The sequence below is a fragment of the Periplaneta americana genome, chromosome 14 (genome assembly GCF_040183065.1).
Source record: "Periplaneta americana isolate PAMFEO1 chromosome 14, P.americana_PAMFEO1_priV1, whole genome shotgun sequence".
NCBI lineage: Eukaryota > Metazoa > Arthropoda > Insecta > Blattodea > Blattidae > Periplaneta > Periplaneta americana.
Window position 1 is genome coordinate 69,169,323 of NC_091130.1, and position 121,896 is coordinate 69,291,218.

The 121,896-nt window shown below is 37.1% G+C and overlaps 2 protein-coding genes across 6 annotated transcripts; one reads left to right on the forward strand and one right to left on the reverse strand.

Moving 5' to 3' along the window:
• Positions 1-23,057: 23,057 nt before the first annotated feature.
• On the reverse strand, positions 23,058-32,744 carry LOC138713415 (membrane protein BRI3). The gene is made up of 3 exons (XM_069845501.1): positions 32,450-32,744; positions 26,889-27,049; positions 23,058-24,163 (listed from the first exon to the last, which is right to left on the reverse strand). Exons 1-3 carry the CDS (start codon positions 32,502-32,504, stop codon positions 24,032-24,034), a joined length of 348 nt encoding a protein of 115 aa, XP_069701602.1. The 5' UTR covers positions 32,505-32,744; the 3' UTR covers positions 23,058-24,031.
• Positions 32,745-49,677: 16,933 nt separating this feature from the next.
• LOC138713417 (uncharacterized) lies at positions 49,678-121,236 on the forward strand. 5 transcript variants are annotated; one of them, XM_069845507.1, is made up of 6 exons: positions 49,678-50,761; positions 80,100-80,163; positions 103,252-103,463; positions 109,688-109,850; positions 113,279-113,394; positions 119,022-119,240. In XM_069845507.1, exons 1-6 carry the CDS (start codon positions 50,687-50,689, stop codon positions 119,091-119,093), a joined length of 702 nt encoding a protein of 233 aa, XP_069701608.1. In that variant the 5' UTR covers positions 49,678-50,686; the 3' UTR covers positions 119,094-119,240. The 5 variants fall into 5 exon arrangements, with proteins under 5 accessions (XP_069701608.1, XP_069701603.1, XP_069701605.1 ...); XM_069845502.1 differs by having other exon boundaries at positions 50,273-50,761; positions 119,036-121,236; XM_069845504.1 differs by lacking the exon at positions 103,252-103,463 and having other exon boundaries at positions 50,275-50,761; positions 119,036-121,236.
• The last annotated feature ends 660 nt before the right edge of the window (positions 121,237-121,896 follow it).

Here is a 121,896-nt window from a genome sequence, read left to right on the forward strand (position 1 = left end):
ATGTTAAATTATAATGAATTACATATGTACACACTATAGCAATAGCTCTATATACAGTTCATGTCCGAATAACCATTATTTCATTAAAATTGATCGAGACTTTATGTCCACTCTGTATTATATTGTTTGCTCGTAACCGAGTATAGGAACATTTTATTTTTTTATTGTACGTCTTTAATTTCAGACAGAAAATAATAATGTGTGTAATTTTTTATTGTGAAAGATCTCTTACAAAAACCATTGTTGGTGGAATTTTACTGAAAAATACCGGACGTTCCAAATTTAACCCGAACATCGAAAACTTTCACTATACATTTTCGGTCTACTAATTATACAAAATGTGATTGGTTAAATCTAGAAGATAATAAACACAGAACGAGCTATTTTGCGGTCACCAAGTTTGCATAACAAAAAAGGAGGGTGGAATTTAAGTTTCGGAGATGATTGGTTATTACCCCTTCCCGGGCTTTCTAACAACCTGTGATGTCCAACTGTAAATGGTGAGTCAATAATTCAATATTCCATCACTGCAGCGGTAAAATCGTTCGTGATGTAGGCTACCTACCAAATATTTCTCAATGCAAGTGCATAGACATTATAAATTGTTGCTCTGTTTATTCATCACATACTTTTACGAATGATAATGATGATGATGATAATAATAATAACAATAACAATAATAATAATAATCCATGCATTATGGGTCCCTATCACCACGGCATGGCGCGTCCTCAGGTAACGGATAGAGGAGTCGGCCTCCAGATATGGAGGGTAGCTGCGAATATATTGAATAAGCAGTCGTGGACAGCCGATAAGCTTGGGGGTTGGGCGAAGGGCTAACAACCCATCACCGTAAAAAACAGCTTGTTACGAAACCTAACAGTAAGCCTCGGAATGGGACTGATTCTCCGGCACGACCACAGCAAAGGAATAAGGTTATAAGATTTGGTATATGGAACGTAAGTAGTCTTTATAGAACAGGAGGGGTAACATTAGTAGCAAATGAACTAGCTAGATATAGAATAGACTTCATGGGAGTACAAGAGGTTAAGTTAGATGAGAATGGCATATCACAAATAGGCGATTACTTATTGTATTATGGGGAAGGAAACATTAATCACCAATTAGGAACAGGATTCTTTGTACATAAAAGAATAAAATCAGCAGCAAAAAAGGTCGAATTTATTAGTGACAGGTTATCGTATTTAGTACTTAAGGGTAGATGGTGCGATATCGTAGTTATAAATGTTCACGCCCCTACAGAAGAGAAAGACGACCATATAAAGGATAGCTTCTATGAGGAATTAGAACACACTTTTGATCAGTTACCTAGATATCACATGAAAGTTTTATTGGGGGATTTCAATGCTAAAGTAGGACGGGAGGATATTTTTAAACCAACAATTGGAAAAGAGAGCCTACACGTAAGTATGACAATGGAGTTAGGTTAGTCAACTTTGCCACATCAAAAATTTTAATTGTCAAGAGTACAACATTCCCCCATAAGGATATATATAAATATACATGGACTTCTCCAGACGGAATGACACATAACCAGATAGATCACATCTTGATAGATAAAAGAAGGCACACTAGTATAGTAGACATTCGAACTTTCAGGGGGGCAGACTGTAATTCTGACCATTATTTGGTAATTGGAGAATTAAGAGAAAGACTATCAGTAGCCAAGCGAGTAGAGCAACAAGCTAATATTAGTAGATTCAATATTCTGAAATTAAAAGACGAGAAAACTAAGCAACGTTATCAGGTTGAAATTTCAAATACGTTTGCTGCTTTAGCAACTGCTGACGCAGCTGAGGAAGAGTTAAGATGTTAATAGCGTGTGGGACAATATCCGAGATAATATCAAAATTGCAGCTGAGCAGAGCATAGGTTAACATGAAACTAAGAAAAAGAAACCCTGGTTTGATGAAGATTGTTCCATTGCAGTAGATAGAAGGAAACAGGCAAAATTGAAATTTTTACAGGATCCAATTGTGGATCCAATTATATTTCAATGAAAGACGGGAAGCAACTCGTACACTTAGGAATAAAAAGAGAGATTGCTTGAAGGAAACACTGAATGAGGTAGAAACAAATAGTAAGAATAAAAACATTCGAGATTTATATAAGGGTATAAAGGAATTTAAAAACGGATATCAGGCAAGGTGATCAAGGATGAGAATGGTGACTTGCTTGCAGACTCTCATTCAATCCTGAACAGATGGAAAAATTATTTTGAGCAACTACTAAATATACATAGGCCAAATAGAAATGATCGGGACGAAATTCAAATACAAACTGCTGAGCCATTTATACCGGAACCCACACTTTGAAGTCGAAATTGCGATAGAAAATCTGAAAAAGTACAAGTCTCCAGGTATTGATCAAATTCCAGCAGAATTAATACAAGAGGGTGGAAGGGCATTGTCTAGCGAAATTTATAAACTTGTACTTGCAATTTGGGAAAAGGAAATTGTACCAGAACAATGGAGGGAGTCCATAATCGTACCTATCTTTAAGAAGGGGGACAAGACTAACTGTAGTAACTTTCGAGGAATATCACTTTTGTTGACGTCATACAAAATTTTGTCCAATATCCTTTTGAGAAGATTAACTCCATATGTAGATGAAATTATTGTGGATCATCAGTGTGGTTTTAGGCGTAATAGATCGACTATTGATCAGATTTTTTGTATTCGACAGATATTGGAGAAAAAATGGGAATATAAGGGTACAGTACATCAGTTATTCACAGATTTCAAAAAGGCGTATGACTCGGTTAAGAGAGAAGTTTTATATAATATTCTTATTGAATTTGGTAATCCCAAGAAACAGTTCGATTAATTAAAATGTGTCTTAGTGAAACTTACAGCAGAGTCCGTATAGGCCAGTTTCTATCTGATGTTTTTCCAATTCACTGCGGGCTAAAGCAGGGAGATGCACTATCACCTTTACTTTTTAACTTCGCTCTAGAATATGCCATTAGGAAAGTTCAGGATAACATAGAGGGTTTGGAATTGAACGGGTTACATCAGCTTCTTGTCTATGCGGATGACGTGAATATGTTAGGAGAAAATCCACAAACGATTAGGGAAAAACGCGGAAATTCTAGTTGAAGCAAGTAAAGCGATAGGGTTGGAAGTAAATCCCGAAAAGACTAAGTATATGATTATGTTTCTTGACCAGAATATTGTACGAAATGGAACTATAAAAATTGGAGCTTTATCCTTCGAAGAGGTGGAAAAATTCAAATATCTTGGAGCAACAGTAACAAATATAAATGACACTCGGGAGGAAATTAAACGCAGAATAAATATGGGAAATGCGTGTTATTATTCGGTTGAGAAGCTTTTGTCATCTAGTCTTCTGTCAAAAAATCTGAAAGTTAGAATTTATAAAACAGTTATATTACCGGTTGTTCTGTATCGTTGTGAAACTTGGACTCTCACTTTGAAAGAGGAACACAGATTAAGGGTGTTTGAGAATAAGGTTCTTAGGAAAATATTTGGGGCTAAGAGGGATGAAGTTACAGGAGAATGGAGAAAGTTACACAACGCTGAACTGCACGCATTTTATACTTCACCTGACATAATTAGGAACATAAAATCCAGACGTTTTAGATGGGCGGGGCATGTAGCACGTATGGGCGAATCCAGAAATGCATATAGAGTGTTAGTTGGGAGGCCGGAGGGAAAAAGACCTTTGGGGAGGCCGAGACGTAGATGGGAAGATAATATTAAAATGGATTTGAGGGAGGTAGGATATGATGGTAGAACTGGATTAATCTTGCTCAGGCTTATGTGAGGGCGGCAATGAACCTCCGGGTTCCTTAAAAGCCAGTAAGTAAGTAATAATAACAATAATAATAATAATAATAATAATAATAATAATAATAATAATAAACGTATAACAATAATAATATCAATATCGTACAATAACATTATAAAATTAAATAAAATTATATATATATATATATAGTAATATTAATAATATCGATAATAATAATAATAATAATAATAATAATCATTATCATCATAACAAATATGCAGTGATTCATCTAATTTTTTGTCCACCGCTCGCCACTGCGTTACTTAAAATGTGGACAGTGATTTTAAAAATTCACGCAGACAATATCACTTCCCGAAGTATAAGTAAAAGTTTGTTTTACAGAACCATGAGGAATGCTGAGAAACAACAAGTTAGTAACTTATCAGTTCTCTCCATCAATATCTTGTGGCCATTTACTTTTTATAGAACCTAATTTTTTTTACGATAGTGTGCAGAGAAGAAACACTAACGTGGAAGATTCCGTATCCCGTAACGAAATTTGCATCCTTTTTAACGCAGTCAGTAATATAAAATAATACATATGCCGACGGAATAACTACGAAAACAATAGCCACGACAGAATATACTGTACTTTCTGTGACACAATAACGAAGATTAAACTCTTCCGAACGAAACACTGGTAACCACGTGCTCGGAGTGAAACAGTCAGCAACGCTGAACTCTGGTTGGCTGCTTTGAGCGGTTACCGTGGTGACGCCTTGAAGCCGTTGAACTGTCAATACCTTCCTAGTTTTGCAGAATGAGTTAACTTTCTCAATTTATACGAAGTGTGAACGAAAGGAATTGTGATTCTCAAAATTCGGTTGAGAGAGTTTCACTTTTCCCAAGCTTTAAAAACTGAAAAATAGCTTTTAGTTTTATTCTGTGTCTGCCTCTCTATGTAACAGTAATTTCTCCTTCACCACTGAATGTATTTTTTTTATGTACCTACAGTACAGTATCCACTTACAATCATTTTCACAAAAATAATGTATTTTTAAATTACAATGCAGCATTTTACTCGACATTGGATCTAATTACTTTTAATTACTTTTTTCTTACTTAAGGTGAAGGTACAAGTGAAACAGTAGTAGTATTTTATTTAACGGCGCTTTCAACTGTAAAGTACCTAGGTTGTATTGGGTTTCTATTCAGATAGAAGGAGAAGAGAAAAACATAAAAGCAGTTAAAAAAGAGATTCAATTTGATCCTATTAGTGAAAAAATTTTGCAGGGAATAGACCTAGAAAGTTATTAAATATAATTATTGAAAACAAAGAGATAAAGATAAATGAAGCTCCTTTATAAGTATTTTTGTTCCAAGTAATTTTTGAATTCTGTATGTAGGTTTGTTAATAATTTATTTCATAAAAAAAGCGCCAAAATTCAGCGTGGGTGAGAAATGGTTGACAAATTTTACCCGGGGTCCTCTCCGCCGAGAAGCAGCATTATTTTATGTGTTGTAAATCTACGACACGAGTCTTCCAGCTTTCCTTCCATCACGAAGGAAACCATGCTAAGGAATTTACCGTCCTTAAAAATATATCGCCTCCGCTCGGGTTTGAACCGGCGAACCTCAGATTCGATGGCTAGTATGGCATCCATTAAACAATTGTTTTAGACAAATCAGTTATTATTTACACATGTATTTCTATGAGGCAATTTAAGTTATAAATGTACTTCGGATTTCTCAAGTTTCTACAAAACCTTAAGAAATGGCATGATGAATTTCATACTTGAAGTGTCAACAACACCCATGTCAGATAGTTTTTTATTTCTCCTGAAAATTTATGTTTTTGGACTATGGTTGTTTAAAAAAAACTTTCAATTTTAAATAACAGCCTTTTAAGTATTTTCGTAAAGAAAACGATTATAACAGTCACAGATGGATCTTGAATCCATTCTTCGACAGTTGCGTTCAACTGCCTGAAATTATATATATATATATATATATATATATATATATATATATATATATATATATATATATATATATATGCCAGGTGTTTCAGACCACCTGTATCAGCCATTTTTCTCGAAAACTATATGATACTGGTTGTTCATAAAAAAATTGATAAGCAAAACCTATGTAAAGAATCGATTGATGGTAGTACTATTTACCGTAACAAACCGGAAGTAGGGGTACCTGTGGTCAACTTCGAAATTTCAAATGAGAACATGGGTCATTGAAGGTACCATTGGAAATTATTTTTAAAAAGAAACAACTTTTACTGAAACTTTTTTTCTAACTTTTATTGTTTACTCAAAAAGCAACAAAAATGGTATCTTCTGAGAAATGCTGTAAGTTATGTTGTTTATGTACCTACACTCCTCATAGCAAGTGTTCAAAATGTATGTCACCCTCTGCTAAACAATGTTCTGATCACCTCCTAATACCCGTGATTGCACTTTAGCACAGCTGAGAGACCCACAGTATGGTCCTATGACGGTGTCCGAAAAAGCCACACCATGTGTTGAGGCTCCACACGTGCTGGTAATCCATTTCACGTAGTCAGTGTGGATTAACCGGAAACCAGTAATGGGCATTGTAGAGATTTACCTGACCTTTATTTTTGAAAGTCCACAGAATTCTGAGCTTGAATCGCGGTTTAGAAACCAGTTGCAGAAATCAATACGAGTCCGGAAGTCATGTCCCTCAAGTTCATGATGGAGATGAATATGGTATGAATGAAATTTGTTGCCTTTCAGAATTCTAAACACTGTATTATGGTGCAATCCTGAGTCACGGACAAGCCTTCTTGTGTGGGAGAATTAAAGACATGTTCTACCAGGTGCGTCCAATAACTAGAGAAGCCATGAAACACAGAATTAGAGAAGCCTGTGAGTCTCTCAGCTGTGCTGAATTGCAATCACGGATATTTGGAGGTGATCAGAACATTGTTTAGCACTGGTGGCTTACATTTTGAACATTTACAATGAAGAGTGTACGTACATAAACAACATACAGCATTTCTCGGAAGATACTATTTTTGTTACTTTGTGAATAAACAATAAAAGTTAGAAAAAAAAGTTCCAGTAAAAGTTGTTTCTTTTTAAAAGTAGTTTCCAATGGTATCTTCAATGGCCCATGTTCTCATTTGAAATTTCGAAGTTGACCACAGGTACCCCTACTTGCGGTTTGTTACGGGAAATGGTACTACCACCAATCGATTCTTTACATAGGTTTTGGTTATCAACATTTTTTATGAACAACCAATATCATATAATTTTCGACAAAAAGGCTGATACGGGTGGTCTGAAACACCCGGTATAAATAAATATATATATATATATATATATATATATATATATATATATATATATATATATATATATAGGGAAGACTCACTGAAATATGTACCTACTAATGGAATGTTGAAACTATAGCCTACTCTTTTTCGCAGAGCGTAGACTAGTTTTGGATCAAAAGAATGCAAGAATACATCGAGTTTGCAAAAGAAGCTCTAAATGTTTATAAAACTTACAACCTCCTATTTATGCAAAATAAGTTTCTAGTATATGATTGCCATCAAAACGAAAGCAAAGAATCTCTTTGAAATTGAAAATGATGTCACTGTGTGTATAGATTAGAGTCAAGATTTGAGAAGCAGCTACTATCTGAAAGACAGGCAGATTTATCACATTAATTACTTTTTACTTCATAACTAGGTCTACTAGCCCCAACGTAGCTCAGTCGGTGCTTGCCTGCCAATCCAGAGTTGCGATCAGGAGTGGGTTCGATTCCCGCTTGGGTTTTTTTTCTAGGTTTTCCCCAACCATAAGACGAATGTCAGGTAATCTATAGCGAATTCTCGGCCTCATCTCACCAAATACTATCTCGCTATCACCAATCTCATCGACGCTAAATAACCTAGTATTTGATATAGCGTCGTTAAATAACCAAAAAACTAGGTCTACTGAAGTTTTTTAATATATTTTATGCCCAACATTGCTTATGTTTCTAAATGCAACATTAATATATATTAATATGGCGTTTTTCGTTTTATTTTGAAAATCGCGACCCACACTTTGGGAACCACTGCTCTCTAATTTATTACTATTCGTAGTACGCAATTGTTAAAGAAAAATAGTGCCTCCTTTGTTGAAGTTCTGTAGAATTACTGAACCTGTTACCATATACCCGATGACATTTTGCGTGTGTTCTTTATTTATTTTGAATCTCATTTTGACATAATGAAGTGCAGAAATCGATCTATTTTTTTTAAGAATATAGCAAAGCCAAAGTGAAATCAACAAAAGAATATGCACATTAGTGCGCTCTTCCTTTCATTCATTTCTCACGGACTAATATATTAATTTATGAATTGATAGCATCCCATGGCAGGCAGTTGGGAAATATTTAAATATTTATAGAATGTTTGAAGCAGAAATTACTCTAAGAACTGATTTGTATAAAGTTATACAATTTGTAGACAGATAAAAAAAATTCAGATCGCATGGATAACATCTAGCAATAATTGCATTGCCCATGTTATACTGAGTTTCACATTAACAGAGAAGGTTGTTTTGTATGTTTCGTCCGTCCTCCAAAAGTAAATTTCATGTTCTTAAAGCAATCCTTTTTATGGTAAACAGAACTATCCGATGCATCCATTTTGTTAGAAAAAATAAATTGTGGTACTACAAAAATTTCATAGTGGAACTTGGGTAAAACACACGAGCGATGATGAAAATAATATAGAGATATGTACATATTTCAGCATCGCCAGGTCCTTAGTCACACATGGCCTACATGGGCACAGGCCCAGGGTGGAAAATTCGTAGGGGACGCAAAATTTTGAGAAAATGAAAAATCGATCTGAAAATAAATATTCACATGTTCAAAAAGAGTAGCGACTGTTAGCGGTTATCCTCCTTTACTTCAATGTGTCGCAGATATCTGCTTTAGATAGTAATATGTTGTTACATAGACCTAAGACATTTTTTATAGTTTGTTAATTGTCTAATGTTTGAATAACTTCGTTGGTGGAGGGAGCAAAATGTTTTGGGCCCATGGACGTAGCACTGCCTAAATACAGGGCTGAGGATCGCTGACATTTTATTGTTATAGATATGTAGTACGCATCAGGAATATAAAAATATTTAAATAGGGTTCCTTTAGACATGTTCGCTTGCAACGGAATTTGTTCTTGAGAAATTACGTGTCATACCCCATAATTCCGCCTTGGTAATTCCTAGTTTCTCAAAAAATACGGTTTCATGTTGGGTTGAGTGATGTAATTCGGTAGACTTGCGTGTCATAAAGCTAACCCTGATGCAACAAGACGAATAGTTAAATCATTAACATATGCATTTGAATGACCTCGTGAACAATGAAATGTAAATATTTCTAAGAGGACGTCCTGAATAAAAATGACGCATAAAATATTTCAGGATAACTGTAAAAAGTGAGCTATAAATACATAAATAAATTGATGCTAGTAAAGATGGACTGATCATTTCATGTATTCATACAATGGACCACTAGACAAGGCTGTATCTGAAGTAATAAATTGAAGCATACATACATACATACGTACATACATACGTACATACATGCATGCATACATACATACATACATACATACATACATACATACATACATACATACATACATACATACATACATACATACATACATACATACATACATACATACATACATACATACATACATACATACATACATACATACATACATACATACCGTCGGTTTCTTGGTAAAAGTGACCAAGTCACATTAAGGGCTTCCAAATATTATGAAAATTTAAGACATAATTTTATATTTAAAACTAATAATATAGCACATTTACCTTCAGAATAACTAATTACTAACATCTAAAGAAGTACAGTTATCTTTGGATGGATCATTAAACCTTTAAATGCCTTTTTCCAACAATTTTGCATTTTAGACTTGGTCACTTTTATCAAGAAACCGACGATACATACGTACATACATACATACATACATACATACATACATACATACATACATACATACATACATACATACATACATACAGACACACACATACATACTGTACATATAAGCCTGTAAATATACGCATATAGCCTACATACTGTATATACGCAGAAAGTTTAGTAATCATGTTATGAACGTTTTGGTTTAGTAGATAGATTTTAAGAAGGAATCTGAGAAATGAAACACATGCCCGGAATTTCTTCGATTACGAGTTATAAATTATAATCCAAAATAGTGTGACTAGAATACTGGGAAGTCAGGCAAACTCTCTCACATACAAACTTAATGGGATGCCTATCACACAGGGGATCTTTACAGCTAGATCGGTAACAACTAGGGGGCGGATTCATATGCACTAAGAAATGAAAAATTATGCATGCGCGTATGACTTGAAAACCAGGACATATGCACTAAAAATAACAAAATATGCACTATTGAAATATTTACAAAAAAAAAAAAAAAATTATTTTAAGCAATTTACTATATTGATGGTTTTTTCTGCTACTCATTCAAGGTGGGCCAGTCAAACGGAAAGATTTCATGGGATTATACTGTTCATATGGAGAGGGTGTGAATGAATATAACCATCTCTTCTCTACCTACTTACTTTACAATTTATAACTCCTTAGCGTGGCTAACGAGAAAGACAGGCTATGGCGCGACGTCACATTCACGATCCAGCTTTGATCAGTCAGACAGTTGGATGGCTCAACCATCGAACATCAACATTGGGTTGCCATATTTAAAAAGTGAGAATCCGGGACACTTTACTTCCATCTTCAAAAGGCATAATATAATTATTATTCATTAACTTACTTGCATTACCAACGGATACACATGACCATAGTAGTGTACAGGAAAAGTTGATAAATTTTCAATCAAAATTATTAATTGATATACAAATTTATCTGTACCGTATAATACAGAATACATCATTTCTACCTCATTGTTGTTTAGTCAACTGTAAGAAGACAGGTCTGAACCTCATACGTGACACCAATAAAGCATCACTCAAGAGGAAACTAAGCCAGGAAATAATTGGGTAGAATGGCCAGTTCCTTTTCTCCTCCATTGAATACATCACTGAGCAGTTACATAATATGTAATAATAATAATAATAATAATAATAATAATAATAATAATAATAATAATAATAATATTACACCCCTCCACTGAATACATCACTGACTATAACGATATCCGGGCTAAGAATCCATGCGTTTTTAAAGCAAGAAGTAAAGCGCAACAGCAAGACCGTTCTTTTATTACATTTGCTTCACCGTCTAAAGTTAAATTTATTACTGCAATAATAGAAACCAATATTAATTGTCCACCATTTTGCAGTCAGCTGACCTAATTGAGTTTTTCTTTTCGACCCTCATTATGCTGCAGCAAAGGCATAAAGCGCTTTAAAAAACGCACGGAATATGTTGTACTGTAAACAAAGCTGCAAAAGATATCCATCCGCGAGCTGCTGTGATTGGACAGAATTGCGGCACTACTTTATTCGCCATGTGGCTGTCACTTTTAACTGTATGTATATAACTGTCACCGCTCGGTAGAGGTCACGTTCTCATAAGAAAATCGGAAAAATGACGATTAAAGTAAATATGAATGCAATCCAGATCCAATGTCATGAACAGGCCTGTTAAGAGCGTCAGAAGCCTATTAATATGAATGAAAGACATAAAATAACTATTTTAATTGCCTACCTAATCAGAATCAGACAAGGTGCGGACTCCTTCCAGAAAACTCCCCTCTTCCTTTTCACCCCTGCTGCTGCTGCTGCACTCAGCTGGGTTGATAACGAACCAGTCAACAATTGTGTCGCATAGCCCGTCCTATTTCCAGAATTTCTCCTCCTCTTCTTCTACATGGCGTATGAACGATCGCCACATATCAGGTGTTGCCAACTTTAAGCCTTAGTTTAGTAAGGTCCTGACTTCATTAAGTTTAAAAGATTTATTATTTTGGGAAACATATCCTTTAACTTGGCTCCAAACGGCATCTATGGGATTTAATACACAGTGATAAGGAGGGAGTCTTAACACTGTATGACTTGCTTGTTCTGCCATAGAATCCACAACATATTTATCGAACTCCTTGTTAACGTTAGCCATCTTTGTGTTTTATCAGTTCGTCCTTCACCATGTCCGTGCTGTATCCTATTCTTTTCGCATCCATCCACTCGATCATATCTTTTTTTCAGCCACTGCTTAGTGGGAACGCGATCCACTTTACACTATGGTAGGACGCATTGTCCATAATAATTACACTGTTAGGTGCAAGCGAAGACAAAATTCCTTTAAACCAATTTATGAAGACGTCGCCGGTCATCTCTTCATAATAGTCCACAGTTTTGATTCCATAATGAACTCCCCACCCTTCACAAAACCATCTTCACTTCCTATGTGAAGTAAAATGAGATGCCTACTTTTCAACCAGGATTTTTCAACCCGGTGGTCAGATCTGACAAAAACGCCTGCTTTTTGTTTTTATGGTAGAATCTACCCACACTTTAGAAACAGCATGACCTTCGTCGACCTCGTCAAGAAAATATAACTTGCGTCTCTCTCGTCTATATTCCCGTATTTTCCTCAAATACTTTCTACGCCATAATAATAGACCTACATCTTCGCGGTCAACAATAATGTTCTGTTTCTCTGTACAAACTCAAACTCGATCTCCCGCAGAATATTGTGAAGACTTGTCTTCTTTAAGTTCGGCAAGTCGGGATCACTTATTTATAAAAGTCATTACTTTATTTATTGTAGGTGGCTCGTTCATTTCAAAAAAGTGATGCACTTACGACGCACTGCGCTTCTGTCACAGGTTTTTTTGCGTTTTACCCGATGTAGATAAATGGGCAGTAAAGAAACATCAGTAAACTCTGCCTTCAAATTCACTATATCCTGAATACTTTTCACAGAATTTACTGAACACATTTAGAACACTTTGCTTTTCGCCACTTCTCAACGGTTTGCATTTCCGATACTTAACATCATTCTATGGGAGTAGCCATCTTGCAAAACTGAAATTTAAATTGTAATCTTCATCTTACGATGTTTGGTGACGTATACACGTCCGTTGATGTGACATATTAATGAATTTAAATACTATTATAGTCACAATCATGCCATAGTATGAAAGAAAAATTTCACAACCTCAAACGGGAATCGAACTTGCGACTTCCTGTTCTCCGGTCAGGCGCTCTACCACTGAGCTATCGAGTTCGTCTCACGCCCAAGGCTTGGAATTATCCTTTCATACTGGCGACTCTGTTATAGAGTACTGTCCATAGCGTCTGATCTAGTTAGCACTGCTTATGGGTTGAAAGAAACTTTACAAATGTAATCTTCATCTTACGATGTTTGGTGACGTATACAAGTCCGTTGATGTGACATATTAATGAATTTAAATACTATTATAGTCACAATCATGCCATAGTATATAGCAGGTTCGATTCCCGCTCGAGGTTGTGAAATTTTTCTTTCATACTATGGCATGATTGTGACTATAATAGTATTTAAATTCATGAAATTTAAATTTTCGCTCTTCTTCCTTCCATAGCATTTTCTGCGCATGTGCTACTTTCCATAATTATATTATGTTAAATAATTATGAATTTATGACATTTTTTCATAATTATATAACTAAACAATATTTTTCAAATTGTTTTAGAAAATGATTGTTATGATTGTATTGAAGTGATAGGTTGATTTTGAGAAATACACAGAGAACTACATTTTCACGTACGCCAAGTAGCACAAAAGTTGTAAGGTTCCATCAGTCAATGGCATCTTACTCATACACGTGCTTTTGTTTACATGACAACATATTCTAAGCCCGGAATTAGTAATTTTACTTATTACACCAATCAGACTTCAGATGTATACAAACAATTATTGTTCTTCCTCCAATACATATAGCTCAGTTGGTAGAGCAGCTGGCTACGAACTGAAAGGCCCGGGGATCGATCCCAAGTAGTAACAGGATTTTTTCTCGTTGCCAAACTTTCAGAATCAGAACAGCCCCGAGGTTCACTCAGCCTCCTATAAAATTGAGTACCGGGTCTTTCCCGGTGGTAAAAGGCGGTCAGAGCGTGGTGCCGACCACACCACCTCATTCTAGTGCCGAGGTCATGGAAAGCATGGAGCTCTACCTCCATACCTCCCCCCCAAGTGCCTTCATGGCATGTTACGGGGATACCTTTACCTTTTTTTTTTTTTTTTTACCGCCAACACATAATGTGAAGTGAGATAAACTTCCTGATAACAGATGTACATATCAGCCAGAACCTCAATCAGAGGTATTCCAGTTTATAATTCTATATTTTATCGTTATATTTCAACATTTTCCATTGTTGCGTATCTGGTACCTATAATTATTGATGATCTAATAACACGGAACAAGAAACGTAATTTTCTTCTTGGCATTGTTGCGGACGGTGGTCTAAGATTACCAAAGAATTTAGTGGAAGGTAATATTGTTACATAAAGGAAATTTCAAACGAAGCAAATTGAAACAAAGAGTAACAATGGTACCGACAATTAACCATACACAAACTTGAGCAAAATGCTTTGTCCCTCATATATCAATGAAACAAATATTTCGTTCAATATGAACCTACTTAAATCGTGAAGTTAAATCCAACATTGTATGTATTCAAGTTATATTTTCAACCCTTTTTCAGCTGCTATAACCATAAACTGAAGAGAATAAAAAGGAAGGAAATGCTCATTTTTCTCTTTCCTTTTCTGTTCGCCGAAAACCGGGACATTTATGTGTCCGAAAAATTATTTTCGGGATGCCAAGATGCAGACCTCGATTCCAATACAGTCCCAAAAAATCCAGGACATATGCCAACCCCAATCACCTAACAAGAATTTTGTCAGATAACAGTTACATACGACTTGATATTACGTCTAATCTTATCAAATTGGCCTGACAGACTGACCAAATCAGATCGAATGCAGCCGGCTTTACATTGGTTAAATTTTAATACAATTTAAATAGTGTGAACACTTTCAAGACTACACAAGATCTGACAATAATAGGTACCGCCTAGCAGACATCCCCGTCCAGTCATGAATAATGTACAGAGAACCAGTAGTAGGCTCACTCCATTCAGCATCACTGAAGTTAGTACACTTTACTCTGCCTCAACATATATTTAATTCTTTTGGTGAAATTTAATGAAAATAAGGGAAGTCTCGAGTAATATGGAGTGTGTTGGTGGAATGAAATGTGTCATGTTGAAGGAAAAGGTGAACCCAAGCAATACCCTCATGCTCCAATCTTGGCCACCACACATATCAGTATCATTCCAGTCAGTCCTGTGGGTTGATGTCACCTTTCTAGCAGTATGCTAGAGGAGGGGGGGCTAGAAGTGGTTTAAGTACCACAGATTAATGCTAACAAACATTGCATACCTTAGATACACCTTGATGCAACTTCCTTACTAGATGTCCCTCGCACAAGTGTGATGCAAGCTGACATAGAAACCAAGTGAAGGTTTGTTCTGTTTGCAATGCACTTGTACCTTCTTGTGCTGACTGTGTTTCACATCTCTCTTCACCCACCTCGAGCAAGAGGCAAAGTATTGATAATGTTAATAAATTGACTTCTGTTAACTACAGTTTGATGGATGTGAATTTGTGAACAGAAACAGATATGAAAGAATCTGGCATATGTAAGTAAAATAGTGTTTATACGATGTAACTGCATAAACTGTAAATGCAACTATTCACTTAAAATACGAGTATTATACCATAAGAATAGCATAGCAAATACAACCTTCCTATGAAGACACACCATAGTAACAGTTGAGTTACTGTATTTACTCATGCATTGACTACCCCCTCCCCACGTGTAATAGCACCACCAAGATTTTAAAGTTTTTTTCATCCCATCTCTCCCCTCCCCCGAGAAAATAATTTCAAAAATTGTTTTCAATTCAACACTAAAAAATTGTTTTACAATGCAAAAATTTGCATTTAAATCGAATTGGTGACTAAGTGTAAACTTAATAATGCTTCATGTAAATAGCACAACATATGTTTTGGATAAAAATCTTCAAAAGAATGCGGCCAATACACAAATAATGCAGAGGCGTATACTGGTTAAAGGGTTCGGGCTACCGCTGACCCTATTATTACACAAAATATATCTAACAATTACTTTAATTTTAATTACTATGGTAAAACTAATAATACAAAATTATTACATTATGTTATATTATAAACTTTTTCTTTTGTAATTTCCTTGGGCTACCACCGGTAGCCCGCAAAATAGGCCCCTGAAATAAATAAGATATTCTACAACAATACTATCCATGCACTTCATATGAAATTACAGCACAGACTCCACTCCAATTATTTCTTCACTTATTAATATCTATTAAATGAAAAGAGATATAGGATTTCTTTTCATTTGAAGTGTCCAAAATGTCTGATGATTAATGGCAGGGACAATTATTACATATTTCTGAGGAATATTCAGTAGGAGTATTAATTTAATGACATTTTCAATTGAAGTCTTATACGTAAAAACGTTCTCTCAAAATGGAAAATTTCCAGATTAGTGCTGTAAGCGATACTATTTATGAGTGGCCTAACATCAGGAAGCATCATGGAAATTAATATTATAACTAGACCGTGGAACTTCATGCATTTGCATGTTTTTATCAATTTGCATATTGAAAAAGTAAGTGGATCTTTGCCTACATGGATTTTACATTCTAATGAAACAACTTCTATTTTTCATAAAAGCATATTTCGAGGGTTTTCCCTTTTAAATGCATATATATTTTTATTTTGCATATTTAAATGCATATATTAACATCTTTCCTCGTTTTGCCACATTTATTATCTAATTTCAAAATTTCTCTATGATAAAAATCAGAATAATTTGCAAGATAGCCTATATACAAATTATGTGAAAAAAGAACCTCCAGAGCTAACTCTCTTATGTGGCTGCTAATTTATCCATTATAGAGAGCAGGATCACCATGCTGTAAAAAGTGAGCACTCCCCTAACAGGAATCCCTTGCAGTTGTGCAAAAAGTAAAAGACTTGCCGGAAGCAGTTCCTGGATCACAAGGTAAAGCCGTGGCTGCAAAATTTAAGTGTGTGTTAGAGAATAATCCTGGCTGTAAAGGAATGCTCCATATTGACGACATTCTCAGTGGAAAATGTGAAACATTCACTGAAATTCGGAACATTTCTGCTTAAAAGTATGTACCATTCAGAGAGATCGTTCTCTGCATTTAAACTAATTCTGACAGATAAGAGAAATTTTACAGTAGAGAATCTGGATAAATCGTTGGTTGTTTACTGCCATAATAATTAGGCGAAAGGCAAAAAAAAAGTTAGAAAAAGCTGGAAAGTTAGGTAGAAATTAATGTACCAATTCAAATATGTATATGAAATTACTAAACAATACATTTGTAGAAAAAATAGGTATAATAATTAGGCTTGATGACAATTATTACTTTAAATTATTTTCATTTACGGTATATCATATTATTAAATCAAATAAATCTCTAAAGTGCGTTTTTTTTACTGCATCTATTTCAATTTTTACTGCACAGTTGCATGCATATTTTCAGGTTTTTTTAGTGCATAAAGTTTTGTGGTCTAATTATAATCTATCAAATTTCTTGTGTTTATTGCTGTTGTTTTGTACTATTTTTAAGACTCAAATTCTCTCCTCTTTTAAAAAATGAGGGTTAGACAGTTTTTGAGCGTCTTCAATTGCGGAGATTATTTAGCATCGAAATTCAACATGGGCAAGAAATGGCCGACGAATTTTGCCTAATGCCCATTATTACAGGACAGGATTATTTTATGTGCTGTGAATCTACTACATAGGCATTTTTTTCACTTCCCTCCCAGATTTTATTTTCAATTACCAAAGGAGCAACTCTTGCCTTTATGACATGGGATACCAAACAATATATACACAGAGTACACTTGAACAATAAGAATTAACAACAATACATTCACATGGATAGACGTGCTTAAATAATTATATAACATATTATTAACAATGATGTAACATTAGTTTACAGTTTTAACAAGAATTTTATCAACAAAAAATCTATCACTCTTAGATGGCTCTGAATCCCAGAACCTTTACTCCAACGACCAGCATGATAATCAGAAGTTCAATGAGGAAGAGGAATACTCAAGGACTTGGTGCACTGAAGTTTAGTATAATTCACAATTTATACCATACTGCTACTAGCCTGGGACTATTAGATTTAATGGCAACTTGGTGTATACTTCGCATTTTATGGAGTCTTTTTGTGTATTGTATCTGTTTACTCAACAAAACTAAAAAAATATGATACTGAATGCATACTATAAATAGTACTCACAACAGGACAGCAGTGGACACAAAGTGTAATAGGACAGAAGAAAAAATTTCAGTATATTGTTATGGAAATACGTGCAATCTTTTTATACAAGTGAGAGATTAAAATGTGGATGACTATTTATTCTTTTGATTCACCCTAATTTATAATTCGTGTTGATAACAAGCCCGCTGATCAGGCAACACAGGATTTTTCTCCGGGTGCTCCATTTCCTGTGGAAGATCCCAAAAACTGTCCATAATCATCATTCATTACAAATGTAATGTGGACCCACAGCCTGTGGTGCACTTGGATAGTCTCTGACGAATGCTTCCTGGCACATCTGTGAGTCTGTAGGGTGAGTGTTTTCCGGACTAAGAGGCTGTGGTCTATGGGGATGTTATGTCCAGACATTTCGTCTACAGCCAAAACATCTGGATATAACATTTGACAGTAGACCACAATCTCTTAGCTCAGAAAACACTCAACCCATTGATGACAACCATGAAAGCCTACATTCGAAGATCCAGGAGTCTGCTCATAAAGTCAGAGTGAATAACAGCAAGTTAAAGAGTCCTACCATGGGACCAAAAAGAAATCCTTATTCTTTTTCCAGCAGTCTTCCACTTAGGAAACTTACTATACTCATTTGGGGGTGTGAAATGATGTTTTTCCATTGTTTTACTGAATCCAGTTTTTCACAGGACAGATTATGTTCGTTCATTGGATCCAAACCATTGCAAAGTGTGTTTTGGTAGAAGTTCTATTTAATTTCATTAAGCCAGAATAGTTCTACTGTCTCCATTCGACGATCTAGGAGTCTGCTCATAAAGTCAAAGTGAATAACGACAAGTTAAGAGTCCTACCATGGGACCAAAAAGAAATCCTTATTCTTTTTCCAGCAGTCTTCCACTTAGGAAACTTATTATACTCATTTGGGAGTGTGAAATCATGTTGTTCCATTGTTTTACTGAATCCAGTTTTTCACAGGACAGATTATGTTCGTTCATTGGATCCAAACCATTGCAAAGTGTGTTTTGGTAGGAGTTCTATTTAATTTCATTCAGCCAGATTAGTACTACTGTCTCCTTTCTTTGCTTGGAATTATTTACTTTTAGTGTAATTATAATATTGCAACAATCTACTGTAATTTATCTTAATCGACCACATCTACAGACCTTTACCCCTACAGTTAAAATTGGACATCTGGTCACAGAATACCTAGGTAGTAGGAAACTATCCAATTCGTAAAAAAAAAAAAATGTTAAAAAGTTCGTAACTTTAACTTTACATAGAACTACATTTGGAAGATCCGAGAAATGAAACAAGGAGGTTACAAGGAAAGATAAGAGAATACAAGAACAAGGAAGGAAAATACAAGGATAAAAAGAAGTCTAGGAGAATAAGGGGAATACAAGCAAAATGCAAGGAGAACAAGAAGAATGTAAGAATAAAGCGAAGACAGGAGAACATGGTGAGGAAAAGGCGAACAAGGGGAAAACATAAGAACAAATAAGAGACAAGGAGAACCAGAGGAAAACATAAGGGGAAGACAAGGAAAAAAAACAAAAAGAACAAGGGGAATATAAGTAAATAAGGTACATAAGAAGAGCAAGGTGAAGACAAGAAAAAAAGGAACGTAAAGGGAACAAGGGGAATACAAGGAGAAGGGACGGAGAAGAAAATCATAATTCTACACCAAAATGCAAAATAACATATGAAGGGTACACGGGAATAACGATCAAGGTCCATTTTAGAAAGTTTCGAGAAAAACGAATTTTAAAGTTTAAGCACTTAATACTTTGTTATGTGTGTATTTAATAGAAATTGACGTAGTGGAATGTCAAGAACAATGATTTCTTATTACTAGCTAGACCACATGATAGTACTTCTTTTCCACTATAAGATAGCATTGTTAACTCAATTTCGATTTTTTATGAACCTTGATCGTTTTTCCCGTGTAACCTTCATATACGTAACTGCAGGGTGTGCCTGTGCACACTCTAACAGCACATCAACAGAAGTTTACTGCTTTTGTTAAATATTCTTTTATAACTCAGCATAAGCTTGTATTTTTGCTAATGTTACATCGTACCATTTCCAGAAATAGCTTGTCCTTGCAGAAATCGCTGGTTTTCGTATGCCATCTGATGAAACTGATGCACATGGGAATGTTATAGTGACTTGGGTAGGGGGAGGAGGGTTTGGTACACCTATATGAAAAGTTCTGGCCATGCCTATGAATTCAAGTGAAGAAATAATTCTGCACATCCTTCTGGAGTGCCAAGTTCATGAACAACAAAGGCTGCTAAGACAGAGAAAATCAAGAAACCGTACAATCCTCAACCTGCATACAATCTTTACACAGCTCTCTCTCTCTCTCTCTCTCTCTTTGCATACAGTCTATACTGTGTACACTATGCAATTTACATTTAATTCAAGTGTGAATGCAGAATAAAATAATATTGTTCTCAAGATATATTCACATAGATTTACATTACTGTGCATGGTAAAGTTAATGATAGTGAAATTGTTTTGGGTATTTTCATCATGTCCTACATGTAGGCACATCCAGTATTTCGGAGCTGTATGTTGGCTCCATTATCAGGAAAGGTAGGGACAAGGAAACAGGAAAATTTAAAGATATAATGATGTTCATATATTCTCAGATTACATACAAAGTAGCTAAAAGCTTGATGCGTTCAATATGAAATATTTTCGAAATAATCTTGTGCAGAACAATGCAACATTTATGTGAAAATCCATACATACATAAAGTTTTAAAATCACTGCAGCATATTTTTAAACAAATACAGTGGGAAAGAGTAACACTGGATCATTTTCTTTGGATTGGAATTTGATGTGAAAACAACATGGAGCAAAGGCAAGAAAAGGATAAAAAAAAAAAAAAAAACGATACTAGAACTTTTCTCACAGTCGCACATTTGTAACATTACTGGGAAAAAATGTTTGTAACCACACAGAAGTAAAAACTTTCATTTTTTTTTTCCTCCACCATAATGAAGTTTCGTCAAACATTTTTTGTGGTAAATAAGAATTAGTGATACTAAGGAAATAAGGTATTAAAATGGACTGAGCAGGACTCAGGGCATTCATAGAAATGGAAGAACAAAATGTTTTACTTATAAATATTACATATTTTATATCAACACATATAGTAAACACTTGTAGCAATATAAAAAAAGATATATTCTGCACTACAATATTATACGCTTTAATATGATAGTCCGTTAATAATAATTTATCTTGAATAAAGAAAGTTTATACAATATAACACTTAGTGTTTCACTGCCATAGTAACAATACAACATATCAATTTTATTCATAAAATTCCTATATGAGCTGGAAAATTTAATTTATGATCATGTCATACATCAATAAATGTAACAAAATATTTAATTTCAAAAGAAAACTAGCACATTACCTTCTATTTACATGATAAAAGATTCTTGATTGACTTGCATATTTAACATACAATTGAAAATCTGAATTCACTGACTACCATGGTAACTTAAATGACTTCAAACATTTCTGATGATTTCATGAGAATTGTTATTCAGCAGTAGTGTCTCAATTACGTTGCTAAAATTCGACAGGTTCATTTTAGAATAATGATGTCTTTTGGAACTTGTATAATACAAAGTCCTCAACTCCAAACTAATACCTTCTATAGCCAGCTCTCTTCCCACTTAGGAAATATATTTTCTTTATTTGAAACAGTTTTTAAATGTGCACAAATCTGCTAAGGTAGGTGAATTTAAATGTAACTGTGGCGATGTCTCAGCAGAGTTGTTTGAAATGTAACTGTGGTGATGTCTCAGCAGAGTTGTTTGAAATGTAACTGTGGTGATGTCTCAGCAGAGTTGTTTGAAATGTAACTGTGGTGATGTCTCAGCAGAGTTGTTTGTTGGTAAATCTAATGTGCCTTTGTTTCTTCTGCAAGCTACGAATTGCAGATTGTGTGTAAATTATACAGACATTGCAAACAAGGTACTTCTATTGTGACATCGGTTTTTACTATTCTCCATCCAGTGGCAGAATAGTGCAACACCACAGATAAAAAACTAGTTCATTCATTATATCTTGTTTAATGTTTTAAGTGGGATGGTACTGTAGAAGCGACAATAACGATTATATGCTGGGCATTATGTGGAATAAACCAAAATGTATATAAAGCATATCATACAAAATATACACAATATCAAATTTTCAGACCTACAAATAAGGGGAAGTTTACAAAAAGTTGAGATCCTTTTTCATCTTTTTTTTCTATTGGAAAATTATTATAAAAATAAATTGTGAGATTTTAGGTTCATCTTTGGTTAGTTTACATACTTTAATGTTTCAAGTGACCTTTCAGTTTAATTTAATTACTTATATATTTATGTTTATTAATATAATGATGTATTTTATAACAGTATTTAATTAATTTACGTATAGGCCCTATATTTTATGTACGAGTATAAACATGTTTATCTGATAAAATACGATGTAACATTTTTATACATACAAGTACAAAAACGAGTATTTAATGAACCAAATATCACTGAAAATTATTCATTAGCATGTAAGGCCAATGTAATCACTGGCGAATTACACAATTAAAAGTAAAGTCTATATACCTGAATGTTATTAAATTTGTATTCACGTATTACGAAAGTAAAATGAAATTTATTAATACACATATTACGGTTTGCCTGCTATGAAAATGTACTTCCTTTTCATAATATATATTTTTAAACCTTCCCTGTCATGATAAGAAACTTGCAAATTCAGCTGCATTATCTGGAGACATTTTGTGGCATCATAGAGAATCTGAAAAATCCGCAAACTCACTGTTTCTATACTTCGAGATATACATACGTATGTTTTTAAAATTCTCACAAGGAGAAAGCTATTTTATTGTTCTTACATACGACATTTCACTTGTAACATGTCAAGATTTTAGCAATCACTATTAAGTATTTGGGGAGAGGGATGCAAGTGAGGAAATCTTTATATACACTGCTTACATTAGATTGTACAGGTGAATGGGGATCGAAAATTGATCTGCATCACAGCAACCTTCAAGATATACACTGCTTATGCAAATACATTACTCAGAAGTACAGTAAAAAAAAAAAATAAGTACAGAAATAATTTTCGTTATTAATTACAATTTTCAGGGAAGAAGAAGAATACAATATACAAGCAATTTCATTACCCGAGGGGCGTCTCGAGTTACATTCAGTAATTTGTATTTTATACATTTTAAAACAGAAGCTTATATTATACAACAATTAACTTTTGCTTTTAACAGTGTCATTGGAAATAAGTGTTGAACATGTTACTTGCTAAGTAAAAATAGTTATTAAAAATAAATTCATCACATTACTCTAGACTTCAAAGTGAGGAAATATAAAAACATCTGCTTTAATATATCAAATATGCATTAGATTATTATACTTATAACATTAAACTCCTTATAACTTAAAACAGCCTTTCAAATTACACAAAGTAAAATTGGAACTGGAACTGTATTAATAATATGGAATTCGAAGTTACTTTAAGAAAACTGTACAAATTTACACCATTTATCAGCAGGCTTCAAAAATGTTACAAAATATCCTTAATATCACCATTATTCTGTAACCAAAATACATCCTGTCCTCTAATCAGGTAGAAGTTGTTCTTCCCAAAATAATTTGGTTACTTATAATAAATAATCTGTTACTGGTAGTTCACATCTTCTGAATCATCATTACCTCCGCCAAGTACAGTAGATGAAAAGGTATAAATTCAGAGTCTTCTTATACAGTCACTGAATTCAATTATAATTTTACATCTCCTCTTATGAAATGTTAACCGAAATATGCGCCACAATTGGAACATCGTCTATTCTTCAATGCGAGACAGCATAGAATTCCAAGAGGAAAGAAGAAAATTGCACAAAATATACCAAGGCAAGTGAAGTCATCTTCTAGAACTCCAACCTGCAACACATACAGCATTAATAAAGACCGCAATCCTGCGTTTCAAATAAAAGAAAAAGTCGTTCATTATTATTTTAATCAGCTACACTACATAAAAAGTCTTGGCTTAAAAACAAGCACTAAAAATAATGCATGTGGAAATTCGGAACATTAGAATCCTTCATGTGTACAGTTTCAAATATCATGAAAATATATTGATGTCTGACAGCTCTTTAAAGTACCGCACACACTTTCATTCCAAATTATTTCTAACGTTTCCCCCCCCCCCCCCCAATTGGTTTATTTCATAAATGTACAATTTTTTATAGCTCAACTAAAATATGATCGTAAATTGAATTAATCTTTTACTACATATTGCATATTTTTGTATAGCTTGGCTGATGGATTGTATATGCTGTAAATTGAATAGTAGTCTGTATAGCTCAACTAATGAATTGTTTAATGTTAATGTTATATATTATTTAATGACGCTCGCAACTGCTGAGGTTATATCAGCATTGCCGGTGTGCGAGAATTTTGTCCTGCAGGAGTTCTTTTACATGTCAGTAAATCTACTGACATGAGACTGTCACATTTAAGCACACTTAAATGCCATCGACCTGACCCGGGATCGAACCAGCAACCTCAGGCATAGAAGGCCAGTACTATACCAACTGTGGCAACCAGGCTGAATTGCTTATGCTTGTAAATTGAAGTATTTTGCATGATATGTATTATTAATGTTTGTATATCTCAACTGATTCAATGTTTATGCTTTGAAATTGAATTAACTTACTTGCTATGTATTATATTTTGTAGCTCAACTGATGAATAATTGTTTAGGTTTGTGAACTGAATCTGATTCCTACACACTATACCTATATTTTTCGTAGACCCAACAACATAAGTTAGCTCAGGCGACAGACTCGCTAGCCTCCTGATTCAGAGCTGCACTGGGCTTGGGTTAGATCCCTATTTGGTCTGATTACCTGGTTGTTTTTTTCCGAGGTTTTTCCAACCATAAGGCAAATGCCAGCTAATCTATGCAAATTCTCAGCCTCACTCACTTCATCACACCAAAAATTGTAATCTTGTAAAATTCTGACTTGTTCCACATTTTAAACCTTCAATGCTAATGTAAGATCTATGGAATACAATAAATGAAACGAAAAAAAAAAAAAAAAAAAAAAAAAAAAACAAGGTCCAGCGCCGAAAGTTACCCAACATTTGCTCTTGATGGGTTGAAGGAAAACCCTGGAAAAACCTAAACCAGGTCGGCCTAACCTGTCCCAACCAGGATTTGAATCTGGCCCTGCTCATTTCACGGTCAGACATGCTGTTACTCCACAGCAGTGGACCATTTTTACTGTTATATCACTGATCGGTATAGGGCCATGTTGTTCAATAAAATAAAAATGTCTCCATTATAGACATTGGAGTGAATAATTTCGAAGACACTCATCAGACAATTAGGCACATTAAATTTGGATAATCTATTACCACAGACTAGGAAAAGTGCCATATTGGATACACGTCATACTGTACAGCAGTTCTTCAATTATTTAACTAACAAGAGTGCTACATGATTTTTGTAAGTGTAACACTTGTAGTAATACCATTGTGAATTATTTACATTGTGAATGTATAACAAAAACATGCACGAAATGTTGAGAAAGTACAATAACATGCATAAAAGAAGCGTTCTGGTACATTTTTTTTAAGACATCAATAATGTACTGTCCCTCAAAGAAAGGATGTGCTTACTCTTTGTGATGGTGGAGAGTCTATAGTGCAATTTACAACATGATAACATTCTTTGTTAGCATTTTGGAAAGGCCTGCAATGAGACCAGACGGCTGGATAAATGCTACAATTATCCACATTTACTAAAGTGAACAATAATTTCTAAACAAGCAGTGACTTAATGAGATGCTGATGAATCTAGATCCTTATTTCGGATTCAACATGTTAACATGCATCTGTAAGTATTAATTATTTTGAACATAATTTAAATTACCTTAATTATTTCCGAAAAATTGCAATTCTTAATAAAATAACAGTCAGATGGTAAATGTATTAATTTTCCTTCATTAGCCACATATAAGTGCTCTCAATTTTTTCTGAACCTGATGAAAAAGTCCCACGATCTCAGGAATTGATGTTTGAAAAAAGTTGGGAGGAAATCACCATGCAATAATATTCAAATGTAGTTGGTATTATTTAAAACCAATTCCTTAATGCTTGTTAAAAACGTTATGAATTTCAGTGTTACTATTAAAAAGAAAAATCACCCCATTTACAATGACACTGCAAGATCTAAATTACTATAATATTATTTATTAAAACATATTCATAAAATAAAGCCATAACCTGGAAGTTTTCTACATTTCATTTACAGTTGGGAAGGGGATAAAAATCAGAGTAAAACAAATTATCTCAGGTCAGTTTAATTCTTTTGTTATAAAAAAAATAAAAATTACAGAGTTTCTTTGATTTTAGTACCTATCTACCTCTATCTATTTATTTGCAACACACTAACATTCTTCTTGCAGTTTTTCTAGCGAGTTTCGGAACAAGTTCCAACAATGAACCAAATAGACTCGATTACATGTTATCTTGTATATCAGTGCTCTGAATCTCCAATCTTGCGCAGTGTCATATAGCTGGGACTGTGAATATTCCAACGACCCAATCTTTCTCAGGGTAACAATACATTTTTTTACACTAAATATCTGGATGAACTAACCCTACAAGCTGGACAGGCGCCAACAATGATGATTTCCTGTGGATGAACAGTAACAGTTGTGGCACCATAAGTAGAAGTATAACCTGCTGGTAAAGGTGCTGAAGGACCCTGATATGGCTGATAACCTGGTGGTAGCTGCCCTCCAACACTCTGCGAAAAAGCTGTAACATAAAAATGGAAGGAAAAAGATTAACTTAAAATTAAAATTAGAAGTAAATTAAATAAATTAAATATATGCATAACATATTATTTTATTATTTGTTTGCAGACTGTGAATTTAATTTCTGATATAGACACAGATTTTTGTATATCTTTTGAAATCAAATGCATTCATGCACCGTAGCTTATAGTAGGAACTTATGGAGAGGATGAGTGACCTAGCATAAGGAAGCGTAGCGAGGAAGGGAAGGAAGCTTCTCAGTCCCAATCTTAGAATGTTGGCTTTCACGACCGGTGTTGATAGGATGCGTATTTTCCGGGCTAGAGGGCCGTTGTCTGTCGGTGTTACAACCAAACGTTTCGTCCACTACTCTGGTGGACATCTTCAGTGGTGTGGTACACGTGTGCGGAGAGATCTGCTGTGTGTATCAGGAACTGGCATTGAGATTGGTAGCACATCGATATTTAAGGTGTGGGACTTTGTTGCTTGTCGTCGCCGTGGTCCGCACCAGTGGCTTCGGTATTCTGATTGTTTGTCATAGTGTCTAATTGTTGGATAAAGGGTTTGATGTGTGTGCTTCTGAGGGCTGGATACCAAGCTTTGTTGACTTTGAGGAGGAAGGACTGATTCACTTATTCCTAACTTGGGAAGAAGGAAAAAGGTTTATGGAACACTTGCAAAACATGTTTAATATTTTGTCACTGTTAGCATTGTCAGAGGGAGCAGCAAACAAAAATCTGGAGACTGAGGCACACAAGTTTGTCAAGTGACATCCAGAAGATATTGATGATAGTTTTACCAATGAGTGTCTTCATTTCAAGGCTATATTGAACTGCAAAGTTTGAAAACAATGAGTTCTACTCTTACATAAATCTGAACAATCGCCAGGGTACATTTCCAAACCGTAAATTTATATTGAGAATATTTATTTCCTTGGCAGTGACAAACTGCACAGCAGAAACAGAATTATCTGCTCTTAAACGTATGAAAAACATAAGGATCTTCCTGGAAGATGAAAAACTTAACTGATTTTGATGTGCTGTAAAAGAGACATTACTTTGAAAATGGATTTTTCAAAGATTATAGATGCTCTAGAAGTACATAGGCTCACCTTGCTGATATCCAATTTAATTTTTATTTCTGTTAGCCAATAATGATACGATCATTTTATTATTCTTTTCACGTCATGTTTTATTTTGTTTTTCACCATATTAAGCTTAACAGTTCTGTACAGGAATATAAGTTATTTCTATACTATTGCATTATTATGGCGGCCAGGTAGTTCAGTTGGTAGAGCAGCTGGCTATGGACTGGAAGGTCCGGGGTTCGATCCCAAGTGGTGAAGGGATTTTTCTCATTGCCAAACTTTCAGAATGGCCCCAAGGTTCACTCAGCCTCATATAAAATTGAGTATACCAGGTCCTTCCCGGGGGTAAAAGGCAGTCGGAGCATGGTGCCGACCACACCACCTCATTCTAGTGCCGAGGTCATGGAAAGCATGCGGCTCTACCTCCATGCCCCCCAAGTGCCTTCATAGCATGTGATGGGGATACTTTTTTATTGCATTATCACGCTAAGGTACGAATGAATTTACGTACTTTGCTCTTAGTCCTAATCACAACATAAAAATGTAATATATCACAATATAAGTTTATAAATGTGATCAGGGCTTCTAGTCAAGTCGGAACTGGATAATAACAATACGCACGGTACAGCAATGCCGACATTGGCTGCTATGTACCGTAAACAAAAGAATAAGTGGCAACACCAATTCCTTACCGAAATAAGAGTGGAAAGTTGCTGTGAGAGGTGTGGGCAGGAGAGATCACTCGAGCGAGGTGGAAGGGAACATTTTTTAACTTATTATTACTGTAGTAGGCCTATTTCATTTATAATGGGGGGCAAAACATTTGTGCCCCGAGTACCTAAAACCCTAAATCCGGCCTGCAGAGGGGTATCAATTTAATTAGACACAGAATTTATGGGGAACCCATAGACTCAACAAGCAGTTCTAATCACTAATGCTGGATAAGTCATCGCAGTAAGGAGAAATCAGTGGTTATATGTTCATCCAAAATGTAATTATTACCTACTTATTTATTTATGGCTCTTAAGGAACCCAAAGGTTCACTGCTGCCCTCACATAAGCCCGCCCTCGGCCCTAAACAGAGCAAGATTAATCCAATCTCTACAATCATATCCCACCTCCCTCAAATCCATTTTTAATATTATCCTCCCATCTACGTCTCGGCCTCCCCAAAGGTTTTGTTCCCTTCAGCCTCCCAACTAACACTCTATATGCATTTCTGGATTCGCCCATACGTGCTACATGTCCTGCCCATTTCAAACGTCTGGATTTAATATTCCTAATTATGTCAGGAGAAGAATAAAATTCATGCAGTTCTGCATTGTGTAACTTTCTCCATTCTCCTGTAACTTCGTCTCTCTTAGCTCTGATAAAAGCTTCTCAACCGAATAATAACATGCATTTCCCATATTTATTCTGCATTTAATTTCCTCCCGAGTAAATCCATGGTGCTACAGCCCTTTGCAGGGCCAAGACCGACCAGCCGGCTGCTGGCCTCACGTCCACATGCCGAAGCAGAGGTGAACGATCATCCAACCAGAAAGGAGGTATCGTGTGGTTAGCACGATGATCTCCCCAGCCGTTATAGCTGGTTTGCGAAACCAGATTTTCACTACCTACTGTAGCTCCCCAAGTGCATCACTATGCAGGGTGGGCACCGGTTCCATACACTGACCGAAATTTCATGAGAAAATTTCTTCTTCCATCAGGACTCGAACCAGTACGCATTCCGTAACGCGAATCCTAGGCGGGATGCCTTAGACAGCGATGCCACGGTGCAGGACTTCCTCCCGAGTATCATTTATATTTGTTACTGTTGCTCCAAGATATTTGAATTTTTCCACCTCTTCAAAAGATAAATTTCTAATTTTTATATTTCATTTCGTACAATATTCTGGTCACAAGACAATCATATTTTTTGTCTTGTCGGGATTTATTTCCAATTTACTTCCAAACCTATTTCCAATTAACTTCCAAACCTATCTCTTTACTTGCTTCAAGTAAAATTCCCGGGTTTTCCCTAATAGTTTGTGGATTTTCTCCTAACATAGTAGCATCATATGCATGAACAAGAAACTGATGTAAACCATTCAATTCCAAATCCTCTCTGTTATCCTCGATTTTCCTAATGTTATATTCTAGAGCAAAGTTAAAAAGTAAAGGTGATAGTGCATCTCCTTGCTTTAGCCTGCAGTGAAATGGAAAAGCATCTGACAGAAACTGGCCTATAGTATACGAACTCTGCTGTACATTTCACCAAGACACATTTTAATTAATCGAACTAGTTTCTTGGGAATACCAAATTCAATAAGAATAATATATAAAACTTCTCTCTTAACCGAGTCATATGCCTTTTTTAAATCTATGAATAACTGATGTACTGTACCCTTATAATTGGCGTGGAGTAATCTTTATATGAAACGAGTCAAAGTCAGGACAGGAGAGGAAATGTCAGAAGGAAGTGAAATTGGGAGAGGAGTACGTCAAGGATGTCCTTTATCACCTACCCTGTTCAACAACTATTTGGAGGATTTAGTAAAGAATTGTTTTCAGAACATGGGAGGAGTGATAGTAGGAGGAAGAAGAATAAAGTGCATAAGATTTGCTGAAAGAGGAAATGATATTAAAGGATATCCTAGATCATATATGTAACAGATAACTCCTCGCTACGTTAAAATCGGCAGCACTTTGAAGAGAACAACCGCCAGGATCGCCACCCGTCCGCCGTAAACGAACATGAGATGGCAGCTCAGTCGCTAATGCAATTCAAATGGGTATTAGGACGTGACTCCTTATGTAACAACTAGATGGCAGCATAGTAAACCTGACAAAAGTTGTTAACCTCAAAGCCTATAACCCTGACATATCTGTTACATATATGATCTAGGAGGATATGCTACTGGAGCTAAATGAAGCTATGAGCATTATGGGATGAAGATAAATGCAAATAAGACGAAGAGCATGGTCATAGGAAGAAAAATACAGAAGATAAACTTGCCAATTCTAAATGAGGCAGTAGAGCAAGTGGACAGCTTCAAATACTTGGGTTGTACTATATAAGCAGTAACATGAGCTGCTGCCAGGAAGTCAGAGGAATGATAGCAATGGCCAAGGAAGCTTTTAATAGAAAAAGAGCATTTTCTGCGGATCTCTGGAAAAAGAACTAAGAAAGCGACTAGTGAAGTGCTTCGTATGGGGCAGAAACATGGACATTAGGACGAAGTGAAGAGAAGCGAATAGAAACATTTGAAATGTGGCTATAGAGAAGAATGGAACATGTGAAGTGGACAGACAGAATAAGAAATGAAGCTGTGTTGGAAAGAGTGAGTGAAGAAAGACTGATGCTGAAACTGATCAGGAAGAGGAAAAGAAATTGGTTGGGTCACTGGCTGAGAAGAAAGAGTAGGCAGTTGCCTACTGAAGGATGTACTAGAAGGAATGGTGAACGGGAGAAGAGTTCGGGGTAGAAGATATCAAATAATAGACGACATTAAGATATATGGATCATATGAGGAACAAAGAGGAAGGCAGAAAAAAGGAAAGATTGGGGAAAGCTGGGTTTGCAGTGAAAGACCTGACCTTAGGCAGAACACTAAATCAATGAATGAATGAATGAATGAATGAATGAATGTAGGCCCTACTTTTATACTCCCAATTTTTCTCCAATATCTGTCGAATACAAAAAATCTGATCAATAGTCAATCTATTATACCTGAAACCATACTGATGCTCCGCAATAATTTTATCTACATATGGAGTTAATCTTCTCAAAAGAATATTGGACAAAATTTTGTACGTCAACAAAAATGATATTCCTCGAAAGTTACTACAGTTTGTCTTGTTCCCCTTTTTTATCTACGACTGTGTAAAATACCTCCTTCCTAGGACTATAATTAAGGTAGTGGTACAGGGTTTGTGACCGAAAATTAGAGTGGGGAGAAGTGTACTGTATTATCATTGAAACGGGTTCCGAAACGTGCCTCAAATATGAGACAGAAATAGGTAAAACGGTATTGTCATTCGGAATCTACACTTTTACCCACGAATGTATTTACTTCTGTGGATAGTGTGCATCATAAATCAATGATGTTACTACAACGTAAAGCATTTCTGTGACAATCGTCCAACAGCAAGTAAAGTTTAAAAAAAAAAAAATACACTACGCAAGTGTTGCCAGACATAGCCCTATCTTCCAATTTAATTTTCACTTAATTTCCCATTTCCTTAAATGAGATTTCCTGCAGACATTTAGGGTGTAATATAAACAATACATAATGTCTTTTTGGAGAATATGTGTATGCGTGGAACACTCACCAGGCGGTTGCGGAGAATAAGGTGGCGGTTTTTCATATTCTTGAGGAAGTGCCATGTCGTTTTATCTGATTTCAATTGACAAGAATGTATAAATAATTTCTTATTCACTCCTACTCATAAGATTTCTTCAAACTTTTTTAATTCGTTTAATTAGATACACACAATATCAATACAAGCACCCCTAATCCGGAAGTGAAAATCATATGATTAATATGTGTGTAACATAATGTTATCAGATGTCCGTAATGAGAACCAACGTGAACGTGATTCACTTCACTTCATTGTTATTTATCGACGCTGCTGCCAACCTCTTCATGATTTTGTCTGCGTCAAAGAGTGTCTATGAAAACGGATTGTTTTCTCTGACTTCTGTGTACGCATCGAATGGCCATTTCTTCATCTTTGTTGCTGTCGGCACATGGGAAGTGAAAATAATAATAAAGAGAGAAAGAGCACCTAATGGGTATTTAGTTATTTAGTCTTTGCTATATTGTGTCAAAGTCTTCTTCCTTTTCTCACAACGAAAGATATGGTATCGTCACAGTCTAGTATATACAGTCGCGAAGCTTATGGTGATTTTTTGCATTTCTCGCGATAATTGCTAGGCGCTTGGAGCGCTGTGTGTACTAGGAACAATCCGTATTCTATATAACGTCTTTGGGAACAATAGACTGTGTCCATGGATAAATATATATAAATATATATCACCGCCGTCTGGATTGTAATATACTGCCTGCTCTATGACGTCCATTTTGCGTATACAGTCTGCTGAAAAATCTCCGCTAGATGGCAGGTCATACAACACCATACGTAACATTAGTTATAATGGAAATTTAAACGCACTCTGCTTAATAAACACAATTATTCTCAAGTTTTCCTTTAATTAAACTAGATAATATGTGTAAATGTATACCAGAGATAAAAGCTTACCTGGCAAAAATGATGTCCATCCCTTGAAGTCACAACTTCAGAATTTTCCTGGACTGAGGCTTTGAATAGCACACCGGTCGAAATGCACGCTGTGTTTCTTTCCTTCCAATATTTGCTAGTAGTGGTTTTACAAACTTTGTTATTATAATGTGGCTAACCATCTGTTGATGATTTGGCATACTGCAATTCAATAATGAGCATTCTGAAAGAGGAGAATGCGCAAATGTGCGAATTGTTTTTGTTAATTGAGAAGACTTAGTACAATATGGTACTGCGGCTTCAACGAACTCCTGCAAATGTTTTATTAAGGCAACAAAAGTCGATTTTGGGTATCTAAGCCCTCCTCTGTCTTGGTGATGGATAATTTCATTTAATGGCGTCGACGTTTTAGGCATAGATATATTCCTAATACAACAATCACAACTTACTTTCTCCTCATTTACGCGTATTAAATATCCGCAAATCAAAGCTTGGGAGACAGTTTCTAAATTAATGTCTACTCTGTCATTTGGTACTGTAAGTTTGTCCAAAAGAATCAAAACATGATCAGGAAGAACAAGGTCATTTTCGGTACCGGTATCAGTGATACTATTGCCACCAGTTGGAAAGGTTTCTCCACAATATTCATTATCTCCAGTGACATTGGCTGCTTTGGAAGGTATCATAAGACCAGACTTCAATATTCTTTTGATAGCATAGGCCGCTGTATTTGCATCTGTTATATCGTTACTACCACCTCCCATTCTAACGGTGCTAAAAAGAGCCTCTACTGGATCTCCAGAAAATCTTCTTGTGAGGACGTAGAAAAATCCATTTTTCAAAAGATGTATAATACAATGAACTGTAGAGTTCACAGTGAACAGAAGTGCCTCTGTCGTCTCTTTGGTTAGCCCTTTCAATTTAGCCCGTTTCGATTCAGCCTGAACCCTTGTTATATATCCAACGAAGTATTCCTGTAGCCACTGCAGTCTTTCATCAGCTACAGAATAAAACTGCATGGAATTCGGGTTGCATTGCCTCATATGCTGTGTTCTGTCACTTACTTCATGCACAGTGAAAAATTTATATATACACTTCATGAAATGTACAGATGGGCCAGCTTCTGAGAAGTCTACACTGGTATTGATACGGACATTGTTATTCTTCATGAATTCAACTGTGGCAGTGACTGCAGGAGAGAAAACTTGTACAGCCGTTAATACATTCATTTTTTCGAAGTTTGTAGGTTCAATGTTTTTTTTTTTTTTGGTTAAGTATCGAACGGGCTTCACTGTCAACTTCGCTTGCAGACGATATATTTCCTTCAAATATTTGGAACTTATTAGTCCATCACCGTCAGCCATATCCCTGTCTAGGAATTGAGACCTAATGTTCTTAATCAAATGACAGTAATCAAAACTTAGAAACAGCAGACGTTGAGGATCACAAGGGTGTGGAACACTAAATTTCAGATCTCCATTTCCAAACTGTCGAAACATTGAGACATTTGTTTAATGGTTGTCTGTCACAATTCTCAGTACATAGAATCCACAGTCTTCTACTGCTTTGATTACTTGATTAAACAATTGATACAACTCTTGACCCTGTAAACCTTTAACAAGATAATAAGCTGCTGATATTGTGAATCTTTTTGAGAGGCCATTCACCACAAAACAAAGTAATTTGTTTGCCAACGTTGGATATTTTCCTACGCATTCATCATATATACCCTCTGTATTAACTATTCCGAAGAACTTGTCACTTGTTCTATCGTAAAGAAGCCGTTCCTTTATTGCCATTTCATCGGCGATAATTGAAACAATCTTTTCCATGGGTTCCAGGTTTTCACATTCTATTTGGAGTCTGCTCTTTACCAATGGAGAAATCCCAACATCACAATCAACATTCCTTATGTATCTGTCCAATGTGCTTCGGGAAGGGGCTGATATTAATTTGGACACTCGCGCATGATCATAACCCTTGGGTGACACTAGTCTCCATGCTAGACAGTAACGGATACTTAATTCTGACCATTCAGGCCTTTTCTTGCCAAAATTATTTATTTGGTCAAGTAAACATACAGCTTTTTTATTTTTTTCTTCAGCTAATTCAATTTTCATAGCTGCCATGTTTTTCTCTAGTCTATAAATTTTAGATCGGAGCCTATTAATTTTCCTTCTTCAGCATGCAGAACTGTTATCATCTTTGAGATTAACTTGAACTCCTATCTCACACTTGTATTCAATTTCATCACAAGTTTCTGTGTGGAATTTATTTGACCCATCTGAAAAAAAGAACTTTCTTCTAGCAACAATACTAAGATAAAAAAATCAAGCAAATATTAAAAATTTGTTCTTAATTAAGTACTTACCAGAATTCCCGCAAAGTTATACCTCACTTTCCTTTTTCACTCAAGTGGTTCTTTCCTTACGAGGTGTAATCTTCCGAGATTGCAGATAACTGGGGTAAGCTGGGAAAATGCTTGGTATAACACCAGCCTTTAAATTGTTTTTCTTGCAGTTCTCTCTATAGTCTTCTGAACGAAAATGGAGACTACACACACGTGAGTAATCGGTTGGAACCCACCTGCTACTTTTACAGGCACCTTGTCTGGATATAGACGCCAGCCACTTTTCTCTAAGTTCTTTTGTTGAGGGAATTTCATGATATTTTATTCCTTTTGAATGTGAACTTCCTTGTCTAGATTTACAAAGGCGAACACAACAATTCACCATTTTAAACATGAACACAGCACCTAATTCATGTCGAAAATTAATATCACGTTTCGCAATAATTTATGACTTTGCACAAACTTTATATACACAAATTAGAGCACAGACAATCAATATTTTCATCATTACTGACTTAAACGAGTATTTAGCTTAGTTAGATGTAATAATTAATCATACAATCACTAACAATCACCTCAACACTTTAACACTTGCAGATTGGAAATGATGCGGTATGGTGCAGTCACAGTCGCGCTCTAGCGGCAAATTCTAGAAACATTGCTATACGGCGTTTCCAATGTTAAATTTTACCATAGAGCAGGCAGTATATTACAATCCAGACGGCGGTGATATATATTTATCCATGCTGTGTCACTGCCATCGTGATCTAATACAGGCCGTAAGGCAGACCATGTAACTCGCTTAACCCGATCACGAAGGGCGGCGTTTCAACCAATGACGTTATAGTTACTTACCTAGACGCACGGCGAGCGCTGCTGTGCTGTACAAAATTGAAATCCTTCGCCACTGCCATTGTGATCTATATCACGATGGCAGTGCCTTCGTGCATCGTCATCATCATTGTGGCAAGTGTGGCATTTAACAGGCGGTTCTCATAGTGATTGTGAATGTATCCAGTGTGCATTTGATGAATCTATCAGTGGCGGCCGGTAAAGCATTCTGGTGGTGGTGCCAAAAATGAAAAAAAGGTTTTACGCAAATTACCCTAGTCAAACTGATAATCGCAGCTCACGTTTACATTATGCTAAATAAAACACATTAATTAAACCAGTTGTATAGTTAATAATACATCTAGTAACAGGTACAATAACATTTCCGAAACTAACAACGAAATTTACAGATACAGATAATTCAAAACTTTCACAGTTTTGTTAGTCAAATACAATTAAATTTTATAACTAATAAAATTACTGGCAAAAACACACGAGATAAACAGTGATATAGATAATAAACGAACACGTTTGCACTTTATTTAACAGGCCGATGAATCCAAGGCAGCGGCCTGAAAAACACATGTTCATGTCCTTCACAGATCTCATGTATCGTTAAGAGAAGCATCAATACTATAGCAACAGTGTAGCGATATTTAGTTGCCGCAAAATAAAACAAATAATACACAACATTAACAAACAGTGTTACATAATATGAAAAAAATATTTATCTTTCTAAAAAGAACCATGACTATCTCTGTATTCAATATAGTTAAACGGATAATACTTTACACATTCAAATCCAAGTTATGTGCATTAGTTTTGAATTGGCAACATTACATTAACATTTGGCGCGGAACTTTAACTTGTGTTTTCGTGCAAATCTGCGGTTAACGGTTCCCTTCCTAACGTCTCCAACAACACTGCCATCTAGTGAAATTTCTGCATTGCTGTGCTCTAGCGGGCGGAATATTAACTACTGAGTCAAACTGAATTCGGCTCAAAGTCTGCCATAAGAAACGTAGTAGCCTTTTGTACAGTGTTATATGGACGTAAGCAGTGCCACACAGAAGTGGCTCCAAAGTTCAGAAAAACGCTGCAAGAGTGCGTCCCGATCTGTGCGCGCGCTCGTTCAGATGAAATACGAATAAAAAAGTGTAGAAATAAACTATTACAACTGCTTTTTATGATATTATTTTTTGTTTATTTCATTGGCGGTGCCATGGCACACTGGCACTACCCCAAAAGCCGCCCCTGGTCAATCTATCATAATGATGCATTCTTGTTAGGATTTTAACTGCACAAATCGCTTCAGGAAAGGCTGCAGCATCACTTTTAATGCATAAATAACGATATTTAAATGCATCTCATAGTTTAACGTTCAATAAATGTAGGCAATAAATAGCACTTTCATGTAGATTGAATTATTCTGTCAACTTACACTAAAAGTATTTCGGCAAACATATTGCTGATATTTTTAAAAAATGGTAGAGGCATTATAATAAAATATGTGTTATTTCTAGCTTTCCTCCTAAAAAGAAAAGCAGAACTACTGTTGCGATGGCTATCTGCCATTAGAAGAGATAATTTTATTCGAACAAAATATCACAACACAAATTGCATTCTGAATATTTAACAGAAGATTGCTTCTAGAAATCACATGAAAAAAATGGAAGATGACGCAATTTCAGTTCTCTTTAATTTTCCAGAATATCTCATGCGGATAGGTTTATTGTTAAAACAAATTAAATTCATATTAATTTCCATTGCCTTTAACTTTATCATTTAAAAGTATATTTAGTAGAATTTCTTTTTTACGTGTTATAATATTATTTTTAGGTAGAAAAACACCCTATGAGGATTGTGAAAAGAAGTAAGTTAGCCTACTGGAGTCTCAGAACCAGACAATGTAATAGCATCACACGTCCCTGATGCTATTAGTGCCGAACACAATTATAATTATGCTCAGTCCCAAGAAAAGATTGACATTAATGGAAAGTGAGTTACAGAAAAGGAATGAACAGATTAGGACTTTGAAAAAAGAAAACCTGGCTTGTAAAAGAAAACGTGACAGATTGTTGTTTAGTCAACTGTCCGAAAACAGGTCTGAACATCATTTGTGATACCAAGAAGGCACCACTTATGAGGCAACTAGGACAGGAGATAATGGGGTAGGGTGGCCAGTTCCTTTCCCCCTCCATTGCATACATCGCCGACTAACTACATATTACACTGATCAGACACATATCGTCAAGTAAGATATATTGCCTGATAATAGCTGTACAAATCAGCCAGAACCTCAATCAGAGGATGCGACAGATAAGCAGTTATAATATCAAACTTAAGAAGCTTGACTAAAAAAACTGGAGGAAAAACAACCTGATTAACGAAAACTTGCATCACAAAGTAAACAGGAAATTTTTCAGATCTGATGCTTGATTTAACAGAGAAAGCTACAATATCCCATAATAATAATAATAATAATAATAATAATAATAATAATAATAATAATAATAATAATAATAATAATAATAATAATTTAGGCCTACTACTACTATTATTATTATTATTATTATTATTATTATTATTATTATTATTATTATTATTATTATTATTATTATTATTATTGTTATTATTATTATTGAGATTTCAAATGCATTTTGAAGTAAGATTTAGTGGATTGATTAGTAACACTCAACATATTAAAGTCTTTTTACTTTTTTTTCAGGGTAAATAGTAGGTCTACATTTTCTTCATTCCTGTCCGTTTTTATTATCATTTTGTTCGTCACAATAACACCACAGTCTAATAGATACAGTCGCGCAACTTCAACACTTTTTTTGCCAACATTCGCGACACTAGCGCCCAAGCGGCAGGCATGGCACTGGTCATAGGGGTGATACAGCCAGCACGTGCTTTAAAGGGATGCGAGATGTTATAATAACGTTTTAATCATGCGTCGGAATAAAGGCAATGTGTGCAATGACGAAAACTGCAGTAACAACAAGTTTAAATCTCCGAATTTGTCGTTCTTCAGATTCCCTAAAGACCAAGAGAAAATCATAACTCAGTCATAACCAATAATCCACGTTGTAGGTAGCCTACGTATTGTGTTCTGTAAAACATTTATTATTTATCAGTTACCTATTTGTATGTCAGGAAGGACAGTTTAGCCTAAATAAAAACAAAGTAAATACCTGTTACAGTGTATTATTTTTTGCAGAGATCATATGTGTAAATGTGTAACCATTCCGATTTTGGATAATATATCTACAGTTTTTAATGCAAGTAATTCCATAATTTTTGTATTCGTGTTTTTTTCTTTATATTTTTCAAAAGTTGAATGTTATATAGCATTCAAGTAGGTATCATGGTGTTAATTTTGCAAGATTTCATGGAGTATGTAATCCTTTTGCAAAATATTCACTTCTTGAATAAATCCAGACTGTGTCGATAAATTTCTGATGTGTTGGTGTAGATTCATTTGGAAGACGTATTAAGTTCTCAACAAACAAAAGAGCCTTTTTAAATTTAATATAAAAAGCAATCTTTTCTGTAATAATTTGCATGATTGTTATTGGTGTTGATTTTACATTCCCAGTGATTATTTGAGCCGTTCAGTGCAGAAATGGTGTAAGTCAAAATCAGGTAACGAGGTTTAAAGTAAAAATTCTGTAAAATACAGCGCAAAGTAGCAATTAATATATCCTTCGTGCTATTCATTGACTATTAATAGTTTAAATAAATTCAATATTAACTGCCACTTTGCGCTGTATTTTACAGAATGTTTACTTTAACCCCTCATTACCCATTTTTGACTTACATCACTTCTGCTCTGAAAATAAAATTAGGCCTACATTTTCTGAGTTAATTGAAGTTACAATTTTTTCAACAAAATTGTGTGTTCATTTATTTGTTCTCACCTACGTCATATTAACAGTAAGTGCATGTAAATTACGTATTATATAGGTAGGATAAGTTAAAATTAGGCATTATGTGTGAAAACTGGAAATGTAATGTAAAATGCGGTAAACTTGGCATAAAAATTTAAACCATGCATCAGCACTATTTGTGACTCAAAATAATAAAGGAAATACCGGTTTTTAAGAAATGGAAAAATAATGAACTTCATATTAATGTTTAAATCCTCCCCTTTTCTTTATTTTCAAGTTTATCTCAGCGGCCGAGTTTACCCCAATTTGCGGTATGCAAAATCGTTAATTTCTCAGGAAATAGGGAGAAGAGTTCACCACGCGATATGCCCTACAATTTTGAAGCTACTAATTTTTACTCTTCTCACAGGAAATACAAAGTTCCAATGATTCATAAATATATATAGGAATGAATTGAATTAACCGACCACGCACGAACAATTATATTATTTCAAAAACCCATGATACGTGATCAGGGCCATGATTCAGTTGTAAAGAGCAGAAAGAATTACGTTTATTCCCAGCTTCTGAAACTTGTAGATTAACTGCGTGTGAAATTCTTCCAGGATTCTAAAGTAGAATTAATAAGAACCATATACACTTATTGTATAGCATAAAAATATAAAATAAATTACGCAAAACCCATTTTCTGATGTGTTATCATATGTCGTGTGCACACTTTTAACTTGCCTGCCGCTAGAGGGCTACTGTCGCGCCAGCTGTCAAATGTTGGCATATTTTATACGTATGAGTTGCGTGACTGTATCTATTAGACTGTGATAACACTGTATTGTATTTGATATATGAATATCAAGAGGATTGTTAGTTTCGACAAAAATAATATTGTAGACCATATTGTAGGTTCAACTGCAGCAGGCAGATCTTCGTATGAAACTTTACTGACGCAATTCAATCCACTTGTATTGGTTTTATAAATCATATTGGGTACTTATTATTGTATTATAATAAGGATAAACAATAATTTCACAGTTTATTATATTTTTATGTATTATTAAGGGTCCGGATATTTGTAGCTAGAAACTTAATACCCTGCTAGCCTGAGCCTGAGCTGCCACAGTAATGGCGTCGAGCGCAACGTTCTACTTGACCTGTCCCGTATGGTCTGCGCAGCTACTGGTGTGGGGGCTTGGTTTCAACCATATAAATTAATTGGAATACATAAAAAGTAACATATATTTCTCTAAAATGTACTGTAATTGCATTAATAAAATTTAAAACAATGATTAGGAGACACTTCAGACATAATTCCTTGCGAGTTAAGGTGTAATATTATTTTTGGTGTGAAAATTACGTTGTTCGTATGTGTAATAGACCTACCTGCCTTTATTTCGATTAAATATTGCGAAATTATTGTGCATTCATTTATGTACGATTCAATAATTTTCAGTTGCACCGCACGAATATTTCGATATGTTGAAATTATAGGTTATGTTTTCTGTCCCAGTTGCACCTTTCTGTCTAATTTTAGTGGTCTCCAATGCCCTGCCATTCATATCGAAATATTATAGGTTATGTTTACTATATCTTATACAGTATTCCTAAATTCGCAATTATACATTATAATTAAGCATAATGACATTTATGATACTCCGCACATTCAATTTGTCTGCATTTTAATACTACAATTGAGTATTGAATTATTGTATTTATCTACTACCTAAGAGACGAAGTAACAATCGTAAGTACAATAATTTCATAAGAGTGGTATGATAAATTTTCTGTCTTTATCAAGGAAGGTAGATGTGCTATATTACAATCACAATATAATTTTTTTATTAAACCTCAAAATAGCTTCCATTCTAAACTTAAAATGTTGATGCCAAAAGATTATGTTAACATGTAAAATTCTTCTCACATTAAAATAACACAGTTTTGTAATTATTTCTGCAACATATTATGCAACAAGAAGTAAAGGGAACTGATGGACACATTACACTAAATAAAACTTAGCAATGATACGCAATAAAGTTATAATTTAATAATTCACTAAGCTCCATACACTGAAATAGAAAACCCGAACATATATTACGGCCTGGTCTAGATCGAAAAGGCATTAACTGTGCCGTATTTCGCATTGTTGTGAAAAGTTGTGTAAACTGTGAAATGTTCGTTATCGGTTGTAATAACTGTAAATGGCTAAAATACAATAATTTGAGTAATAATATGGGACAAGGAGACGTTTGTTGCACTATAAATTCTAAGAAAAAAAGTGAGTTTATAAAATATAATATATAATTTATGAAAATAATATATAAACCTTATGTATTTCGTATTTCAATAGTGGAAGGAAGGTGTTAATTTTTCAAAAGAACACGATATCGAAAGTACAATACATTTTATCGTCTGCTAGGGAAAGAGTCTGTGATGAGGCGATAGTAGCGATCCTGGTGGCTAGCAAGTATCTATGGATGCATATTTCAACTGTCTATGTTTGCATATTTAGTAAGTATTGAGCTTCGGAACTGTATATACTAACCTGTGGTATCGTTCACACATTTTTGCACATAATACTGGTGACAGACTACAGTCACTAATCGAGATTATCGACCTAATCGCGATCGGGTTTGTAGTGTGTCACCGTCCCGTTCGCGATCAGGAGCTAAATCCTGTTTCCTGAACAAAATAATCGCGCTGAGGCACGGCCCAGTGGACGAAAGTAACATTTTAGTAATCTTTGGTTTCGCATCACCTTGAATTATATTATTTAGGAAGTCGTGATAGCTTCTGCTGTGAAAGTTTGTTACCCCTTCCATTGTATTATATGAAATAAAAACGAAAATGAGAATGAGTGGCTAGAAAATGAATTTGGCTACTATTAGACGTAGTGGAAAAATTTAATGCAGATGTGAGAAAAGTGAAACGAAATATATTAACAAATGACAGACGAATTATTCATATTTCATATATATATATATATATATATATATATATATATATATATATATATAGAGAGAGAGAGAGAGAGAGCAATATAAGGCTGCTGAAAGATGTTTCATTTCAATAAATAATGGATTACTAACTGGAAATGGTTTCTTTTTCAGATTTTCAATTTCAGTCTCCATTACGACGCTATCGTTGAGGTTAAGGTTGATTTTAAAAATGTTTTATTACAAAATAATATACATTTTTGGCATGATATAAATGTTATAGGTTATAAAATCTTTTTTCAATATAATATAAATAGCAATGATATAAATTGTATCAGTTTACGTTGTAAAGCATATAACATTTTTAAATTCCCATATCAAGCTGCAACAAACAACAACAAAAAGGGATAAAAACATTGAACAAACATAAAAAAGGAAGTATGAACTTTAGGTGTTGTCCAGGAGGGAAACAAACATATACGGTTGTACGGTTTCCTCTATGGTAATTCAGTTGTAGACCAGACGGGATGTAGTGGGTCACCACATTTTCGGTAATCGCGATCGGGCATGATCCCGATAAGTGCTAATCGCGACTGTAATCTGTCACCCGTATAACGAACACACACAGAAGTGAAAATAATGGTAGGATATTATCTATACATGGTTTCTGGTTACGTGAAACCTTTGCTTACGTTTATTGTGATCAGGTGTTCTATCTGCAAAGTAATTGGTTATTTTTTTAATTTGACTATAGAAAATCACAACAGCGGAAAAAGAGATGCACTATGGGTAATTTGACGGCCATACTAGTACACCTTTTTAATAATAAGAAGAAGAAGCGAACAATGTGCATATAGTTATAGAGGTACCACTTTGTAAATGCAGTTGTAATGCGCATGCGCTAATCTCCCCTCCTACAGTTCTTGTTCATGGCGAGCGCTGAATTCGTAGGGAGTACAGTTGCGCCAAAGTGAAGTGAAGTGGTAGTATAAAATAAATAAATGAATACTAGTAATAGTGCTGTGTGTTTAAGTTATAACCAGAGTATTGACATGTCTTTACGTGAGTAATATTTTTTGATCATAAACTCATGTATGAATGTTCCCCAGAAAAATACACGAAATTATGCGAGCATGTGCGGAAATCAGAGGACAAATATTTTGACCAGAAGTGTACAGTTGAAGCGGAAGTAAAGAACACAATCCAATAAGAGTCTCGATAATAGCGACTTAGCACCGCCAACTTCGGTTAAGACACAGATTCTGATTGGTGATCGACGTCGGGGAATGCACAGAGGGGAACACGCAGCGAGTATGGGAGAAGGAAATGATTTAGGTTTCCGCCATAGCTGCCTTTTCTAAGTGGTCTAGCTATAGTAACCTAATTACGATTCAAAAAATTTTGTTAATGACACTGTTTTACGTTCGCACTTCGCTGCATGGTATCTGTCGCAAATGTTTCCACAGAGCTTACATACACAGTGATCATTCGGCTGGTGGTATTTTTCGACGCTACATAGCTTGAAGTGAAACCCATGGACTGCGAATCGCGTCATCACATGTCTGAATTCGTAGTTGGCCTTCTTCCATTCTGTGTTCATCATTGCGTCCGTGGCGTAGAACTCCATACATATATCTGCTCTCTTTGCCTTTAGTTCCTGGAGTGGGTCGTTATATGCCTTTGTAGATGTCAGTAGCAGTTGATATCTCAGATCTTCGATGTAGAAAGATTCCTTGGACAATACGTAGGTAAGACGTGATGGGGTGTATTTGGATAGACATAATGCTTTTTTCAGGAATGTCGCTTTGACTCTCTCGATGTCTGCTAGATTGTTTTTCGTTAGGTGTTCCCATATTAAATCTATTCCATATGTTATTATGGGTGTGATTTTGAGCTCGAAAAGCTTCATTGCTGTCGACAGGGATATCTTATGTAGGTTTTTTATTCCGTTCATGGCTATCACTGCTGCTGCTGCTCTTTCCTTTACATGCAATGTGTATACATTGCCCTGCGTCTGCATGGTGATCCCTAGATATTTGAAGTGTGGGACTCTTGTCAGTGGTTCCGTTCCATACATTATGACGTCGTTGGCTGCTGCTCTACCCCCTTTCCTGAACGTCATTGTGACTGTCTTCTTTTCGTTTAGGAGTAGCTCGTTTTTGTTTGCCCATTCTTTAAGGTGATTGAACGCTGTCTAAAGGTCTTCTATGTACATGGATAGAATCACCATGTCATCGGCATAGGCGTAGATTTTGACATTGTCTGCTTCAATGTCTTTGTAGACATCTGATGTTGCTATGTTGAATAGCAGCAGGCTTAGCGGATCGCCCTGTAGCACTCCATTTGTCTGTTCCAGTGGCTGAGATCTGTCGATATTGTCAATTTGCACATAGTTGCTTTCCATGATGTTCCTTAATAGTCTTGTGATGTAGTTCTTTCCAGTGATGTTCTCTAGTTTATCTATAAGTATTGTTCTGTTGATAAGATCGAAAGCCTTTGTATAGTCTATAAAGACTGCATGTAGTTTCCCATTTTGCTTAATTAATACTTCTTCTATGTGTTCCTGGAGGCACATCACCGCCTGAAGCGTCGACTTCCCTTTTGTGAACCCGAACTGCACTTCTGGTATTGCATCTTCTAAGAGCTTGTATAGTCTTTTCGTTATTAGGCTTGTCAGTATCTTCAATGGTGGGCATTCCAGGCCTATGCCCCTGTATGAATTTGGGTCACTTATATTACCTTTGCCTTTGTACAGGACTTTTAGTGTTGCACACCTCCAGTTCTCTGGAATTTTTCCTTCTTCTAGGTACTTATTGTAGATTGTTGTCCATATTTCTTTGAAGTATGTTGCCGTGGTCTTTAGGTGTTCGTTAAAGATCTTGTCTGGGCCGCAGGCTTTCTTCATTTTTGCCGCGTGCATTGCTTGTTCAACTTCTGCTACGGTGAATGGTACCACGTCTGTATCTATGTGCTCCAGTTTGGGCCGTGTTTCTCTGTTCTGGAGTACGTTTCTGAAATGATTCTCCCATACAGTCATTGGTATATCCTTCGGGAAGCGTGGTTGTCTTGGTGATATAGCCTTGTACCATTGTTGTTCTGCCTCTTCTATTTGTTTGCGTTCTTTTTCCTCCTGGACATTTCTTTTGTCCCTTTTATTACGTTCTTGTATTCTCGTCTGCTGACGTTGTATCTCTGTAGGTGCTCCACTGTTTGTGTGCTGAGTGCTTTCTTTAGTGCTATCATTGTGTTTCCTTGCCTTGTAACACTCTTGATTGAACCAAGGTTGCGCCCTTCTGTTCTGTCGATTGCCTTTCAGAGTTGCGCCTTGGATGCACCGTTCCATAATTTTTACTGCCTCCTCTATGTTGCAGTTTTGTATGGTGTCTGATATTTCTTTGGTGTCCGTTTTTTCTATTGCAGCTAGATCCAGTTTTCTCCTTATCTTCACTCTTTCTTGTTTCTTTGCTGGAGTGTTGGTGATATATATTGTTGTGTCCACTGGCAGATGTTTCCTCGCGACTACACTTTCTAACATCTGCTGTCGCGATACTTCTTGGTTACTAAAGACTAAGTCGATTGTGCTGCACCCGTTGAAACTGGTGTATGTTTTGGCTTCTTTCTTGTTAATCAGTGTGAGTCCTTCTTCTTCTAAAAAGCTGATTACTTCTTTTGATTTGTGGTTGTCTGCGTCGATTCTACAGTTTAAGTCTCCCGCGAGTATCACTGGTGCTTTTCGTGGTATTGAATTTAGTGCTGTTGTTAACTCGTCTATGATGTCTTCCTGTCTGTAGTACGGCTGAAAGTATGCGCATATGATGACACACAGATTAGTTTTGACCGTTAGAATATTGTCTGTTTTTAACATAATGTTGAATGGCGATAGCCTGGCTTTTAGGAGCAGTGTGAGGCCGCCTTTCGGTCTTCCATGCACACCTTGTGTAGCGAGAGAGTTAATAGAGTAGAAGTTCTCTGTATACCATTCCTTCATTAAAAAAGTTTCCGTTAGGATCACTGCGTCATATGGCTGGAACATATTGTCTGGCGTCATTTGTATCGCGTTTATAATTTCCTCTGCATTCCATAGTAGTGTCCTCAGAGCTTCTTTCTGCTGTTGTGCGCTATCCTTTCCTTTATCGACGTGTTTCGCTCTGGGGAATTCCGTTCGTGGGGATGAGAACTGCGTTTCCTGAGCGTCGAAAAATATACCGTCTTACGAGGACTCCTTCCGGCCAGAATTCAGGGTGGTTTACTCTGGTAAGGTGGCTGAAGTTAATTCCTACTCTGAATGCCTTGTTCGTTCCTCTGGTGTTTAACTGGTCGTTCGAAATGTCGCTGGTGATCCCGTTGTCTTGCAGATACCTTATGAGGCCTTCCTTTTCCGTCATTGGATGTAAGCTGCCTACATATAACCACGCTATCTTGTCTGCCGCTTTAAGGTTTGTGTCTTGTACTTGTTTTGAACCTCTGATATTCGGTCTCTGAGGGCGGCCACGTCTGACTACCTCAGTCCAGTCCACACCTGTGGAGTAACGGTTAGCACGTCTGGCCGCGAAACCAGGTGGCCCGGGTTCGATTCCCGGTCGGGGCAAGTTACCTGGTTGAGGTTTTTTCCGGGGTTTTCCCTCAACCCAATATGAGCAAATGCTGGGTAACTTTCGGTGCTGGACCCCGGACTCATTTCACCGGCATTATCACCTTCATCTCATTCAGACGCTAAATAACCTAAGCTGTTGATAAAGCGTCGTAAAATAACCTACTGAAAAAAAACCTCAGTCCAGGTTCCTTCTCTGTCTGCATTTTCATCCTCGGCGTCTTCCCCGCCGTTAATTCTGGATGGGGCGTTCCTGAGAATATTTTCGCTACTTGGCTATTATTCTCCTGGCTTCTGGGCTCTGATAACGTCGCTTGCTCACTGGCCATCTGTATGTTTGTCTCGTTGCTGGGTGGTTCAGGGGCTGATCCCTTTTTCCGTTTCTTCTCTTGATCTGCATCAGCATTTTCAACGATGACTGTTGTCCTTGCATCTTTCCTTGCAGGTCTCTGCTCAGGTCGTGGTAGAGCTTAAGAAAAGCTCTACCACGACCTGAGCAGAGACCTGCTACTGTCTGTTTGAATGTGGCTTTCAGGCTTCTAATTTCCTCCCAGATTGCCTTTAGGTCTTCTTTCCCGTTTTTCAGCATGATGAAGTCGCCCTTACAGTCTCGGCATAACCATAATAGTGAGCTGCTAGGCTTGTTGAGGGTAGCGTAGTCTACTGCGCTGACCCCTGCACAATCTTTGTGGTACCATCTTTTACAGGATCCGTCACACTCGATCGCTGCGTCGGCTTCGGTCTCGTGTTTCCTGCAGTCTCCGCACGGAGCGGTGTTGTCTGTCGGTTTATCTTTACTCGCCATATCCACTGCAGCTTCCATTTTACTATCTCTTTGGCGTAGCGCGTATTTGCAAAATATGGTGTTTTCCTATTGTCTGCCCGCTATATTTCACCTCGTATAGAGCGTTATATGATGACACTGAAGCCACTAATACACACACACACACACGTATACAAACCACTCTCTTGATATCGTCACAGTCTACTATATACAGTCGCGAAGCTCAATATGTAGTAAAAATGCAAACAGTGGTAGTTGCCCACCACTAGGATCGCTACTATCGCCTCATCATCGCAGATCTCTCTCCTAGCAGCCGACAAAATATGTTACACTTTCGTTGTCGTGTTCTTTTGGAAAAATTAACACCTTCCTTCCATTATTGAAATATTAAATGCATAAAGTTAATTTATTATTTTAATGAAGTATATTAAATTCCACCATAAACTCGAAGATACCTGCAAGAAATAAGTTAATATAATTTTTGTTTATGCAAAACGAACTGAAATTTACTATAATAGCTTCACTCATTCAAGATTATAGCGATAATTAACTATGAATTGAAACCAATAAATATTAATTTGCAATTCTCTTTAAAACAATAATAATGGAAATATGAATTAATGGAGTAACTTACGTGTACCGGTACTTCTAGTGTAGGCTTACGTAGTTAACAAAATGGGATGAGGTTAAGCAATAATAATGACACCAGAATTGGAAATAAAACGTGATCAATACATTTTATTGTAACAAACTTTTTCTACGTCTCTAGTTAAAGCAACAAATAAAAATAACAACAAAATTAATAGCTATAATTAAAAACATATCCTTTGAAGAAAAAAGTAGGCCTAAGCGATAATAATCCCACCAGAATTGAAAATAAAACGTGATCAATAAATTTCATTAAAACAAACTTAATTTTTCTACGTCTTTAGTAAAAATAACACATAAAAATAATAACAAAATTAATAGCTACAATTAAAAATATATCCTCTGAAAAAAAAAAAAGTAGACCTAACCTTTATTTCTCTGGAAATTTAGCAGCCTAAGTGGCAGAACTTTAACCGGTATCTAATGTCCTTTCGGTTAGACTGAAACATTTCATTGTGAAATTTAAGGATATAATGTATTCTAACAGTCACAAAGAACTTCAAAATTGAGAGTTTTGTTTCTGCACAGCATTCTTGTGGAAACCCAGGAACCTTTCTGAATCTTTCGGAAATCGGAAAAAGGATAACTCTGGCCTCTTTCTCTTACTGTTGCTACAATTTATAGCACTACAAACGTCTCCTCCTTGTCCCATATTATTATTTCAATTATTATATTTTAGCCATTAACATTTTCATTATAACCAATAACGAACATTTCACATGCATCAATGTGAAATACGCAACGAGCTAGCACTCGATAGAAATACGACACAGTCCAAAGTCGACCATGGACAGTCTATTGTTTTTAGTTGCTAACCGCTTGGAGCGCTTTATCACGAGATTTGCAAAAAAACACCTCAAGCTTCGCGACTGTATATAGTAGACTGTGATATCGTTGCGTTACCCCGCGGCGCTAATACCGGTTGTAATCCGCGATCACTCCTTGATTCACTCGCTCGGTTTAGATATACTGTCCGTTTCGTCTGCCATTATACGTCTTATACACCTTTTTGATTCCACCATTTCAAACTGCATGCTCCCTCCTGTCTTTTTATCCTCGTGTCGTAGCTGCAGACAAGTGAGCAGTGGCAGAACGCGCTTGTGATGCTCGCGCCATTGTGTTCGGTATTTAATATACCGGTAGCAATCAATTTGTAGACAATTGTTATCGTATTGTTTAGTATTCACGAAAGTTCCGTGAGTTATAGAAAACGGTGTTATGTAAAATGCATATATATTTGCTACAGAAGTAAGGATTATTTGTGTGATGTGTCTAATAAAGGTTGTGCATTCGCGCATGTGAAAATGGCAGCTCTTGAAAATAATCATGAAGACATGATTTGTTTTGTACAGAGTCCACAAAATACATCCAAGAATGTTGTAAGTTTTTTTTTAATACGGTACTTATTACTTGTTTGTAATCTACATTATTCACATTAATGTGTTATGTTCATGTGTAGTCTCGAATTTATCTTCGTTTAAACTGCACGCATTGTATTCTTCACCTGACATAATTAGGAACATTAAATCCACACGTTTGAGATAGGCAGGGCATGTAGCACTTGTGGGCGAATCCAGAAATGCATATAGAGTGTTAGTTGTGCGGCCAGAGGGAAGAAGACCTTTGGAGAGGTCGAGACGTAGATGGGAGGATAATATTAAATTGGATTTGTGGCAGGTAGAATATGATTGTAGAGACTGGATTAATCTTACTCAGGATAGGGTCCGATGGCGGGCTTATGTGAGGGCTGCAATGAACTTCCGGGTTCCTTAAAAGCCATAAATAATATATATTTTAAGCTGCAGGCCTAATAAATCGCATGAAAATTCGGGTACTATTGTAACATCCATCTAAGAAATATTGTGCATTAGTTACTATTTTCATTACTAACATATTTTCATTTGACGGACTGTTTTCCTCCCCCCCCCCCCATTCATTAAGTGTGAAGTAACTGACAACGATATGACAAGATAAGTGATCTGATTTTATCAGTTGTATGAAGTTGTGACAAGTTCGTCAGCCATTTCAAAGTACAGCCGAAGATGTATTTAGTGTTTGCCAAAGAAGAGCCTAATGCTCATCCCGAGAAGATAGGCTACGTAATGTACAGAGCTAGTGAAACCTTAGTTGCCGGCATTCTTACGAGCTACGAAATTCCTCTATAAGTTCAGTGCTTTTGACGGGTTGTTTCCCCTGTAGGTCTAAATCCAATGCAGGACACAAAGCCTTGGTTTTTCTTGTTAATTGTTTGCACTAAGACAGCAATACAATTCTGCTGGCACTTTACATTGTCAATCTCCGTTAAATGTGTTATCTGAACTGCATTGAGAAATACGTATTTTCAGCCATAGTTAGGTACACAGTACAACGCATTTTCCTCGTTGAAAGAAGAAGTCGTACGAGTTGTGTTGTATTGTTTATTTAATATACCCGGTAATCACACTTGTAAGCCTATCACATGCAAATATGTATGATAATTCCATATTGTTCTATATAGTGCAAAAAGAATGGAAATGTATTGTGGCTGTGATAAAAGTGTTGAAATTGCTTTATAGCGCCAAATTGGCAGTGATAAAAGTGTACAATATTCGTTACATTGGCGGATGGATGCTCTACCTTGACCTGAGGGGACTATAGTGAATGAGGTGTCATCCAAATACAGCGCCTTCAACTGAAGATGCAACCTAGATACCGGCAGGCGGGCAGTATTCTCGAATGGTAACACTCTGCTGCGTTGTGCGGTAATTGAACTGCTAAGGGATCTGGCGTGCATTCTTTCTACCTGTATTTAATGTTAGTTTATTTTCTATAAATTTAATTTAATGATGTTTATTTCCTTACCTTAAGTCATAAGATGTTCAAAATGACTTTCACAAGCTTCAATACAACGCTCACACCTTCCAAGTAGATGCTGAAATACGCGATCCAATTCCTGCCTTGAAATGCTGGAGATCACGGCCCGAATATTTTCTTGAAGTTTCTCTAATGTATGAGGATTGTTCACATAGACTTTATTAGAGATGGGTAAAAAAAAAAGCTGGAACAGTTTTTTTGATAAGTTATAACCTGTTCTACTGCTCCAGTGATCACTTCAACGTTCCACATGGTTCCAAGAGATAAACAGTTCAATTTCTAAACAGTTTTCCTCTTCTTTGCTGTCGGCAAAGGCCACGTGTAGTGCTACCATTGACCTCCAATTAAAAGTAGATATTATAATATTAATGTTCCACACAGCCTTCGTGCAACAGTAGCCTATGTAGGATCACGCAATTTAATTGTACGAATCAAATTCCCAAATAAATCTGCTATTAATTATTAGCTGTCCATTGATGGAAAATATGTTCATGGTGCCCTAATATAACGTTAATTATTAATATTCCGCGAAAAATATCATCTGCTAATATCGTTATTAAACTCTCCTAGGGTTATATGCGTTATTTTTATTAAAATCTATTTATTTTGAATTGTAGTTATTTACTGTACCCTTAACAGTAACCTACGAAAACTGTCTTTCGTTGTCATAATACACTGAACAGCTGATTTAAAGACGATTCAAGCGCTTTGAAACATGTTCCCGAAGCAGATGAGAGATTGGAACAGTTGGCACTGATGTTGTAAACATATTCTTATGAAACTGTAATTTTGGAACAGTTTCGTTCATGAAACAGTTACAGTCGAAACTGTTTCTTAAGAAGAACAGTTTATCCCATCTCTACACTTTATGTTTTAACATACCTCATAGATAAAAGTCACATGGATTAAGATCCGGGGAACGCAGGGGCCAATTAACGATCACTTGATTACTAAACACATGCATTAATCCTTATATAGATTGCTCGGCTGTATGGGCTATTGGATTTCTTGCATAAGTCATCCATAACTTTTTTCATCGTTCTTTTGTTCAAAAAATTGAGACAATATGTCTGATGTAACGATGATAATCTACTGTGTCATAATAGAAGATTGGCCCTATTATTCTCCTGGAAGAGATCGCTCACCACACACCAACCTTAACATGCAGAGGTGCTTCATGAAGCACATGGGGATTGTTTTCATTCCAGTAGCGATTATTCTGTGAATTTCATATTCACTGAAATGCAACCATGCTTCATTGGTAAAGAACAACAGTTCGGGATTGATTATGCCATTATGTGTGGAATTTAAAAACCAGTTACAGAAATTGATTTTAACATTATGATCAGGAATGTTCAGTTTGTGAGCTTTTCTAATTTTATAAGGCTTTAAATGTAACCCATGGCTTTGTAGGCCGATCCTACAGACAAACCTGCCTGTACAGCTACATGTGAGATAGATTTTTTCTGACTCGCCTCTAAGAGTGCTCTGATACCATCAAGCTTCTTTTCCTCTGTTAGTACAATGTGTCTCTTGTTTTTCTTCCTCGCTAAAACTGAATCAGTGGTACAGAATTTCCTGAATAGTCTCGAAATTGTGGCCTTATTTGGGACGGTTACATCAGGGAATTGACGAAATTTACGACGACAACTTTTGTAGGATTTCTTCTTCGCATATGTCAAAAGTAAAAACACCCTCTCTTCAGTGGTAAACACCATGATAAATTTAAACCTAAACAGAGCACAGTTCACCAAACATGTTAATGTTAAATGAAAACTAAAACTGACCAAACACGTACACATCTTACAGAAGACAAACTAATACTAATTTCTTGCTGGGTTGCACAACACTGCTGGGTTTTCCCGCTTGAGATACCAGCCTGTCCACCCACCCGCCTGCCTGCCGCCACACAACACTGCTTGGTTTTCCCACTATTGAGAATGGCCTATCACCTGCCTGCCTGCCGTGACCAGGGTTGCGTCTTAAGTTGAAGGCTCTCTAGGTACTGCTTACTAGATCAATTAAATTATGAATATACTGATGTTTTTAGAAACGAATATTCTGAACACAGTACATCTTCATTATTTTCATCAAAATATTAAGGGATTGAAACAAAATATTGTTGAATTGATCACTTCTTTAATACTGTATCTCATAATCCTAAACCTCGGATATTATGAATTTCATGTTGAAGATATACCGATAAGCTGTCACAATTTGACTATAATTATATGTATTTTACCGCCTTTGCTTATCATACAAAATGAATGAGTTAATTAGTCATATTTTCCTCATTAACGTTTTCGGTACGTAACTTGTACCATCTTCAGATGTTTGTATATTATTTTAATTGTAAACCAAGCCTGTGGGTGCATGTATCTGGACTGAAATGGTCAGTGTTTTTGTGTATGCTGTGCGGTGTCGGTGAAGTGTTGTCATGATTACACAAATGATCACCTTAACTCTTAAGGTGATCATTTGTGTAATCATGACAACACTTCACCGACACCGCACAGCATACACAAAAACACTGACCATTTCAGTCCAGATACATGCACCCACAGGCTTGGTTTACAATTAAAATAATATACAAACATCTGAAGATGGTACAAGTTACATACCGAAAACGTTAATGAGGAAAATATGACTAATTAACTCATTCATTTTGTATGATAAGCAAAGGCGGTAAAATACATATAATTATAGTCAAACTCGGATATTATGATTGTATAACTGAATATCATATGGATCAACAAGAAATATTATTTTAGGCACACATGGATATTTATTTAAGTTCTCATTTCTGTGTCTTCCAAAAAGGAGATGCTTGTATTTTTATCAAAGAGGATCTACAGTGCATTTGTAGCTCGGCGGACCATTCCGCAGCGGCCTTGGACTGGGTGCCTGCTGCCAGAGTAGTGCTGTAGCTATCGCTGACGCGCCCGTCGAGTTGGATCTGTCGTGAGGGAAAGACGTCTGTGCGCGTGTTGTGAGTAAAATTGTGTTGTCTCGTGGTGATAAAGTGTCTATTAATAATGGTTGAGTACACTTTAGAACAACATTTTTCTCTATGATGTGTATGTGAAATACTCTTCTGCAAGAAGGTGTCGAAGAGAATTTGAACATGGTTCGAATTCCTAGCACGTCAACTATTCATGACCTTATCAGTAAAGTCAGACATACAGGATCTTTTTTGAACAAGAAACTTGTCCAACAACGCTGTGTACTGACAGAAGAGAAGCTTGATGAAGTAAGGGCTCGGTTAGAGCACTCACGCCGCAAGTCACTGCGACGTTTAGCGCAAAAGGTTAACATTTCCAAGACCTCAGCTTTTGTGGCAATGAAACTTCTGAAATTTAAGCCGTACAGGGTAACTGTAGTTCATGCTTTACAACCACAAGATCCTGTAAGTAGGGTTAATTATTGCAATTGCTTTGTGCAGTCTGTTCATAATGGCGATGTGGACCCACTTTTAACATTCTTCACTGATGAAGTGTAGTTTCATCCTCACGGTCATGTTTCTACTCAGAACAATAGATAATGGGCTACCGAAAATCTCCATATTATCCATGAAGTTCCTCACTACGCTGCAAAGGTTGGGGTTTGGTGTGCAGTGAGTGCGAGTAGAATTATTGGTCCCATATTTTTCGACACAACAGTTGATTCACACGTTTATGTAACTTCAATTTTAAATAATTTTTTTTTTCTGCAACTAACAAGAAATGAACAATTGAGTGGCTGGTTTCAGCAGGATTCAGCTACAGCGCACACCGCTGCGAATTCTATGCATGAATTGCGAAGTGTGTTTGGTGACAGAATAATTATCGAGAATTGTGGTCACCTCGTTTCCCTGATCTATCTCTGTGCGATTTTTATTTATGGGGAATGTTAAAGAATAAAGTGTATGCATCAAATCCACACACGTTACAAGAATTGAAGCACAACATCACGAGAGAAATACAGGCAATCAGTCAACATGAACATTTGCGAGTGAACCAGAATTGTTTTCGGAGATATAGGGAATGTGTTCGAGTTGTTGTTGTTGTTGTTGTTGTTGTTGTTCATCACTTTCAACATCTGTTGTGATGCAAGTAAGCCTAATGTTAGTAGAGTAGTTAGTGTTCCGTACCCATGACTTGCCGGTCGTTTACGTGTAACTCTGGTGGCAGGCGCGCCAATCTTCACCCAGTCCAAGGCTGCAGTGGAACAGTCCGACCAAGCTACGAACACACTGTATTATTTAGTAAAATTGATATATCTAATTTCTGTGTTGAACAAAGTTTTGAAATATGTGAAATATAAGTTGGTTGTGAGATATCAAATTTAATTATCTTGTGTGTTTATAGGGCGCCAATGGGAGATTTTAAGCCATTTATAACTTAGATTCATTACTGAAAAGACTTTACAAACCCTATACCGAATTTGTAATCTGTGGTGACATAGACCTAAACATAGATTATCTATCAAAAAATGTATGTAAAAGCAAACTAAACTCACTTCTTGAAACTTATAATCTTAGTCACACAGTAAGTTTCCCAACCAGAATACAAGCTGGAAGTAGTACAGCCATTGATAATCTATTTATAGATAAAAGTAGATTGAATTTCTATTCAACAGAACTTTAATCAATGGCCTGTCTGTCTGACCATGATGTACAAATTCTAAGTGTTTTTCGATGTGAGTGAAAAATTCCAAAGTGCCAAAAAAAAAATATATATATAAATGCTGAATCTCTTCATCATTTAAATGTATGTCTACAAAATGAATCTTGGGAAAATGTATATAGTATCGGTAGGCCTACCATTGATATTAATAGTAAATTTAATGCATTTTTCACTACATTTAGGAATTATTGCAATGAATATTTTCCAGTCAAGGTGATAAAAAAATTTAAAAATATTGTAACTTACATTAGTTCTATTTTCAGTACTAACATATTTTCATTTTACGGACTGTTTTCTTCTCCCCCTCCCCCCTTTCCGTAAATGTGAAATAACTGACAACAATATGACTACATAAGTGTTTTCATTTTATCAGTTGTATAAAGTTAGTTGTGACAAGTTCGTCAGCCATTTCAAAGTACACCCGAAGATGTATTTAGTGTTTGAGCATTGTTTAGCCTTTGCCAAAGAAGAGCCTAATGCACATCCCGAAAAGATAGGCTACATAATGTATGGTATAGAGCTAGTAAAACCAGCATATAGGGAATTAAGTATGGACACTTCGCATCAATACCTTTGATGTAGCATGACTGATTTCAATGACCTTCAAACCAGCTTGAGCGTGAGATTCTGCTTTTTCCCTAGAGTTGGCGCTGACATCACACCAGCTAGCAGTCGACACAGCGGAAATATAACATATACAATTAATACATCTAGGTACATGGGCTGATGAAATAATAAATCCGTCATTATCTGTAATGTCTAGACTCTAGAGTCCTTTTATAATGAGAGTTAAGACGTCCCCATCAACAATTAAAATATGTAATGATTTGATAGCGCTAAAAATGGAAAAACAAAACTCATATGAGAAGTAAAACCGTACGCCTACATATTGTATACAAATATTAAAGGAATTTGATACATAAATTTATAAAATAGGCTATATTGTATTATTTTATAACAAACATATATGCATATAAAACATAAAAATTATTATTACAGCTAGTTTATCACTGAAAAATAAGGAAAAGCTGTTAACTTGAATTTATTGGAAGTAAAACCATTACTGGATTATGCAACAAGGTAGGCGATGTTTGGATCCTATGTTTGAACTCTCATATTCAATTCACTGCCTGCTGAATCGCATCCTATGGCTGCTTGCGAACGAACGACCTTCTTCATTTGAAGTATTGTTATTGTTTCGACTTCATATAAGCCTTGACAATTCTTTTTTCAGAATATTATATTGGTGTCATTCATCATGAACAGCAACTCAGATATAAGTTACTGCTGTACTATTTTACATTAAAATATGTTTTGGAGTACTGTGTTTGTGATACATTGCTGGATTATAATTTCCAAGGTTTGAAATATATTTATTTTCATTATCCTTAGCAGTATGGTAAAATTTTTTTGAAGCTATTCTTATGTATTCAGATATAGTTGATATTTCAAAGTCATCATGCATTTGAATTTGTGTTGTATAAAAATCATATCCCCCGATAATTCGTAATGCCTTATTTTGAACAACCTGCAAATGGTGCATAATAGTTCGGGGAGCAAACCCCCATACAGGAGCTGCATATGACATTTGGCTGATTATGTACACTTTGTATAATGTTATTTTACATTTGAAGGATAAATTTACACTTAATAGAAGTGGCATAAGTTGTTTCAGACGATTTAGTGCTGTATACGTATTTCTAAATATATGATCGTTCCAATTTAGACGTGGGTGAAGTAGAATGCCCAAATATTTAGTTTTCTGTACATATGCTATTCTAAATTTATGGAGCATTAGCACTGGTCGACATTTAGTAAAGGTAATATTTGATTTCATGTTGTTTATTTTAATCTTCCAGGTTTTTGCCCACTTATCTATTAACTGAAGATGTTGCTGTACAGCTTTATATGCAGATAATATGTTTATTTTTTGACTGAAGATGACAGTGTCATTAGCATACATTGCCAATTGCGTGGCATTATGATGAGGAATATCTGATGTATATAAATTATAGAGTGTGGGAGCCATCACTGAACCTTGAGGAACACCTGCTGAAATATGTTTAATTGGAGAGTATGCCTTACGTACTCTGACTCTGAATTTACGTTTAGAGAGGAAAGAAGAAATTATGGATATGAGATTATCCAGAATTTGTAGAAGGATGAGCTTTGCTATGAGGCCATTGTGCCAGACTGTATCATATGCTTTCTCAATGTCTAAAAATGCAGCAATTGTACTATATCGGTAGTGAAAACCTCTGGTGATATATTCTGTTATTCATGTCAGTTGATGTAGGCCTACTGTAGACCTGTTCGGTGTAAATCCAAATTGTTCATCAGGGATAATGTGTCGAGATAAGATGTGTTCAGAGAATCTGTTAAGTATAATTTTTTTCATATATTTCCCCCATGGTATTTAGTAGGCTAATCGGTCGATGATTGGTAACAAGTCATGGTGATTTTCCATGCTTAGGAAAAGTAATAATAATTGTTTCTTTCCATATTTGTGGGAAATATAGAAATTGTAGAGCAATATTTATACACTGCCTGCCCAATCAATGCTTATGTGCGAGTAAATGGTAGGTGGCAGGTAGTGACTTCGCATATACTGATAATGTTAATAACGGTGGGCACTGCCTGCCATCTAGCAGCAAAATAACTTTGATTGAGCAGGCAGTTTACACAGCTACAGGATGCAATCCAGCAGGCAGTGATTCAATTATTATCGAGGAACTCTTGTGTGTGCTCTATTACACTAATCTCTAGCACTTGAAAGTGGAACTAAACATGACGGAGCGCATGAACACAGAAAAAAAGAACAGGAGAATTTGATCAGTGTCCATTCTATGTAGGCTAATCCCTATTTGCTGGTGAAACCTTAATTGCCGGCATTCTTACGAGCTACGATAGAGTTGGCCATGACAACATGCTTCTCAGTCCTTAATGTGCCTCTACATTATATGTTTTCAAGAAGTATTGCCTTTTATTTGTCTTCATTTATGTTCATGTTATAAGAAATAGTGAACTGTGTTTGTGTTCATGTCAGTGTTGTGTTCTCTCAAATATTTATTGACATCTGGTCATTTTATTCATTCGTGTGTGTTTAATGATTTTCGTTAGCAATGCTTTTCCTATCTTCCTACATTGAATAGGAAGTTAATCTTTTGAATTTATATATTGGAACACATTCATTTAAAATAATGATATAATTGTGAACTGTGATTATGGAAGTGTTAGTGAACTGAACTATTAAGTAGGTTAATGATTTATTGACATTTTCTTTATGCAAGTGTTTATTGATTTTCGTTAACAACACATGCTATATGTTTAAGTTTTATTTAATCTGATTCATATCTACGTTCATGAATGCCAGTGAATCCATTAATTAAATGCCTGCTCTGCAATAATCCTAGAACCTCGAAGAATTTAGTTTAATTTTACGTGCAGAGTGTAAATGCTGGTTTCATGGTAGCTGTGTCTATTTATGCAATGATGAAGTAAAAGTCCTTTGTGAGTCTAACTCCCCCTGGCTCTGTCCATCTTGTTCATCAAAAGGTGGAACCCATAATATCTCAGCCCCTAATTATGTCGAATTAGTCTCATGCCCAATTTACGCTGGCATTGGTATTAAATCTTACAACAGCTTGAAAGGACTGTGAATATACTGGGCTAGGGCTCATCCCAATGAACCTCCTGACGATCTTCTATTACATTCAGAAAATACTTTTCTATTGAGTTTTTTCATCAAAAGGTTGCTAATTGTAAACTTAATACAAGAGTTTTAAGAAGAATTCCTAAAGGAACTAGAAGTTCTGTAGCCGAAATATTGACTCAACTCATTAAGAAATGTATTTACGAAAATAGTGAATATTGGCAAGAGCTTCGGCTTTTTGCATTAGAGTTGGGTCGATTCGTGAACGAATCGTTCATTCGAATGACTAATAATAAAGAATCGTAACGAATCGTTCAAAAGAATAGTAAGGAATCGGCATGGTATCGTAACCCACGATTCTATTAGTTGTTTGATGTAACCTGTCAACGGACATTTCCGAACCGTGTCGAATGCTCCCGAGCGAGAGTAAAATCAAAATATGTACTGCATTTGTTAAGTATGGAAAATAATGAACACAAACCTGAAATTTGCATAGTTAAATAGAGATGTAATGCAAAAAATGTACTTCATAATAAGGTTCAGTTGATAAATTATAATTTAGAGACATTATCTTGGGTAATTTTGTAGACTAATGGAGGTCATACTGAATGGTTCCAGCCAATGAGAAAGAGACAATCCAATGTCTCGCCTCTTATGCCATCTATGCGAGAGATGTAGAACGTTTTTGTTCTATGCGGAAAGGAAAGTGTCTTGCAACGATTCAAAAGAATAGTTGGAATCGCAGAGTGGGAAGAATCGTGAACTCGTTGACGATTCAAAAGAATAGTTGGAATCGCAGACTGAGAAGAATCGTGAACGAATCGTTAGAATCGATTCGTAATGTGTGATTGAATCGTTGGAATCGACTTCTGAAAAAGAATCGTGTTGCCCAACTCTATTTTGCATATATCGCCCTTCGGATACCTGTTCAATCAAATAAGAAATCTGACAAATCTTTAGTGTCTAAAATCAAAGAGAACATTAATGATTTTACACTGGAAGTTTCTCCATGTAAGAATAAGTCTAAACTTTCTAGGTCATGCATTGTTGAAGCTGAAGTGGCAGATTGAGATATGAAGGGAGCTGTTCAAATTCTGTCTTCTGATTCACGAGCTATACAAGAGACTTTAGTACAAAAACACTCTTCACCATCATGGATCTTGGCATTTCCAGATCCGGTGAATATAGGTTAAATGGGTCCGTCTCATATTCACCTAATTTAATTGCTTATCGGTCTATACCACCTTTTCAAAATGAAAATTTCCAGATCCTCCTACCACTGATGAAGTGTGTTTGTCAGTATGGTTTTGCAAGGAATAAAAAATTTTCCTGTAAGTTTATCAATATAATTCATTATTTTTACAATCGTTCTTCAAAATTCTGTTCAGGAAGGAAAAACAACACTTTTGGACATTTTTTTCTCTCACAAAATTGCGAATTACACGTATTTCACAATCCCCTAAGACTATAAATATAAAATAAATCCGAAGTGCGACAGCCCATTGAGGATTAGGGTCAAGCAGTCGACAGCAGTGGTAAATGTGAAGTCCGTCATCCTTATTATGTATTTCATTTCTCCTTACTTGTCGGCCACTGCCTACTGGATCGCATTATCTTCATAGTGTGTTCTCCTACAGACAGGTCACAACTGTATACTCCACAGACTTAAGAATCTCTCAATATAGCCTAGATTCTAACTCATGTATTTTCGTCTTACATTCCATACATATTCCTGCAGAAATGGTAATGACGATGATGACAGCTACTGGTGCTACCAAAATCCTGGAGCCAGGGTACTCCGCTTATATACCTTGCATATACGAATCTGTAGACATGTTAGGTTTGGTTAGTTTAGGCAGGACGAATAGAAGAAATAGTGTATGCACGATGTGAGTTTACAAGGATTCACCGCAACGCGGCGCTAGTACCGCTATGAGCCTGACTCTGAAGGAGTTCATAGTACTTGTAACGCCCTTTTTAAAAGCAAATTTCTTCCATTTAATCCGACTATTCATAACTTAAGAAATACCTTTAGAGTCCCTTATTTATAACAAATAGTCTTCTATCCGGTAATGCTATTATGAATGTTCGTAACCTAAAATACAATAGGATCTGAAACGTTGTGAAAGCAATTATAAGTTCAACATTTAAATAATTTTTTCGTAACAAGTTGCGAATTCAGGGAAGAAAATACCTACAAAATGTTAGTAAATAAAGAATTGAAGATATTTTACGTGCCTATAAATGAATTAAATTACTCACCATGATTAGTTGCCTTCTACCTTTGAGAGTTTGCGAGATGACTTGACGGATTTTCTTTGTCCTGAAGAAAAATCGGCACTTTAAGTAGTGGTATTAGTGGTAGACTAATTTATGAATAATATCCATGATGTGTTCTCTGCAACAACCTGCTCCCAAAGACTCGATCGAAAGAGTGTCAATGGTGTCAAGATAGAAGATGGCATCCCACATTGCACTTGCTGGGCTAATCTTTTCATTAATTTTCAATTCTGTTGAATAAGTAAGTCATATACAGCTTTTGAGGGACGGGTTAAAAAACTGACGTTCCTACCTGATCGGTAGTCTTTCATTTTGGGTGAGAGCTGCACAATGTTTAGACCTATTACATTCCTGTCGAAGGGCACAGAGAGTACACTTAGAGGAATGATTTACTACATAACCGGCCACATGATACACTAAACATTTGTCAAACAACGCAGCAGGATTGGTATTCACACTATTTCTACTCTTTTCCGATCTACAACCCGGAACAAAACAGTACGGCATTTTTGTAATTATTTTGTAAACCACCACACAATATTCTTTTGTCACTGGTTAATTCAAAGCACAACAAATTGAAGACATCTACATAACCCTCAATAACAAAGCATATTAGCAATCCCTAGCAACTTTCATCATTAAACGCGCTAGAAATATATTTTCGAGGTATCCGACTTCAGACATCAATAGATCCTAGCGACCAAAACGCCACTAGTTGTCATGTCCGCCACCAACAATGGGAAAGCATAGACGTGCGTACACTATTTCTTCTATTCGTCCTGGTTTAGGCCTTTGTAATGCCTTGATTAACTGCGTCTCCACAAAAAAATGCCTTTTAAATTCAACGATTTTCACTTTCGAAATCACCAGAATTATACCATATGCACTAGTTGCTCCAATGAATTTAAATTCAGGAAAATTCTCCCAGACTTTGCGAGATTGTGTCTCACATTTGCCTGTTTTCCCATTATCTCATTAATGTTACTGTATTACTGCCTGACCAAATGGTTATGTCGCATCTCAGTTTCCCCCAACCGTTTCTGCTTGCTCCTCTGTGAAGGGTAGTGACTGAGCTGTTAGGCTTTTTGCTGAAAATATTTGCTGTTTAAAATAATTTAAAGAAAAGGGTTCCATTAAATAATGTGATTTCCACCATTTCAACGATTCTGCGACATAACCACTCGGTCGAACAGTAGCAATTAGCACTTGCAGATAACAACAGACCAAATTACCTAGTAAGGGATTTGAATAGTACTACCATAATAAAAATAAATAAAAGAAACGAACCGCGAACGGTAATAACGTATTTTTTAATAAATGAGAGCATTATGGAATTTATGTTGTGAAATTCATCCTTTTATAAATACATTCCGTTACTCATAGAAACTTTCTGCTTAAACATAATATTTCGTCAGGAACATTAAATGGCAGCATCCTCTCCAAATGGACTCATTATAAAACACATTATCCAGCAGGCAGTGCATGAAGCAAGGAGAAATGAAATACATGGTAAGAACAACAGACTAGAACCCTCTACCATTGCCCAGCTGGCAGGTGGTCTCATGTCCTTTGCACATACGAACGAACATCCAACCAGAACGGAGGTATTGTGTGGGTAGCACAATAATCCCCCAGCCATTGTAGCTGGTTGTAACTGGATTTCGTTACATATTGTAGCTCCCCAAATGCATCTTGATGTTGGGTGTGCATTGGTCCCATACTCTAGACGAAATTTCATGAGAAAATACCTCCCCATGAAGACTCGAACTGCGTGCATTCCATGACATGAGTCCTAAGCATGATGCCTTAGACTGTGATGCTACAGCGCGGGACGTAAATAAGATTACCTGTGATAAATTATTTGTCATTGAAACTAAATCGTTAATACAGTGAGTCCCAGTGAACATTCGGTACTCACTCTCTACACAGTAGCTACTGGAAGTGTCTTACTTAATTCACATTATATCATTCAGAGTCTGCTTCATTAAACCTATTCACTAAATATAATAGGGTATTCTTTTCTTTTTTTTTTACAAGGAACTGAGTGACCAGGAAATTGTTCTGCCACATTATTTCATTTCTATATGTACGTTTTCAAAATATGTACATGTTCACACTCTGAATATGTAAACACAAAACACAAAACAACGTAATAAACTGCACTTATTCTTTGGTGAGTTGCTGCTTGCCTTTTCTGCTGGTTGCTAAAGACAGGCTACAGACTGGCACAGCTAATTTCAGAGGACTGGGATTTACCAACATGCAGCTTTCATATGGTGATTTCTTTTTCTCTCATTTCCTGTCTCTTAACATGTACACAAAAAGAGCTGATGCCTGAAGAATATTATTAATACCAGTCAGGAGTGGTGAAATTAGCTTAGCATTAGGGAATTCACCAGTCATGCAGATAAGGTCAACGAACTCGTGAGAATAGTGGAATAGACATCGTCGATCCAAATTCCTGGATAGACGACAGATGCTTCGGAAGAGACGGAATCCACCTAAATTGGAGGGGGGCTGCAGACATGGGCTCCCTCTTCACGCGGGTAGTCACTACAACATGGAGCGGCGGGATCGTGGACCCATCAGCGGGCAGTGGGACCGAAGGACCATCAGCGGTTGGCGGGGGTGAGAGTCTACCAGCGGTCGGAGGGGTCGAGGGACTAACAGCGGGCTGTGCGGTCAAAGACCTATCAGCGGGCGGCGGAGATCAGCAGTGACGGCCAGGTACCACGGGGATTCCGAATGTTCAAGTAAGGACAGGCCTATTAAGACTACTGCAGGTAAATTGCCGAAGTATTAGAAATAAACTTATTCCGTTTTGGAACTTGGTCGATGTTTATAATCCAGATGTAATAATTGGGATAGAATCATGGCTTAGGGAAGACATAAATGACTCGGAAATTTTTAGGTCGGATTATAGAGTCTTCAGAAAGGATAGAAGTGAAAAGGGAGGGGGAGTTTTCTTTGTACTAAGATAGAAATAAGTAGCAATCTTCTGTGGATACATGAGGAAGTTGAAATATTGAATGTTCAGATAAGAAATGGGCGGGAAACCTTAGATGTAATAGCATGTTACAGACCACCCAGTGAATTATACAATTTAACTTTGCACAAACTAAATGAATATCCTAATACAGTATCAGAAGACCGTAACGTAGTAATTGCTGGGGATGTAAACCTCCCGAAAATTAACTGGAACGGGATTTCAGGTACGAATTCAGATGCACAGACTCTTGTTAATGAATTGATCTGGCGTAAAGATTTCACACAGGTAGTAAATGGTCCGACGCGTGACAATGCCCTCTTAGATGTTTACCTAGTAAGACCTGTCTCTCTCTTTGTCAACTCTGAAAGTCTTCATAAAATAAGTGATCACAATAGCGTCTTATTAGAAATCTTCTGGGAAAACACAGTAAATCCGAGGTCAAGTCCACTGTCTGTCTGGAACTTCAAAACCGATGTCCATGAATTACAAATGTTTCTACGACAAAAGCATGATGACTTTCTAAGGACTGAAGGAAATATGGAAAATGTATGGCATAAATTTAAGAGCATAATTTTCGAGGCATTAGTAAAATGTGTACCTTCTAAAATAATTAAGAAAAATCCGGACCCTGAATAATATACTAATTATATTCGCTACTTAAAGAAAAAGACAAGGCGCACATTTAGTAAACGTAAACGAAGCCATGAGCATTGGGAAAAATATGTCGAATTAATTAAGAAACTTGAGTGTGAAAAAAGGATAGCTCAGGAAAATTTTCTAAAAACCATGTTAAAAGAAGATGAAAGTAACAATTGGAGACAGTTTTATAATTATGTACGCAGGAGAAAAGGAAAAAATGAAGGAGTAGTGCTTTTACGAAATCAAAACGGAGAAAGTATAACTGATGACAAAGAAAAGGCCGACTTATTAAATTCCTATTTCATTTCGGTTTTCAATAATAATAATAATAATAATAATAATCCCACTGATAGGAGTGGTTGTGTCACAGACCGTGAATGTGAACCAAATTCGACATTCAAAATAACTTCCAAAGGGGTTAGAGAGAGACTAACGAAATTAAAAAGTTGGAAATCTAGAGGACCAGATAGTATTGCTACAGAGATTCTTAAATTAGGTTCCGAGGCCACAATTCCATACTTAATGCGTATATTTCATGTTTCCATAAACAATGCAGCTATTCCATGTGACTGGAAATCAGCTATAATGGTACCCATACATAAAGGTGGAAATAAATTAGATGTCGGGAACTACAGACCGATTAGCCTTACATCTGTCGTATGTAAAGTCATGGAGCATTTGATATCGCATTATATTCGTCATGTTCTAAATGCGAAAGACTGGTTTTACAACCGCCAGCATGGTTTTAGGGAAGGCTTCTCATATGATAGTCAAATTACGTCGCTGGTTCAGGATCTAGCTGAAGAGGTAGATAGAAGCGGAAGAATCGATGCAGTTGTGATTGATTTTTCGAAAGCATTTGATTTGGTGCCACATGACATATTAATAGATAAGTTAAGTAGGCTAGGAATAGATAAAAGAGTGGTGCTATGGATCCAAGAATTCTTAAAAGGTAGAACCCAGAGAGTTAGAGTAGGTCATGAAATATCGGAAATTGGAAATATAAGTTCAGGGGTGCCACAGGGCAGCGTTCTGGGTCCATTACTCTTTATAATATACGTAAATGACCTATGCCAGAATATTACATCAAATGTGAGGCTATTTGCAGATGACTGCATTATCTATAGAAAGATTAGAAATAATTCAGATGTAGATGCTATTCAAACAGACTTGAATAAAATTTATAACTGGGCGTTAATGCATAGGATGAAAGTAAATGGTTCTAAAAGTAAATCTATAACATTTTGTAAAACCCGAGAGGAAACTAGTCTTAATTACGAATTCAGTGGTGTTGTAATTCCGCAAGAACAATGTTGTAAATACCTAGGAGTGTATTTAAACTCCAAACTTTCTTGGGGAGAGCATTTTGATAATGTTACTGGTAAAGCATGGAGGGCACTTCACTTTATTATGAGAATCTTGAGAAAGGCTAGCCCCAAATCGAGGGAAATAGCATATCTAACGTTAGTGCGACCGTTAATGGAATATGGAACTACATGTTGGGATCCCTATAGAATATATCAGATAAACTCCTTAGAAAGAATCCAGTATAGGGCAGCTAAATTTGTTAAAGGTAAAAGAGAAGATGGGAACGATACGATAAAAGAACTTAAATGGGAAACTTTGGAAAACAGACATAGGAAAACTAGAATAACATCATTGTATAGAGCACATCTAGGTCAGAAAGCATGGGTAGACATAACGGCTCGGTTAGAAAAGCCAACGTACTATGGTAGGAACGATCATGATTTTAAAATCAAATGTAGGAAACAGAAAACGGATGTAGGTAAATTCTCATTTTTAGATAGAACTATAAATGATTGGAATGACCTACCTGCAGCGGTCTTTGAGGGCTGTCCTTCCTTAAGGAGATTCAAGAATAATTTAAAAGTGTATAAAGTGCAAATTAAAATTAAGGCGACATTTAACATTTAATTTTTTAAGGTGACATGTATTTATTTAGCCTGACGAGTTACTTCCTTGGTTTGAATTGTAAATAATTTAAAAATAGCGTGTAAGTGGGTCTTAGACTAGAAATGTTTAGTTTAAATGTAGTGCAGTATGTACAGTATGCATAAGGGTGTAATTATTTGACTTATTTGAACTGTTGTATCAGTGAAGCGAGGTGAGTCAGTGAAGTTATGGTTTTACAGTGCAGTGAATAGTTCTGTTCAGTAATAATTTATAGCGTCAATGAAATGTGTTCTATAGTGTCAGTGAAATGTGTGCTAAAGTGTCAGTGAAATGCGTCATAGTGCCACTACAGTGAGTGAGATGAGAATAAAGTGAAAGACTATTGAAACTTATGTAGGGACTATACATAATAATGTAGGTTGTAATGTAAAATTAGGTATTTTATTTATGTTTTATTATTATTGTGTTAAATTATATTGTGTATTCTTATTGTATTGTGTATAAAATTGTAGGCCTATTGTGTATTGTAAATATTGCTTATCATTTCTTTATTGTATATACCACTGCCACCTGGTGCATGCCCACTTGCAGTGTAAATAAATACATACATTTACTGGTTACTTATAAAGCAGGGATGTCCAATTTTGAAAACTTAACAAATGTATTAGGCCAGTGGCGTAACTTTTTATAGCTGGGTCCCCCAGCAAAAATAATCTGAGCCCCCTTTCCTTACTGCCATTTTTTTTCATATTATAATTTTATTTTTTTACATCCAATTTGAATAAAACATTTTTATTTAGCATAGCAAAATACTCCATTTTTAAACAAAATTAAGTGAACAGAACTGATTAAAATTTAAATGATATAACTACTATTAAAATTGCAAGTTTCTTGTTTATTTAGTTAATTAGTTAGGATACAATTAATTATGATACATAATCACTCGTTTAAAGTTTGTGTGACTGCAACCTGTGTATATTTTTGTGTGACTTTACTTTGTTTTCTTCTTATTTCTGTTATTGTATTTGTATTTCTGGTGGTGTGGAAGAGAAGACCTGATGGCCTTAACTACACCAGAATAAATAAATAAATATGCATGTTACTATTTTACTAAGGCCATAATTACACAAAATAGGCCTACCTAAGATAAATTTAACGTGAAGCTTAGTTCAACAAGCACTTTTTTCTTCTGGCTTTTTGAGAAGCAAATGACTCAATCAAATCATGTAGATCAAGTCTTTGGGCCTTTTCACATTCAATACTTAATACACTGAGAGCACTAAGTCTTTCTTGAGTCATGGTACTGAAACAGGTAGTATGTGTTTGACTACTTGATCGAAATACTGAGTCTAATTTTGTCAATTTCGAAACATATTTTTGAAGTTTTTTCCTTTTGCGTTTTTCTGCACCACTTAAATGTTCATAAATTACTTTTAAAAGGTTTCATTGTCACATAACACGAGAAAAATGATTAATTAAATCTAACAAGCAGATGTGTTGCCATACAAAGCTTCTTTGTTTCAATGTGTGTTTACTATTTATATGTTGCGACTACGGCTGGCAACCTGATGACATGAAAATACACCACGAGAAACAATTCTCCATCCACAAAAATCATTCTCACATTTTCAACTTTGGCATCGCTGCAGCATGGTTGTGGGTGAGTCTACTGAGGCAATTGACAGGGTGTATAGTGCGAAGTATTGCCAGTTGGATCATTGTATGCACTTCCTCGGGTTCAGTGATGGTGGTTGTTACCATAGATTTCCATATGCCAGAGAGTAAAAAGAGTGACTGTGCGTTATGGAAAATACATAATATGGGCCTTGAACTGTAATTCCAACTCATTTTAAAATATGCATCAGTAACCACTGAACGTTTTTGGGCCCCCCTGACCTCGGGAACCTCCCTCAATGTGGGGTCTGTGGGGGTGTAAGTTACACCACTGTATTAGGCCTAATGTAAGATGTTGGGTTTATCCAAAATAACTTAGCGTTGTTTCACTGTGACAAACATTTTTATTTTAAACGACTGTGAGAAAGAAATTAATCAGTAATAAATATATTCTCCTACATTTTCTATGGCTCTCTGCCAACACTGGAATAATTTTTCAGTTCTGTGTCTGAAGAAATATGCTTTGGAGTTGAAGAAATCAAGCCAAGTTTGTAAAACATCTTCGTTATCAGAGGAGTTTTCTTGAAGATTGTTGGATAGAGAACGAAAAAGATAGAAATCTGAGGACACAAGGTTCGGGAGAATATGGAGGATATAGAATCTCCTCCCAAACAAGCTCCTGGATAGCTGCTTTCGTCATGTTGGTGGAATGCGGGCATGCATTGTGTTGCAGCAGCACTTGATGCAGTCTTGTCAGTCTTTTTTTTTTTTTAATTGCGTTTGCAAGGCTTCTGAGTTGTGGTAATAAATGTCAATAGTTAAAGTTACATTTCTGGGAAGCAGTTTATAGTAAACAGTGTCTTATTTACTCTACCAGGCTCATGACTAGAGCCCGGATTTTATGTAATATGAAAATGAGAAATATATAGTTAAAAATAGCAAAATATATAGGTGAATATGTATTAAATGAAATATATGTAACTTAAAATCTAGGCATTATTAAATGTATTTTGCACATTGGTAAGAAAACAGAACTGAAAAAATTACAGGTGCACATGTGATTCAACCTCATTTAATTGTTGTTTGGAGGCACAATAAAATTGATAACTAGGCGGTCATCGATTGCCTTCTGTCTGTTAGAATGTTCTTATAAATGAAAAACAACCTCTCAAGTTCACACGAAGTAACTGGAGCGTATTTCAGATGAGGAGTGATACTCGGAACAATCTCCTCAGGGAACTGCACACACTTACCTTTAAGTATTTTGCATAGAGTGGAAAAAAGTTGTGTATCCTGAGTTCTTTTTCAATACATCAATAAATCTTACTGAAACAAACCGATTACTGCCTCACTGGTTAACAACATTGCTACAAATTCTGATGCGTTTTGAGAACAAGAAAGGGAAATGTTTAAAATGAGTCATTGTTGACAGCATCGACCTCGTACTATTTAGCTCAATAGTGTTCAAATTATTTTTCGTTTCTTGTTACGGTATTGGATAATTCAATATAAACACAAAATAAACCGAGAAATTATGGGCAGATGTTGATGACCTAAAAATCTACTTAAAATGATCATTAAAATGCCCTTAAACTAATTGAAAAATGACATAGAATTAAAAGAAAATGACATTTAAATATTTTTCACTGCATTCGCACCACAACTTCTTAAAAATTAATCACCTTGTTTCAATGACTGCCCTGCAAATCTCGGAGAGAGGAGGCAACTTCCTGGAATTTGGCTAAGATAAAGGAAAAGAACATGTAACAAAATTAAGGTTTTAAGGGAAAACTATAGATTTTAATGAGGGTTTACAATGTGTTTCAATCAGGGATGGTTCATGTCAGGGCCTTCATTCTATCTCCTCCTTCTGTGCTTCACTTTTGTTACCAGATCTTCCAGATGAGGGAGTGTGAATGACAAAACAAATTGTGGGTGCATCATGCATTCTTGCAATCTTTGTGTTAAAAATACTGTCTACTACAGTAGACATCCCTTTTGAACCATGTTGAGGACACAACGTCCTGTCCAGGACATGGTGAAAGCTTCTTCCTTCCAAACATAAATTCTGAAGACACTCTCATACTGAGAAACGAACAGTAGCAGTCCAAGTCCTCACTTAAACTATGCTGCTGTCAAGCATTTTATATTACATCCATTGTGTGAAGTGAAACCTTCAGTGGAATGAGGCAAGGACTGTTCCAAACTATATAAAACTCAAACTTCACTGTTACTCACTTATTCAGTAGGTAATTACTACTGATCTATTTGATTAGAAAATGATGTAACAGACTTATCGGTAAAGAAGAAAGTAAAATGCATTCCAAATGATCTAAAAGCCTTCAAAGTATTAAAAATGTGTGTGTGTGTGTGTGTGTGCGTGTGCGTGCGCGTGCGACCTATTCAAAAACGTCAGAAAATGCAATATAAGAAATTACTTTGTTACGTTGGTATTAACATAGAAAGGATTTCTATATTAATAGGCATCGTCCTAATGTGCAAAATAAGAAGATGACTTTTCATCAACATCCACTCTCTAGTAATTACATAAAATTCGGGCTCTACATCTTTTGTGGTTACACACTAACTTTTATACAGTGTATTGTGTATTGAAACAAGAGAACTATTTTCTTGAATTGCTTTCTCTGATGATATTCTTCCTGTACATGACACAAATGTTTTGAGTGACTTTACACCTCTGTAAACCAGTGGCGGCTCGTGAAGAGTGAAATTGGAGGATTGCATAATATTTGGTCGTAAAAAAAAAGCACATAAACGAAGAAAACCTCATGCAACACACTGTATAAGCAGAAAATAACACAAAAATATCCTAATACATGTACCTGAAAACTTAATGCTCGTATATCAGATGAACTCGCCTTTCTTCAGCTGTAGCAAATTCTTCAATAACCTTCTTGCTGAATTCAGAATTGTCACGAATCACTTTCTTCTCCAGAGAAAGCACAGCTAATGCATTCAGTCTTTCATTTCCCATTGAATTTCTTTAAAATGTTTTAATACGATTAAGAGTTGAAAAACAACGCTCACTTTCGACCGTTGTTCTTTCGCAGCAATTCTGTCTGCTTGTGTTAAATGTTTTTATTGTAAATACTAAATTCCATTTATTATAAAACACTAAATAATTATACAATATAAAATCGCAAGTTATACACACGGAATTCATTTAAGAACCAAAAAAATATAAACTACACTTCTTAACTTTACTGACCAGCAGTTTCCTAATGTAATATATTTATTTTTATATTGTAAATTAAAGCCGATACACGCATTGCCTCACAGACGAACTGATGTTACAGTTTAAAATTTTACAAACTGAAGAAAATGTAGAACTTTCTGCAAGCCAGCATTGTAATAACATAGCAGCAATGTCTTGGGAAACTTATATGATATCTGAGGGAGATACAGGAAATCATACCTGACAGCATTGTGAAGTTAGTCACCCATTGCAGTTTCCTAGGATAATAATGTATGGGACTTCTTGTGTTGAGATGAAATTGATATCTACGCACTTGGTCAGGAGGAGGAATAAGGAAGATGTGGGGATAATGACTAACGCTTGTTGCATCTAATGATGTAACTAAGAGGCAGACTTGGTGAAACACAGTGGCGTATACTGGTTTAAGGGCCTGGGCTACCACTGACCCTATTATTACACAAAATATATTTTAAAGTCCCTATAATAAAATTCCTTACCTATTTATATATGAATTTCAGACGTCTTGATTGGGACGAAAATACTTTGATGACTTCGTCATTGAAATTACAGTTGGGCCGCTTGAGAAGTTTCTGTAGAAATGACTTTTCAATGGACATCAGTGCCAAGCCGGATAAACGTTCTTGTGTATGAGTTGATCTACAGTAGGATTTTATTCTCTTCAACGCAGAAAATGTTCTTTCTACTGATGCTGACGTAGCTGGTATTGTCACAATTAATGTTGTCAATTTAAGGACTTCAGGAATAACTTGGTTCAGCTGGTTTTCATATATGGCAGATAATATTTCATGGATAGGTTTGTTCGAAAAATCAAAGACCTCTGCTAAATATATTACACTTAATTCATTTTTCAAACGTACTTGATCAAAGTGACTGTTATAGGACTGAAATAATTTGTTTAGTGCCTCATTCGGGAAGTTTTCTCTATAAGCAGAAAATTTTTGAGAATCTAGAAGATATGTGAACTGAAGCTTTCCATAATCAGAAAATCTGTCAGTAATTTCCATGTGCATACGATCTAGTATGCTGTAGTACAGCTGCCTATATTTCAATTCATCATCTCCTTTTCTTCGCTTTAATGGTGGTTCCCAGTGGCGAAGCTACATGGAGGCAATTGAGGCAATGCCTACCCAAAAAAAATTTCAAGATAAAGAATTATAAATAGACCTACTAAAATAAATTTCTCGACCGTAATAATTGTTGTGATTGAGAAAATCAGAAGTTCATACAGGATTCTTCGCTCGGTCGCTAGATAGTGGCACATGTCAACGACAGAATCTGTCTGTTGTGCTCGGCCGGGGTGATGGGCATCTGCGGGTGAGACAATTTCTCGCTTGCCTCTTCTGCCACTTCAACAGGCTTTGGCTTTACGACAGGGATTGGAGGGGACAGAAAATAGCGTGAGGTTGTTTGAATTTCTAGCAACACCCTCCACGTCGCAAGGAGGCATGTCTCACGACCAACCACAGTGACCAACAAAGAATATTCAAACTTTCCCTCGCGTGCAGTTAGTGTTGCCAATTTATGGTAGCTAGATCTAACTATGTTTAACAAATTTTCAGTGGCAACATTGATGAAAGTTTTGTATTGTATTTTTTTGTTAATTTGGCGAGTATTTAAAGCCCTCTTAGTGACAGGAATAAAAATTTTCTCTATTAACATATTTATAGTGAATTTTTACTGCTGTTTAAGGACTTTGTCACAAATACGGTTGGCAACGCTGCTTTAGTGGAAAATGCTCCTTTTGATATAGTCAGCGGGAAAGTTACTGAAGACCATTTTTGTTGTGAGAATTAAGTGTGAGTTTACTAGATTGTGCCCGAAATAATGAGTGAGTGAAGACCATTTTTGTATTATTTGTGAGAATTAAGTGTATTTGTCAGACTGAGCCTGAAATAATGAGTGGACCAGACTCTAGTAGTAATTTGTCGAGTGTTCTGAACTTACTGAAAAGTAAGCCATTCTCTTCTTGGACATACAAAGAAAAATGTAATGCTAAAAGCAGAAGATTTACCCCGAATTTAGATTTTAAATATTATGACGGCAAACTATCTAGAAAATTTGTGTTCTCTTGGTATACGTGATTTTCGTGGTTGGATGGCTGTTTGGACACCAACAAACTTTTTTGTCATACATGTGTTTTATTTGGTGGTGAAAAAGAATGGGCTTTGCATAGGGTAACTGTTTCGAAAAACTTCCTTAGAAAAGCGGAGAAACATCAGAATTCAAATAAACATATACAGAATGAAGAGGGATTCCATTTACTAGGACGTGGGAGAATAGAACATGCTCTGTCTGAAGGGGCAAGAATTCAGGCTCTTAAACATAATGAAGCCGTGAAACAAAATAGGCTCGTTGTTTTTTTTTTTTTTTTTAGTAGGTTATTTTAAGACGCTTTATCAACATCTCTGGTTATTTAGCGTCTGAATGAGATGAAGGTGATAATGCTGGTGAAATGAGTCCGGGGTCCAGCACCGAAAGTTACCCAGCATTTGCTCATATTGGGTTGAGGGAAAACCCCGGAAAAAACCTCAACCAGGTAACTTGCCCCGACCGGGAATCGAACCCGGGCCACCTGGTTTCGCGGCCAGACGCGCTATGGCTCGTTGTTGAGAGACTAGTTGACATTGTATGTTTTCTTGGGAAACAGGAACTTGCATTTAGAGGTCATTTTGAAGGGGAAGACTCAGTCAACAGGGGCAATTATCTAGAATTGTTAGATCTGCTTTCTAAGCAGGAGCAGTACATTCGAGATCATCTCCAGTCTACGTCAGGCTTTAAAGGTACTTCAAGTGACATACAGAATGAGTTAGTTGAATCTATAACTGATATAATTCAAGAGAATATTATCGAAGACTTAAATTCTTCTGAATTCATTGGCATTCAGGCAGATGAAACTTTAGACGTGTCAAATAAGTCCCAGATCAGCATAATTTTCAGATTCTGCTCAAAAAAAGGTCCAGTAGAGAGATTTATGGGATTCTATGATGTTTCAATAGACAAGACTGCATCAGGCTTATCAGAATTAATTGTTAGTGTTTTGCGAAAGTGGGGAGTAGTTGACAAGATAGTCTGTCAAACATATGATGGGGCCTCAGTAATGTCCAGAAAGCATGGAGGTGTTCAGCAGTATGTAAAACAAACCTGTCCAAGAGAATTATTTCTACACTGCTATGCTCACAAGTTAAACCTCGTTCTTCTTCATTGCTCCAAAACAATAAAATCAGTTAGGCTCTTCATCCATAATCTGATAGCATTTCATACATTTTTTAGCAGATCTTCAAAGAGAACTCAGCTTCTGGAGTCTAAAGGATTCAGACTTCCACAAGCATGTACTACCCGTTGGAACTTCCATTCCAGAGCAGTCCATACAATATTTTCCCACTATGATGATCTAAGACAAGTTTTTCAGGACATTTCAGAGAATGATGAAGACTGGGATAGTGAGTCATACAACTCTGCTGTTGGGTTACTTAGTATATTCGAAAAGATCCATTTCATTTACTTGATTTGTCTCTATAAACAAATATTCATTTATACTGATCATCTCTTTGCACTCTTGCAACATAAAACTGCCTCTGATGTAGTTCTGTGCAACACTGAAATAAAGAAAACCGCTGCTGTCCTTAAAGACATGAGATCAGAAAACACCGTGTCTTCGTGCATTGAAAAATGTCACCAAATAAATAGTGAGGTAAATGTTGATGACAGGACATTCCAAATGCTGAAAACGTTAATCTACGAAATTCTTGACACTTTGATTATGCAGATGGAAGTGTGTTTTGGTGATTTCGAAAGTATTCAATTTGTTGAACTTTTGGATCCAAACCACTTCATTGTGTACAAACAAAATTTTCCTTCTACAAAGTTGAATAGTCTTCTGAAAAAATACCCCTTCTTTAATGGAGAGAGATTGGAAAATGAATTGATTAACATTTATTCTGACATAGGAAAACACATGTCTCCTCAAATACTTTTAGATAATATTGTTCTAAATGACCTGGAAAGTGTGTATGTGGAAGTGTTCAAATTAGTTAGTTTGTTTTTAACGTTTCCTGTGACCACAGTTTCTTCTGAAAGAGTATGAGTACTTTGAAAAGAATAAAAACATACTTGCGTAATATTATGACCAATGAAAGACTCAGCTGTCCTAGTACCATTGCCATTGAGAAGAAGCTAGTGAAAGAACTGATGAGTGACCAGATGTTCAAGGATCGTGTCATTGACAATTTTGCCACCAAGAAAACTCGCCGTTTGGAACTACTGTACAAAAAAAATTTAGGGTAAGAATTTCTGCCTACCCACTCTTTAAATACTGGCTTCGCCACTGGTGGTTCCATTGTATTGGCTGAAGAATTTTCATTTTCCATATTACTCCATATGGACAGAAACCCACTACGTCTGAACTCGAATATAGTATTTTTTAACTTCAATACCTCTTGCAAGCAGTATGCTATGTCTAGACTTTTTGTCTGAAGAATATTGTAGAGCACATCTGTATGTGCGAACACTCTAGCATTGACTTCAAGAAGAAATATATTCTGAAACTGTGTGAAAAAAATACAAATATCCTTGAGCCTGCACAATTACATCATCAACCCAGTTTTCTTCAGAGTCATTACAAATGATATTTTCAAAGAAAGCAGTCAGTTGTTCTCTGTATTACTTTACTGTATTTACAAGCCGAGATGTAAAATTGCATCTAGTTGGTGCTACTTTTGGGAGTTTCTTTTTCATAAATTCTTGAGTTTTTCTGATCTTTTAGGAGATGATGAGAAAAATGCAGCTAAACCCGACAGTGTTTTGAAAACAAATGCGGCATTCTGGAATGAATGAAGTAGTTTGTTGCAAAACTAAATTGAGAACATGGCTGTAACAATGGACAAATAGTGCTTGAGGATACTTTCCTTGAACTTTTGTTTTTAAGCCATTAATATTTCCCGCCATAACTGAAGCACCATCATATGTCTGTGCAATTAACTTATTGCCGACATTGTATTCTGCTATAACACCTTCCACATGCTGAAACCAAGCAGCAGCAGTTTTGCCCGAACTGACATTTGTGAATCCTATAAACCGTTCTTGAACATTGGCAGTACTATCGACGTATCTTAAAACAGTGGACAATTGACTCTGATTAGAGCAGTCACTTGTTTCATCAACAACAATGGCCGCAAAAGGTGCTTCTTCTATTTCAGATTTTATGTTCTTTATCATAACCCCACTTATAGCAAATATTAAGTCATTATGAATTGCGGGAGAAGTACCACGAAATACTGTTGAACTCTCAAGATGATTGGCCAGTAAATGGTCAAATTCACTTAAGGAACTTAAATATTCAATATAATTTCCTCTATTGTCTGATTCCACACTCTCATTATATCCCGAAAAGCCAATTATTGTTTTCCTAGAAAGCAGATTGCGTTAATAAGATGCAGTAAAATCTCCCGATTTTTTTTCCACAGGAGCATTGTGTTGGTTGATATGTAGAGCTTTTTGCTTATCTAGCTGTAAATCAATTCTTGTCTTCCCAAAGTTTGCAAAGTTCATGCTACTACAAATATGAGCTTTTGATTTGTCGTGTTTTAGGACTGCCGTTCGAAGGGAGTTGATATTAGAAAACCCTCTTTTGACCACACATTAGTTTCGCAGCTAAATAACAAACATGGCCAGCAAAATAGTTTAGACAGTTTAGAACTACCACACAACCAATTCCACTTACCATATGATGTTGAAGTGAAATGGCGTGTGTACTCACGCTGTTTTTCTTTTACGTCCATGGACAAATTTAACTCAGGAGTTGGTCTTTCCATTTTCACAATTTCAACTTCCTCGTTGTATGTATGACAGTTAAAAGGCACTTTTAATAAACCTTCTATTACACAGTCATTTTCAACACAAACCTCTCCAGAAACTTGTTCTGCCATATTTTTCACAATATCACTTAATTGGGAAATTAAAAACTTAATAATTCACAATTAATATAACTCTTAGACACTCGAACAAATCACAAATTTAAAATACTGCACTGCAAGAACACAATTACATTCATGAGCTAGCGTGCTAAGCGTATTGTTGCTTCGCGCCTGCGAAGAAACCAATCACGAGAGCAGCAACTCACCCGGCATTACACTGCACGATGGAAACAGAAGAGAGCGGGGGGATGGGCAGTTGTGCGACAGGACAGCGTGCGCGGTACGGTCACAGGCTACCTCACATAGCAAGCGGTTTCTCCAGTGATGCCGCCTTGACAACTTGTTTCTTTTCGAGAGCAGAGAGTGCATATAAATCTAACAATTACTTTAATTTTAATTACTGTGGTAAAACTAATACGGTAATACAAAATTATTACATTATGTTATGTTATAAACTTTTTCTTTTGTATGGTAGCCCCGGTAGTCCGCAAAATACGCCCCTGGTGAAACATGGTTATAGCATAAATGAGCTGGTCTTACCTGTAGGTGTTTTAAGAAATTTCTTTTGTGTCAGAAAATACAACAATATGCAGAATTTGTCATTTATTACACTACGAGAGAGGAAATTGTATAATGGAATGTGATTTTGAAAACCGTTGATTCTTCTTTCTTTTGTCAAAGTTTAGATTATTGATCTGTTCCAATTTCAAGAGTTTTTAATCTCATCTATCCAGCTTGTTACGTGGTGACCTCAGGATTTGTATCCTGTTAGTATACTTATATAATTTAAAGTTATTTTTAGAAATCTATTTTCTGACGTGCATTATAAGTGTTGAAACCAGTGCAGTTCATTTATAACCGCTATTAACGAACATTTTAGTTAATTGTAATGCATAGATATCATTTCAAACACTCTTTTTATTTATTCACGATTATTAACTGTTCTCATTCTTTGTTTGTAGATAAATGAACCCACCAACGAATTCAGGGAGAATTCAGCATCAAGTGCATACGGACATATAAATGGTATGTGCATTTGAATATGGAATGTATGATATATCATTTCACTCAGAATTATTGTAAACTTCAAAGGGAAGTAAATAATGTTATGATCTTGTTGAACATTTGAAATGTAAATAGTACTATGATGCCAAAGATTGTTTAAAGATGTGTGACTTCATCAAATCATTTAGGCTTATAATTTAAGAAATTACTTTTGATATACCGTATTTACTTGAAAATAAGACTCTTTCAATTCAGTTTTTTAAATCAACTTTTTGATATGCGAATATATGACATATTAGTAGCATTTGGGACAATCAGACTGTTTCATATCTATGCTGTACCTCATGTTGTAACTGGGAAAATGGAGACATCACTATTAATAATAGTGAGCAATGCAAGTGTTTTGTTACTGAAAGCATAAAAATGTAGGTTTTTGAAACTGATAATAATGAGCACAAAGTGTTACAAGAATTGTTGAAAATTATGTCCCTCAGCAATGACACATTCTCGACTTCTGCATAAAAATGTCCCTTTAACACACATTAAGTTCCTCATTTGTGATGAAAGCAAGCAATCTCTCAGCTGATTGGTTCCTCTATTGTGTGAGAGTTTTTCTTGTGAACTTTGTCTTTTAGGTTCTACTACAAATAAAAATCGTACAAAGTAAGATTGTGGCAGTGCACATGGGGGTGTCTAGTTGCTGCTGCGCATACCATGTGTCAAGATTAATGTACTGTCTTATAGCACACAAGTTAACAGTTTCCCTACCAGTATAATGCGAATCGCCATACCTCTTTCTGCGAGAGTTTGTTTTTACGTATGACATCGTGCAAGACTACTCTTTCTTCTAAATTATACTTATGTCATGATATTATTATTAACAATAACATAACCTAATGATAGCAGTTTTAACACAGAAATGAGTAACATATAAACTCATTAACAAATTCTAAATAAACTCCTTGGCGTGATTCAGCAGCTCTCAGTGCTATTTCATTCTGCAATTATGCCTAAACTCTCACAGTAAGGAGCTGCACTCTGATGGCCCCGAATGCTACTAACTGCTCCGTACCTACTGGTAGTCTTAAAAACTCATTGTAGTTTACATTGCACAACTTTTTAAAAATGTTATTTTCATTACAATGAAAACATCCAATTAAAACAGATTAGTGATTCATAGTATCAATTTTCTAATTTTTTTAGGCATAGGCCTACACCTGTCAACAATAAGTGTATATAATAATAATAATAATAATAATAATAATAATAATAATAATAATGCTTATTTATTTTGGCAGAGTTAAGGCCGTGAGGCCTCTTCCACTCAGCCAAATGATACAGTAAAAAGAAAATACATGATAATATAATTTTAATACAAAAGAAAGTTATAGGTATACCTAAGAGAAATTCGAAACAAATATATTGTGATTTTTATTAGTAACAACAATGTAATTTATTCGTCACAACAATAATTCCTTTCTACAATTCACCTTAACGCTCTCGTCAACAATTGGATCTTCACTCAACACAGTATTCGTTATAGCACTCCACCGACGACAATGACAATTTACTTGGACTATTACGCACAACAATGAACTGTTAATCTTAACTAATATTTACAAAGCACTATTTACAAATCAGAACTACCAGTTCTCAGTTCACAGTTCTTCTATCTCAGTCACTCGAGTTCACGGTATCTCGAACCACAGACCTTCAGAGACAGTTCACTGTACTCGAACTCGGGTCCCTCCAACTGCGGTCCACTGCACTCGAACTCAGGTCCCTCCAACTGCGATCCACTGCACTCGAACTCAGGCCTTCGGATGCTGACGCAGATGCGGACGCACACTCGAGTCGAACTCCGGTTGGCTTGACTGGCTTGCTTGCTCTGGCTTTCTCACTGACTGAATAACTGAAAACTCTGAAACTGCTATCGTTCCTTCGCGACCGTAATTTATAACTACAGCGACGTAGCCTCGAAGGTTCCACCCGTCTCTAGAGATGGCATTCCAGAGAAATCCAGGGCCCTCTCCTCTCTACCAGCACCAGATGCGCGCGCAAACTCGTCGCGTGACGTAATACACCCTCTCTCTTCTCTCCACCGCGCGACGTCACTCAATGTTCCGTGGAGCCTGTGCGATCTGCTTTCATGCGGGACGCTGGTCGTGAGTTCGAATCTCACGTCGCTGTCACATTGCTCCCTCCTTAGGACTGCTCGTCTCGGGCAGTCCCTTGGTAGGCTGCTAGTCGGTCCAACGTTTGGGGTCCTCCGGCTGCTCCCTCCTTATGGTGGTGCCACCCCATCCTTGGCTTGGCTGGGCAGCAATACTCGTACTGCGTGGGCGCCATCTTGCTTTTCCCCTTGGCCCTCCAAGGAGAGCTCGCTGGCCACGGGTTGGTCCTCGGCGTCCATCAGGAACACTTCATCCCGACCAAGACGGAGTATACGGCGCCGGACGTCCACCGTCGCATCGAGTAACCGCATGGCGTCGAGTCCCAGGACGACATCCTCGGTGATGTTGGCGACGAACACCCACATCTCCAGTTTCCTCTTCCCCAAGGTCAGGTCCAGGAAGACCTCTCTCTGGATGGGCAAGCTCTCGCCTGAAGCAGTCCGTAGCTCGTATTGGCGCAGCGGCGTCCTCCCAGGTAGGCCACGCACGATGTCTGGTCTGGCGATAGTGAGCATCGCCCCGGTGTCCACCAGTACTCTGCATGGACGGCCTCTTATCCGTCCTTCAGCAATCAGCCCATCGTCGCACCTTCTGTCGACCGGTTCCAGGACGAGCCGAGGGGACGGTGATGATGGCGCCGACGTGCTCCTCCTAGCATCGGCCCCCTCTCTCTCCTGACTGTTGCCAGGTCAGTCGCAACTCCTCCGCAGGTGCCCAGGTTCACCGCAGGACCAGCAGGTGGGCACCCGTCCCCGTTGCTCAGGCGACTGTTGACTCCTCTCGGTGCCAGCCCCTCTCTCTCCGGCCGGTGGCCAGAGCGGTCGCAGTCCCTCCTTAGGTGTCCCGGCCTCCCGCAGGACCAGCAGATGGGCGCCCGTCGTCTCCGCTGCTCCGTTGACTGTTGGCGCTCCTCGACGGATCGGTCACAGTCCCTTCTCAGGTGTCCCGGTCTGCCGCAGGACCAGCAGGTGGGCGCCCGTCGTCTCCGCCGCTCCGTTGACTGCTGGCGCTCCTCGACGTCGGCCACCTCTCTCTCCTGCCTGTGGCCGGATTGGTCACAGTCCCTTCTCAAGTGTCCCGGTTTGCCACAGGTCCAGCAGGTGGGCGCCCGTCGTCTCCGCCGCTCCGTTGACTGCCGCTCGGGTGGCTTCGGTTGGCGCCCCCCAGCATCCGTCGCCGTGACGCTCCTGATCCAGTGCGGTGCTGAGACTCCCGCCGCCGACTTGGCCGCCTCCATCCTGAGGGCCGCCGCCAGAGCTGCGTTGATAGTGCGATGCTCTGCCAGGAGTAGCTGTTGTCTGATTTCGGGGTCTCGAACTCCGCTGCCGAAGGTGTAGGCCGCCTCTCCAGCGATGAAGTCATTAGGTAGGCCCCTGAGGGCCTTATGGGCCAGTTGTTCCACCGCCATCGCGAATTCTTGCAGGGACTCGCCTGACTGTTGGACCCTCGTTTTCAGTTGGGTCCTGAATGCTGCAGCAAGTTGATGGTCACCATAACGTCCCTCCAAGGCCGCCATTATCTCAGCGGCTGTCCCATCTTCTGGAACGCTGCGAAGAATCTCCGACGCCTGTCCCTGAAGCGCGGCCAGCAGCTGAGTAGTTTTCTCTGCTGGCGTCCACCCATTGTGCTCTGCGATGGCCTCGAACTGGCGACGGAATATCGCCCAAGACGTCGTACCGTCGAACTTCGGCGTCTTGACGTTGTGATGTCTGGCTGAAGCCGATGGTTCCGCAGGGCCACTATATGGAGTCCTCAACTCTGTGGCCGCTTCTTGCATGGCTCGTCGAACCTCCTCGGCAACTATCTGTTTATGTTCTCTAGCCTGGCGATCCACCAACGCGAGAATGTGCTTGTTTTCCTCAGCGTGTTTATCCATCATCTCACTCGTCTTGTCCAGCAACTCGGTCGTCTGCTCTTGACGACGCTCGAGATCACGGATTTTGCCATCGAAATGGTCTACCTCCTGTCTCAATTCGGTTACTGTCTCGTTTATAGTTGTAAAATTCTTGTTTAGGTTGTCAAGGTCGGCTTTGAGTTCGTCTTTCACGATGGCGACAATTCCATCTACGTGGGCTGAAACGCTTTCAATTTGTGTAGTGACGTCATCTTTCACTCCGCTTATGTCGCCTTTCACTCCGCTTATGTCGCCTTTCACTTCACTTATGTCACTTTTCATCTCCGTTTTCACATCACTTATGTCGTTCTTAACCTCACTGATGTGCCTGTTCATGTTATCTTTTACTTCACTGATATCGTTCTTCATTTCTGCTTTTACTGCACTTATGTCGTTTTTCATTTCAGCTTTCATTTCCGCGATGGCTTGCAGGATTTGCTGTAGGTTCTCCATTGTCGATAATATCCCGATTCTGACACCAGTGTGAATTTTTATTAGTAACAACAATGTAATTTATTCGTCACAACAATAATTCCTTTCTACAATTCACCTTAACGCTCTCGTCAACAATTGGATCTTCACTCAACACAGTATTCGTTATAGCACTCCACCGACGACAATGACAATTTACTTGGACTATTACGCACAACAATGAACTGTTAATCTTAACTAATATTTACAAAGCACTATTTACAAATCAGAACTACCAGTTCTCAGTTCACAGTTCTTCTATCTCAGTCACTCGAGTTCACGGTATCTCGAACCACAGACCTTCAGAGACAGTTCACTGTACTCGAACTCGGGTCCCTCCAACTGCGGTCCACTGCACTCGAACTCAGGTCCCTCCAACTGCGATCCACTGCACTCGAACTCAGGCCTTCGGATGCTGACGCAGATGCGGACGCACACTCGAGTCGAACTCCGGTTGGCTTGACTGGCTTGCTTGCTCTGGCTTTCTCACTGACTGAATAACTGAAAACTCTGAAACTGCTGTCGTTCCTTCGCGACCGTAATTTATAACTACAGCGACGTAGCCTCGAAGGTTCCACCCGTCTCTAGAGATGGCATTCCAGAGAAATCCAGGGCCCTCTCCTCTCTACCAGCACCAGATGCGCGCGCAAACTCGTCGCGTGACGTAATACACCCTCTCTCTTCTCTCCACCGCGCGACGTCACTCAATGTTCCGTGGAGCCTGTGCGATCTGCTTTCATGCGGGACGCTGGTCGTGAGTTCGAATCTCACGTCGCTGTCACAATATGCATTAGCCAGAGGATTATCGAACTTAAATACTTACTTAAACTAGACAACAATTAAATTACATGATTACTTTATAAACTATTACATTTGTGAATTATAATATTGTAAATTTTATTCCAACTCAACAATGCAACTTTTATTTCAAAACAATAATAATCACTTTCTACAATTTAATTCTACTCCTGTCAACAATGGGATTTCCACTCCACACAGTAACACAGTATTCATTGCACTCCACAGACGACAATGACAATTTACTTGGATTATTGAGGACAACAATGAACTGTTAATCTTAATTAATGTTCACAAAGCACTATTTACAAAACAGAACTGTCAGTTCTCAGTTCACAGTTCGTTTGCCTTGGCTAGCTCTTCTAGCTCAGTCACTCAAGTTCACAGTATCTCGAACCCCAGACCTTCAGAGACAATCCGCTGAACTTCGAACTCAGGTCCCCCCAACTGCGGTCCACTGCACTCAAACTCAGGACTTCCGGCTCCACAGTTAAGGACACAACTCAAGTCGAACTTCAGTCTCAAAGCTGGCTTCACTGCTACACAAGACTGGCTGGCTTGCTGTCCACTGACTATAACAACACTACTGACTCAAGTTCACTCGCGTGTTGTATTTATAACTAAACCATAGTTACGAGAAATTTTTACGATGCTAGAGATTTCCACGGATGTCATGATGGCATTCTCGAATAATCTGGATATCTCCCCTCTCTGCCGCGGTCGCTGTCTCTCCTCTCCTCCCTCCTTTCTACGTCACAGCACATGCCACAGGAAGCAGATGCGCGCGCACTTGCGCCAAACCACGGCCGACCTTGTAATCCTTTTGCCGGTCGTGAGATCGTATCCCAGCTCTGTCACATTGCTCCCTCCTTAGGACTGCTCGTCCCGGGTAGTCCCTTGGTAGGCTGCTAATCGGTTCAGATGCACCACCGTCATCTTCCCTCGGGGTTGTCGCTGGATGCGGTACACCACGTCGTTGATCCGGGTCACCACACGGTATGGTCCATCCCAGGCACGCTGCAGCTTCGGTGATTTTCCCTTGGTCCTGGTAGGTCGATACAGCCACACCAGGTCCCCCTCCTGGAATCCTGCAGAGTTGACTAATCTGTCGTAGCGCACTTTCATCCTGTCGCTGGCCAACTTGAGGTGCTCTCTGGCCAGTTGGTGGACTCCATTCAACTTCTCGGTCAGTTCTGCCACATAGTCAGTTGCTGGCTGGGTGGCGTGCCAAACAGCAGATCACAGGGCAGGTGCAGCTCTCTCCCAAAGACCATGTTTGCCAGTGTCATCCCTGTTGTATCGTGGACCGAAGCTCTGTAGGCCAAGAGGAACAGTGGAACTCTGGCATCCCAGTCTCGCTGATGGTTGGACACCACCTTCCGCAGCTGCTCCTCCACGGTTTTGATATCGTTCCACCATGCCGTCGGACTGTGGGTGGAGGGGAGTGTCCTGGTTTTATGCACCCCTAGACGCTCGAACAGTTCTCCCATCAGGTTAGATTCGAAGTTGCGCCCCTGATCACTATGCAATTCCCAGGGCACCCCGAATCGGCAGATGAAGTTGTCAAGCATCGCATCGGCCACCGTCGAAGTCTCTTGGTTGGGAATCACATACACCTCTGGCCATTTTGTGAAGTAATCCATGGCAGCTAGCAGGTAGCGGTTCCTTTGATCTGTAACCGGGAACGGTCCAGCAACGTCGATGGTGATTCTCTCAAAAGGAACTTCCACGTTGTACTGCTGCATGGCTCCCCTGCTGCGTGTCCTTGGTCCGCGACTGGCTGCACATGTGTCTCACCTTCGGCACCATTGTTCCGTGTCGGTTCTCTGATTTAGCCAGTAGAACCTCTGTCTTAACTCGTCCAGCATCTTGTTGGCTCCCAGGTGTCCTCCAGTCACGCCAGCATGCGTCTTCTCCAGCACTTCCTTCACCTTGCTCCTGGGCAGGACAAGTTGTTCTATGTGGGTCCTTCCATCGGCCGACTCCCAAATCCTCTTCAGGATACCGTCCTTGACAGTGAAGGATTCCCACTGGGCCCAATAGCTCTTGTAAGTGGTGCTATGGTTGGCGATATCGGCCCATACTGGTCTCCGGCCGGACTCCACATCACGCAGTAGCTGTCCAATGTTTGGGTCCTCCAGCTGCTCCCTCCTTATGGTGGCGTTATCCCATCCTGGGCCGGCTGGGCGGCGATTGCTCGGATTGCGTGGTCGCCATCTCGCTCTTCTACTTTCAGGCAGTGTTTGCAGCCATCCGGGCACAGGCGTCGTGATAGGGCATCAGCGTTGGAATGTTTCTTCCCTTATCGGTGTTCAGAGGTGAAGTTGTACTCCTGCAGACGTTGAACCCAACGGGCAGTCTGCCCCTCCAGATTCTTGAAGCCCAATAGCCAGGTGAGTGCAGAATGGTCTGTCCTCAGATGGAATTCCTGGCCATACAAATACTTGTGGAAATGCTTCAGGACTTCCACAATGGCCAGAAGTTCTCTACGTGTCACACAGTAGTTTCTCTCAGCCTTGGATAGTGTTCGGCTGAAGTAGGCAATCACCCTCTCTTGCCCGTTCTGTTCTTGAGAGAGTACTCCGCCGACGCCTACGTTGCTAGCGTCCGTGTCGAGCGTGAACTTCCTTCCAGGGATGGGGTATCCCAGTACAGGAGCAGTGCAGAGCGCCTCTTTCAGTGACTGGAAGGATGATTCCACCTCGTCCGTCCATTGGAATTGTCGTTTCTCCACGGTCAGCTGGGTTAGAGGCTTAGTGATGTTGGTGTACCCAGCTACGAACCTTCTCTAATAAGTGCAGAGGCCGAGAAAGCGGCGCAGCTCCTGCTTGTCCCTCGGTCTCGGCCATCCTCTGACGGCTTGTAGCTTCTCTGCATCCGTGGCCACTCCGTTGGTCCCTGCTACATGCCCCAGGTAGCTGACCTTCTTCTGGAACAGATGACATTTCTTCGGGTTCAACTTCAGCCTGGCTTGTCGCAATCTCTCGAACACTTTCCTCAGGTTCGACAGTTGTTCGCCGAATGTCTTGCCGACCACGATGACGTCATCAAGGTACAGCAAATAGGTGTCGTATGTCAGGCCTCTCATTACGGACTCCATTAGTCTCTGAAATGTAGCTGGGGTGTTGCAAAGGCCGAACGGCATAACGGTGAACTGCCATAGTCCCTGGCCTGTAGAGAATGCCGTTTTCTCCTTGTCCTCAGGATGTAGCGCCACCTGCCAGTATCCTGACTTGAGATCCAACGTCAAGAACCACTCTGCTCCTGCCAGGGTGTTCAAGGTGTCGTCAATTCGTGGAAGGGGAAAGCAGTCCTTCTTGGTGACGTCATTCAGTCTTCTGTAGTCCCCGCAGAAACGCAGGTCCCCATTCTTCTTCTTCACCAGCACCACAGGTGATGACCAAGGGCTGTCGGATTCCTCGATGACCCCTCTTGCTTTCATGCCCTCCAGTTGGCTGTCAATCTCTCTCTGTTTAGCTAGAGGGACCTGTCGAGGAGGTTGTCTGATTGGGCGAGCATTTCTGGTGTCGATGCGGTGCTGAACTTTCTCCGTTCTCCCATAGTCATTTTCAGACAGACTGAACACGTCCTGAAATTCTGTCAGTAGATCGTGGACTTGTCTTCTTTCTCCTTTGCTTAAATTCTCCGCCAATTCTTGAGCCAGCTCTTTCAGTGATGGGTCTAGATCTGGACGTGGTCGGTGATACTCCTCGTTATCTGCCAGAGACGTCACAGACACCACCTAGTACAGTTCCACTAGGCACCTCCTTGTCCCGATTGGTGACATTCAGGACTCTCACCGGTACCACCTTCTGGTTGGGGAGTAGGGATCTGGCCACATAAACCCCATCTATTGGAGTTGTTTGCGAATCGAGGAGCAGGTTTCTCTTGGGCTGCCCATCCAGTCGGGCCGTCACCACCATCTCGCAGCCTGCTGGGATTGTCACTTGATTCTGCAAAGTGAGTTTGCTGGCCATGGGTTGGTCTTCGACGTCCCTCAGGAACACTTCATCCTGGCCAGAACGGAGGAAATGGCGCCGGACATCCACCGTTGCATCGAAGATCCGCATGGCGTCGAGTCCCAGGATGACGTCTTCAGTGATGTTGGCGACGAACACCCACATCTCCAGTCTCCTCTTTCCCAAGGTTAAATCCAGGAAAACCTCTTTCTGGATGGGCAGGCTCTCGCCTGAGGCAGTACGTAGCTCATATCGACGCAGCGGCGTCCTCCCAGATAGGCCACGTACGACTTCCGGTCTGGCGATAGTGAGCGACGCCCCGGTGTCTACTAGCACTCTGCATGGGCGGCCTCTTATCCATCCGTCAGCAATCAGCCAATCGTCGCATCTTGTGTTAACCGTCTTCAAGATCAGCCTAGGGGATGGTGATGACGGCGCCGACGTGCCCCTCATCGCATCGGCCCCTTCTAATTTTCCTGTTTGTGACCAGATCGGTCACAGTCCCTCCTCAAGTGCCCAGGTTCGCCGCAGGACCAGCAGGTGGGCACTCCTCGTCTCCGTCGCTCGGGTGATTTCGGTTGACGTTCTTCGACGTCGGCCGCCGCGACGCTCCTAATCCGGTGCGATGCCGAGACGTTCGCCATCAACTTGGCTGCCTCCATCCTGAGGGCCACCGCCAGAGCTGCGTTGATGGTACGATGCTCTGCCAAGAGTAGCTGTTGTCTGATTTCGGGGTCTCGAACTCTGCTGCCAAAGGTGTAGGCCGCCTCTCCAGCGATGAAGTCATTAGGTAGGGCCCTGAGGGCCTTATGGGCCAGTTGTTCCACCGCCATTGCAAATTCTTGTAGGGACTCGCCTGACTGTTGGACCCTCGTTTTTAGTTGGGTCCTAAATGCTGCCGCAAGTTGATGGTCACCATAACATCCCTCCAAGGCCGCCATTATCTCAGCAGCTGTCCCATTTTCTGGAACGCTGTGAAGAATCTCTGATGCCTGACCCTGAAGCACAGCCAGCAGCTTAGTAGTTTTCTCTGCCGGCGTCCACCCATTGTGCTCTGCGATGGCCTCGAACTGGCGACGGAATATCGCCCGAGACGTCGTACCGTCGAACTTCGGCGTCTTGACGTTCGAATGTCTGACTGAAGGTGCTGTCTCTGCAGGGCCACTATATGGAGTCCTCAAATCTGTTGCCACTTATTGCATTGCCCGTCGAACCTCCTCTGCAACTATCTGTTTATGTTCTCTAGCCTGGGGATCCACCAACGTGAGGATGTGCTTGTTTTCTTCAGCATGTTTGTTCATTAACATACTCGTCTTGTTCAGCAACTCACTCGTTTCCTCTTGACGACGTTCGAGAGCGCGAATTTTTCCGTCGAAATGGTCTACGTCCTGTCTTAGTTCGGCCACTGTCTCGTTTATAGTTGCAAAATTCTCATTTAGTCTGTCAAAATCGGCTTTAAGCTCGTCTCTCACGATGGTAACTATTCCATCTACTTGGGCCGAAACGCTACCGATTTGCATAGCGACGTCACTTTTAATCTCTGTTTTCACTTCACTTATATCGTTCTTCACCTCACTAATATCGTTCTTCATTTCTGCTTTCATTTCTGCAATGGCTTGCAGGATCTGCTGTAGGTTCTCCATTGTGTCAACAATATCCCACTTCTGACACCAGTGTAAATTTTATTCCAACTCAACAATGTAACTTTTATTTCAAAACAATAATAATCACTATCTACAATTTAATTCTACTCCCGTCAACAATGGGATTTCCACTCCACACAGTAACACAGTATTCGTTGCACTCCACAGACGACAATGACAATTTACTTGGATTATTGAGGACAACAATGAACTGTTAATCTTAACTAATGTTCACAAAGCACTATTTACAAAACAGAACTGTCAGTTTTCAGTTCACAGTTCGTTTGCCTTGGCTAGCTCTTCTAGCTCAGTTACTCAAGTTCACAGTATCTCGAACCCCAGACCTTCAGAGACAATCCGCTGACCTTCGAACTCAGGTCCCCCCAACTGCGGTCCACTGCACTCAAACTGAGGACTTCCGGCTCCGCAGTTACGGACACAACTCAAGTCGAACTTCGGTCTCAAAGCTGGCTTCACTGCTACACAAGACTGGCTGGCTTGCTGTCCACTGACTATAACAACACTACTGACTCAAGTTCACTCGCGTGTTGTATTTATAACTAAACCATAGTTACGAGAAATTTCTACGATGCTAGAGATTTCCACGGATGTCATGATGGCATTCTCGAATAATCTGGATATCTCCCCTCTCTGCCGCACTCACTCTCTCCTCTCCTCCCTCCTTTCTACGTCACAGCACATGCCACAGGAAGCAGATGCGCGCACACTTGCGCCAAACCACGGCCGACCTTGTAATCCTTTTGCCGGTCGTGAGATTGTATCCCAGCTCTGTCACAATATATATCCTGGGACACTGTGTGTTCTAAACTAAGATGTTTCACTTTGGACTTGAAAGCATTTAAGATCAAGCAGCCCCTAACATCTGCAGGTAATGAATTCCAAAAATGGATAGTGTCTATTGTAAAAGACGAATACACGGAAGTTCTGTGGAGAGGGACTGATAATAGAGTGTTACGTTGTGACCAGGTATACAGATTATGATGTGTGGATAGATTATGAAATCGTAATGCAAGTTATTCAGGGGTTGATGTATGCAAAATCTGATAGAGAAGAGAAAGACAATGGAAACTGAGTCTGTCAGCCAACTGGAGTCGAGACAGTCCATTGAAAGATGGTGAGATATGATCAAAGAGACGGATATTACTTGTACAGAGTGTCCCAAATTGATGTAACTTATACACATTTTGAAATACTATTTTTCAGGAACGAGATGTTACAGAAATACGATTTTTGCAGTTTTGTATTTCTTAAGCCCATACATGTTCAAAATGGCCCCCTTCCACCACAGTACACTCCCAACAACGACATACAGCAGAGCAACATATCAACTGGATTGTTGCTAATGGAATATCATTACAGGCATGTTCAATCTGAACTCTCTGTTCCTCCAGTGTTTGTGGTTTTGTGGCATACACTGTGTTCTTTAGAGTTCCCCATAGGTAGAAGTCTGGAGGAGTTAAATCCAGAGAGCGAGGTGGGAACTCTGCAGCACTTCCTCTTCATCCTAGCCATCTCTGAGTCGTCCAAATTTAGTGCGTGGACAAGTCTCAGAATGTAAGGCTTTCATTTTTGAGCTCACAAAATTCGATGAACACTGGATTTGCTGATACCAATCTCACGAGAACATTGCCTCATTGACTTCTTTGGGGATTGTGCAAAAGCCTGGATGGTTGCATCAACACTCTCGTTATCAGTGGAACTTCTCTTTCTTTCAACACATTTTGCACTGTTCCGTCGACTTCAAACTTGTCTTGGATTCTTGTGATAGTTAACCTTGTTGGTGGTTGTGTTCCAAACTCAACCCTCCAATATCGTTGAACCTCAACAACATTCTCCACTTTCCAATAACATTTCAGTATCCACTTAAGTTCATAGAACGATAATTGCACTTACATGTTTGTTTATAAACAGATGAACATGTATCCATGCTGTTCACTGCCTTCTAAATCATAAACTGCAAAAATCGTATTTCTATCTCATTTCTTTGCTGTGAAATAGTATTTCAGAGAGTGTATACATCAATTTGGGGCAGTCTGTATTACATACACTAAAATGCAACTTGCAGTGAAGAATGTAACTTATTCAAGTTTGAAGATCTACTAAAGACAAATTCATTCCCAAAAAACTAGCTTCCCATATCAAGGGGTTGAAGAAATATAAGGCAATAAATATAGCATGGAGTATATTAGAGAAGAGTACATTTTACTAATATTCCCAATCCCATATACTGAAGAAAAATTAGCAATATTGAGACACTTACAATTTATAGATGCTTTTCAACATACCACATACAATTTATTCTTTGATGAGACAGTGTTATAAACAAAGCGTAGAGGTGCAGGTAGGACATCTCAATACTACCAACCACGCATCGAATGGTGATCGCCTGTGAATGCTTCAGTACAATACTTCAGCGGTATCTGACACTTTTCCGGTCTTTCATGCAGGTAACCGTAACTGATCGAAACAAATCTGATTAATAGTTTGAAGATCTCTGCCATTTAACTGGTAATGTGTCAAGGCTTGAAGTTTCATAAAATCCTCTGGGGACCAGATATTGAATTCATCAGTGTTCGATATAACAAGGTCTGTCACATACTTTACAAAATGTTTATAAGGCCTGAAGAAATATACATCAAGAGACTGGATCTTGGCTGTGCAACCAGGTGGTATCAGCTTAACCTTAAAGTTCACATTCGGTGGTACACTTTGTTGCAGTAAGTTGTCCTTGTTTGCTGAGCAAGAATCAACGATGAGCACAGCATCAATTGGTTACCTCTGCCAAACTTGGCGAGAAAACTTCGGCATAAAACGTGGCCAAACCACTCTTACTCATGTTTGCAGTTTTACTTGCAAATACCTTAATGTTAGAGACACTTCCCAAGAACAAATTTGTGTGCTGGGGAAACACTCCTTTGGTTTTTGCTACTGAAAGGTATATTGGTGTGACAATAGAGCTCTATCAGGCATAATCATAATAAGAGTGTAATGTTGAAGAGACTGATCCAACAATACCACAGACATATTTTTCTCCTTTTGATCTCAAAACATGATGAATATGCATCTCCTGGAATCTGCTTTGATCATCATTGAACATTTGAGAAGGGTTGACAATGTAGCTATCAAGCATTTGTCTGATTTCTTCTCAAAAGTAGTCTGCCAATGTTTCAACTTGTCCTCCTCCTTCCAGTACTGTCTTCGAACAGTATGTGTGATCGGTCATGCACCAATATTATGTTGTTCCTTTAATTTATAGACCCAAGATAGAGAAGTTTTGATTCAGTGTCCCTCATCTTTTGCCTTTCGGATTGTCATAACCGTAGAAGAAATAAGCCTTTTTCTTCCTTGTGATAGAATCAGGCTTCCCGTTATCGTACTACATTTTTCAGTCATGAATCCAAAAATTGTTTTTCCTTTACTGATACAGGAGTACAGTACATTTACTGATGTTCCAGGTGTTGAAGAGCGGAATGTTTTCAACAGGGTCAAAGATGAACTCCTCAATGCTGATGCCATTCTTGACAAGTATCAATCTCTTGTTTGTCTTGGGACTGATTGAGACTGATTCTGCCACAAAGAATAAAAATACTTATTTGGTCTACTGCTATGGTAATCCGAACAGATAAAGATGAAGGACACTGAAAAATATGTTGTATAATTACCAGTTTATGAAATCAGCAACCTCCGATTCTAAGTTGTGCTCGAGCGCAGATTCGATTTCCGCTTGGGCTGATTACCTGGTTTGGTTTTTCCGAAATTTTTCCAATCATAAGGCGAATGTCAGGTAATCTATGACGAATCCTCGGCCTCATCTCGCCAAATACCATCTCGTTATCACCAATCCCATCGGTGCTAAATGACATAGTTGTTACAGCGTCATTAAAAAAAAAACTAAAAAACATCATCCGATCTCACAAAGATTAAGAAGAAGTACTTCTCCCCTACTCTGACTATACTGATATCAATACAGAAGTGTTCTGCTATTTCAAGAGTCAAGAAGAATATTGGCAGCCAGAGTACATGACAAGACATTATGAGTATGGGCTATGAGTGTTTCCCCAGCATATAAATTCGTTCTTGGGAAGTCTCCCTAACATTAAAGCATTTCCAAGTAAAACTGCGAAAATGCATAAGAGTGATTTAGCCACATTTTATGCTGAAGTTTTCTGGCCAAGTCTGGCAAAGAGGTAACCAATTGATGTTGTGCTCGTCGTTGATTCTTGTCGGCAAAGAAAGACAACTTACTGCAACAAAGTGTACCACCGAATGTGAACTTTAAGGTTAAGCTGATACCACCTGGTTGCACAGCCAAGATCCAGTCTCTTGATGTATATTTCTTCAGGCCTTATAAACATTTTGTAAAGTATGTGACAGACCTTGTTATATCAAACACTGATGAATTCAATATCTGGTCCCCAGAGGATTTTATGAAACTTCAAGCCTTGACACATTACCAGTTAAATGGCAGAGATCTTCAAAGTATTAATCAAGTTTGTTTCGTTCAGTTATGATTATCTGCATGAAAGACCGGAAAAGTGTCAGATACTGCTGGAGTATTTTTCTGAAGCATTCACAGGTGATCATTGTTCTATGTGTAAGTGATCGGTAGTATTCAGATGTCCTCACGGCACCTCTATGTTTTGTTTACAACACTGTCTCATCAAAGAATAATTGCATGTGGCATGTTAAAAAACATCTGTAATTGTGTCTTAATATTTCTAATTTTTCTTCAGTATATGGGAATATTAGTAATATTTACTCTTCTTTAATATAGGCTTACTTCATGGCATGCATATATATATTTATGCATGCATATATTTATTCAACCCTTTGACATGGGCAGCTAGGTTTTTGGGAATGAATATGTCTTTAGTAGATCTTCAAACCGGAATAAGTTACATTTCTTCACTACAAGCTGCATTTTTGGAAGGTTTCCTTGTTAGACCTAAATGCAGATCTGTAGGCAAGATGTGTTAATTTTAATTTTTATACATGTTTATTCATCTTAACCCTCCGCTGGGCACCCCATGACCCATTTGCCAATACACGTAACATTTTTAACATGCCCAGTGGAGGGTTAATGTCGTTAGATTTACTTGAATATAATTTGTTTTATTAAATAGTTATTTACATAGTTACACTTACTGTTTTCATTTTCCATTTTCATGTCTCCATATACTTGTTTTGAAGACCCAATACAAATATGACACTCCCATATTTTGGAACTTAAATCTAGCAAAAAGGGAGGGAGTCTTATTTTCTAAATACAGTATTATTTTTATAAAATTAAATGAAATTCACGTTTTAGAAATTAGTCGACTTTACATTCCTCCCTCTGCGTCTTTCTTTTCCATCTTCTTACACCCAAAACATTTTAGTTCATGTAGCATTGTATAATTCAGAAGTAAAATTCCGAAACACACTTTAATTTTTCTCTTAAAATTGGAAATACAAATTCCTGACTGACACTTAGACTTGACGTAAATTACTAATCTGGAGTTATTGGAAGGGTCACTGCGACTTTTTGGTCTTTTGTGCTATCACTCAACTAGGTGTATTCCCAACCCACTTCAGCTGACTACTCTAAAGGTTAGGAGCTGGCAATCTGCTCATTCTTAAACCAGCTCCCTCTGCATGCTGCAAAACTGATCAGGGAAATGCTATGGAATGATGTTGATGTCTAACATGGGGAAACTAGAGAACCCCATCATGTAAATTACAATTCTGTGCTAAGTAATGCACTTTAAACCCCTTCCCCAATTTCATTACACTGATTGACCCTAAAAAAGTGAAATATCAATATAATAATTCATTCAAAGAGGTTTACACTATTACTGTACATATTTCTGTTAAGAACAGTATTTTCTTCTCCCTCTTGAGGGATTTACATTATCAAAAGGTGGTGTATGACCCTCCAGCTCCCAGAGTATACCTCAAACTATTATATATAACAAATGTCATTCCAGCAATAAAGCTCATTGTCTACTGATGATTTCGTTTCAACCTTGGCTATATCCCATGTTATTGTTTGTTGGAACTGCAGTTGTGTAGACTTTTCAGTTAGTTTAAACTCATAAGTCCAGAAGAATCTGCAAGAGTAATTTCTTTGGTGAATGAAATATGGCTTAAGTTGAGTGGGTGTGGTATTAACGTACTGTCCAGAGGACATTCCAAAGGCACAGAGAACACAACACCTTTTGTAAACAGCCTGGAACAAGCATCAGGAAAATATGTGTCAGAGATTATCAGTACCTGCCACAACAACTTGATAGGATTGCCATCTGGCTTCTGTGGAAGTGATGGAGGATGTGTGTCAATAAGGAAACTGGAGGAGGCAGATCTCGACCAGGCAAGAATCTCTTACTCACTTATCAACATTGGGTAGCATGCCTTTGCTTTGCTCATCAACTTAAGTTAAGACAGACAAGTACCTATAAGTGGACTTTTCTCTCACTGATGGGTTGAAATTCAGTAAAATCAACTGGTGATAATAAAGAATATAGAGAGAAGAGGACTGATTCTCCTTGTGTGAAGAGAACAGGCTGCCAGTATTGATATTTCAACAAGGAACAATTGCTTGGTCTTCTAGAAATTAGTTGTATCTCCTTTGTTTTCTAATTAATACACACCATCTGTGGACTTTTCGAGACAATTGTATGTTTCTACAGCAGTCATGTGGTGATCTCATCAACTAGTTGCAGATATTGGGCGTCCCTGATGGATATTTTTCTTCTGATGCCTGTTCCAAGTCTACTGCAGACGAATTAAGAACTCTGCACTTTTGGAAGAATGTTGTTGTTGTTTTCTAATGCCAGGCATTTGACAATAAAGTCATTTGACCTCTTGCACTCCAATATTTTTCAAAGATATTATCATGACCAGCCACTGAAGCACAGATTTTGAGGTGTTCCGAATCCATTTCTTGGTTTGAGTTGCACAATGGACAGTTAGGGGACTGATATATTCCAATTCTATGCAGGTGTTTGGCCAAACAATCATGGCCTGTTGCCAATCTAAATGCAGCTACAGACGATTTTCGTGGTAAATCGGGAATTAACTGTGGATTTTGATGCAGAGAGTTCCATTTTTTCCCTTGGGATTGTGTTATCAAATTTTGTTTGTTGAAGTGTAAGTATGTAGATTTAATAAATCTTTTCACAGAGTAATACGTAGATTTAGTTACAGGTCTGTAAGTAGCAGTGCTGCCCTTCTTTGCTAAAGCATCCGCATTCTCGTTCCCCAGGATTCCACAATGGGATGGTATCCATTGGAATACAATTCTTTTATTGAGTGATATTAATTGAGAGAGCATTTTAGTTATTTCTGCTGTTTGAGATGAAGGTGTGTGTTTAGAGACTATTGATAGAATAGCTGCTTTGGAGTCTGACAATATAACTGCATTTTTAAATTTACTGATGTGGCATAGAAGATTCCTGAGACTTTCACTTATTGCAATAATTTCTCCATCAAAACTTGTTGTTCCATACCCAAGAGATCTATAAAGTGAGAAGAGACAGCACGTAACACCTGCACTGGCACCTTATTCTCTGGAGATCAAGGATCCGTCAGTGTATAAATGAAGCCAGCTTTGTGGAGGGTACCTAATATTAATTGTCTCTAAAGACAATTGTTTTAGTATTTCAGTGTTTACTTCTGATTTCAGTATTTCTTCTGTTAAATTTAGATTATATTCCATATTTAATAGAGTTAAAGGGTTTGGTTTAATTTGTAGGTTATCTTTTAAATTCGGGATATTGATTTTCTGTTTCAATTCTTGAACAATGGATATGAAACTTTTTTGAGTTTTCAATCTACAGAGAGGTCAATGGCAAGTTGTAGCCGATTTAAGTGAACACCATATTTTAACGTTTTGGTGGCTACTTCATTCACACACAACCCCCAGAATGTCTGGAGGACCACACCTGCTGTTGGTCGACGGGTCCATTGGACCTAGCTGGGAGATCTTGTTGATCACCAGCTTTCCCTCCTTAAGCCACTGGAGGACGATTTTAGTGCCATAGCAGGTCAGCACTAGGAACAAAAAAGTAGAAAGAGGAGGAAGGAAAGGGAAATGAACCCCTAGGCCTCGAATGCTCTAATGCCGTCAGGGTCAAAGAAAGTAAGAGTTCAGTCAGAGGACTGGATAGGAAAGGGTAAAGAGGGAATTAGGTATTGGTTAGAGGAAAATTATACCAAATTCAGTCATTAACTCATCAAGCTGACCAGTGCTAATTGATGAGTAGCCCCTCTCTTTGGTTCAGCTTGTAAAATTATGCTTACTAACAGCTGCACCATGGGAAGGTAGGGATGGGACATTGGGTATTTGTACAGGTTGGTTCCTTAAAGCCTTCAATGGGAAGGATTAATGGCTCTCCCCCCTGTATCCGACAGATACCCTTTTGCAGCCAAAGAATGTTATCTGTATGATACAACTTTGATACAAGGTACCCAACCAACAAATCTTATTTATCACCCCCCCCCCCCCATTTGTCTCTCAGTCAGTTTCTTCTGGACTTCAAAGCATTAAAAAATTGTAAGAAATTCAGTTTTGAACTTACTTTAGGCTATGAGGTTGCAGTTCCACTTAGCAATAACATGGGATTTGTCCAGGGTGGAATGAAAACATTAGCAAGTTATAAATAAACTTTATTGCTTTAAGGATATTATTGTATAGAATAGTGTGGGGTACATACTTACTATTCTTTATCATGGAAAATCCCTCAAGATGAAGAACAAAATGCTGTTGTAAACCGTAAAATGTGTGGATAAGTAGGAAAATGTTTTAGTGAGAATATATCGACTACATTGATATTTCATACAGCAAATTACAAGGTGTAATGAAGTGCATTCCATAACCTCTCCTACTCAAATCCCATCCTGATCTTCCTGTGGTGCAACCTGTTTTTAACCAGGCCCTGGGGATTGAGTCACAGTGATATAACTGTTCTATCAGAAATGGAGGAAATGCGAATTCAGCATGCTGACCTGCCATGTCATGCATAAGTATCCCATAAGTGATACAGAGGGGCTGTGGTCAGAGGAGTTGTCTGACAATCCTCCCAGCTAGGTCATATGCACCCATTAACCAATGGTAGATGTGGTCCTTCAAACAGTTTCGGGGTCATGTGTAGATGATATAACCACTACAACATAAAAGTATGGTGCCTACATTAAAACGGTTACCGGTATATTATTATTCATTAAACAATATGCTTATGCCCATATATCAGCAAAAGCTAAAAATAAATCTGATGAATTGCTAAAAAAAATTAACAATTTACTAAATGTGGCTCTAATAGCGAACATACTATTTTTACCCAACATTTCAATAGAAAGGAACTGAATATTGTAATAAATAATACAAGAAGTCGTATATATCCTGAATTTCTTAAAACCTTGGAAAAACTGTTAAGCAAGAACCAAGACATTTCATGAAGTAGAAGTGGTGTTTGGTGGTTTAATATTCAGTGGCACAACAGAAAAAATTGGTATCCTGTGGTGTACTTTCCATCTTTTATTTTGTAGTTAAATTTTTCATTTTGAAATTTTCTGGCTAAGTTTGTAGAAAAGTAAAAAATACTAGAATAATGTTGTAAAAATGATTTCTCAGTGTTAATAGGTGCTAGATCCTCAGACAAACAAAACCAGTCAAACTGAGGGAGGACCTAAATGTTGAAATATTCTTTTATGAAACTCAGCATTGTTTCATTTTTTCTCCAGTTAGTAGAACATTAATTTTGTGAATAAGCTTATTTAGTTTAATAAACAGCACAATAAATTTGAAATGCTGGTTTTGCCAATTTTTCTTAAAAAATCTGGAATTTCTCTAATTTTTACAATATCCATCTGGCAACCTTATGTATAAAACACTTTTTATTTTTTTTTAAACACCATGTCAACTTTATAATTTTCAACAGTTAAAAGATTAATCAACCCAAATTAGCCTATCAAGATGGAGGCCTAATATACCATTTTCACGAAATTTCAAACAATAAAACATGGGAGAGTCTTATTGTGCAATAAAATATAATTACAGAATATCTGAGGAAAAGTGCAGTTGCATCCTTTCGATTATTCACATGGCATAACTGTTTGTCAAAACACTTGAACAAAATTGGAATTTTTTTCTTCACCACTTTGTCCATTGTGCAGTCTTCAGGAAGAAATGGATCAAAATCATCTTCAGCAATGTCCAGCACTTTCCTTTAAATCCACTATTAATACCTATGTGAGAAATATTGGAGCGCAAGAGAGTTAATGACTTTATGCCAAGAACTCAGCACTACAACATATTTTAAAATCTCACTATTCCATGGCACTGTTTAAAACAGTATAAAAACCTTTTAGAACATTTTTTTGGCCAACCCTGCTTGTATATTTGTTCTTCAAGAAGATCAGAGCAGAAAATGTACTCTCGCAGAAGTATGCTGATGCAAATGGTATTAAGTGTTGTATTGAAAATAGGGAAATGTAGTGATAATGCGCATGCAGCGAAGTTTGCAACAAGAGCATTGTAGGTAACACGATTTTTAAGTTCGAATCAGAAGATAGGCTAATTCTAAGATATTTTTCATACAGTTGCTTTTTCCATTGCTGAAAGGATAATCCCTTAATTTTAATGTCAATCAGTGAAGATGTTAATCATGGTGTGTTGTTAGAAAGTCACTGAGAGTGGGAAATGAATCAAATTCTCGATTGATTAGTCAGTAACACCACAAGTTAAATTTATTTATTGTTGCTTTGTTCTTATTCTGAACAGAGAGTACAGTTAGAATTTGACTATGAAGATTAAAATTTAAAAATGTTTGTTAGATATGCAAGACTTGCAAGCCAAGAGAAATCCCTCAGGTGAACTCCTTCCTGTTAAACTCTGTGTCTCAAAAGTCTGAGATAAACAAAAAAATTTTCAGAAAGCCGATAAAAATCAGACAATATGATGAAGTTAAGCTTAGTTAAAATACTGTTTGAAAACACGCCTTGATTCCATGAGCTCCTTTAAGTTGGGAACAATTCATTAGCACAAACTAAGCAGTTCAGACGGTTTAAGTAACGTTTTGAAGTACAAAATTGGAACAGTTTTGATTAATAATATGATGACTAGATTCTAATTCATAGTCATACTGGTAGCATTGCAAAAATGCTCGATTGTGTTCCAAGTTTTTTTTTTTATTGTGATATGGAAATTATTTTTATGCAGTTCCTGTAAAAATGAAACAAGCTTCTAATGTGGTCATCCATGTGTTCTCAGAGTCCATCCAAATAACTAATGAAATAATAATGTTTGAAGATAATGGCTATTGGTGTTGTATTATAACTGCTGCACTTCCCTGATTTGATCCCTGCGATTTTTATTTGTGGAGAACTAGAAGACAAGGTTTACAAAAGCAGTTACTGCATACTGGAGGAAATAAAAGACAATATTGAAACGAAATAATGAGAATCATTTTCAAACATTGAACTTTGATGTGTGAACAGATTTTTTTACGAAGTTGTCAAGTATGTGTACATGCTGCATATTTAGTACTAGCCTATCCATGTAAAAATGCAGATGTTAGGATCATCGTATGTTTGCTCTCAGGAATGTGACTGAACAGGAGCTGTTGGCAGTGGGACATCAAGGATATAATCACAGTGCTATCTCAAGTACTAAGCTAGGAAGAAAGCAGTTTGTTAATGTGCAAGAGGCATTTCTTCATACATTGTTCACTGAAAATCAGTAAAGAGTTTTAATTGAATAAAAAAAAAATGGGGAAGTGGTAGTTGAATTTTTATTTTTCTCTCTCCCTGTAATTTAATTTGTAAAAGATGCGACACAAATTGAGAGAAAGGAAGGAAAGAAGAATTGCAGAACGAAATTTGTGCCAGATCTCAAATACAGTACTTCCTAGTTATGTAATTCTTTGCACAGTGTTATGCTTATTACATATATGTAAGCTTCCCCTCTCCGCTTTCCGTGCAATACTGTTAGTCCTATGATAGCGAAATGTTTCATACAATTAATTTATTTTGAAATCGTTTATATGCACAAATGATAAAGTTATGTTTTCTGAATATCTGTTTACCGTATATAAGTTGTTTGATAGATGAAACACAAAATTTAGAATACATATATTTATGCTCTGCATATTTTATGTACTGTTATATTGTAGGTATAAAAGTTGGCACACAGTGGGAAACTAGAGCTGAATGTTCTGCAGCAGGTGTTCATGTGCCTCTTGAAGACGGTATACACGAAGGTCCAGATGGTGCATATTCACTAGTTCTCTGTAATGACTTCAAAAGTGAACTTGATTGTGGGGAGAGCTTCACTTTCACTTGTGGAACTCTACAGTCTGTAAAAGGAAAGAAAAATGGTGCACAGGTAATTTGCTACGAATTTCAATTAGAGTTTGTAATTAAGATGATTTTTCAATACATTTGGAAGTAAGTCAACTTCACATGCTTGTAAATCAGTCATTTAATGCCTTGAACGTTGAGAGATACGGATGTATTCTTACAGCGATTTAATCAAGCTTACATACAATATAATATCAGCATAACAGTGATCACAGTCTACACAAAACTAGAAAGGTATTGACAGTTCTCTGTGTCACACGCGGGAAGGGAGTGACGTTGTAAAGTTGTGCGGTAGTGTGGTGTGGCTGATTGCGCCACCTGCTTGCAGTGTCGGAACTGAGCAGCTGATGCGAGTGAACTCATAAATTCATATCATACAGACTTTTGACTAGACATAGATCTATATAATATTATTATTATTATTATTATTATTATTATTATTATTATTATTATTATTATTATTATAAAATTAACGAAAGAGTGACTGAATGTGAATATGATACAGTGTGCAAATGATAAGTAGTATAAACCATAATAAAGATTTCATGGTATAAATTTAAAGTTATAAAGGAAAGATACAGTTTTTAGCTCCATGGACTACCCTAGTTAGGTAATAATGTCTCGTGGAGAAGTGTCAGGCCTACATAAATCTGAGTGTCATAATGTGACTAACAATACACAAAATAGTGGAGTGTCTGATTTTTTCTAAGTCAGGTGTTTTAGATATTAGTACCAGTAACAATGATGTGGAAACAATTGAGCCTCTTTCATTTTATCTCGACTTAAATAGGGCGAAATATGATAATAATCCTATTTCAGACGATTGTATAAGGTATGTAATAAATCAATCCCTTCGCAATCATACCGCTTAATAAAGTTATGTTACTCGAAATGTGGACAGTGACGTTAAAAATTCACGCAAGCAATATATTGACTTTCCGAGGTTATACTTAAGTAAAAGTTTGTTTCACAGAATCATGAGGAATGATGAGAAATGACAAAGATTAACATCTTGTGCCAATCGTGGAAGATTCCACATCTTGTAGCGAAATTTGCATCTTTTTGAAGTTAATATAAATACACAAGCCACTGGAATAACTACGAAAACAATAGTTACGACAGAACACCAATACTTTCTATGACACAGTAACGAAGATTAAACTCTTCTGAACAAAACAGCTGGCTATGACATGCTCGCTGTGAAACAGTCAGCAACACTAACCTGTCACCATGGACTCTTGTAGGCTGGTTTGAGCAGTTATCATGGTGATGCCTTTCTAGTTTTGTATAGACTGTAGTTCAGTGAAGTTTGTGTACGTGATTAAGTACTTTATTGAAACAATAAGCATTACAAAAAGTATTAAATATAGATCTTTTTTTACCCAGCACTCAGAAGAATGTCTCTTTTATTTGTTCCCCTTTCTATTGTTTCCTCAAAGGTAAATACTTCAGAATTTATATTATGAAACAGGATGTTGCTTTCGACTGGGGCATACAAGCTAAATATTGTTAGGTGACCTTTATTTATTTTGAATCTTGCTCTTACTACTCTGTTATTCCAAAATTTGCAATGTTCTGGTTTTTTGTGTTAATAATTTGTGTATCCATTGTTTATCCCACATTGTTCCCTGATATTCCTCTATACTGTTACTTATTTTTGCATAATTCTCTATTTCTTTTGTTCCTTTCAGCTTATTTTTACTTCCTGTGTGATGTCTGCTATTTTGATTTCATGTTTATTCAGAGTTTTATCAAAGTTTTCTTTCTCTCCCAGTTCGGTTAACACTCCATTTTGCATATTTTATAGTACAGCCATTTGGTCTCCGACCCTGATGTTTTGTGAGATAATAGAAGTGTGAAAGAGGGAGACTAGCATTTCCAACCTGTGGCATTTTGAAGTTCTAAACAGAGCCCCGAAATTCTACTTAAATGAAACTATTCTGCTAAATTTTAATCTTCAAACATTCTGGTTCAGTTTAATGTAATGTTTTTAATTACTATAGTTAGCTGCTACAAGACTTGAGTTCTGGTATGTGACGAAGAATTCAGTCGCAGTTTGCAATGCTGGGAGAAATGTGACTATTGTTCTAGCAGGCACTTTCAGCTCTGATGCATGCATCTCTCCTAGCATTGCAAACTGCAACTGAATTCTCCTGCGCGTACTAGAACTCAAGTCTTGTAGCAGCAAACTATAGTAATTAAAAACATTATATTAAACAGAACCAGAATGTTTTGAGGTGAAATTTAGCAAAATGATTTCATTCAAATAGAATTTCGAGATTCTGTTAGAATCTAAAAATTCCGCAGGTTGACAGTGCTGGTCTCTCGCTTCTTTTCACTTCTCTTACCTTGCGAAACATCATGGCCAGAGACTGGATGACTGTACTGTAGTCACGCCTTTTTCGTTCTTATGTTGTCATCAGATCTATCTGGCTTTAGTTGTTAGACGTACTGGGAAGGTAACATGTCCCGTGAATATGGTTAGGATGACCTTGTAGTAAGCTGTACAAATTTCAGCTATGGCAGTGCATGCCTATCGAATTCAGAAACAGTTTACTGAAGCTTGTTTTCGATACTAGAGTTTTTGTATAAAGCATAGTGCGCAGTCGTTAAATTTATTTTCAGAACATGGGAATTCTGTTGGTATTCATAGAGAATTGTGAATATATATTTGTTTATGATATACACGATTTAAAAATGATCGAAAGTTCATTGCTGTCTTGACTTGATCAGGATGGCCTTTCTCTTATAAGGGATCTCAACAGAGAATATGTTGAGAATGGGATTGTGAATAACTGTTGTGTAACAGTAGAATAAATTTCTGTTCAGAAAGACTGGAGCCATGGAACAATGATGAGAATCATTACAGATGAATATGACGAAAGTGAGTGCTTGCTGTGTGCTAGGGATACTAAACGAAGGAAAAATGGATTGTGCTGCACTATGTAGGTCCAGGCCTAAAAGTACAACTATCACTGAGAAAAATTCTGCATTACCACATGTTGTCAGTAATTGCAGTAAAACAACGAGACTTGCAAAAAAAATCATTCTCCAGCAAGACTAACACCCCACAACAAAAAGCAACGAATTTTCATTAAATTCTTCATTCAGCAGGAAGTGGAAATCATATGACATCCTCTCTGTTCACTCATTCTTACCCCTTATGATTTGTAGCTGTTTGACACACTGTAACTCGCACTTCAAGGAAGACATTTTTCGTTCAGAGCCAGATTGAATTTGCAATATACCAGTGTCTAAAACTTAACCCTCAAGAATCCAAAAAAAACCTAGTATGAAAAGTAGATTCAGTGATGGTAACTATGCATAGACAAACAAGAAGACTATGTAGAAATGTGTATTACGTATGAATTAATTTGCAAGAATTCATACATTTAGGGAAATATTTTATGCATTACTTTTGGACTGCACCTTATATATTACAAGTAGTATATCGAGCTAGCACATTTTTCGAATGAATACAACATTTAAGTGCCAGCAAGATAGGCTGCCTGCTTAGTAGTAGTACCGTTTGTTTTGTGAAAGCCTTCTTCCATAAATCAGCCTACTTAGTTCATTTACCTGGAAGTCTCACGTTAGCAGATACAAATTGTTCTATAACCTTAAACAAATTGTTCGTTAACCTTTGAAGTCTGTTTACACTCAGTGGATATCATTATTAGATTGTTGCTTTGCCGTCTGCTTTAAAATGTCAAACATTAGAATTAGCTTCTGAATAAAGTAGTTTACTTCTCAAAGCTTCTATAAATGTGATGTTTCACTTGGGAAACCAATGTACAACAATTAATTGGGCTACACTGCACTGACTTGTTATATCTGCATATTAATTTTTCTTAAAATATATATATATAACATTTTTTAGTGATGGCAAGACTGATTATTAAACATGTTTATAAACTGAGTTCTTTTTTTTTTATTTCTCTTGCCAAAATAATGTATGTACCAGTATGTATTTATTCATTCTGCAAATGGGTAAATACCCTGTGGCATTGGTAACTAATTACTAGGGATCGGAACTTAAGGCACTAAAAAATGGTGTTTTAGGCTCCTAAAAAGGCACTGAAAAATGGTATTTTAGGCTCCAAAAAAGGCACTAAAAATTGTATCCCAGGCACCTAAAAGGCACTAAAAATAAAAATTTAGGGATAATTCTGTGGTGTTCGGGTAAAGAGGTATAGGTCATTTTTTTGACCAGGTGGAATTTTGTTCTCCAGATGAACACACAAGTTAAATTATGCAAGTGGGTGTGCAAAAATTAAAGAATACTAGCAGTTGATATGTTTTATTTGTATAGAAAATTATTTGTAATAAGGGTTCCAAGTTTAATTCCCATTTATCTCCGAACTCATTTTTATGACTTATCTCCCTTTACCCAAACACCACAGAATTAACCACTGAAAATTTATTTCACACACAATAATTAATTTGGACTATTTCCTTACACGATGTTTTAATTAAATGCCAGTATTCGCTTTTTTGTTCATTATGTATACATAGCAAATTAACATAACACTGCATAACCACTTAAAAAAAATTAGATAAGTGGTATTTGTCCTACAGAATGTTTAATTTAGTGTGCACTTATTCGTCTCCTTGTTCATAATTTGAATGACAGTACACAACAAGCAACTTTTCAAGATTAAAACACTCGCTCTTGTGACGTCTATTGGACAAAATCTGTTTATATGCTGAAAAGGATCTCTCAACATGCACTGAAGTGACTGGAACGTGCTTATACAGTACCATCCTGGCTACATTAAACCCCTCAGGAAGCTCATCACCAGTCCCACTTAGAACTTTATACACAGAATTAATGGTTTCATATCCAGGATTTCTTGAAAGAACACTTTTTAGCTTCTCATATATTTGAGCAGCGTACTTGCCAGGAGCTACACATAATCTGTTTTTTGCATTCAAAAACAGGGGCATGGATTCACAAAATGACAGACTGCTGGATTCCAGTTGTTGAATGATATCTGCTACAAACGTGAAATGCGCATCGATACATGCTAAGTCTTCTTTAAGTCCTTTTTCTTGAAACACACACTGAGCTTCTTTGATTGACAGAGAATAATTCTCTGAAAATTCCTTAACAATTAGTGCTATTTGTTCAAAGTTATTCCCATAGTATTTTACTGCTCTCAACCATGCCCCCCACCACGTAACAATAGGCTCAGGTGATAGGGGAGTGTCAGATAACTTCTCTCTAAATACAAAGATAATCGTAGACTGTGTGGCGTGTGCTTCAAGCAGATACGTCGTCTATGTTATGCAGGAGAAGGATAGATAATAAAGTAAACTGCTATCTGAACTTAAGACGGTGATTGTCAGTATGAACGACGAGACTAGTTAGGTTGTGGATCGTAAGAATTCTATTACAATAGGCTGTCCGAAATCTTTGCTGTATACTATAAGAACTATAAATTTTTTTCAGTTTCAAGCAAAAAAATTAATAATGAATGCTGTTAACTATGTATGTCCACAAAAAAGGGAAAAAAGAACAAATAAAAACAAAAAAAGGCACAAACTACAACATTCGATTTTTCGTGATTCGTATACATAAATTAACAGTCTTAAAATACGTACTTCAAACAAAATAGGCATTTTCCTAAACTCCCAATTCCTACTAATTACACTCAATAATGACAGTTAATAAATTGCTAATAATAATAAATTGCTATTAATAATAATAATAATAATAATAATAATAATAATAATAAAATAATAACAATAGTATAATAATAATAACAAAAAGCATCCTAAATTAAATGAAGCACGATCACTTGAAATAACATTTAAAGTAAATCTAATTTTTATCTTCATATTTCAGTTTCAGAAACAAACGAAATTGCCAGATATCGTAATGAAATTTCTTCAGCTTGTTGTCTTAATTACTGTATTTAAAATTACAGAATTCCAACATTAATTAAAATGTTGACGGGGGTGAGGGCCCTGAGAAATGTTTGTGGGTGGACCCACAATTTCTATGAGGAACTAAGAACACAAAAGTTATCACAATTGGCAGTACAAATAGCACAAATTATCACAACTGATGATATAAACACGTCCTTCACATTGAATAGTTAGACCAAAAACTAATTTGCATGTCATTGGTAATTTATTTGAAATGTTGCTGGCAGCTTGACTTTGCAACATGAGGTTGTTTGCTCAGGGTGAAATCTTTTTATAGTTGGCCTCATAAATTACACATTTAATTTCTGTGTATTTCAGGCAATAGGCATGGTGGATCCAGTGATTGAGTATGAGACTCCAGCACAACATAAATATAAATTGGCATTGGCAAGAAGTTTCAACATAGGCAAACCTATCAGAGTAATCCGTGGATCTGACTTAACTAGTTTGTATGCACCCAAGTTTGGATACAGATATGATGGTAAATAGCGAATTTCTATTTTCTTTTGACTACTGTAATGTGTGTGAACAATGCACTGCCTATTATCCTTTCAGAATTTCTGTCATCTAATTATTTCATAATTATGTTCCGTTTCTCTTCTACTTTGTGTAAATATGATCATAAATGTAACGTAATTTTTAACAAAAATAGAAAGGTATTTTTCTGTTTGCTTTAAGAACATACTTGATGTAAACGAAAAAAATTGTGTCCATGTGCAAATTGAGGAACTAATGCTAGTACTACTTTTAGGAACTATGTGACTTATCATTACTGCCTCTAAAATAACCATAATCAAAATCATGACGTATTAATAATCCAAAACTTTGAAGTGTAAGAAAAATAATGTATCTTTACACCTTAGTTGATTGTCCTAAATCACGCAGCATATCAATTAGGTACATTCAAAACTACCACCTGCTCACAGACAACACATTTATCAACTGCATTTCATAGTACTGATCACATGTGTGCTTTTGTCACTTCGTGCTATTCATATACAAGGTTTGTCCCCACAAATTACACATGCACTGATCTGCTGGATGTATTCACCAAAACTTACTGAAACTCTCTTTGGCACATAAAGAACAGCACAAAACCTATGTCTGAGTCCATTTTAGACTGTGTTTAGACTGCAGTTAGAGTTTCTATTTGGAGGTGTCATATTGCAATATTGTAGTGTGAAGAATCAGAGGGGAGAGATGAAAGTTCTATGTAAGTAGAACAATACTTTTATTGTTCACTGCAGGTGACTTCAATAAAACTACACTCATAAATAGCAAATTTTGAACGGTAATTTGCACTTGCCTGCCTTCACTTCTCTGAAACAATATAGAGGTATATTTTATGTGGCAACATACTTTATTCTGGGACTATGTGTACTATTTGATTATTCCAAGAATTACATAATATGCATGCTTACAGATAACATAAAATATACATATGTACATTAGGGAAAATTTGCAGTGATAAAGGCACAAATAACAATACAAAAAAGTGAAATTGATGAGCCTTGAAATAGCAGATGTTGACGACCATGGAACAATTACTACAAATAATGTAATACCGAAATATTATGAATATTATAATATTTTATTTAGTCAGTGATACTCATATGCTGCACCCCGGCATGGTTTGATTCCTACCTGGATTGATTACCTAGTTGGGTTTTCTCCAAATGTAAAACGAATGTCAGGTAATCTCATGCCAAATTCTTGGTCTCAACATACACAATCTCGTTATTACCAATTCCATTGATGCTAACTAACCTAGTAGTTTATACAGCATCGTTAAATAATCTAATAAAAATTACAGAGTGATTACAGAATTTTCACGTAATCCCTGTTTGCATCTGTAAATTATCATTTGTTCAAACCAGCCATAAGGAATGGATTTTTCAGACAAAAAAAATCATCCAAGTGCATATTCTTGTGGAAGGGAAACAAAGATAGGGTTTTTATGGTATGCTAATTTTTTTTAATTTAAAAGAACCTTCATTACATTTGTCTAGTCACATGTCATAAGCAAAATTCTGGAACTGGACATTTTGTTGTATGACTATAGTCCCTACTTTCAGTTGTGGATGAGTCTATGAACAAACCCCTCGTAGTGCCCTTTAGTAACTAAAAGTAGGAACAGTATTTCGATGGGTGAGAAGTGATACCTCGTATCTACAAAAATGGTCAGTTAGTTTAACTACATTATTATTTAGAATAACTAGTTTTCATAATGTTCACAAAAATTGGACGGTTAACTAACAATTTGTCCTCGAGTAGATAATCTTGCAAAGAAGAAACATACATGTCCATAAAATATGAATTCTTTTAACAAGATTCGTTAGTATTAATTGTTTAAAAGTTTGAAAAGACAGGAGAAATGTACAGATTAAATTTCTGAACATTTGAATGAATAGCATAAGTAGTGATTATGAAGTCTATGAGTAAAAGTATTGTAAAGTAACAGTTAAATAAAGGAAATGAACTAGTAAATAATGCTAATGTTCTGAATTTCATATTGAGATGATTTATAAAGTTGGTTGTGTAAGTGGTAGTGTTGTATTACTTCACTGGATAAGTATTAATTCGAAAGTATTTTGAGATTAAAATTCTTGTCTCAGTAAACTCTACGGGTGGTATTCATAGACATTTCGCAGCACGCGCTACGAGCGTACTAAGCTAGCCCTGGCTATCCACTGGTTACTAGTACAGAATTCAAATCATATCCTATCTCTAACACTGGTTTATGAATACGAAAAACGCTGATAATCCACTGAAATCCCGCACTAAAAATGTCTATGAATACGGCCCTACATCTTTATTTATTTAACACACATTTCCATGATAATGTTTAAAAGTGGTACAGCAAAGTGTGGTAAGAAAACATGTGCGTCAACATTGAGATTTTGATATTTAATATAATTAGGTGGAACAAATAAATTCTTTTACATATTTTTTTCGCCAGTCAAATACGAGAATTTGCTGTCATATTGACATGATGAAAATTTGCATTTGAGGTGGGATGTGAACAGGACGTCAGTGAGTATTGTGTGTGTAAATACGGTATTTTCGTAAATCATTATACATTACTACTTCTGATTCAGCTATTTTACAAATTACAGATGTTTATTCTTTATTCCTTATTGTTGACAGTTGTTTTCGACATTTTGTATTATCACTGAAAATGCAGTACACATTAAATCAATGGCTTTTCCTTGTGAAGCAATACTGGATTACGAATTCATTTACAACTACTCAAAAGGCATACCAGAGAGAATTTGGTGTTCATAATCTCCCCCAAAGAAACACAATACTGGGACTGGTAAACAAATTGGAAACAACTGGATCTCTGAAACAATAATAATTTTGATGACAATAAATATACAGAATAAAGAATAAACATCTGTGCGTCTCGTGAGAGGGAATCAACTTCTGTTAATTTGATGTTAAAAGTGATCATTAAGTGAATTTCCAGCCAAATAAATAAAGAATTTTCAACATTTGCTATAGAGGTTAGTAATCTCCCAAAGATACTCTACATTTGAGGTATAACAAATTGTGACTAGCATCATTCGTTTTGAAATAAATAAAGAAATGTTAGTTCTATATAAATCACTCTGTATAAGTAGTTGGAGTTTTATTACTTGATTAATGTACATTCAACTTGATAAATATATTTTAAAAAGTCATCATTAGCGTCAACTTTCAAACGCACATTAGTCATTGTCACCTGCATTCCTCATGTATGCCTCCTACCAAACTCCATGCAGTACTGTGTTTGTGTTCATGTAATTTTAATAATCAAGAACAAAAATTAAAACTTTTTGTTGAAATGCAGAGTATTTTTTATTGTAAGAAAATTCTATATAGCATTTCAAAGAATAACTAATTATTGAATTTCTTTTTAACTAACAGGCTTATATATTGTGAAGAAGTATTGGAAGCGTATTGATGACTGTTCTGTTTGTAAATATGCCTTGAAGCGATGTGATGATCAGCCTTCTCCGCCGTGGAGCACAGAATGCATTAAGGTAAGTTTCATTTTATATTAGAAATTTAGACTAATTTTTATTGTATGTACTTATCTCTTCCTTTTTTCTTTTTTCTACTTCATCTTCATTTCCTCATCCCTTTCCTTCATCATCTCTTTGTCTTCTTCCTCTGAGTCTAGTGTCAGGTTTTGATCTTCTGAATGTAGCTGCTCCATATTTTTCTCTCTGTAACTTCCCTTAGCCGAACAATAACAGCAAATACATTAAATTCAAAAGTTTGCAAATGATAATTTGGCACAACTAATTGAAAATTATGTGTGGAATATTGATGAAAATTAGTTTTATTACAATACTGACTTAATTTACTCTTAACTTGGATCAGACTAATAAATATAATACAAGTTAATACCTGAAAGTATCCTTTCACTTATAAATAAAGGTTTACAATGGACGTCAGATGCTAAAATATGTATAGTCTTCTCCTATAATCAGTCAATCTTTTTTTCAGCCATGAGCATTCATGGATGCTATAGACCAATGGTTCCCAAAGTGTGGAGTCGTGTAAAGAGCTGAGGAGGGGGCCGCGAGATGATTTGCAATATAAAATAAAAGCGCCTTAGTGATGTACATATTTTATTTTGTATGGTATTTAGAAACATAAACAACGTTGAACATAAAAATAACAAATCTTTTAGTAGTTATAAAGTAAAAAATAATTATTGTGGTAAGTGTGCTTCCCCCCTCCCCCCCCAGAAAGCCTATCAAATCTGGTCTAAATGTTTGATACACACACACACACACAGTCATACAGTTTTGAAGTTCGAAATTTCTTGCTTTTGTATTGATGGCAATCATAGACTCGAAATTTACTTTGCGTGAATACAAGGTTGCAAATGCTATAAAAAATTTAAGAAATTCTTTTGCAGACTTGGGGTTTTCTTTTGTTGCAAAACTGATAGTATTGTCCAAATCTCCCGACATTTGGGGCATGTTTACTTATATGGCAATAGACAGTAGCAACAGTGCTACATTGCCGCATACGGACATTCTGTGATGCCGCCTGTAACAATAAAGTGTGTGCTCAGACAAGTTCTTCATGACAGGTTCTCTATATGTGATTGTGATTAGGTTGAATGACACTTTTCTGAATATATAGAAACAAGAATCTCATTTCTGTGCCAAGCGTTCTGGATTTTGTGTCTCTTAATCGCATCCCAGCTGATTCATGGATTTTATGGTCTTTCTCGAGTAACGTTTATTTTACACAGCTGCGTGTCGATAGGAAAATCTTTCGAAGCACCAAGATTCCCAAGACAATAAACTGTAAATAGTATCCATTCAGCAACATAAATATCAAATAAAAAATAATTATGAAACGAGAGTCGAGAATGCCAGTTCTATTGCTGTTTGTGTTGTGTGTAGGTATTCGATGTTCTTTGTGTCTGTCAATGAAATCAATAATTTGTTTGTAATAAACATTTTCTATGTGTTCTTATCAGTTTATTACTTTATTTGTTTATTAATAGTATGAAATTCAATCATGTCATTCAGGATGGCCAATACTAGTGAAAGTAATAGATCCAGTGGAATATAGTAGGAAAATTCGAAAAATTATATTTAATGTTTACAGTTTCTTCAGAAAATATTCTTTGGAAGAAAACCATAAAAATCTTAACTTTTCTAAGTGTCAAGAACCAACTGCTGAGACATGTTCAATAAGTGTATCAACCATGTTACATGTATACAGAGAAGTACAAAAAGCGGAAACACAGGGTGCTAAGAAATTGTTTGACTCTTCCAGAAAACATATTAATATAGCTAAGAGTGACGAGTTTATATTTAAATGACTTCGAAAACACAGCATTCGCTTTTTCCCTGGAATTGCAAACATCACATTAAAGGTGTGATTTTTAATACATTATTCATTATTGTATGGATATATTATTTGTTATTATATTATTCTGTTTTCTTATTGAGGACGAAACTTGTTTTCAATATCAGTCTTCTATCCCTTCCATCATATGTGTTCAGCGGAGCACACATCATCAGTTCTGTAGGTTTGACAACATCGTGCTTGCACGTTATTGGCTCTCACGAAACTTCCCCCCCCCCATTCCCTCCCCCATCTGTAACTGTCATAATTGTTTTCATTTTCTTCTAGAAAATACTCAAAAAGCTGTTGTTTAAAATTGTACTTTAGGTTTCAGGTAATATCCATTGGTTTTGAGTTGTTGTTGTTTTCTAATGCCAGGCATTTGACAATAAAGTCATTTGACCTCTTGCAATGGAGTGGTTAAATGGCAAGTTGTAGCCAATTTAAGTGAACACCATAGTGTAACGTTTTGGTGGCTACTTCATTCACACACAACCCCCAGAATGTCTGGAGGACCATACCCGGTGTTGGTCGACGGGTCTACTAGACCTAGTTGGGAGATCTTGTTGATCACCAGCTTTCCCTCCTTAAGCACTGGAGGATGATTTTAGTGCCATAGCAGGTCAGCGCTAGGAACAGAAAAGTAGAAAGGGTAGGAAGGAAAGTGAAATGAACCCCTAGGCCTCGAATGCTCTAGTACCATCGGGGTCAAAGAAAGTAAGAGTTCAGTCAAAGGACTGGATAGGAAAGGATAAAGAGAGAATTAGGTATTGAATAGAGAACTCATCAAGCTGACCAGTGCTAATTGATGAGTAGCCCTTCCCTTTAGTTCAGCTTGTAAAATTATGCTTACTAACAGCTGCACCACGGGAAGGTAGGGATGGGACATTGGGTATTTGTCCAGGTTGGTTCCTTAAAGCCTTCAATGGGAAGGATTAATGGCTCTCCCCCTGTATTCGAAAAATACCGTTTTGCAGCCACTGGTTTTGAGTAAAATTGAAATTGTTTGCGATTTTTATAGGGATTTGTATTTTTCGAATGGGGTCAAGAAACTTCATTTAATACACTATAGAAATTCTCATGTCATCGTTCTCATAGTCTAGTAAAATGTGAATTTCTGTATTCCAGCTCCTATTCATTGGGATGGAATGCTATTGTCCTTGATGGACTGATGGAATGGTTTTAACAGCTAGTTGCTGGATCAGAGGTATATGGATTCGATCTCAACCAAAGGCAATAAAATCCTTAGTATAGTTTTCTTCAAGAGGGAAGTAGAACTGTGAGCATCCTGACTTAGATTTACAGTACGTCTCTGAAAGAAGGCCAGTGCAAAATTTGGTGGCCATTTTTCACCAATGTTTAATTAGACATGGAATAACCTCTGCAGTTGAATGTGTTGTCAAGTAAAATGTTGGTGATGCTGCTCTTGTTCAGACGCTAAATAGTAGAACAAAGAAAAGTTGCTGGTTTCTACATTGAATTGAACTTGTATACTAGCATACGACTGTACTCTCAAAAGCTGATATTCAGGATATCTTTTCTGATGTAAAATCAAAGTAGGCTGTATTATTTTAATATACCTGGGTCATTCAATAGGTAATGCACCACATTATTTTTTTTCATTCAAGGTTTGTTTTATCGCAGTTGCAAATATACCACGTTATTTTACAATGCATTGACTACAAATACTTATTTTTCCACACAGTCTCCATTCATATCTATTGCCTTACACCATCTAGATGGTAGAGTTTGTTTGCTGTAAAGGTATCACTTTGCTCATCTTCTTCTTAGCGATATCATTACTTTGGCTGTGACCTCGTCATTGTTGTATTGCTTCCTTCAGGTTGCATCTTCGGATGGCCAAACAGATGGAAATCAGATGGTGACGATTTGGACTGTAGGCTGAATGACAGTCCATCCGAGTTTTGTGACCTCTTGATGCATGTGCAAGCTTGTGTGTGGGCTTGCATTGTTATGCTGAAGGAGAGTTCTTTTGACGTCTTACTGGAGGTGAACATGCATAAATCGTCCCTTATCTGTAGAGTCCTCTTGTAAACGTCTGAGATCATTGTTTCACCAGTAAGCTGTGTGTCATTCAAAATTACCCCTTCAAAGTCCCAGAAGACTGAGGCCATGATCAGGACTTATCTCTAGAGACATTTTTAAGAGCTTGTGAATGTTTACAATGGTGTCTTTTTCAGCACACTTCCTATGCAGTCACCATTTTGAATACTATCTGCATCCCTGCCATATAATGGAAAAGGCTGAAACTACATAAACTTATGCATGAAGGTTTCAGTAGGCTGTATATAAAATTTTGTGACCACTACGGAGGTTCTATTGACTAGAGTGCTGGACGTACCATTGTGTGAATCCAGGTTCAAACCTCGTGTATACACTGTGCAACGACTGTCAGTAAATTGGTGTATACAACTGGCTCATCTGTGTGAATGACAAACTATCAAGTACCCGCCATTAATAAATATATATATATATATATAATAAAGTTCTTAAGAAAATATTTGGGGGCTAAAAGGGATGAAGTTACAGGAGAATGGAGAAAGTTACACAGCGCAGAACTGCACGCATTGTATTCTTCACCTGACATAATTAAGAACATTAAATCCAGACGTTTGAGATGGGCAGGGCATGTAGCACATATGGGCGAATCCAGAAATGCATATGGAGTGTTAGTTGGAAGGCAGAGGGAATAAGACCTTTGGGGAGCCGAGACGTAGATGGGAGGATAATATTAAAATGGATTTGAGGGAGGTGGGATATGATGATAGAGACTGGATTAATTTTGCTCAGGATAGGGACCGATGGCAGGTTTATGTGAGGGCGGCAATGAACCTCCAGGTTCCTTAAAAGCCATAAGTAAGTAAGTATATATATATACTGTATATAATTTTGTTCTTCAGTGAAAGATGGCTGTTGGTGCATTATTTATTGAATCATATAACACATTGCTAAATGAAGTATACTTGGAAGGAAATATAGGCAGTTGTCATAATTTTATAATGTAATTGTATAATTTGTGTAGTGGTGTCATACATTAAGCATAAGAAAATTTACGAGAAAAATATGTGCAGGTATATACCTGCAGTTAATTTCTGCAAACTTGTATGTGACAAAATAAAATGATTTCCCATAGTTTAAATGTTTTAGTAAATATGTTATGTTAGGACAATGTAATATGTAGAGTGAAATAAAATTGTATACTCTGCCTAGAAATTCTGTGATGGTTGAAATCACAACAAAGACAGCTGATTCTGTTTGGAGTAAAACAAATTCATGCATAATCTTAGATGACTATCCGTAATGCTTATCTATTATTGAAAAATAGTGTGTTATGCAAACACGAGTGGGCCACTGGCATTACTCAGTCGGCAAAGGCATTTGTCTGTTGATTTGGAGTTGCACTTGGGCGTGGGTTCGATTCCCACTTGGGCTGATTATGTGGTTGGGTTTTTTCCGAGATTTTTTCCAACTGTAACGCAAATATCAGGTAATGTATGACAATCGTCAGCCTCATCTTATCAAATACCATTTCGCTATCACCAATTCTATTGATGCTAAATAACCCTGCAATTGAGAGAACGTTGTTAAATAACCAAGTAAAAAAAAAGATACGAGTGCAAGCATGACAGCATAATCACGATTTGAAGGAACAGGGCACATAGAAAATACAATATTGCGAGAATGTAGAGAAAATGTAAAGTTTAATATTCGTAAAATTGTTTCAGAATTTTGATAGCTGTAAAGGAATTACTACTGTATATAATTAAAATAGTCTGTGCTTTTCAGGTTGAAGATACGCCAGTTGGAGATTCCTGTACCAATCATGTGCAGTTGGATCATGTGACTTCTGCAGAAACAGTTGAAAGCTGCAAATTAAGTTCCATTGACGATGATTCTGAAGTTGTGGATAAGTTCGATGTAAAGTGTATAGATAATTCATGTTCATTGAATGACTCCTCAGAAGCAAAAAGTGTTTTCAGTGCAAGTGATGTTAGAGTTATATTGCAAAGGCTTTCTAATAGCATTGGCAATTCTGTTATTTTTAAATCGGATAACAAGCTGAAATCATGTTTAAAGAAATCAAAGAAACCCATGAAAAAGCATGTATATTTTAGAGTTGGTGCCACAAGACATATATATAGTTATGGTACCAAAGGGTCGAATTTCGATTCAATGAAAAGTAAACCCACAGACAACAAAAATTATGTGTGTGTTGATGGGTCTGACTTAAAAACCTTCAGTCCTTCAGAGGATTTTGAAGAAAAAGTGGCCAAAACAAAACTGTTATTACCTGCTATTGTGAACAATGTAAAGGACATGCCAGCTACTAAAAGATTAACTATGAAAAAAAAGTTAGATTTTGTACATAGTGATGTGCATCAGATGCAAAAAACTACAGATCGTGACAATTTGTTTGGTTGTTCAGTAAATGGTAATACTTTGCTGGCAGAGGCTAGAACTTTGTTAAAGCAGTCGGACACTGCTGCTACAAGCATGGAACATAAACTTTTGAAAAATGATAAACAGGTTCTACATACTCCAAGGAAATGGCATAAACAAACTTCTCAGACAAATGACAGCAGTAATTCCCTTTCTGATAAACATTTGATACAGAACACAAGAATGGATGAACAGAAAGATAGGTTGATCACGAGGAGAAACTCATCAGATAGTGTTACTAGCTGTCCAAAGAAATGTTTGTTAGGAGATTGTCTTTCTGTTACAAATGTGCAGAACACAGTTTCTCGTAAGAGAAAGTCTGTATCTCTAAATTTTACAGATGCTTCCAAGCCTAAATTAATAGCATCGACAACAACTTACACTAGGACACTGTACGAAAAAAAGTTTGATAAATTGCTTGATTGTAAAGTAAAGCTAGAAAAATTGTCCTCTTCATTTATAAATAGAGTTCTAAGTGGAGAAAAGATACCATTCATGGAAGAAAATTCCGTGAAACAATATGATACAGCTGTTAATATAAACTTTGACCAGAAGAATTTAGACAGTAATTGTATTTCAAAACACGACTGTTCCGAATTTGAAACTTCGAATCATGACACATGGCAGAATGATGACATAGATAGTTGGAGAAATGTAAGGTTTGTGTTAAAAGGGAAAAAGAAATTTGACATATCAAAATATTTCGAATTCTGGGAGCCAGAGATTGACTGGACTGGTTGGCTAGTGCATGTTGATTCTCTCCACAGCAGCTGTGAAGCATATCTTCACAGTATAAGTGATGGAGTGACAGAGTCTCGTATCTTAGTGTGGGATGATGTGTGCAAAGAATCGATAAGTAAGCATGAAACTGTATCCAAGAAAGTTTTAGAAAATGCAAAAAAAGAGGAAGTTGAAGAGATACAAAGTGTAGATGAACTGGATTCGAATGATGTGTGGCAGGGTTGGAATGTGATCATGGCAGATCTGAACACTTCAAAATCAAATAATAATTAATGTACCTGAGAAATGATAAGAGCTATCTTTTGATGAATTTTTGAAACAGAAGTACATTGAAGATTTTAGACTTCACAGTGATTATTCAGTACCAGACTCTTAGGTATTCCACCATGGAACTTAACATCTCCAGCATTTCGAAACTGCATACAAGTGCCATCTTCAAGGCAATATAATAAGACGGCATGTTATGTCTTTCCAAACAACAGGGACTGGGGCCAAACATTTTTCTGCTCTCTGCAATATGAGCTACACAGTAACTGGTGGGTACGAGATAATTTATACTTTCTTTGGTAATATTTGTTAGCATGAAAAAGTAAAATTTCAATATGTGATGCTCTGTCTTAATGTAAAATGGTAGCTGTGAAAAATGTACGATCTTTCTTAGGACAAACTTAAACTGTACAATCAGTCTGTTGATTGGTTTAAACTTTGTCACTGTTGATCAAAGCTTTCTTACAAGAAATTCTAGATCTAAGTACTAGGAAATATTTTCGGCTGTAGTATAATAAAGTTTTCTTTTCTGTCTTAATTTTTCTTGTTTAACGGACTTTATTATGGTGACACAGATGGCATTACTTTTGGTTCTCTTTCATCTCCAATTGGAAGCGTGCGGCCAATAGTGGGTTAAGCACCTCTGAGCAAATTATGCAGGAAAGGCGATTTTAAAACATTTCAGCTCATGCTGCACACACACACACACACACACATACACACACACACAAAAGGAAACGGAGTCTCCCACGGATTTTTGATGAAACAGACCATGAGTCACAATAGAAGAAGCCTCAGTGTCGATGTTCCACTGAAAATTCTAACTTTGCTCAGTTTGGTGCATGTCCTGTTATTCAGTTGCATGGTTCAATTGTATCCATTTTCTGCATAGAACATTTAAAAAAAATTCGGTCATTAGTCAAGCTCACTATAAACCTACTTGTTGATTTCGTTATGCAGACGACACATTTATAATTTAGTCACATGAGTACTTGTTGATTTCGTTATGCAGACGACACATTTATAATTTAGTCACATGAGTTGGAGAAAATAGCAACTTGTGACTGTACCATTAGTATGAACTTAGCCAAAGTTACTCGTACTTAAAAATTATTTTTGTGCTGCCAAAAAAATACAAGCAGTTTTCTAAAACCCATTAAAGATTACATGGAACTAAAAATTCCAGAAATATATCAAAT

Bases quoted from the DNA above. Each gene is read 5' to 3' on its own strand.
- LOC138713415 (XM_069845501.1), bottom strand. From the start codon at position 32,504: ATGGCACTTCCTCAAGAATATGAAAAACCGCCACCTTATTCTCCGCAA. The intron at 27,050-32,449 runs GTGAGTGTTCCA...TTTATGTTACAG, and splicing joins TTATTCTCCGCAACCGCCTG to CTTTTTCGCAGAGTGTTGGA. The intron at 24,164-26,888 runs GTTAGTTCATCC...TATGTGTTGCAG, and splicing joins GCGCCTGTCCAGCTTGTAGG to GTTGGAGTTCTAGAAGATGA.
- LOC138713417 (XM_069845502.1), top strand. From the start codon at position 50,687: ATGGCAGCTCTTGAAAATAATCATGAAGACATGATTTGTTTTGTACAG. The intron at 50,762-80,099 runs GTAAGTTTTTTT...CTTTGTTTGTAG, and splicing joins AAAATACATCCAAGAATGTT to ATAAATGAACCCACCAACGA. The intron at 103,464-109,687 runs GTAATTTGCTAC...TGTGTATTTCAG, and splicing joins GAAAGAAAAATGGTGCACAG to GCAATAGGCATGGTGGATCC.